The sequence below is a fragment of the Oncorhynchus masou genome, unplaced genomic scaffold (genome assembly GCF_036934945.1).
Source record: "Oncorhynchus masou masou isolate Uvic2021 unplaced genomic scaffold, UVic_Omas_1.1 unplaced_scaffold_1021, whole genome shotgun sequence".
NCBI classification, from domain to species: domain Eukaryota; kingdom Metazoa; phylum Chordata; class Actinopteri; order Salmoniformes; family Salmonidae; genus Oncorhynchus; species Oncorhynchus masou.
This window is the reverse complement of record NW_026999897.1, coordinates 13,178-157,356: the sequence shown is the minus strand read 5'-3', so window position 1 is coordinate 157,356 and position 144,179 is coordinate 13,178. Positions and strand designations below refer to the sequence as shown.

The 144,179-nt window shown below is 43.1% G+C and overlaps 2 protein-coding genes and 1 long non-coding RNA gene across 3 annotated transcripts; all 3 read right to left on the bottom strand.

Moving 5' to 3' along the window:
* Positions 1-23,856: 23,856 nt before the first annotated feature.
* Positions 23,857-59,123, bottom strand: LOC135528697 (NACHT, LRR and PYD domains-containing protein 12-like). The gene is given in 15 exon segments (XM_064957802.1): positions 23,857-25,625; positions 26,192-26,238; positions 26,481-26,654; positions 33,226-33,399; positions 34,396-34,569; positions 38,181-38,354; positions 45,378-45,551; positions 45,836-47,484; positions 47,486-47,655; positions 50,954-51,182; positions 51,312-51,396; positions 51,656-51,772; positions 54,116-54,232; positions 56,777-56,875; positions 58,777-59,123. Coding segments are annotated over 14 exon segments (3,885 nt in total). The 5' UTR covers positions 56,860-56,875; positions 58,777-59,123; the 3' UTR covers positions 23,857-25,107.
* A 22,781-nt stretch (positions 59,124-81,904) lies between these two features.
* On the bottom strand, positions 81,905-86,713 carry LOC135528693 (NACHT, LRR and PYD domains-containing protein 4C-like). Its single transcript, XM_064957800.1, has 6 exons — positions 86,587-86,713; positions 84,330-86,118; positions 83,871-84,044; positions 83,507-83,680; positions 83,029-83,075; positions 81,905-82,581 (listed from the first exon to the last, which is right to left on the bottom strand). Exons 1-6 carry the CDS (start codon positions 86,711-86,713, stop codon positions 82,055-82,057), a joined length of 2,838 nt encoding a protein of 945 aa, XP_064813872.1. The 3' UTR covers positions 81,905-82,054.
* Positions 86,714-118,501: 31,788 nt separating this feature from the next.
* LOC135528696 (uncharacterized) lies at positions 118,502-138,000 on the bottom strand. The gene is made up of 4 exons (XR_010453575.1): positions 137,896-138,000; positions 136,726-136,806; positions 126,340-126,483; positions 118,502-118,571 (listed from the first exon to the last, which is right to left on the bottom strand). It is a non-coding gene; the product is annotated as an uncharacterized LOC135528696 (long non-coding RNA).
* Positions 138,001-144,179: the final 6,179 nt, after the last annotated feature.

Genomic DNA, 144,179 nt, shown 5'->3' with positions numbered 1-144,179 from the left:
TGTCTCTACTGCGGCTCCGCTGGTCATTTTGTCACCTCATGCCCAGTAAAAGCCAGAGCTCATCAGTAAGAGGAGGGCTACTGGTGAGCGCAACTACTCAGGTCTCTCCTTCAAGATCATGCACTACCTTTCCGGTCCATCTCCGCTGGCCCGGTTCATCTGCTTCCTGCAGTGCCTTGATAGACTCTGGGGCGGAGGGCTGTTTTATGGACGAGACCTGGGCTCGGGAACATGACATTCCTCTCAGACAGTTAGGGAGCCCACGGCCTTGTTCGCTTTAGATGGTAGTTCTCTCCCCAAGATTCAGCGTGAGACGCTGCCTTTAACCCTCACTGTCTCTGGTAATCATAGCGAAACCATTTCTTTTTTAATTTTTCGTTCACCTTTTACACCTGTTGTTTTGGGTCATCCCTGGCTAGTGCGCCATAACCCTTCTATTAATTGGTCTAGTAATACTATCTTATCCTGGAATGTTTCTTGTCATGTGACCTGTTTAATGTCTGCTATCCCTCCTGTTTCCTCTGTTTCTTCTTCACAGGAGGAGCCTGGTGATTTGACAGGGGTGCCGGAGGAGTATCACGATCTGCGCACGGTGTTCAGTCGTTCCAAGGCCACTTCTCTCCCTCCACACCGGTCGTATGACTGTAGTATTGATCTCCTTCCGGGAACTACTCCCCCGGGGTAGATTATACTCTCTGTCGGCTCCCGAACGTAAGGCTCTCGAGGATTATTTGTCTGTTTCGCTCGACGCCGGTACCATAGTCTCCTCCTCCTCTCCCGCCGGAGCGGGGTTTTTTTTTGTTCAGAAGAAGGACGGGTCCCTGCGCCCATGCGTGGATTATCGAGGGCTGAATGACATAACAGTTAAGAATCGTTATCCGCTTCCTCTTATGTCTTCAGCCTTCGAGATCCTGCAGGGAGCCAGGTTTTTCACCAAATTGGACCTTCGTAACGCCTACCATCTCGTGCGCATCAGGGAGTGGGACGAGTGGAAGACGGCGTTTAACACTCCGTTAGGGCACTTTGAATACCGGGTTCTTCCTTTCGGCCTCGTTAACGCTCCAGCTGTCTTTCAGGCACTAGTTAACGACGTCCTGAGAGACATGCTGAACATTTTTGTTTTCGTTTACATGGACGATATCCTGATTTTTTCACCGTCTCTCCCGATTCATGTTCAGCACGTGCGACGCGTCCTCCAGCGCCTTTTGGAGAACTGTCTTTATGTGAAGGCTGAGAAGTGCACTTTTCATGCCGCCTCTGTTCCTTTTCTCGGTTCCGTTATTTCCGCTGAGGGCATTAAGATGGATCCCGCTAAGGTCCAGGCTGTCATTGATTGGCCCGTTCCTAAGTCACGCGTCGAGCTGCAGCGCTTTCTTGGCTTCGCGAATTTCTATCGTCGTTTCATCCGTAATTGCGGTCAGGTGGCAGCTCCCCTCACAGCCCTTACATAGACATGGAATCCCTGGTTACTCAACCCTGCACCTTAGAGGCTGCTGCCCTCTGTACATAGACATGGATTCCCTGGTTACTCAACCCTGTACCTTAGAGGCTGCTGCCCTCTGTACTGTACATAGACATGGAATCCCTGGTTACTCAACCCTGCACCTTAGAGGCTGCTGCCCTCTGTACATAGACATGGATTCCCTGGTTACTCAACCCTGTACCTTAGAGGCTGCTGCCCTCTGTACTGTACATAGACATGGAATCCCTGGTTACTCAATCCTGTACCTTAGAGGCTGCTGTCCTCTGTACATAGACATGGAATCCCTGGTTACTCAACCCTGCACCTTAGAGGCTGCTGCCCTCTGTACTGTACATAGACATGGAATCCCTGGTTACTCAACCCTGTACCTTAGAGGCTGCTGCCCTCTGTACTGTACATAGACATGGAATCCCTGGTTACTCAACCCTGTACCTTAGAGACTGCTGCCCTCTGTACATAGACATGGAATCCCTGGTTACTCAACCCTGCACCTTAGAGACTGCTGCCCTCTGTACTGTACATAGACATGGAATCCCTGGGTTTTTTAATAGTGGAGGACAACTCACTTTAATGAAATCTCTGTCTCTGTCTGTCTCCCCGATCTGTTCATCTCTCTCTCTTTATCTACTCAAGAAACATTGGTTTGTTGGTGTGTGTGTGTGTGCGTGTGTGTGTGTGTGTGTGTGTGTGTGTATGGTGTGTGTCTGTGTGTGTGTGTATGGTGTGTAATTGAAAGAACTGTTTTAAACCTGTCTAACCTTTAACCTTTTAAAAGGAGTCCCCAGGGGGTCATCCTAGGATATCCGGGGATGGAATGTCCAGTGTATATCTCAGTCAATAAAAAAAGGGGGTTATGATATTCTTTAAGATGGACCCCTTTTAATGCTGACCTAAAGAGATCAATTTGACCCCATAAAAGAGTGGGATGTCTCATTCCACCACTAAAACAGAGGACCAGAAGACCCGAGGACACCCATCTAAAGAGACTCCTAGAGATGTCTCAGCCCACCACTAAAACAGAGGATCAGAAGGCACACATCTATAGAAACTCCTAGAGATGTCTCAGTTCACCACTAAAACAGAGGACTAGAAGACCTGAAGACACATCTAAAGAGACTCCTAGAGATGTCTCAGTCCACCATTAAAACGGAGGACCAGAAGACCTGAGGACACATCTAAAGAGACTCCTAGAGATGTCTCAGTCCACCATTAAAACAGAGGACCAGAAGACCTGAGGACACATCTAAAGAGACTCCTAGAGATGTCTCAGTCCACCATTAAAACAGAGGACCAGAAGACCTGAGGACACATCTAAAGAGACTCCTAGAGATGTCTCAGCCCACCACTAAACCAGAGGACCAGAAGACACACATCTATAGAGACTCCTAGAGATGTCTCAGTCCACCACTAAAACAGAGGACCAGAAGACCTGACGACACATCTATAGAGACTCCTAGAGATGTCTCAGTTCACCACTAAAACAGAGGACCAGAAGACCTGAAGACACATCTAAAGAGACTCCTAGAGATGTCTCAGTCCACCACTAAAACAGAGGACCAGAAGACCTGAGGACACATCTAAAGAGACTCCTAGGGATGTCATGGCGTAATTTGAAGGTGAGTTGAATTTCCCATATCATGAAGGTTTTTATCTATGCATATTTATATATTCTTTTTATGTTGTACATTATAAACTTGTGTTTTTAATAATGTATTATAGCAAATGATATAGTATATATTGAATGAGATGTTGTGTTATTGATAATTATTACATTTTCTTACACAAGAATGGACTCAATCCACATATGTATTTATCCGACTGTTTTAACCAAACAAATGTCAGTTTTATGTCTCAAAGTGACTCAGAACGATGCAAAGGCTCTAATCAAGAGAGAACGACTGGCTCCACCTAGTGGATGTTCACAGTTATAGAAAACAATGACTTTACATTTTGTAGTGTGTGTGTGGGGGGGGGGGGGGGGGGCTCTGTATCTGTAATGTTATCGCGCTTCCAATTTATTAGAAGTTTTTTTTTCAAATATTTAACAATGTTCAAATATTTGGTTTTTGCAGATTTTTTTTAGATTGAATGACATATAATTTTCAGGTAACTATTATTTTTACTGTATTGTATTTTATGTAAATTATCTGCATTTTTAAGTAAAAAATGTACACTGTAATATTATGTCAATCTATAAAGGTTAGCCTACATTTACAAAGGAGCTACCTGAAGTAATGGATGTGGATCAAGAACCAACACCCCTAACAGAAGTGATTGTTATAGACGATAAAGAACCAACACCCCAACAGAAGTGATTGTTATAGAGGATAATGAACCAACACCCCAACAGAAGTGATTGTTATAGATACAGAACCAACACCCCTAACAGAAGTGATTGTTATAGACGATAAAGAACCAACACCCCAACAGAAGTGATTGTTATAGATAAAGAACCAACACCCCAACAGAAGTGATTGTTATAGACGATAAAGAACCAACACCCCCAACAGAAGTGATTGTTAGAGATAAAGAACCAACACCCCAACATAAGTGATTGTTATAGATAAAGAACCAACACCCCAACAGAAGTGATTGTTATAGATAAAGAACCAACACCCCAACAGAAGTGATTGTTATAGATAAAGAACCAACATCCCAACAGAAGTGATTGTTAAGGATAAAGAATCAACACCCCAACAGAAGTGATTGTTATAGAGGATAAAGAACCAACACCCCAACAGAAGTGATTGTTATAGAGGATAAAGAACCAACATCCCAACAGAAGTGATTGTTAAGGATAAAGAATCAACACCCTAACAGAAGTGATTGTTATAGAGGATAAAGAACCAACACCCCAACAGAAGTGATTGTTAAGGATAAAGAATCAACACCCCAACAGAGGTGATTGTTATAGAGGATAAAGAACAAACATCCCAACAGAAGTGATTTTTATAGAGGGTAAAGAACCAACACCCCAACAGAAGTGATTGTTATAGAGGATAAAGAACCAACACCCCAACAGAAGTGATTGTTATAGAGGGTAAAGAACCAACACCCCAACAGAAGTGATTGTTATAGAGGATAAAGAACAAACATCCCAACAGAAGTGATTGTTATAGAGGGTAAAGAACCAACACCCCAACAGAAGTGATTGTTATAGAGGATAAAGAACCAACACCCCAACAGAAGTGATTGTTACAGAGGGTAAAGAACCAACACCCCAACAGAAGTGATTGTTATAGAGGGTAAAGAACCAACACCCCAACAGAAGTGATTGTTATAGATAAAGAACCAACACCCCAACAGAAGTGATTGTTGTAGAGGATAAAGAACCAACACCCCAACAGAAGTGATTGTTATAGAGGGTAAAGAACCAACACCCCAACATAAGTGATTGTTATAGATAAAGAACCAACACCCCAACAGAAGTGATTGTTGTAGAGGATAAAGAACCAACACCCCAACAGAAGTGATTGTTATAGAGGGTAAAGAACCAACACCCCAACAGAAGTGATTGTTATAGAGGGTAAAGAACCAACACCCCAACAGAAGTGATTGTAATAGATAAAGAACCAACACCCCAACAGAAGTGATTGTTATAGAGGGTAAAGAACCAACACCCCAACAGAAGTGATTGTAATAGATGACGAAGAAGCAACATGAATGGAGTGAAGGGCTCTTTACGGATACGGTAGGCCTGTATTATTATAGTTATTACTTTTAAAGACTATGTTAAAAACAATTTAAATGTTCTAATAAAATTGTTTCAGACTCATACAGTGCCTTCAGGGATCAAGCAGAGTCTATCCAAGAAGAGGACAACGGGGAAGAAAATATGCATTCCATGACTCTGCAGGAAAACAGTTTTAGTCAACAAGCAACAGACACCCATTTCCCTAAAGTCCGAACAGTGAGAAAAAGAAACAGTGAGTTAGGATATATTGATACGTTAATATATTATAAATGAACTGTTTAAAAAAAGCATTTCTATTTTTTATTATTAATACATTTTTATAATTATATATAATTATAATATTATAATGTATTTATTTATGTATTTTTATATACACAATTATTTTTATATATATTTTTGACTCCTCCAAGCATGGCAGACCCACTACAACAAGAGGAAGAGGAGGAAGAGGATAAGTCAGAGTACGATGATCATATACTGATTAATGCATCTGAACAGGTTTATACATTCAATGATGATGATGTCAATGATGTTGGTGATAAAGATGATGTAATGATCTATGATGAGGATGATGTGTTGATGAGGATGATGTGTTGATGAGGATGATATGTTGAGGTATGATGAGGATGATGTGTTGATGAGGATGATGTGTTGAGGTATGATGAGGATGATGTGTTGATGAGGATGATGCGTTGATGAGGATGATGTGTTGATGTATGATGAGGATGATGTGTTGATGAGGATGATATGTTGAGGTATGATGAGGATGATGTGTTTAGGTATGATGAGGATGATGTGTTGATGAGGATGATGTGTTGATGAGGATGATGTGTTGATGTATGATGAGGATGATGTGTTGATCTATGATGAGGATGATGTGTTGATGAGGATGATATGTTGAGGTATGATGAGGATGATGTGTTGATGAGGATGATGTGTTGATGAGGATGATATGTTGAGGTAAGATGAGGATGATGTGTTGATGAGGATGATGAGGATGATGTGTTGAGGTATGATGAGGATGATGTGTTGATGAGGATGATGTGTTGAGGTATGATGAGGATGATGTGTTGATGAGTATGATGCGTTGATGAGGATGATGTGTTGATGTATGATGAGGATGATGTGTTGATGAGGATGATATGTTGAGGTATGATGAGGATGATGTGTTAAGGTATGATGAGGATGATGTGTTGATGAGGATGATGTGTTGATGAGGATGATGTGTTGATGTATGATGAGGATGATGTGTTGATCTATGATGAGGATGATGTGTTGATGAGGATGATATGTTGAGGTATGATGAGGAGAATGTGTTGATGAGGATGATGTGCTGACGTATGATGAGGATGATGTGTTGATGAGGTTGATGTGTTGAGATATGATGAGGTTGATGTGTTGATGAGGATGATGCGTTGAGGTATGATGAGGATGATGTGTTGATGAGGATGATGAGGATGATGTGTTGAGGTATGATGAGGATGATGTGTTGAGGTATGATGAGGATGATGTGTTGATGAGGATGATATGTTGAGGTATGATGAGGATGATGTGTTTTGGTATGATGAGGATGATGTGTTGATGAGGATGATGTGTTGATGAGGATGATGTGTTGATGTATGATGAGGATGATGTGTTGATGTATGATGAGGATGATGTGTTGATCTATGATGAGGATGATGTGTTGATGAGGATGATGTGTTGATGAGGATGATGTGTTGAGGTATGATGAGGATGATGTGTTGATGAGGTTGATGTGTTGATGAGGATGATGTGTTGAGATATGATGGGGATGATGTGTTGATGAGGATGATGTGTTTAGATATGATGAGGATGATGTGTTGATGAGGATGATGTGTTGATGAGGATGATGTGTTGAGATATGATGAGGATGATGTGTTGATGAGGATGATGTGTTGATGAGGATGATGTGTTGAGATATTATGAGGATGATGTGTTGATGAGGATGATATGTTGATGAGGATGATGTGTTGAGTTATGATGAGGATGATGTGTTGATGAGGATGATGTGTTGAGATATGATGAGGAGGATATGTTGAGTTATGATGAGGATGATGTGTTGAGTTATGATGAGGATGATGTGTTGAAGAGGATGATGTGTTGAGGTATGATGAGGATGATGTATGATGAGGATGATGTGTTGATAAGGATGATGTGTTGATGAGGATGATATGTTGATGAGGATGATGTGTTGATGTATGATGTGGATGATGTATGATGGGGATGATATGTTGATGAGGATGATGTGTTGATGAGGATGATGTGTTGAGGTATGATGAGGATGATGTGTTGATGAGGATGATGTGTTGATGAGGATGATGTGTTGAGATATGATGAGGATGATGTGTTGAGATATGATGAGGATGATGCGTTGAGGTATGATGAGGATGATGTGTTGATGAGGATGATGTGTTGAGATATGATGAGGATGATGCGTTGAGGTATGATGAGGATGATGTGTTGATGAGGATGATGTGTTGAGTTATGATGTGTTGATGAGGATGATGTGTTGAGATATGATGAGGATGATGTGTTGATGAGGATGATGAGGATGATGTGTTGATGTATGATGAGGATGATGTGTTGATGAGGATGATGTGTTGATGAGGATGATGTGTTGATGTATGATGAGGATGATGTGAGGATGATGTGTTGAGATATGATGAGGATGATGTGTTGATGAGGATGATGTGTTGATGTGTTGATGCATGATGAGGATGAATTGATGATGAGGATGATGTGTTGATGAGGATGATGTGTTGATGAGGATGATGTGTTGATGAAGATGATGTGTTGAGTTATGATGAGGATGATGTGTTGAGATATGATGAGGATGATGTGTTGATGAGGATGATGTGTTGATGATGATGATGTGTTGATGAGGATGATGTGTTGATGAAGATGATGTGTTGATGAGGATGATGTGTTGATGAAGATGATTTGTTGAGTTATGATGAGGATGATGTGATGATGAGGATGATATGTTGATGTATGATGAGGATGATGTGTTGATGAAGATGATGTGTTGATAAGGATGATGTGTTGATGAGGATGATGTGTTAATGAGGATGATGTGTTGATGAGGATGATGTGTTGATGAGGATGATGTGTTGATGAGGATGATGTGTTGATGAGGATGATGTGTTGATGATGATGATGTGTTGATGAGGATGATCTGTTGATGAGGATGATGTGTTGAGTTATGATGAGGATGATGTGATGATGAGGATGATGTGTTGATGAGGATGATGTGTTGAGGTATGAATTTCCAGTGTGTGTGTGTCCAGTGTGTGTGTGTGTGTGTGTGTCCAGTGTGTGTGTGTCCAGTGTGTGTGTCCAGTGTGTGTGTGTGTGTGTCCAGTATGTGTGTCCAGTGTGTGTGTGTGTGTGTCCAGTGTGTGTGTGTCCAGTGTGTGTGTCCAGTGTGTGTGTGTCCAGTGTGTGTGTCCAGTGTGTGTGTCCAGTGTGTGTGTGTGTGTGTGTGTGTGTCCAGTGTGTGTGTCCAGTGTGTGTGTGTGTGTCCAGTCTGTGTGTGTGTCCAGTGTGTGTTTGTGTGTCCAGTCTGTGTGTGTGTGTGTCCAGTGTGTGTGTGTCCGTGTGTGTGTGTGTGTCCAGTGTGTGTGTTTGTGTCCAGTCTGTGTGTGTGTGTACAGTGTGTGTGTGTGTGTGTGTGTGTGTGTGTGTGTGTGTGTGTGTGTGTGTGTGTGTGTGTGTGTGTGTGTTGTCGTGGAGGATCGTTACAAAATATAACTCTTCCAAGAACTTGTGAATTCAATATAGGCTTTTAATACAAACATATCAGAAGCCTAGATGGTCTGTGGGACACACCCTTTTCCAGAGCACTGGCTCTGATTTATACACATACAACATATGAGTCCATTCCACATGCAAATTAAGTTACTTCCCTCAGTCCATCTGCCACCATTATATCCCAATATGTGCATCCTGCTTGTTCAGCCCATTAACGCCCATATCTGCTTTCAGTCAAGTTATAATGGTGACAGGACCTCTTCATGTCCCAAAAATAATACATGCATATAATACATATAATCAGTCAAGTGTCTTCCAGTTGGAAGAATATCCAATCCTAACAAAACTAAGTCCTAAGCTTCTTAAACTTTTGCTCTAGTGTTCAAAATGCCTTATTTATTTTACCTTAATCTAGGTATGTGTATTGTTCTATTTACTTTAGAATTGTCCCTATTTTATATCCCTTTATTTTTACAAGACCAACTGCCCTTCCTTTTCTGTGAATTATCTCGTCTATTAATATACATTGTTTCTAGAAATAACACCCCCCTTGTTACCATAACCTTCATGTATGATCCCCCAATGTAGTTACAGTTTTTCTAACCCATAACACATAAGTCACTACTCCTAATTTCCTTCCATAGTTTGATACATATTTAAACATTCTCAAATCATTTTTAGTCCATTTATATCAGTCCCTCCTCAGGAACAATATACACACTTATTTTCCTCAAAACAAAAATAAAATGACCAAACAAGAAAAAATAGAAAAGTAAATTATAATAACTGCATATTTGTAATAAATTACCACTATTTGTAATGTAATTAAACCTGGGGTAAACGTCCATCCGTTTCGTTCTATGCCCATGTTATGTTGGTCTCTTTCTTCTTCATCCTTGGGTGTTATCGCACAACAGACTATACATTTTATTCAATTACTTATATCATTCCAATTGATCATTCCAATTACAATGACACTGTATAACAAAATAAACAAAAACCTTTAATCTAATATTCTGTAAATTCTGACCATCAACCTGTCTCAGGATTAGTTTCCGGAGCTTCCCAAGGCCTAGTAAATTTAAACAGTCCTATATCTAAATCAGAACTAAATGTTTATAAATTGTCCAACCCAATATTCAGGATAACAGTCCTTAGTGCTTACTTTAACTCAAATTTGACCTTCTCAATTCAATACACATAATCCCTTTTATAATTAACATTTATACTAAAATCTTTTAGTACCAGTAATATATTTTTTCCCATGCGCCCTTTTGTCTCTGTTTTTCTGTCATGAGTGGCCTGGTGATAAAAGGTCATTACCCCAATCCCCTTTAGTCTTTCTTCTCCCAGCACATATCATTCCCGCATGTCTATTTTAGATACAGTTCACAGGTCATCAGACACAGTTGTCCCTCACTATTCAGCCAGTAGGGTGGGTTTGAGTTTCACACACACTTGTTGTGGTGATAATCCCCCCCCCATGCATTAAAGCATTCTGACGTCACCTTCCATGATAACTCCCTTATTCTACTCTCAGACGAGTTACAGATGATGTAGTTATCAACATAACCCTCGCAGAGACCCCACTCCAATAAACCATTTGGAATAACTCATCCCTTGTAAACATATATTTCCCTTTTATATGCAGAATGAACAAAGCACATTTGTGTATTTACCCAAAGACCATAACACAAGGGAACTGATAATTTCTCCTATGAACCCACGTTAAATAAAAAATAAACCTATTTGAATAACTAGTCAAGTTAAGATTACAACTCTTCATCATTTTCCCAAGGAAATAATAGAATTTCAAAGTGATTGTACACTTACACAATAGAGACTGGTGTTTCTCAATCATTTTATAATTAAATCCCACCTGTTCCAACAATTTCTAGTGAAGTTGAACAGTCTTCATGGGAAATTCTTAGGGTTCAGGGCATTTGACACCATTAAAATGTTTCCACTCCCTTTTCTTTAGAAACAACTTAAATACATTTTCAAAAACATTTCCATCCTTCTGCATACCCAATTTGAAACTGAATTGAAAAAACCCTTCCAAAAGTAATCCACTATCGCATATTCATTCCCGGTATAAGGCGTATTGGTTACTAGTGAATCATAGGCCAAGAACACACAGGAGCTGTCCTCACTTATCCGGAACTCCAGTTATAGCCTTATCCAGATACTAAGACTTTTAAAGTGGCCGAATATCTCTAACTGCTTTCCTCAGTACCACGGTCTCCAATTACATTTTGACCAGAGAAAATGTAACCCTTTTTTTTTCTGGAAAAGAAATGTACATTTCGTTAACATTCACAATGTTACCTTATAAATCAGCAAGCCGATAGTATTACATATATATTGATTTTATTCTATAAGCGTCTTAACAGTTTCAGAGAATGACAGTATAGAATGTCTAAATGAAAATCCCCTTACTCTTCCTGAGCAATAAAGGCTTTAGCCCAGAACACATAGTTACTTCCTGATCCCAGGTTATCTGTATCTGTCACGACTTCTGCCGAAGTCGTTGCCTCTCCTTGTTCGGGCGCTGCTCGGCGTTCGACGTCACCGGACTTCTAGCCATCATTGATCCATTTTCCATTGGTTTTGTCTTGTCTTCCCACACACCTGTTTTCAATCCCATTCATTACCTGTTGTGTATTTAACCCTCTGTTTCCCCTCATGTCTTTGTCAGAGATTCTTCTATTGTCAGTGTAGTTTAATGTTGTATAGGTGCGCGTCGGGTCCTCGTACCCATGTTTGTTTGTATGTGTACATTTTAGTGTGATGGAGCATACTACGTGGACTTTATTAAAATACTCAATTTTACACTCCTTTTGACTCTCCTGCGCCTGACTTCCCTGCCACCTATACACCTACCTATGCCTGACAGTATCTTGCCCTCAGATATTGATAACACCAATATGTTAAATGCACTCTCTTTCTCAAATTACACCCAGTTAACTGTCAGAGAGGCCTGCGCATTCCTCTTCCTATCAGTTGGTCACAGACACACAGCCTGTTCTTCCTCTTTTTTCTAATCTGCTCATTCTTCACATGGAATTGTCATTCATTCGTTTATTTTTCACATCTTTTGTTTTACCTAGAACGACCTATAGTTTCTTACCTACTGACTTAATTCACTTCCTCTACATAAGCCGGTATTATCGAATAGGATTTTCACGCATACCCTTCGCTTTACCTAAAACTACCTATAGTTTTGTACCTACTGACTTAATTCACTTCCTCTACATAAGCCGGTATTATCCTACAGGATATTTCACAATATGACGAGACTACTGCCTAACCGGGTCAGTCTGTCTTCATACCCATACCCTTCATAACCATTCTTCACCCACCCAATACTGGCCTCTATTTGTATTAGAGCAATATCGTGGCGTGACCTACCGATTTACAGACCCCCGTTTAGCTAGACGGAGCGTTTTTATCCGCAGGATTTATTCTGCAGTTGAACCAAATCGGGTCAGAGTTCTTCTGCTTCCTATATATTCACCTGTTCAGTCCTCCTCTTTTCAACAGGAGCGGTAGCCGTGAATACACCACCCAACCCCTTTCTAATCTTTTTCTTAAAGGGTGGTATTCGTTGACTTTTCTACTTATTTTTTGATAAGTTTATGACCCTATGAGAAGGCAGCAGCTGCCCCACACCAGGCCAGGCAGCTCAGCCAGAGAGCGCAAACAACCGCACCTAGTCAAACCACACAAGGTCCCCAAATGAATGGCTCGGTGAGAGGGGCAGTCTGAATCACACACACCCAACACAGGTCACCCGCTCAGGTTGATTGGGCTGCGTTGTACACACATCCCAAAACAGATCCTGAGACAGTCGAGCAGAATCAGACGGAACAACTCCCCTCAACCAACCCAAACACGTGGGTCTGTTCGAACCGACCGATCCGAACGAGTGCAAGCCCCCTCCACTAAACGCCCAACACCCGCAAGGTTCACAGCCCCTAGTCGCTTAGTCCTTACACCTGCACATATATGTTTATATATCTATTTTTAACAACCCCCAAAATCACACATGCATGCAATTCATTGAATTCAAAAGTTCTTCAACATTTACTGGGTTTTTAGTAAATTTTAAAGAGAGACCTACGTGACGCCCTTCTCGCTGAGACAGGATCTCTGAAGCTGTACAAACATTTCAACTACGTAAGAACAAGATTACCTTTTTATAGTTGTGTGGCCACATTTGCTTGCAAGATTGTCCAAAGAAACTATCACCAGCCCGGAACGTCACTCTTTGCGATCCCTTGGTCTCCTGGTGTATCGGTTTTCCTGTGGTGAAGTAGAGGAGGACCAAAACGCAGCGTGGTTATATTGATTCATGTTTAATAAAAACAGATAAACACGAACACTACAAAACAATAAACGTGGCAAACCAAAAACAGCCCTGTCTGGTGCAAAACACAGAGACAGGAACAATCACCCACAAACACACAGTGAAACCCAGCCTCTGATTGAGAACCATATCAGGCCAGACATAGAAATAGACAAACAAGACATCCAACATAGAATGCCCACTCAGATCACACCCTGACCAACCAAAACATAGAAACATACAAAGCAAACTATGGTCAGGGTGTGACACCTGGCAAAAAGCTCGCCAAATTTTGTCGTGGAGAATCATTTCAAAATATAACACTTACAATAACGTGTGAATTCAATATAGGCTTTTAATACAAACATATCAGAAGCCTAGATGGTCCGCGGAACACACCCTTTTCCAGAGCACTGGCTCTGATTTATACACATACAACATATGAGTCCATCTCACATGCAAATGAAGTTACTTCCCTCAGTCCATCTGCCACCATTATCTCCCAATCTGTGCTTCCTGCTTGTTCATGCCCAATAACGCCCATATCTGCTTTCAGTCAAGTTATAATGGTGACAGGACCTCTTCATGTCCCAAAAATATACATGCCCATCTTATCCTATGGGCCCTTATGTTTGGCTTGTCCTTATTTGGACTAGTAGACTATGTGTCTCTTCTGTTCATGTCCTAGAAATATATGCCCTATGTCTATAGTCCATCCGTTGGTCATTTGGCTGACCCCCTCCTTTGTATGTCCCTCTGACCTTGGTTTGTCCAGCTGTCCTATGCTCTCATGGCCTTACTCTGGCCTCCTGTCCTATACAATAGACAATGCATTTTACCAGAATGGCAAATACACTGAGTGCATCTTTCTCTTGTGTTACAGTATTATGTTTCTCCCTATATGTACATCTTTCTCCCACAATGCCCAACCAGACCCTCCCCTATAGGTTTAGCTTGTGCGGTCGGAGTCCGCACCTTGGGGAGGGGGGGGGGGGCTGTCACGTTCTGACCATAGTTATTTTGTGCTTTCCTTGTTTTAGTATTGGTCAGGACGTGAGCTGGGTGGGCATTCTATGTTATGGTTCTCAATCAGAGGCAGGTGTTAGTCATTGTCTCTGATTGGGAACCATATTTAGGTAGCCTGTTTTGTGTTGTGTTTTGTGGGTGGTTGTTTCCTGTCTTTGTGTTTACTGCACCAGATAGGGCTGTTTCGGTTTTGCCACGTTTATTGTTTTGCAGTTTGTTCATGTTAAGTGTCTCTTATTAAAGAACCATGAACTTCAACCACGCTGTGTTTTGGTCCTCCTTCCCAGGAAGAAAGCCGCTACACCCAAACCTGAACCATTCATAATGAGGCCCTAAACATTCTGTTATAACTCTATCCCAAACCTTAACCATTCATAATGAGGCCCTAAACATTCTGTTATAACTCTATCCCAAACCTGAACCATTCATAATGAGGCCCTAAACATTCTGTTATAACTCTATCCCAAACCTTAACCATTCATAATGAGGCCCTAAACATTCTGTTATAACTCTATCCCAAACCTTAACCATTCATAATGAGGCCCTAAACATTCTGTTATAACTCTATCCCAAACCTTAACCATTCATAATGAGGCCATAAACATTCTGTTATAACTCTATCCCAAACCTTAACCATTCATACTGAGGGGCTAAACTTAATGTTTAAACTCTATCCCAAACCTTAACCATTCATACTGAGGCCCTAAACTTAATGTTTAAACTCTATCCCAAACCTTAACCATTCATAATGAGGCCCTAATCTTAATGTTATAACTCTATCCCAAACCTTAACCATTCATAATGAGGCCCTAAACATTCTGTTATAACTCTATCCCAAACCTTAACCATTCATACTGAGGCCCTAAACTTAATGTTTAAACTCTATCCCAAACCTTAACCATTCATAATGAGGCCCTAATCTTAATGTTATAACTCTATCCCAAACCTTAACCATTCATAATGAGGCCCTAAACATTCTGTTATAACTCTATCCCAAACCTTAACCATTCACAATGAGGCCCTAAACATTCTGTTATAACTCTATCCCAAACCTTAACCATTCATAATGAGGCCCTAAACATTCTGTTATAACTCTATCCCAAACCTTAACCATTCATAATGAGGCCCTAATCGTAATGTTTAAACTCTATCCCAAACCTTAACCATTCATAATGAGGCCCTAAACATTCTGTTATAACTCTATCCCAAACCTTAACCATTCATAATGAGGCCCTAAACATTCTGTTTAAACTCTATCCCAAACCTTAACCATTCATAATGAGGCCCTAAACATTCTGTTATAACTCTATCCCAAACCTTAACCATTCATAATGAGGCCCTAAACATTCTGTTTAAACTCTATCCCAAACCTTAACCATTCATAATGAGGCCCTAAACATTCTGTTATAACTCTATCCCAAACCTTAACCATTCATAATGAGGCCCTAAACATTCTGTTATAACTCTATCCCAAACCTTAACCATTCATAATGAGGCCCTAAACATTCTGTTATAACTCTATCCCAAACCTTAACCATTCATAATGAGGCCCTAAACATTCTGTTTAAACTCTATCCCAAACCTTAACCATTCATAATGAGGCCCTAATCTTAATGTTTAAACTCTATCCCAAACCTTAACCATTCATAATGAGGCCCTAAACATTCTGTTTAAACTCTATCCCAAACCTTAACCATTCATAATGAGGCCCTAATCTTAATGTTTAAACTCTATCCCAAACCTTAACCATTCATAATGAGGCCCTAAACATTCTGTTTAAACTCTATCCCAAACCTTAACCATTCATAATGAGGCCCTAAACATTCTGTTATAACTCTATCCCAAACCTTAACCATTCATAATGAGGCCCTAAACATTCTGTTATAACTCTATCCCAAACCTTAACCATTCATAATGAGGCCCTAAACATTCTGTTTAAACTCTATCCCAAACCTTAACCATTCATAATGAGGCCCTAAACATTCTGTTTAAACTCTATCCCAAACCTGAACCATTCATAATGAGGCCCTAAACATTCTGTTAAAACTCTATCCCAAACCTGAACCATTCATAATGAGGCCCTAAACATTCTGTTATAACTCTATCCCAAACCTTAACCATTCATAATGAGGCCCTAAACATTCTGTTATAACTCTATCCCAAACCTTAACCATTCATAATGAGGCCCTAAACATTCTGTTATAACTCTATCCCAAACCTTAACCATTCATAATGAGGCCCTAAACATTCTGTTTAAACTCTATCCCAAACCTTAACCATTCATAATGAGGCCCTAATCTTAATGTTTAAACTCTATCCCAAACCTTAACCATTCATAATGAGGCCCTAAACATTCTGTTTAAACTCTATCCCAAACCTTAACCATTCATAATGAGGCCCTAATCTTAATGTTTAAACTCTATCCCAAACCTTAACCATTCATAATGAGGCCCTAAACATTCTGTTTAAACTCTATCCCAAACCTTAACCATTCATAATGAGGCCCTAAACATTCTGTTATAACTCTATCCCAAACCTTAACCATTCATAATGAGGCCCTAAACATTCTGTTATAACTCTATCCCAAACCTTAACCATTCATAATGAGGCCCTAAACATTCTGTTATAACTCTATCCCAAACCTGAACCATTCATAATGAGGCCCTAAACATTCTGTTATAACTCTATCCCAAACCTTAACCATTCATAATGAGGCCCTAAACATTCTGTTTAAACTCTATCCCAAACCTTAACCATTCATAATGAGGCCCTAAACATTCTGTTATAACTCTATCCCAAACCTTAACCATTCATAATGAGGCCCTAAACATTCTGTTTAATCTCTGTCCCAAACCTTAACCATTCATAATGAGGCCCTAAACATTCTGTTATAACTCTATCCCAAACCTTAACCATTCATAATGAGGCCCTAAACATTCTGTTATAACTCTATCCCAAACCTGAACCATTCATAATGAGGCCCTAAACATTCTGTTATAACTCTATCCCAAACCTTAACCATTCATAATGAGGCCCTAAACATTCTGTTATAACTCTATCCCAAACCTTAACCATTCATAATGAGGCCCTAAACATTCTGTTATAACTCTATCACAAACCTTAACCATTCATAATGAGGCCCTAAACATTCTGTTATAACTCTATCCCAAACCTTAACCATTCATAATGAGGCCCTAAACATTCTGTTATAACTCTATCCCAAACCTTAACCATTCATAATGAGGGGCTAATCTTAATGTTTAAACTCTATCCCAAACCTTAACCATTCATAATGAGGCCCTAAACATTCTGTTATAACTCTATCCCAAACCTTAACCATTCATAATGACGCCCTAAACATTCTGTTAAAACTCTATCCCAAACCTTAACCATTCATAATGACGCCCTAAACATTCTGTTAAAACTCTATCCCAAACCTTAACCATTCATAATGATGCCCTAAACATTCTGTTAAAACTCTATCCCAAACCTTAACCATTCATAATGATGCCCTAAACATTCTGTTAAAACTCTATCCCAAACCTTAACCATTCATAATGAGGCCCTAAACATTCTGTTTAAACTCTATCCCAAACCTTAACCATTCATACTGAGGGGCTAAACATTCTGTTTAAACTCTATCCCAAACCTTAACCATTCATAATGAGGCCCTAATCTTAATGTTTAAACTCTATCCCAAACCTTAACCATTCATAATGAGGCCCTAAACATTCTGTTTAAACTCTATCCCAAACCTTAACCATTCATAATGAGGCCCTAAACATTCTGTTTAAACTCTATCCCAAACCTTAACCATTCATAATGAGGCCCTAATCTTAATGTTTAAACTCTATCCCAAACCTTAACCATTCATAATGAGGCCCTAAAGTTCTGTTTAAACTCTATCCCAAACCTTAACCATTCATAATGAGGCCCTAAACTTTATATTTTAACTATTTTTTCCATCGCTAACGGCACGTCTCAGCCCTTCAACACATTGTGTTAACACAGGCTGGGCCAACTATCATCACAACACATTGTGTTAACACAGGCTGGGCCAACTATCATCACAATACATTGTGTTAACACAGGCTGGGCCAACTATCATCACAACACATTGTGTTAACACAGGCTTAGCCAACTATCATCACAACACATTGTGTTAACACAGGCTTAGCCAACTATCATCACAACACATTGTGTTAACACAGGCATGACCAACTACAGTGGGGCAAAAAAGTGTTTAGTCAGCCACCAATTGTGCAAGTTCTCCCACTTAAAAAGATGAGAGAGGCCTGTAATTTTTATCATAGGTAGACTTCAACTATGACAGACAAAATGAGGGAAGAAAATCCAGAAAATCACATTTTTAATTAATTTATTTGCAAATTATGGTGGAAAATAATAATTTGGTCAATAACAAAAGTTTACACAGCAACTCGTGTCTCTCAGAGAGTCACTATTCCACTTAGACCTAATTGAAACACAAAGCAGAAAATGGAATCAGAGCTGTGTGTGTCATTCTTATCTAAAGTCCTGTTAACTCTCTCACACAAACACACATGTAAAAACGCTTGTACGCACACACACACACACACACACACACACACACACACACACACACACACACACACACACACACACACACACACACACACACACACACACACACACACACACACACACACACACCACACACACACACAAGCTCAATCTAGCCATCTCTGGTCACTGTCAGCAGCTAGTTAATGAGAAGGGAACTAAAATCAATATACACCTTGGGAGGAATTCCTGATTACCTAGCCCTTGTGTCTGTCTATGTGTGTGTATGTGTGTGTGTCTGTCTGTCTGTCAGTCATTGTGTGTGTGTGTGTCCTTCATCTTCCTCAGTGGAAAGAGAGAAATAAAGAAGTACATTTAAAGACGAACGTCGTCCTGAATCATTTCTGCTGACTAATCTCTTGCTCCTTCTCTCTCTCCTCTCCTCTCCCTCCACAGCGACTCATATCTCTCAGTCTCTCTCTCTCTCTCTCCCTTTCTATTTCTCTCTCCCTCCTTCTCTCTCTCTCTTGCTCTCCCTCCACAGCAACAGTAATCTCTCAGAGAGTCACTGATGTCACCCAGCCCATCAGGGCTCAAAGGCCCCCAATTACCAAACATAAAGCAACTTCTACATATCCTCTCTCGCTCTTCCCTCTGTTCTGACTCTATCCCCTCTGTTCTGACTCTCTACCCTCCCTCTCTCTCTTTCCCTCTGTTCTGACTCTCTCCCCTCCCCCTCTCTCTCTTTCCCCCTGTTTTGACTCTCTCCCCTCCCTCCCCCTCTCTCTTTCCCTCTGTTCTGACTCTCTCCCCTCCCTCTCTCTCTTTCCATCTGTTCATACTCTACTATCCCTCTGTTATGACTCATTACCCTCCCTCCCCCTCTCTCTCTTTCAATCTGTTCTGACTCTCTACCCTCCCTCTGTTCTGACTCTCTACCCTCCCTCTCTCTCTTTCCCTCTGTTCTGACTCTACCCTCCCTCTCTCTACCCTCCCTCTGTTCTGACTCTCTACCCTCCCTCTCTCTCTTTCAATCTGTTCTGACTCTCTACCCTCCCTCTGTTCTGACTCTCTACCCTCCCTCTCTCTCTTTCCCTCTGTTCTGACTCTACCCTCCCTCTCTCTACCCTCCCTCTGTTCTGACTCTCTACACTCCCTCTCTCTCTTTCACTCTGTTCTGACTCTATACCCTCCCTCTCTCTCTTTCCCTCTGTTCTGACTCTCCCTCTCTCTTTCCCTTTCCCTCTGTTCTGACTCTCTACCCTCCCTCTCTCTCTTTCCCTCTGTTCTGACTCTCTACTCTCCCTCTCCCTCTGTGATATCTATGTTTTTTTTAAATAAAAATGTTCACACATAAATTGAACCGTTTTTGCTTTGTAATTATGGGTTAGTGTGTAGATTGTTGAGGGGAAAAACACATTTAATCCATTTTAGAATAAGGCTGTAACGTAACAAAATGTGTAAAAAGTCAAGGGGTCTGAATACTTTCTGAATGCTGCTGTATATCAGTATATTAGACTCTCTGTCTCTCTCTCTCTCTGCAGTGATGTTGTTTTCATCACTTCTGGTTTAACATCATCAAGTGGTGATTGTCCAAACTGCACCACTGTTAAGATCGAGAGAGCATAGAATGTGGGAGAGAGAGCAGAGAGTGTGGGAGAGAGAGAGCAGAGAGTGTGGGAGAGAGAGAGCAGAGAGTGTGGGAGAGAGAGAGCAGAGAGTGTGGGAGAGAGAGAGCAGAGAGTGTGGGAGAGAGAGAGGGAGCAGAGAGAGAGCAGAGAGTGTGTGGGAGAGAGAGAGCAGAGGGAGATCAGATAGTGTGGGAGAGAGAGAGAGAGAAGAGAGCAGAGAGTGTGTGTGAGAGAGATAAGAGAGCAGAGAGCAGGGAAAAGAGAGAGAGAGCAGAGAGAGCAGAGAGAGAGCAGAGAAAAGAGAGCAGAGAGAGGGGGGAGAGAGAGCGGAGAGCAGGCTTTGAGAGCAAAGAGAGAGCAGAGAGAACAGAGATAATAGAGAGTGAGAGAGCAGAGAGAGTGGGTAGGGAGAGCAGCAGAGCAGAGAGAACAAAGGGCAGAGAGAGCAGAAAACAGAGAGAGCAGAGAGAGAGAGCAGAGAGCAATTAGACCCAACCAAATCATGACAAAAAGATAATTACTTGACACATTGGAAAGAATTAACAAAAAAACAGAGCAAACTAGAATGCTATTTGGCCCTACACAGAGAGTACAAAGCGGCAGAATACCTGACCACTGTGACTGACCCAAAATTAAGGAAAGCTTTGACTATGAACAGACTCAGCGAGCATAGCCTTGCTATTGAGAAAGGCCGCCGTAGGCAGACATGGCTCTCAAGAGAAGACAGGCTATGTGCTCACTGCCCACAAAATGAGGTGGAAACTGAGCTGCACTTCCTAACCTCCTGCCCAATGTATGACCATTCTAGAGAGACATATTTCCCTCAGATTACACAGATATTAGAGATACATTTTTCCCTCAGATTACACAGATATTAGAGAGACATATTTCCCTCAGATTACACAGATCCACAAAGAATTCGAAAACAAATCCAATTTTGAAAAACTCCCATATCTACTGGGTGAAATTCCACAGTGTGCCATCAGAGCAGCAAGATTTGTGACCTGTTGCCATGAGAAAAGGGCAACCAGTGAAGAACACGCACCATTGTAAATACAATCCATATCTATGCTTATTTATTTTATCTTGTGTCACTTACCATTTGTACATTGCAAAAACACTGTATATATATATATATATATATAATATGACATTTGTAATGTCTTTATTGTTTTGAAACTTCTGTATGTGTGATGTCTACTGTTAATTTGTATTGTTTATTTCACTTTATATATTATCTACCTTACTTGCTTTGGCAATGTTAACACATGTTACCCATGCCAATAAAGCCCCTTGAATTGAATTGAGAGGGAGCAGAGAAAGACAGCAGATAACGAGAGCAGAAAGAGAGAGAGAGCAGAAAGCAGAGAGAGCAGAGAAAGTGAGAGAGCAGAAAGTGTGTGTGAGAGAGAGAAGAGAGCAGAGCACACAGAGAGAGCAGGGAAAAGAGAGAGAGAGCAGAGAGAGCAGACTGTAGACTCTCTGTATATCAGTATATTAGACTCTCTCTCTCTCTCTCTGCAGTGATGTTGTTTTCATCACTTCTGGTTTAACACTGACATCAAGTGGTGATTGTCCAAACTGCACCACTGTTAAGATCAGAGCAGAGAGAGAGCAGAGTGTGTGGGAGAGAGAGAGCAGAGAGAGAGCAGAGTGTGTGGGAGAGAGAAGGCAGAGTGTGTGGGAGAGAGAGAGCAGAGAGTCTGAGAGAGAGGGAGCAGAGAGAGCAGAGAGGAGGCTGAGAAAGCAAAGAAAGAGTGAGAGAGCAGAGAGAGAGAGCAGAGAGCAAAGAGAGAGCAGAGAGCAGAGAAAAGAGAGCAGCAGAGAGAGAGCAGAGAACAGAGAGAGAGCAGAGAAAAGAGAGAGCAGCAGAGAGAGAGCAGAGAACAGAGAGAGCAGAGAAAAGAGAGAGAGCAGAGGGAGAAAGAGAGCAGAGAACAGAGAGAGCAGAGCAGAGAGCAGAGAGAGCAGAGGGAGAGAGAGCAGAGAGAGAGCAGAGGGAGAGAGAGCAGAGAGAGCAGAGGGAGAGAGAGAGTAGAGAACAGAGAGAGCAGAAATAGAGAGCAGAGAGAGCGAGCAGAAAGAGAGCAGAGAAGAGAGAGCAGAGAAGAGAGAGCAGAGAAGAGAGAGCAGAGAGAACTCTGTTGCTATAGTGACCCTGCATCACAACACTCTGTTGCTATAGTGACCCTGCATCACAACACTCTGTTGTACTAATTCTACAATTTGTTTAATTCTATTCCACATATTTAATTGTTTTGTATTTCATTTCATATTTGTTTCATGTTTCAACCAGTCGCAGGTTAACATCAACCTGACAGAGGAAACGTAAAATCAATAAACAAACTGTTTTCACAGTTAACAGGCATTTTCTTGTTTCAAGTGTGTTTTATTATGATGAAAAGTACAACATATATCCTTGTATACTTGTACAACTATGGAGCGTATGTCCATATATAATTGTGTATAATTGTACAACTTGTTATTCAACATAAAAGAAAACACATGATCACATGATCATTATCACATTGGTATTTTAACAGTGTTGTTGTTAGAGGTCCTGGGTCAAGGTCCTCACAACTATAGGAAGACGCACATGTGTGTCCTGTGTGTGTGTGTCCTGTATGAGTATGTGTGTGTGTGTGTCCGTGTGTGTCCGTGTGTGTGTGTGTCCGTGTGTGTGTGTGTCCGTGTGTGTGTGTGTGTCCGTGTGTGTGTGTCCGTGTGTGTGTGTCCCCGTGTGTGTCCGTGTGTGTCCGTGTGTGTGTGTGTGTCCGTGTGTGTGTGTGTGTGTGTCCAAGTGTGTCCGTGTGTGTGTGTGTGTGTCCGTGTGTGTGTGTGTGTCTCCAGTGAGTGTGTTTGTCCAGTGAGTGTGTGTGTGTCCAGCAGGTGTGTGTTTGTTTGTCCAGTGTGTGTGTATGTGTGTGTGTGTGTGTTTGTTTGTCCAGTGTGTGTTTGTGCAGTGTGTGTGTGTGTGTGTGTCCAGTGTGTGTGTGTATCCAGTATGTGTGTGTCCAGTGTGTGTGTGTGTGTGTTTGTTTGTCCAGTGTGTGTGTGTGTGTGTTTGTCGAGTGTGTGTGTTTTTGTCCAGTGTGTGTGTGTGTGTGTGTGTGTGTGTGTGTGTGTGTTTTTTTCCAGTATGTGTGTGTGTGGCCAGTGTGTGTGTGTGTGTGTTTTTGTCCAGTGTGTGTGTGTGTGTTTTTGTCCAGTGTGTGTGTGTGTTTGTCCAGTGTGTGTGTGTGTGTGTTTGTCCAGTGTGTGTGTGTGTGTGTGTGTTTGTCCAGTGAGTGTGTGTGTCCTGTGTCTGTGTGTGTTAGTTTGTCAAGTGTGTGTGTGTGTGTGTGTGTGTTTGTTTGTCCAGTGTGTGTGAGTCCAGTGTGTGTGTGTGTGTGTGTATGTGTTTGTTTGTCCAGTGTGTGTGTGTGCGCGTGCGTATGTGCGTTTCTCCAGTGTTTGTGTGTTTGTTCAGTGTGTGTGTGTGTGTGTGTTCAGTGTGTGTGTGTGTTTGTGTGTCCAGTGTGTGTGTGTCCAGTGTGTATGTGTGTTTGTCCAGTGTGTGTGTATGTGTTCAGTGTGTGTGTGTCCAGTGTGTGTATCCATCGTGTGTGTGTGTCCAGAGTGTGTGTGTGTCCAGAGTGTGTGAGTGTGTCTAGTGTGTGTCCAGTGTGTGTGTGTGTAGTGTGTGTGTGTGTGTGTGTCTAGTGTGTGTCCAGAGTGTGTGTGTGTCTAGTGTGTGTCCAGAGTGGGTGTGTGTCTAGTGTGTGTCCAATGTGTGTGTGTCTAGTGTGTGTCCAATGTGTGTGTGTCTAGTGTGTGTCCAGTGTGTGTGTGTCTAGTGTGTCTGTGTGTGTGTAGTGTGTGTGTGTGTCTAGTGTGTGTCCAGTGTGTGTGTGTGTCTAGTGTGTGTCCAGTGTGTGTGTGTCTAGTGTGTGTCCAGTGTGTGTGTGTCTAGTGTGTGTCCAGTGTGTGTGTGTGTGTCTAGTGTGTGTCTAGTGTATGTCTAGTGTGTGTCCAGTGCGTGTGTGTCCAGTGCGTGTGTGTCCAGTGTGTGTGTGTCCAGTGCGTGTGTGTGTCTATTTCAGGGACACTGAGGAGTCACCATAAACCCCAAACCCCAGTGTGTGTGTGTCCAGTGTGTATGTGTGTTTGTCCAGTGTGTGTGTGTGTGTTCAGTGTGTGTGTGTCCAGTGTGTGTATCCATTGTGTGTGTGTGTCCAGAGTGTGTGTGTGTCCGGAGTGTGTGAGTGTGTCTAGTGTGTGTCCAGTGTGTGTGTGTGTAGTGTGTGTGTGTGTCTAGTGTGTGTGTCTAGTGTGTGTCCAGAGTGGGTGTGTGTCTAGTGTGTGTCCAATGTGTGTGTGTCTAGTGTGTGTCCAGTGTGTGTGTGTCTAGTGTGTGTCCAGTGTGTGTGTGTCTAGTGTGTCTGTGTGTGTGTAGTGTGTGTGTGTGTCTAGTGTGTGTCCAGTGTGTGTGTGTGTCTAGTGTGTGTCCAGTGTGTGTGTGTCTAGTGTGTGTCCAGTGTGTGTGTGTGTGTGTAGTGTGTGTCTAGTGTGTGTCTAGTGTGTGTCCAGTGCGTGTGTGTCCAGTGCGTGTGTGTCCAGTGCGTGTGTGTGTCTATTTCAGGGACACTGAGGAATAAACCCTAAACCCTGGATAGAGGGGCTCAGTGAATGTGGAGGTGAATGTGAACATGTGGGTCAGTGTGTCAGAGGAGGCTCTATAGAAGGACAGAGTGCCGGCTGGCCAGTCCAGATACACTCCTACCCTGTGGGAGATGGAGGAGGGGACGTCTATGAGAGTGAGCTTATTATTGTGCCAGGCAATGTAATTGTTGTCAGAGCAGAACAGACTCCAGGACTTGTCATTGTATCCAATCAAACAGTTCTTATCCCCTCCTCTCCTGTTGATTCCTTTATATGTCACTCCAATAACAGCCCCCCCACTCCACTCTACCTCCCAGTAACAGCGCCCAGTCAGACCCTCTCTACACAGCACCTGTCTACAGTCCTCAAATCTCTCTGGGTGACCAGGATACGGCTGCTCCTCTGTCCTCCATGTCACCTTTCTGTTCTCCTCAGACAGAGAGAGGTGTCTGTTTACTGTGTTTGGGTCCAGTGTGAGATCACAGACATCTGATGGATGAAACCAGACACAATATTAGAAATCATCATCATTCACATTAGAATGTTAACTCACTTTTCACTAATTCATTTAATGTAGATGTTTCTAGGTGTCAAAAGGAGAAGTTAAGGTAACTTGAGACTTGTTGAATGATCATATGTTATACTGTATGGTAATATAAAACACACTAATTCACATTAATCACGCACACACACACACACACACACACACACACACACACACACACACACACACACACACACGCGCACACGCATACGCACACACGTACACAACATGAACACAAACACACATTTGTTACGTAACACACACACACACACACACACACACACACACACACACACACACACACACACACACACACACACACACACACACACACACACACACACACACACAGTCATATCAACTCTTTGTAAACTTTGGTGTCCCTGATTTCTGCTCCTGTAGAACTACAGCTGATATTTAATATGACCAAGTCAGTAATGATGGTGGTCTTTGACTTAACTTGAATTAAGACTTATTCTTAGTCATATTCTTCACAGCTGTCAACACTCACATTTTCTAAGCCCAGGTTTCATTCTGTTCTCTCCACCATGTTCCACACTGTAGCGGTAAGCAGAAGAACAGACAGTCATTGAGGGATACACCTGAACACGCACACACACACACACACACACACACACACACACACACACACACACACACACAGGACACACAGGACACACACACACACACACACACACACATGTAACTTTGTCCAAGTGGTGGTAAGAGAATGTTTGTCTTAACCAGCCTGATAAGTCCAACATGTCTGATATGAACATTGACATAAACCCTCTACATACTTGAGTTTCTCCAGTCTGCAGTGTGGATCCTCCAGTCCAGCAGAGAGCAGTCTGACTCCTGAGTCTCCTGGGTGATTGTAGCTCAGGTCCAGCTCTCTCAGGTGTGAGGGGTTTGACCTCAGAGCTGAGACCAGAGAAGCACAGGCTTCCTCTGTGACTAGACAGCCTGACAGCCTGCAAAGAGTCAAATCATATTAAAATCACACTGATATTCTTTGGTGGTGAAAATAGTGGCAGTATATTTTTCTCCATCTTCATGTCAAACCCTGATCTGTTTCACCTGTCCAGTGATATATACACCATCATTATCATTATTATATCCCTGGTGTATATATCCCTGTGTTTCCCTGGTGTATATATCCCTGGTGTATATATCCCTGGTGTATATATCCCTGGTGTATATATCCCTGGTGTATATATCCCTGGTGTATATATATCCCTGTGTTTCCCTGGTGTATATATCCCTGGTGTATATATCCCTGGTGTATATATATCCCTGTGTGTCCCTGGTGTATATATCCCTGGTGTATATATCCCTGGTGTATATATCCCTGTGTTTCCCTGGTGTATATATCCCTGGTGTATATATCCCTGGTGTTTATATCCCTGGTGTATATATCCCTGGTGTATATATCCCTGGTATATATATCCCTGTGTTTCCCTGGTGTTTATATCCCTGGTGTATATATCCCTGGTGTATATATCCCTATGTTTCCCTGGTGTATATATCCCTGGTGTATATATCCCTGGTGTATATATCCCCCTGTGTATATATCCCTGGTGTATATATCCCTGTGTGGTGTATATATCCCTGGTGTTATCCCTGGTGTATATATCCCTGGTGTATATATCCCTGGTGTATATATCCCTGGTGTATATATCCCTGGTGTATATATCCCTGGTGTATATATCCCTGTGTTTCCCTGGTGTATATATCCCTGGTGTATATATCCCTGTGTTTCCCTGGTGTATATATCCCTGGTGTATATATCCCTGGTGTATATATCCCTGGTGTATATATCCCTGGTGTACATATCCCTGGTGTATATATCCCTGGTGTATATATCCCTGGTATATATATCCCTGGTGTATATATCCCTGTGTTTCCCTGGTGTATATATCCCTGTGTTTCCCTGGTGTATATATCCCTGGTGTATATATCCCTGGTGTATATATCCCTGGTGTATATATCCCTGTGTTTCCCTGGTGTATATATCCCTGTGTTTCCCTGGTGTATATATCCCTGGTGTATATATCCCTGTGTTTCCCTGGTGTATATATCCCTGTGTTTCCCTGGTGTATATATCCCTGTGTTTCCCTGGTGTATATATCCCTGTGTTTCCCTGGTGTATATATCCCTATGTTTCCCTGGTGTATATATCCCTGGTGTATATATCCCTGGTGTATATATCCCTGTGTGTCCCTGGTGTATATATCCCTGGTGTATATATCCCTGTGTTTCCCTGGTGTATATATCCCTGGTGTATATATCCCTGGTGTATATATCCCTGGTGTATATATCCCTGGTGTATATATCCCTGGTGTATATATCCCTGTGTTTCCCTGGTGTATATATCCCTGGTGTATATATCCCTGTGTTTCCCTGGTGTATATATCCCTGGTGTATATATCCCTGGTGTATATATCCCTGGTGTATATATCCCTGGTGTACATATCCCTGGTGTATATATCCCTGGTGTATATATCCCTGGTATATATATCCCTGGTGTATATATCCCTGTGTTTCCCTGGTGTATATATCCCTGTGTTTCCCTGGTGTATATATCCCTGGTGTATATATCCCTGGTGTATATATCCCTGGTGTATATATCCCTGTGTTTCCCTGGTGTATATATCCCTGTGTTTCCCTGGTGTATATATCCCTGGTGTATATATCCCTGTGTTTCCCTGGTGTATATATCCCTGTGTTTCCCTGGTGTATATATCCCTGTGTTTCCCTGGTGTATATATCCCTGTGTTTCCCTGGTGTATATATCCCTGGTGTATATATCCCTGTGTTTCCCTGGTGTATATATCCCTGGTGTATATATCCCTGGTGTATATATCCCTGGTGTATATATCCCTGTGTTTCCCTGGTGTATTTATCCCTGGTGTATATATCCCTGGTTTTTATATCCCTGTGTTTCCCTGGTGTATATATCCCTGGTGTATATATCCCTGTGTTTCCCTGGTGTATATATCCCTGGTGTATATATCCCTGTGTTTCCCTGGTGTATATATCCCTGGTGTATATATCCCTGTGTTTCCCTGGTGTATATATCCCTGGTGTATATATCCCTGGTGTATATATCCCTGGTGTATTTATCCCTGGTGTATATATCCCTGGTGTATATATCCCTGGTGTATATATCCCTGTGTTTCCCTGGTGTATATATCCCTGGTGTATATATCCCTGTGTTTCCCTGGTGTATATATCCCTGTGTTTCCCTGGTGTATATACCTGGTGTATATATCCCTGGTGTATATATCCCTGGTGTATATATCCCTGTGTTTCCCTGGTGTATATATCCCTGGTGTATATATCCCTGGTGTATATATCCCTGGTGTATATATCTCTGGTGTATATATCCCGGTGTATATATCCCTGGTGTATATATCCCTGTGTTTCCCTGGTGTATATATCCCTGGTGTATATATCCCTGGTGTACATATCCCTGGTGTATATATCCCTGGTGTATATATCCCTGGTGTATATATCCATGTGTTTCCCTGGTGTATATATCCCTGTGTTTCCCTGGTGTATATATCCCTGGTGTATATATCCCTGGTGTATATATCCCTGGTGTATATATCCCTGGTGTATATATCCCTGTGTTTCCCTGGTGTATATATACCTGTGTTTCCCTGGTGTATATATCCCTGGTGTATATATCCCTGGTGTATATATCCCTGTGTTTCCCTGGTGTATATATCCCTGGTGTATATATCCCTGGTTTTTATATCCCTGTGTTTCCCTGGTGTATATATCCCTGGTGTATATATCCCAGAGTTTCCCTGGTGTATATATCCCTGGTGTATATATCCCTGTGTTTCCCTGGTGTATATATCCCTGGTGTATATATCCCTGTGTTTCCCTGGTGTATATATCCCTGGTGTATATATCCCTGTGTTTCCCTGGTGTATATATCCCTGGTGTATATATCCCTGTGTTTCCCTGGTGTATATATCCCTGGTGTATATATCCCTGTGTTTCCCTGGTGTATATATCCCTGTGTTTCCCTGGTGTATATACCTGGTGTATATATCCCTGGTGTATATATCCCTGGTGTATATATCCCTGGTGTATATATCCCTGGTGTATATATCCCTGTCTTTCCCTGGTGTATATATCCGTGGTGTATATATCCCTGGTGTATATATCCCTGGTGTATATATCCCTGTGTTTCCCTGGTGTATATATCCCTGGTGTATATATCCCTGGTGTATATATCCCTGGTGTATATATCCCTGTGTTTCCCTGGTGTATATATCCCTGTGTTTCCCTGGTGTATATATCCCTGGTGTATATATCCCTGTGTTTCCCTGGTGTATATATCCCTGTGTTTCCCTGGTGTATATATCCCTGTGTTTCCCTGGTGTATATATCCCTGTGTTTCCCTGGTGTATATATCCCTGGTGTATATATCCCTGTGTTTCCCTGGTGTATATATCCCTGGTGTATATATCCCTGGTGTATATATCCCTGGTGTATATATCCCTGTGTTTCCCTGGTGTATTTATCCCTGGTGTATATATCCCTGGTTTTTATATCCCTGTGTTTCCCTGGTGTATATATCCCTGGTGTATATATCCCTGTGTTTCCCTGGTGTATATATCCCTGGTGTATATATCCCTGGTGTATATATCCCTGTGTTTCCCTGGTGTATATATCCCTGGTGTATATATCCCTGTGTTTCCCTGGTGTATATATCCCTGGTGTATATATCCCTGGTGTATATATCCCTGGTGTATTTATCCCTGGTGTATATATCCCTGGTGTATATATCCCTGGTGTATATATCCCTGTGTTTCCCTGGTGTATATATCCCTGGTGTATATATCCCTGGTGTATATATCCCTGTGTTTCCCTGGTGTATATATCCCTGTGTTTCCCTGGTGTATATACCTGGTGTATATATCCCTGGTGTATATATCCCTGGTGTATATATCCCTGTGTTTCCCTGGTGTATATATCCCTGGTGTATATATCCCTGGTGTATATATCCCTGGTGTATATATCTCTGGTGTATATATCCCGGTGTATATATCCCTGGTGTATATATCCCTGTGTTTCCCTGGTGTATATATCCCTGGTGTATATATCCCTGGTGTACATATCCCTGGTGTATATATCCCTGGTGTATATATCCCTGGTGTATATATCCATGTGTTTCCCTGGTGTATATATCCCTGTGTTTCCCTGGTGTATATATCCCTGGTGTATATATCCCTGGTGTATATATCCCTGGTGTATATATCCCTGGTGTATATATCCCTGTGTTTCCCTGGTGTATATATCCCTGTGTTTCCCTGGTGTATATATCCCTGGTGTATATATCCCTGGTGTATATATCCCTGTGTTTCCCTGGTGTATATATCCCTGGTGTATATATCCCTGGTTTTTATATCCCTGTGTTTCCCTGGTGTATATATCCCTGGTGTATATATCCCAGTGTTTCCCTGGTGTATATATCCCTGGTGTATATATCCCTGTGTTTCCCTGGTGTATATATCCCTGGTGTATATATCCCTGTGTTTCCCTGGTGTATATATCCCTGGTGTATATATCCCTGTGTTTCCCTGGTGTATATATCCCTGGTGTATATATCCCTGTGTTTCCCTGGTGTATATATCCCTGGTGTATATATCCCTGTGTTTCCCTGGTGTATATATCCCTGTGTTTCCCTGGTGTATATACCTGGTGTATATATCCCTGGTGTGTATATCCCTGGTGTATATATCCCTGGTGTATATATCCCTGGTGTATATATCCCTGTGTTTCCCTGGTGTATATATCCCTGGTGTATATATCCCTGGTGTATATATCCCTGGTGTATATATCCCTGTGTTTCCCTGGTGTATATATCCCTGGTGTATATATCCCTGGTGTATATATCCCTGGTGTATATATCCCTGTGTTTCCCTGGTGTATATATCCCTGTGTTTCCCTGGTGTATATACCTGGTGTATATATCCCTGGTGTATATATCCCTGGTGTATATATCCCTGGTGTATATATCCCTGTGTTTCCCTGGTGTATATATCCCTGGTGTATATATCCCTGGTGTATATATCCCTGGTGTATATATATCCCTGGTGTATATGTCCCTGGTGTATATATCCCTGTGTTTCCCTGGTGTATATATCCCTGGTGTATATATCCCTGGTGTATATATCCCTGGTGTATATATATCCCTGGTGTATATGTCCCTGGTGTATATATCCCTGGTGTATTTATCCCTTTGTTTCCTGTTTCTCTGTATCAGTTTGTCTTGTATGTTTATCAAGTCAACCAGTGTTTTTCTCTACTCCTGCTTCTATTTGTTCCTGCCGGTTTTTGTCCCTTGCCTGTTTTCTGGACTCTGTACCCGCATGCCTGACCTCTAGTCTGCCTGACCTCTAGCCTGCCTGACCATTCTGCCTGTCCTGACCTATTCTGCCTGACCTCTAGTCTGCCTGACCATTCTGCCTGTCCTGACCTCTAGTCTGCCTGACCATTCTTCCTGTCCTGACCTATTCTGCCTGACCTCTAGTCTGCCTGACCATTCTGCCTGTCCTGACCTCTAGTCTGCCTGACCATTCTTCCTGTCCTGACCTATTCTGCCTGACCTCTAGTCTGCCTGACCATTCTGTCTGTCCTGACCTCTAGTCTGCCTGACCATTCTGTCTGTCCTGACCTCTAGCCTGCCTGACCAGTCTGCCTGTCCTGACCTCTAGTCTGCCTGACCAGTCTGCCTGTCCTGTCCAGTCTGTCTGTCCTGACCTCTGACCTCTGTCTGCCACTTTGTGCCTCCTGGACTCTGATCTGGTTTTGACCTTTGGCCTGTCCACGACCATTCTCTTGCCTCCCCCTTTTAGTGCATTAATAATTATCAAAGACTCTAACCATCTGCCTCCCGTGCCATCTGGGTCTCGCCTTGTGCCTTAAACCACACTGCTATTCTTTGAGGGTATCACCTTTTATTTGAGGGTAGTTTAATACATTTCAGGTTTGAGATCAAATGTTTAATTTGAGGTGACAGTATATAATGTCACCTTTTATTTGAGGATATTTTAATACATATCTGATTCACTGTTTAGAAAAATAAAAACACTTTATGTATCTAGTCCCCCTATTTGATGAAGTCATAAATATTCTGTCCAATTCACTTATAGTTTATTAAAATAGTCAAAAGTTTAGTATTTGGTCCCATATTCTTTGAACACAATGACTACATCAAGCCTGTGACTGCCATGATTGAGAAAGATCATGAATGAATCATAAATAATAATGAGTGAGGGAGTTAGAGGCTACAACAAAACATACTAACCTCTCACCTTTAACCTCAAATAAAAGGTGACATTCTGTACTGTCTCCTAATATGAAACATAATATCTCAAATCCAAAATGCTGAAAAATAGCGCCACATTTAAAACTGTGAGCTTCACTGTCCAAACACATATGGTGTGGACTATGTGTGTCTGGTAAACACAGGTGGATCTGGTGAACAGTTATCACTTGTTGACCAACTACAGGAATACTGACCTCAGAGTCTCCAGTTTACAGTGGGGATTCCCCAGTCCAGCAGAGAGCAGCTCCACTCCTGAATCCTTCAGGTCGTTGTTACTCAGATCCAGCTCTCTCAGGTGTGAGGGGTTTGAACTGAGAACTGAGGCCAACACTTTACAGGATGTGTCTGTGAGTTTACAGCCAGCGAGTCTGAAATACAGAAGAAATACAATGACAGACAGTTTGTATTAAAATGTTACACTCAGCTTTCGCTGCTTACACGGTTACCCATTCATAAATAATGTGTTGGGTTTGACCTCAGAGCTGAGACCAGAGAAGTACAGCCTTCCTCTGTGACTAGACAGCCTGACAGCCTGCAAAGAGTCAAATCATATTAAAATCACACTGATATTCTTTGGTGGTGAAAATAGGGACAGTATATATATTTTTAATGTTCAGATATATCAGTGTCCTGAAACCTGCCATTCTATTCATCAATGGATGTTTCATTATTATAAATGACACATTATCCAAGTATTGCTTGTAGATAGAAAGATGCATATTAACAAATATTATAGTAGACTGACCAGACCAGTTTAAAAAGCAGTATCAGTCAGAAGACAGACAGTGAGTATACAGAGGTTACAACAAAACATGCTAACCTCTAACCATTACCAATAACAGAGGCTACAACAAAACATACTAACCTCTCACCATTAACAATAACAGAGCCTACAACAAAACATGCTAACCTCTCACCATTACCAATAACAGAGGCTACAACAAAACATGCTAACCTCTAACCATTACCAATAACAGAGCCTACAACAAAACATACTAACCTCTCACCATTACCAATAACAGAGACTACAACAAAACATACTAACCTCTCACCATTACCAATAACAGAGGAGTTTAGCATTTATACTGATATTTGTGCCTCTATAACTTTGTTATTCATCATTATTCACTATTCATATCTAAACGGTAAAATATGTATGAATTCCCTCAAAAAGGTGACATTCTAAAATTGTCACCTAATATGAAACATTATATCTCAAATCCAAAATGCTGGAGCAGAGCACCACATTTAAAACTGTAAGCTTCACTGTCCAAACACATATGGTGTGGACGATGTGTGTCTGGTAAACACATGTGGATCTGGTGAACAGTTATCACTTGTTGACCAACTACAGGAATACTGACCTCAGAGTCTCCAGTTTACAGTGGGGATTCCCCAGTCCAGCAGAGAGCAGCTCCACTCCTGAATCCTTCAGGTCGTTGTTACTCAGGTCCAGCTCTCTCAGGTGTGAGGGGTTTGAACTGATAACTGAGGCCAACACTTTACAGGATGTGTTTCTGAGTTTACAGCCACTGAGTCTGAAACACAGAAGAAATACAATGACAGACAGGTTGTATTCAAATGTTACACTCAGCTTTCGCTGCTTACACGGTTACCCATTCATAAATAATGTGTTGGGTTTGACCTCAGAGCTGAGACCAGAGAAGCACAGCCTTCCTCTGTGACTAGACAGCCTGACAGCCTGACAAAGAGTCAAATCATATTAAAATCACACTGATATTCTTTGGTGGTGAAAATAGGGACAGTATATATATTTTTAATGTTCAGATATATCAGTGTCCTGAAACCTGCCATTCTATTCATCAATGGATGTTTCATTATTATAAATGACACATTATCCAAGTATTGCTTGTAGATAGAAAGATGCATATTAACAAATATTATAGAAGACTGACCAGACCAGTTGAAAAAGCAGTATCAGTCAGAAGACAGACAGTGAGGAATCAGATTTAGATTTTATTGAGTGAACAGTCCACACCATATCTATTTAGACAGTGAGGTATCAGATTTAGATTGTATTGAGTATACAGTCCACACCATATCTATTTAGACAGTGAGGTATCAGATTTAGATTGTATTGAGTATACAGTCCACACCATATCTATTTAGACAGTGAAGCTAACATTTTAAATGTGTCTCTATACTCCAACATTTTGGATATCAGATCAAATGTTTCATATGAGGTGACAGTATATAATGTCACCTTTTATTTGAGGATATTTTAATACATATCTGTTTCACCATTTAGAAAAATATAGCACTTTATGTATCTAGTCCCCCATTTGAAGAAGTCATAAGTATTCTGACCAATTAACTTTCAGTGTATTAAAATAGTCAAAAGTTGAGTGTTTGGTCCGATATTCCTTGAACGCAATGACTTCATCAAGCTTGTGACTCAAACTCTGTAATGGTCTGGGTGAGGCTGGTGCAGAGGAGTCAGGACAGCAGAGATGTGTCTCTGTAATGGTCTGGGTGAGGCTGGTGCAGAGGAGTCAGGACAGCAGAGATGTGTCTCTGTAATGGTCTGGGTGAGGCTGGTGCAGAGGAGTCAGGACAGCAGAGATGTGTCCCTGTAATGGTCTGGGTGAGGCTGGTGCAGAGGAGTCAGGACAGCAGAGATGTGTCCCTGTAATGGTCTGGGTGAGGCTGGTGCAGAGGAGTCAGGACAGCAGAGATGTGTCTCTGTAATGGTCTGGGTGAGGCTGGTGCAGAAGAGTCAGGACAGCAGAGATGTGTCTCTGTAATGGTCTGGGTGAGGCTGGTGCAGAGGAGTCAGGACAGCAGAGATGTGTCTCTGTAATGGTCTGGGTGAGGCTGGTGCAGAGGAGTCAGGACAGCAGAGATGTGTCTCTGTAATGGTCTGGGTGAGGCTGGTGCAGAGGAGTCAGGACAGCAGAGATGTGTCCCTGTAATGGTCTGGGTGAGGCTGGTGCAGAGGAGTCAGGACAGCAGAGATGAGTAATACTAGTAACTTTACTCAAATATTCTACTAACATGTCGTAATACCGAGCCCACAATGACAGACCGAACAGACAGAAAACAATCACGCACAAAAACAAAGGGAAGAAAGAGGGTTAAAAAATGACCATGTAATTTGGGGAAATGAAACCAGCTGTGTAAAACAAAGACAAATCAAATGGGAAATGAAAGTGGATCTGAGATGGCTAGAGAGCCGGTGACGTAGCACGCCGCCCGAACAGGGAGAGGGACCGATCTCGTCGGAAGTCGTGACAAACTCGTTTGTTGCATTTACAGTTTGTTTTGGTTGTGTTTTGGGTTATTTTTGTTCATTAAAACAATTGTGAATGATGACGAGAGTATTTTTCTGTCTAAGTGAGTAGATAACATGTTTCTAAGCACTACTAAACTAATCCTGATGATGAAATGATTAATACAAATCATGACTGAATCATGAATAATAATGAGTGTGAAAGTTACAAAGGCAACAACAAAACATGCTAACCTCTCACCATTACCAATATCAGAGGCAACAACAAAACATGCTAACCTCTAACCATTACCAATAACAGAGGCAACAACAAAACATGCTAACCTCTAACCATTACCAATAACAGAGGCTACAACAAAACATGCTACCTCTCACCATTACCATTACAATAACAGAGGCTACAACAAAACATGCTAACCTCTCACCATTACCAATAACAGAGGCTACAACAAAACATGCTAACCTCTCACCATTACCATTACAATAACAGAGGCTACAACAAAACATGCTAAACAATAACAGAGGCTACAACAAAACATGCTCACCATTACCATTACCAATAACAGAGGCTACAACAAAACATGCTAACCTCTCACCATTACCAATAACAGAGGCTACAACAAAACATGCTAACCTCTCACCATTACCAATAACAGAGGCTACAACAAAACATGCTAACCTCTCACCATTACCAATAACAGAGGCTACAACAAAAACATGCTAACCTCTCACCATTACCAATAACAGAGGCTACAACAACACATGCTAACCCTCACCATTACCAATAACAACAAAACATACTAACCTCTCACCATTACCAATAACAAAGAGCTAACCTCTCACAACAAAACATGCTAACCTCTCACCATTACCAATAACAGAGGCTACAACAAAACATGCTAACCTCTCACCATTACCAATAACAGAGCTACAACAAAACATGCTAACCTCTCACCATTACCAAACAGAGGCTACAACAAAACATGCTAACCTCTCACCATTACCAATAACAGAGGCTACAACAAAACATGCTAACCTCTCACCATTACCAATAACAGAGGCTACAACAAAACATGCTAACCTCTCACCATTACCAATAACAGAGGATACAACAAAACATGCTAACCTCTCACCATTACCAATAACAGAGGCTACAACAAAACATGCTAACCTCTCACCATTACCAATAACAGAGGATACAACAAAAGATGCTAACCTCTCACCATTACCAGTAACAGAGGCTACAACAAAACATGCTAACCTCTCACCATTACCAATAACAGAGGAGGTCTGATCTTTGTGCCTCTGTAACTTTCTCATTCATCATTATTCTTGATTCATTCCTGATTATTCATCATCATAGTAGCATCCACATGAATGTAGAAGTGTTCAGAAACATCTTCTATTCTTACTGACAATACAAGTGAAGTGACTCCAAAATGACAGGACATTATTCACCATTCAGTTTCTACCAGGAAAAACATCCAAAATACAACCGGGACAAACTGCAAAAACATTCACCAAGTTAGTAGAATCACAAGCTTGATGGAATCACTGCAGGCTTGGAATATGGGACCAAATACTAAACTTTTGACTAAAATAATTTATCCAAAATATTATGACTTTTTCAAATGGGAGAACTAGATACATAAAATGTTTTAATTTACACACTGTAAAATATATTTGTATGAAAATACCTTTAAATTCAAGGTGACATTCTGTACTGTCTCCTAATATGAAACATTCAACCTCAAATTCAAAATGCTGGAGCAGAGCACCACATTTAAAACTGTAAGCTTCACTGTCCAAACACATATGGTGTGGACTATGTGTGTCTGGTAAACACATGTGGATCTGGTGAACAGTTATCACTTGTTGACCAACTACAGGAATACTGACCTCAGAGTCTCCAGTTTACAGTGGGGATTCCCCAGTCCATCAAAGAGCAGCTTCACTCCTGAATCCTTCAGGTCATTGTTACTCAGATTCAGCTCTCTCAGGTGTGAGGGGTTTGACTCCAGAGCTGAGACCAGAGAAGCACAGCCTTCCTCTGTGACTCCACAGCCTGACAGCCTGCAAAGAGTCAAATCATATTAAAATCACACTGATATTCTTTGGTGGTGAAAATAGTGGCAGTATATTTTTTCAACATATTCAGATATATCAGTGTCCTGAAACCTTCCATATCTATTCGTAAAATAGTGTCTCGTAAAAAATGACAAATGATCAAAGTATTGGTTGTAGATAGAAACATGTATAGTACAAATATTTCGGTAGACTGACCAGACCAGTTTAAAACCTCATATGGCTGCAGCGAATTTTCAAAACTTTTTGTTAAAAATCGCGCAACATTTCAACATCCTGCTACTCATGCCAGGAATATAGTATATGCATATGATTAGTATGTGTGCATAGAAAACACTCTGAAGTTTCTAGAACTGGTTCAATGGTGTCTGTGACTATAACAGAACGAGTTCCGTGGTGAAAATCGCAAGAAAACCTGATCACAAAATCGACGAAGAAAAAATCCATCCTCCAGTCTCTGTATTGTCTATGGCTTGCCATAAATGACAATTCCTACAGCTTCCACACGATGTCGCCAGTGTTGTGTTTTCCAGGTCCCTTTATCCTTGGTTAGATCACTGAATAGAACGTCCTTTCTTCAGGTGAGCACCCAGAAAAAATGTCGTTGACAAAATGGACTTCGTTTTGAAAACTTCTAGCTATTGAATACAGATCGCTCCGTGATCAATTTGATCGTTTATTAACGTTTACTAATACCTAAACTTGGATTACAGAAGTAGGTTGAAGTGTTTTGTCAAAGTTTATAGGAATCTTGAATTTTAAAAAATTATGTTGCGTTGGGAAACGTGACTTTTTCCATGGATTTCACGGTGTTCATAAATGGACATTTTGGGTATATATGGACCAATTTAATCGAAAAAAAAAGAACCAATTGTGATGTTTATGGGACATATAGGAGTGCCAACAAAGAAGCTCGTCAAAGGTAATGAATGTTTTATTTCTGCGTTTTGGGTAGTGCTGGCTACGCTAATTTCTTTGTTTACGTCCCCTTTGTGTGTTTCTGGGGGAGCTGCATGCTATCAGATAATAGCTTCTCATGCTTTCGCCGAAAAGCATTTTAAAAATCTGACATGTTGGCTATATTCACAACGAGTGTGGCTTGAATTGAGTACCCTGCATGTGAGTTTTAATGAAAGTTTGAGTTTTATCCAATACCAATAGGTTAGGTACAGCAGCCATAGGAGGTTAAAAGCAGTATCAGTCAAAAGACAGACAGTGAGGAATCAGATTGAGATTTTTGAGTATACAGTCCCAATATCTATTTAGACAGTGAGGAATTTTAATGAGTATACAGTCCACACCATATCTATTTAGACAGTGAGGAATCAGATTGAGATTGTATTGAGTGAACAGTCCACACCATATCTATTTAGACAGTGAGGTATCAGATTTAGATTGTATTGAGTATACAGTCCTCTGGAATTTAGACAGTGAGGATCAGATTGAGTTTTATTGAGGAACAGTCCACAGCATATCTATTTAGACAGTGAGGTATCAGATTGAGAATTGAACAGCAGTATCAGTCAAATATCTATTTAGACAGTGAGGAATCAGATTGAGATTTTATTGAGTGAACAGTCCACACCATATCTATTTAGACAGTGAGGTATCAGATTTAGATTTTATTGAGTAAACAGTCCACACCATATCTATTTAGACAGTGAGGTATCAGATTTAGATTGTATTGAGTAAACAGTCCACACCATATCTATTTAGACAGTGAGGTATCAGATTTAGATTGTATTGAGTAACAGTCCACACCATATCTATTTAGACAGTGAGGTATCAGATTTAGATTGTATTGAGTATACAGTCCTCACCATATCTATTTAGACAGTGAGGTATCAGATTTAGATTTTATCAAATCAAAATCAAATCAAATGTATTTGTCACATTCACATGGTTAGCAGATGTTAATGCGAGTGTAGCGAAATGCTTGTGCTTCCAGTTCCGACAATGCAGTAATAACCAACAAGTAATCTAACTAACAATTCCAAAACTAATTTCTTATACACAGTGTAAGGGGATAAAGAATATGTACATAAAGATATGAATGAGTGATGGTTCAGAGCAGCATAGGCAAGATACTGTAGATGGTATCAAGTACAGTGTATATATATATATATATATATATTTTTACCTTTATTTAACCAGGCAAGTCAGTTAAGAACAAATTTTATTTTTAGGAACAGTGGGTTAACTGCCTGTTCCAGAACGACCTTGTCAAATCAGGGGTTTGAACTGCAACCTTCCGGTCACTAGGCTAACCACTAGGCTACCCTGCATATGAGATGAGTATGTAAACAAAGTGGCATAGTTAAAGTGGCTAGTGATACATGTATTACAAAATGATGCAGTAGATGATATAGAGTACAGTATATACGTATACATATGAGATGAATAATGTAGGGTATGTAAACATTATATTAGGTAGCATTGTTTAAAGTGGCTAGTGATATATTTTACATCCTTTCCCATCAATTCCCATTATTTAAGTGACTGGAGTTGAGTCAGTGTGTTGGCAGCAGCCACTCAATGTTAGTGGTTGCTGTTTAACAGTCTGATGGCCTTGAGATAAAAGCTGTTTTTCAGTCTCTCGGTCCCAGCTTTGATGCACCTGTACTGACCTCGCCTTCTGGATGATAGCGGGGTGAACAGGCAGTGGCTCGGGTGGGTGTTGTCCTTGATGATCTTTATGGCCTTCCTGTAACATCGGGTGGTAGGTGTCCTGGAGGGCAGGTAGTTTGCCCCGGTGATACGTTGTGCAGACCTCACTACCCTCTGGAGAGCCTTACGGTTGTGGGCGGAGCAGTTGCCGTACCAGGCGGTGATACAGCCCGCCAGGATGCTCTCGATTGTGCATCTGTAGAAGTTTGTGAGTGCTTTTGGTGACAAGCCGAATTTCTTCAGCCTCCTGAGGTTGAAGAGGCGCTGCTGCGCCTTCTTCACGATGCTGTCTGTGTGAGTGGACCAATTCAGTTTGTCTGTGATGTGTATGCCGAGGAACATAAAACTTACTACCCACGCCACTACTGTTCCATCGATGTGGATAGGGGGGTGTTCCCTCTGCTGTTTCCTGAAGTCCACAATCATCTCCTTAGTTTTGTTGACGTTGAGTGTGAGGTTATTGTCCTGACACCACACTCCGAGGGCCCTCACCTCCTCCCTGTAGACCGTCTCGTCGTTGTTGGTAATCAAGCCTACCACTGTTGTCTCGTCCGCAAACTTGATGATTGAGTTGGAGGCGTGCGTGGCCGCGCAGTCGTGCGTGAACAGGGAGTACAGGAGAGGGCTCAGAACGCACCCTTGTGGGGCCCCAGTGTTGAGGATCAGCGGGGTGGAGATGTTGTTGCCTACCCTCACCACCTGGGGGCGGCCCGTCAGGAAGTCCAGTACCCAGCTGCACAGGGCGGGGTCGAGACCCAGGGTCTCGAGCTTGATGACGAGCTTGGAGGGTACTATGGTGTTAAATGCCGAGCTGTAGTCGATGAACAGCAGTCTCACATAGGTATTCCTCTTGTCCAGATGGGTTAGGGCAGTGTGCAGTGTGGTTGAGATTGCATCGTCTGTGGACCTATTTGGGCGGTAAGCAAATTGGAGTGGGTCTAGGGTGTCAGGTAGGGTGGAGGTGATATGGTCCTTGACTAGTCTCTCAAAGCACTTCATGATGAAGGAAGTGAGTGCTACGGGGCGGTAGTTGTTTAGCTCAGTTACCTTAGCTTCTTGGGAACAGGAACAATGGTGGCCCTCTTGAAGCATGTGGGAACAGCAGACTGGTATAGGGATTGATTGAATATGTCCGTAAACACACCAGCCAGCTGGTCTGCGCATGCTCTGAGGGCGAGGCTGGGGATGCCGTCTGGGCCTGCAGCCTTGCGAGGGTTAACACGTTTAAATGTTTTACTCACCTCGGCTGCAGTGAAGGAGAGACCGCATGTTTCCGTTGCAGGCCGTGTCAGTGGCACTGTATTGTCCTCAAAGCGGGCAAAAAGTTATTTAGTCTGCCTGGGAGCAAGACATCCTGGTCCGTGACTGAGCTGGATTTCTTCTTGTAGTCCGTGATTGACTGTAGACCCTGCCACATACCTCTTGTGTCTGAGCCGTTGAATTGAGATTCTACTTTGTCTCTATACTGACGCTTAGCTTGTTTGATAGCCTTGCGGAGGGAATAGCTGCACTGTTTGTATTCAGTCATGTTACCAGTCACCTTGCTCTGATTAAAAGCAGTGGTTCGCGCTTTCAGTTTCACGCGAATGCTGCCATCAATCCACGGTTTCAGGTTAGGGAATGTTTTAATCGTTGCTATGGGAACGACATCTTCAATGCACGTTCTAATGAACTCGCACACCGAATCAGCGTATTCGTCAATGCTGTTGCCTGACGCAATACGAAACATGACCCAGTCCATGTGATGGAAGCAGTTTTGGGGTGTGGAATCAGCTTGGTCGGACCAGCGTTGGACAGACCTCAGCGTGGGAGCTTCTTGTTTCAGTTTCTGTCTGTAGGCAGGGATCAGCAAAATGGAGTCGTGGTCAGCTTTTCCGAAAGGGGGGCGGGGCAGGGCATTATATGCGTCGCGGAAGTTAGAATAACAGTGATCCAAAGTTTTGCCAGCCCTGGTGGCGCAATCGATATGCTGATACATTTTAGGGAGTCTTGTTTTCAGATTAGCCTTGTTAAAATCCCCAGCAACAATGAATGCAGCCTCAGGATGTATGGATTCCAGTTTGCAAAGAGTCAAATAAAGTTCGTTCAGAGCCATCGATGTGTCTGCTTGGGTGGAATATATACGGCTGTGATTATAATCGAAGAGAATTCGCTTGGTAGATAATGCGGTCTACATTTGATTGTGAGGAATTCTAAATCAGGTGAACAGAAGGATTTGAGTTCCTGTATGTTTCTGTGATCACACCACGTCTCGTTAGCCATAAGGCATACGCCCCCGCCCCTCTTCTTACCAGAAAGGTGTTTGTTTCTGTCGGCGCGATGCGTGGAGAAACCCGCTGGCTGCACCGCTTCCGAAAGCGTCTCTCCAGTGAGCCATGTTTCCGTGAAGCAAAGAACGTTACAGTCTCTGATGTCCCTCTGGAATGTTACCCTTGCTCAGATTTCATCAACCTTGTTGTCAAGAGACTGGACATTGGCGAGAAGAATGCTAGGAAGTGGGGCACGATGTGCCCGTCTCCGTAGTCTGACCAGAAGACCGCCTTGTTTCCCTCTTTTACGAAGTCGTTTTTTTGGGTCGCCGGCTGGGATCCATTCCGTTGTCCTGTTTGAAAGGCAGAACACAGGATCTGCTTCGCAAAAGTCATATTCTTGGTCGTACTGATGGTGAGTTGACGCTGATCTTATATTCAGTAGTTCTTCTCGACTGTATGTAATGAAACCTATGATGACCTGAGGTACTAATGTAAGAAATAACACGTAAAAAAACAAAAAACTGCATAGTTTCCTAGGAACGCGAAGCGAGGCGGCCATCTGTATCTTTTATTGAGTAAACAGTCCACACCATATCTATTTAGAAGGTGAAGATAACATTTTAAATGTGGTTCGAAACTCCAACATTTTGGATTTAAGATCAAATGTTTCATATGACCTCACCTTTAATTTGAGGATATTTTAATACATATTTCACCATTTAGAAACAAAGCAGTTTATGTATCTAGTCCCCCCATTTGAAGAAGTCATAAGTAATCTGACCAATTCACTCAAAGTGTATTAAAGTAGTAAACAGTTTAGTATCTGGTCCCATATTCCTTGAAAGCAATGCCTACATGACCAAACATGCTAACCTCTCACCATTACCAATAACAGAGACTACAACAAAACATGCTAACCTCTCACCATTACCAATAACAGAGGCTACAACAAAACATACTAACCTCTCACCATTACCAATAACAGAGGATACAACAAAACATGCTAATCTCTCACCATTACCAATAACAGAGGCAACAACAAAACATGCTAACCTCTCACCATTACCAATAACAGAGGCAACAACAAAACATGCTAACCTCTCACCATTACCAATAACAGAGGCTACAACAAAACATGCTAACCTCTCACCATTACCAATAACAGAGGATACAACAAAACATGCTAACCTCTCACCATTACCAATAACAGAGACTACAACAAAACATACTAACCTCTCACCATTACCAATAGCATAGGCTACAACAAAACATGCTAACCTCTCACCATTACCAATAACAGAGACTACAACAAAACATGCTAACCTCTCATTACCTATTACCAATAACAGAGGCTACAACAAACATGCTAACCTCTCACCATTACCAATAACAGAGCTACAACAAAACATGCTAACCTCTCACCATTACCAATAACAGAGGCTACAACAAAACATGCTAACCTCTCACCATTACCAATAACAGAGAGCTAACTCACAACCAAAACATAGGCTACAACAAAACATACTAACCTCTCACCATTTCCAATAACAGAGGCTACAACAACAACTAAACCATTACCATACAACAAAACATGCTAACCTCTCACCATTACCAATAACAGAGGTTACAACAAAACATACTAACCTCTCACCATTAACAATAACAAAACATACTAATGGGGTGTGATCTTTGTACCTCTGTAACTTTCTCATTCATCATTATTCTCGATTCATTCCTGATTATTCATCATCATAGTAGCATCTACATGAATGTAGAAGTGTTCAGAAACATCTTCTATTCTTACTGACAATACAAGTGAAGTGACTCCAAAATGACAGGACATTATTCACCATTCAGTTTCTACCAGGAAAAACATTACAACCGGGACAAGGATTTACTATTAATAACTGGAATATGGGACCAAAAAAACATCATGACTTTTTCAAATGGGAAACATCATCCAAAACACAACCACATTTTCAAATTCAAAATGCTGGGACAACATTTAAAAGTTAAACAGAAATGGTGTACATGTGTCTGGTAAACACATGTGGATCTGGTGAACAGTTACAACAACTACAGGAATACTGACCTCAGAGTCTCCAGTTTACAGTGGGGATTCCCCAGTCCATCAAAGAGCAGCTTCACTCCTGAATCCTTCAGGTCATTGTTACTCAGGTCCAGCTCTCTCAGGTGTGAGGGGTTTGACCTCAGAGCTGAGACCAGAGAAGCACAGCCTTCCTCTGTGACTCCACAGCCTGACAGCCTGACAAAGAGATCATCATGACTTCACAAACACACTGATAATTTAACACCAGTAGTGTAGAAGGACAATGGCAGATGCATTTGGTTTATTCTCTCAAACAACATATATATTCATCTACCGTTTCCTAGATTTGTATGGTCATACTTATACTAATGTGAAAATCAATGCATTTATTCAATATCTTTTTCAATATAGTATTATACACATATTATAATCCATATTTTTCTCTAAACTGAATATTTCTTCCTGATGATTAGTTCTTAAATGTGATTTTATTTACTCACAGAACAGCTCTGGAGGCTTTGACCACTGGCAGCAGCCTCAGAAGACCTTCCTCTGATCTGGAGTATTTCTTCAGGTCAAACACATCCAGCTCCTTTTCTGAAGTCAGCAACACAAAGACCAGAGCTGACCACTGTGCATGTGACAGGTTGGGTTTTGAGAGACTTCCTGATCTCAGGTAGCTTTGGATCTCCTCCACTAGAGAATGGTCATTCAGTTCATTCAGACAGTGGAACAGATTGATGCTCCTCTCTGGAGAGGGATTCTCCCTGATCTTCTCCTTGATGTACTTGACTGTTTCTTCATGGCTCTGTGAGCTGCTTCTTGTCTTTGTCAGTAGACCTCGTAAGTGCTTCTGATTGGACTCCAGTGAGAGTCCCAGTAGGAAGCGGAGGAAAAGGTCCAGGTTTCCTGTCTCACTTTGTAAGGCTTTATCCACAGCACTCTTGTAGAAAATAACTGCAGACTCGTCGTTTGTTTGCAGTTTGTCCAACATTGATTGAGGTTCGTCCATTAGATTCTCATTGTTGTTGATGAATGAGAGGAACACATATACAGCAGCCAGAAACTCCTGAATGCTCAGATGTACAAAGCAGTACACCGTGTCCTGGTACAGCACACATTCCTCTTTAAAGAGCTGTGTGCACAATCCTGAGTACACTGAGGCTTCATTGACATCAATGCCAGACTCTTTCAGGTCTTCTTCATAGAAAATCAGATTGCCCTTCACAAGCTGTTGAAAAGCCAGTTTTCCCAGTGACAGAATGCTCTCTTTATTCCAGTGTGGACCTGTCTCTTCTTTCCCAAGATACTTTTCATTCTTCTGTTTGGTATGAAACTCCACAAGGTGTGTGTACATCTCAGTCAGAGTCTTGGGCATCTCTTCTCTCTTATGTTTCAGCATGTGTTCAAGGACTATTGCAGAAATCCAACAGAAGACTGGAATGTGGCACATGATGTGGAGGCTCCTTGATGTCTTTATGTGTGAGATGATTCTGCTGGCCAGGTCCTCATCACTGAATCTCTTCCTGAAGTACTCCTCCTTCTGTGGGTCATTGAACCCTCGTACCTCTGTCACCTGGTCAACACACCCTGAAGGGATCTTATTGGCTGCTGCAGGTCGGGTAGTTATCCAGAGGAGAGCAGAGGGAAGCAGATTTCCCTTGATGAGATTTGTCAGCAGAACATCCACTGAGGTTGACTCTGTGACGTCCCAACAGATCTTGTTCTTCTGGAAGTCTAGGGGCAGTCGGCACTCATCCAGACCATCAAAGATGAACAGAACTTTGTACTTGTTGTTGATGGAGATTCTTGATTGTTTGGTTTCCATTGAGAAGTGATGAAGAAGTTCAATGAAAGTGTGTTGGTCCTCTTTCATCAAATTCAGCTCCCGAAAAGGGAATGAAAATACAAATTGGACATCCTGATTTGCTTTTCCTTCAGCCCAGTCCAGAATGAACTTCTGCACAGAGACTGTTTTTCCAATGCCAGCGACTCCCTTTGTCAGCACAGTTCTGATAGGTTTGTCTTGTCCAGTTAAGGGTTTGAAGATGTCGTTACATTTGATTGGAGTCTCTGGTCTTGCTTGTTTCCTGGTTGTTGTCTCAATCTGTCTCAGCTCATGTAGCTGTGACTTAAATGTAAATGTAATGTTCATTATTGACCTCTCCTGTTCCACCCTCTGTGATGTAGAGCTCTGTGTAGATCTTATTGAGAAGTGTTGGGTTTCCTTGTTTAGCGATCCCCTCAAATACACATTGAAACTTCTTCTTCAGATTAGATTTGAGTTCACGTTGGCAAATCACAGCAAGCTCATCTGAATCTAGAAATATCACAGAGGATATTAATATTACGTCTGTTTTAATGTCTACAGTATTGTAGGACTGTTATAAAGTTGTACATTATAATAATTTATTCTCTTAACTGACTGTATAAATGTGTAAATATTTTCATAATGCATTACAGACTGGTGTGACTGATTATATTATTATTGGTATTATTGATGGTATTATTAATGTTCTCTCTCTCTCTCTAAATTAATCACCACAACACATCCCTGCTGCTACTTGATGAGGTCACTAGGTGTTGTGTTAAGGCTGCTTCAATATCATTGAGTTACACAGCTACTTTAGCTGGACTTTAGCAACAGCTTTAAAATGTTATAAAACAGCATTCAACATGAGGCAGACAGATCTTACATTTCTCTAGTCTCTCTCTCTCTCTGAATGAATCAACACAACACATCCCTGCCGCTACTCGATGAGGTCACAAGGTGTTGTCTACACCAGAAGTTAATGGTTATAGGAGGAAGGTATATAATGGAGGGTCTACATTAGAAGGTAATGGGTATCTGTAGGAGTAAGGTATATAGTGGAGGGTCTACACCAGAAGTTAATGGGTATCTGTAGGAGGAAGGTATATAGTGGAGGGTCTACACCAGAAGTTATTGGGTATCTGTAGGAGGAAGGTATATAATGGAGGGTCTACACCAGAAGGTAATAGTTATAGGAGGAAGGTATATAATGGAGGGTCTACACCAGAAGGTAATGGTTATAGGAGGAAGGTATATAGTAGAGGGTCTACACCAGAAGGTAATAATTATAGGAGGAAGGTATATAATGGAGGGTCTACACCAGAAGGTAATGGTTATAGGAGGAAGGTATATAGTAGAGGGTCTACACCAGAAGGTAATGGTTGTAGGAGGAAGGTATATAGTAGAGGGTCTACACCAGAAGGTAATGGTTATATGAGGAAGGTATATAGTGGAGGGTCTACACCAGAAGGTAATGGTTATAGGAGGAAGTTATATAGTGGAGGGTCTACACCAGAAGGTATTGGGTATCTATAGGAGGAAGGTATATAGTGGAGGGTCTACACCAGAAGGTAATGGTTATAGGAGGAAGGTATATAGTGGAGGGTCTACACCAGAAGGTAATGGGTATCTGTAGGAGGAAGATATATAGTGGAGGGTCTACACCAGAAGGTAATGGTTATAGGAGGAAGGTATATAGTGGAGGGTCTACACCAGAAGGTAATGGGTATCTGTAGGAGGAAGGTATATAGTGGAGGGTCTACACCAGAAGGTAATGGTTATAGGAGGAAGGTATATAGTAGAGGGTCTACACCAGAAGTTATTGGGTATCTGTAGGAGGAAGGTATATAGTGGAGGGTCTACACCAGAAGTTATTGGGTATCTGTAGGAGGAAGGTATATAGTAGAGGGTCTACACCAGAAGTTATTGGGTATCTGTAGGAGGAAGATATATAATGGAGGGTCTACACCAGAAGGTAATGTTTATAGGAGGAAGGTATATAGTGGAGGGTCTACACCAGAAGTTAATGGTTATAGGAGGAAGGTATATAGTGGAGGGTCTACACCAGAAGTTATTGGGTATCTGTAGGAGGAAGATATATAATGGAGGGTCTACACCAGAAGGTAATGTTTATAGGAGGAAGGTATATAGTGGAGGGTCTACACCAGAAGTTATTGGGTATAGGAGGAAGGTATATAGTGGAGGGTCTACACCAGAAGGTAATGGTTATAGGAGGAAGGTATATAGTGGAGGGTCTACACCAGAAGGTAATGGTTATAGGAGGAAGGTATATAGTAGAGGGTCTACACCAGAAGTTATTGGGTATCTGTAGGAGGAAGGTATATAGTGGAGGGTCTACACCAGAAGTTAATGGTTATAGGAGGAAGATATATAGTGGAGGGTCTACACCAGAAGGTAATGGTTATAGGAGGAAGGTATATAGTGGAGGGTCTACACCAGAAGGTAATGGTTATAGGAGGAAGGTATATAGTGGAGGGTCTACACCAGAAGGTAATGGTTATAGGAGGAAGGTATATAGTAGAGGGTCTACACCAGAAGGTAATAGTTATAGGAGGAAGGTATATAATGGAGGGTCTACACCAGAAGGTAATGGTTATAGGAGGAAGGTATATAGTAGAGGGTCTACACCAGAAGGTAATGGTTGTAGGAGGAAGGTATATAGTAGAGGGTCTACACCAGAAGGTAATGGTTATATGAGGAAGGTATATAGTGGAGGGTCTACACCAGAAGGTAATGGTTATAGGAGGAAGGTATATAGTGGAGGGTCTACACCAGAAGGTAATGGTTATAAGAGGTAGGTATATAGTGGAGGGTCTACATTATAAGGTAATGGTTATAGGAGGAAGGTATATAGTGGAGGGTCTACACCAGAAGTTATTGGGTATCTGTAGGAGGAAGGTATATAGTGGAGGGTCTACACCAGAAGGTAATGGGTATCTGTAGGAGGAAGGTATATAGTAGAGGGTCTACACCAGAAGTTATTGGGTATCTGTAGGAGGAAGGTATATAGTAGAGGGTCTACACCAGAAGGTAATGGTTATAGGAGGAAGGTATATAGTGGAGGGTCTACACCAGAAGGTAATGGGTATCTGTAGGAGGAAGATATATAGTGGAGGGTCTACACCAGAAGGTAATGGTTATAGGAGGAAGGTATATAGTGGAGGGTCTACACCAGAAGGTAATGGTTATAGGAGGAAGGTATATAGTGGAGGGTCTACACCAGAAGGTAATGGGTATCTGTAGGAGGAAGGTATATAATGGAGGGTCTACACCAGAAGGTAATGGTTATAGGAGGAAGGTATATAGTGGATATTCTACACCAGAAGGTAATGGTATCTGTAGGAGGAAGGTATATAGTGTATGCACTAAGCTTGGAATGTGTTGTTGGTGCAGGGAAGTGATGACATGTGGCAGGCATTGATAAGGGGAGAGAGACATGTATTAGTGATGGAGGGGGTCAGATGAAGGACTAAGAACCTAACAACGTCACTGAGAGAGAGGGTATAATGTATAACGTTTACATTATGTCAGGATATGTCACCGGGGAAAAGAGGGTAATGTATAACGTTTACATTATGTCAGGATATGTTACTGTTAGCCATCAGGGATCCTCTGGGAGAAGAAGAGACACAGTCAGAGGAAGAACAGATATCACTAAGGTTTGTATAGCAACATAGATACATTGGCTGTTCGGCTGCGGAGGAGGAGACTCAGCCGAGGAGAAAAGGGTTAAATATCAGTGCTTGTGTTATAAAACAGCATTCAACATGAGGCAGACAGATCTTACATTTCTCCAGTGTGTCAGCAAGCTCCTTCTGGTTCATTTTCCTCAGGATGTGCAGTGTGATCTTCAGAGCCCCCTCTCTGGCACTGCTCTCCTGCTTCTCATCTTCAGGGTCCACCACTTCCTTATCCTGCTTCTGACTCTCAAAGCCTTCTGGGAGTTCTGGACTAAGAATCCTCTTGAACATCTTCAGCTCGTTCTTCATAAATGTCATCATTTTCTCTTCAAGCAACTGAAATAAATAAAGTAAATAAGTTAAGCAAGAGAAGAAATGCTTTCTTTTTAAAACATTAATGAATGATTGACAGATCAACTTTACTTGAGGTAAACAAAAACAAATGTACATAACAGGACCACATACACTGAATATGGAGGCCAGGTCTGTTTGATGACTCTGGGAAGACTGACCACTGAGAATCTCTGACTCTGATCTCTCCTGTTGGTATCTGTGGACAAAACATGAGATTACATCTCCTCATCCAGGGAGGACACACACACACACACACACACACACACACATACGCACTCACACACAGGGAGGGAACATTGTGTTTGTTTAATATTGTTTTAGGACTATGAAAATGGACAAAATTATTAGCCTATGGATTATGAAAACAACAACAATAAATGGGAAAGTGGGAGAGGAGAAATGACTAGAGACAGTGTTGTTTAACTCACTGACCAGGACCCATGAGTTCTTCTTACCTTTGTTCAGTAGAAAAGTCTCCCTCTCTAAACTTTATAGGGGGTTCCATAGACCGGTCACTCTTCATGGACACACAGCTGGGAACAGGGGAGGCTGGTCTCTCCTGCTGGATTGGTCTTCAACACAACAGAGACAAACATTACATCTCTCATCTACTCTGAGCTCAGATGGGGAAACATAAGAAGAGTTTCATTCCAAAACACTACATATCACTTATCAGAAATGTTAGTAAATTAGCTTTTATTGTTTAAAGCATTTCTGAAAGAGATTTGTGTGTTTTTTCACTATCTAATCATGGTATGGGATTGATATGTACAGATATGTATTTGTTTAAAATCACTTGATGTCTTCATTTCAGAGAGACAAATAATCATGTTTTTTTTCCTCAAAATGCTATTTATTTGCCTCACTCTCAAATGTTACCGACCGGAATAATGAGGCTATAAGGAGAACCAGTACTGAGTCAATGTGCAGGGTACCAGGTAGTTGAGGTAATAAAGAGACTATAAGGAGTACCAGTACTGAGTCAATGTGCAGGGTACCAGGTAGTTGAGGTAATAATGAGGCTATAAGGAGTACCAGTACTGAGTCAATGTGCAGGGTACCAGGTAGTTGAGGTAATAATGAGACTATAAGGAGAACCAGTACTGAGTCAATGTGCAGGGTACCAGGTAGTTGAGGTAATAATGAGACTATAAGGAGTACCAGTACTGAGTCAATGTGCAGGGTACCAGGTAGTTGAGGTAATAATGAGACTATAAGGTTAACCAGTACTGAGTCAATGTGCAGTGGTACCAGGTAGTTGAGGTAATAATGAGACTATAAGGAGTACCAGTACTGAGTCAATGTGCAGGGTACCTGGTAGTTGAGGTAATAATGAGACTATAAGTAGTACCAGTACTGAGTCAATGTGCAGGGTACCAGGTAGTTGAGGTAATAATGAGGCTATAAGGAGTACCAGTACTGAGTCAATGTGCAGGGTACCAGGTAGTTGAGGTAATAATGAGACTATAAGGAGTACCAGTACTGAGTCAATGTCCAGGGTACCAGGTAGTTGAGGTAATAATGAGGCTATAAGGAGTACCAGTACTGAGTCAATGTGCAGGGTACCAGGTAGTTGAGGTAATAAAGAGACTATAAGGTTAACCAGTACTGAGTCAATGTGCAGGGTACCAGGTAGTTGAGGTAATAATGAGACTATAAGGAGTACCAGTACTGAGTCAATGTGCAGGGTACCAGGTAGTTGAGGTAATAATGAGACTATAAGAGTACCAGTACTGAGTCAATGTCCAGGGTACCAGGTAGTTGAGGTAATAATGAGACTATAAGGAGTACCAGTACTGAGTCAATGTGCAGGGTACCAGGTAGTTGAGGTAATAAAGAGACTATAAGGTTAACCAGTACTGAGTCAATGTGCAGGGTACCAGGTAGTTGAGGTAATAATGAGACTATAAGGAGTACCAGTACTGAGTCAATGTGCAGGGTACCAGGTAGTTGAGGTAATAATGAGACTATAAGGAGTACCAGTACTGAGTCAATGTCCAGGGTACCAGGTAGTTGAGGTAATAATGAGACTATGAGTACCAGTACTGAGTCAATGTGCAGGGTACCAGGTAGTTGAGGTAATAATGAGACTATAAGGAGTACCAGTACTGAGTCAATGTGCAGGGTACCAGGTAGTTGAGGTAATAAAGAGACTATAAGGTTAACCAGTACTGAGTCAATGTGCAGGGTACCAGGTAGTTGAGGTAATAATGAGACTATAAGGAGTACCAGTACTGAGTCAATGTGCAGGGTACCAGGTAGTTGAGGTAATAATGAGACTATAAGGAGAACCAGTACTGAGTCAATGTGCAGGGTACCAGGTAGTTGAGGTAATAATGAGACTATAAGGAGTACCAGTACTGAGTCAATGTGCAGGGTACCAGGTAGTTGAGGTAATAATGAGACTATAAGGAGAACCAGTACTGAGTCAATGTGCAGGGTACCAGGTAGTTGAGGTGATAATGAGACTATAAGGAGTACCAGTACTGAGTCAATGTGCAGGGTACCAGGTAGTTGAGGTAATAATGAGACTATAAGGAGAACCAGTACTGAGTCAATGTGCAGGGTACCAGGTAGTTGAGGTAATAATGAGACTATAAGGAGTACCAGTACTGAGTCAATGTGCAGGGTACCAGGTAGTTGAGGTAATATGTACATGTAGGTAAAGGTAAAAGTGACTAGAAAATCAGGATAGAGATTACCACTCCTCATCCAGGGAGTGCACACACACACACACCACACACACGGAAGGAATGTTGTGTTTGTTTAATATTGTTTTAGGACTATGAAAATGGACAAAATTATTAGCCTATGGATTATGAAAACAACAACAATAAATGGGAGAATGGGAGAGGAGAAAATACTAGAGACAGTGTTGTTTAACTCACTGACCAGGACCCATGAGTTCTTCTTACCTTTGTTCAGTAGAAAAGTCTCCCTCTCTAAAGTATATAGGACGATCCATAGACCCGTCACTCTTCATGGACACACAGCTGGGAACAGGGGAGGCTGGTCTCTCCTGCTGGATTGGTCTTCAACACAACAGAGACAAACATTACATCTCATCTACTCTGAGCTCAGATGGGGAAACATAAGAAGAGTTTCACAAATAGAACTGACTTCCAGACGTTAGTTAATGGCGCGAGAGCACTGTGTCATTATTAATGACGACATTCATTTAGCGTCGCGAGCGTTGTCGTCAGTCTGTCAGCCCCGCTAAAAGGCTGGTGTCGTTACTCTGCCTTCTCCGGGGGATGTTGAGGTAAATTTACTAACCGGGAGGGTTGAATGATGTAATTAATTGGAGGGCTGGAAGACGCACTCTCGAGGTTGTTTACTCACAATATCAGATATTAAGATGATTTTTATAATGAATGTATACTGAGGTTGAGGTTCTGACTAGTGATTATTTACCCGCTGTTCAATACCTGCTATTGAGGCGCCCTGAAAATAATATTCAAAAGTTCGGTCCTTGGACACAGACGGGTTAAACACTAAAGTTACCGTCCATCTAGTGAAGAGAGGAGAACCGGACAGAGGTAGACAGCATCCGTCAACGAGAGAGGGAGAAGCCTCACCGGGATTTAACAGGTGGAAGAAACAACCGGGGAGCTCCATCGGTCCACAAGAAATGCAGACCGCCGGTGATGATGTAGTGGTAGCTATGGTAACTAGGATGCTGCTTGTAGAGTAGCTAGCTAGCTTACCGAGCTGTACCGACTAGCTAGGATAACTAGGATGCTGCTGGTAGAGTAGCTAGCTAGCTTACCGAGCTGTACCGACTAGCTAGGATAACTAGGATGCTGCTGGTAGAGTAGCTAGCTAGTTTACCGAGCTGTACCGACTAGCTAGGATAACTAGGATGCTGCTGGTAGAGTAGCTAGCTAGATTACCGAGCTGTACCGACTAGCTTGGTTAGTTAGCAGGTCGTTCGTCTGTCCCTCGTCTCGATGATGAATCCGGTGAAACACAAAATGAAACAAGGATAGAGAGTGAAAAGGATCTGGCTACACTCACACTGTCCCTGACCGTAAAGAAAAAAGCAAATTGAACAGTAAACTTCGGTGTCTCAACACTGTAACAAACTCCGTCGTTATTCCCCAAGATCACCTCAGTCCACTCTGCGCGTAACCGGCTTGGCGCCACACCGAACGGCGGCGCGGACCGTTCTGTACGGGGACGCGGACAGTTCTGTACGGGGACGCGGACAGTTCTGTACGGGGACGCGGACAGTTCCAGAACGCGGACATGAGCAGTGGAACACAATCAACTAAACCCAGTCTTTACAGTGGGTTACATTAGTAATATTCATTTTGTATTATTATGTAAAACAAACATTCTATGTTTTTTTATAATAATATGTTGAGATCTGGGTCCACATCCACAAAGTGTCTCAGAGTAGAAAATTGGTCGTATAAGTGCTGAGAATAAAGACATTTTACACTTATGGGTATAAATTACCTAGTTACCTCCCCATTACCTAAATTACCTACCCACCGAGTCGGCAGATATTTAGGACACCTCGTGAGCTGTCCTAAGTAGTTAAGAGTTAACAGCAGGTGTCTTGATAATACTATAGAATAATGCAGTGAGTCAGTGGTTCCTGTGCCACATGTAATTGCATTGCAGTAGTTAAAAATATTGTTTTTATATTTCTATGTGATCAACCCATAAATAATATAGACCTACATGCAACAGTATGTCTTGTGATTTTGGCAATGAGTTATGTATAATAATTATGTATAACTGCATAGCATTTTGTCTTCATTTTGGCAGATTAACTCATGCTTATTTTTGAAGATTAACTCAGGTTGGAGTTGGAGCTGTGAACCGAAAGGTGGCTGGTTGAATCCGGGCCGGGCGCTGGAAAAAACAGGTGGAATTGATCTGACCACTGGAGGGCTGCTGGGTTCACATCCTCAAAACATGAACCTTTTGTTGATCAGAACTCTGGAGGTTCTTCTTCACTGAACCCCAAAATATATATAACTTTTATTGATTTCATATTTTAAGGAAGTGATAGAAGCCTTTTTGGCTCTATAAGGAACCTTGTTTTCTAAACACGTTTTTCTTTTGATGATTTAATTATCTACATCATGTTATTTGAGAGTGTATAATAATAAACACATCATGTTATTTCAAGTTCTCCTTTGGAGCGCAACATCACATTGTTAAATAATAGTCCTAAATTGGGCATGGCTATAAATTGGGCATTTGAAGGCATCTAGGGTGTAATATGAGTTTGATGAAAATGAACATTGTTGCAACGTTGTCCACAGACCCCGGATTGAGAACCCCTGCAGTACCTCCACAGACCCCGGATTGAGAACCCCTGCAGTACCTCCACAGACCCCGGATTGAGAACCCCTGATTTAGCAGATGCTCTTATCCAGAGTGATTTACAGTAAGTGCATTCATCTTAAGATATCAAGGTGAGACAACCACATATCACAGTCAAATATACAGGATACCAACATTCCATTCCTGATTAACAATGGATATATAGTGTTTCATCTTAAGATAGCTCTTTATTTTTTTAATGAACTCGATAAATTCTTTATAAATGGTCATCTTACCTCTTAGCTTTGGTGTCATGTCCCCCAGAGAGATGCATTTTAGAGACAGGGCCCCCCTCCTCTCTCTCCCCAGAGAGACTCATTTTAGAGCACTGACCCCTAAACAGAGATCCATCATGTTGGTTGTGGTTAATATGGTGACAACTAATTACTGAATGTCAATTGTTCAGATTTATCCATTATCTCGTTTGAGAAATAAAACATTTACTAACAGACATATAGAAACAATCAGGTGATTTAATGCAATCACATGAATATGTAGTTGTGACATGTCATCTCCATGGCAACTGTCTGTAATAATAATAAGTCACTGTTTGTTAAGGTAGTTATAGACAGTACAGCAACAATAACAATAATAATAATAAGTCACAGTTTGTTAAGGTAGTTATAGACAGTACAACAACAACAATAATAATAATAATAATAAGTCACTGTTTGTTAAGGTAGTTATAGACAGTACAGCAACAATAATAATAATAATAATAAGTCACAGTTTGTTAAGGTAGTTATAGACAGTACAACAACAATAATAACAATATTAATAATAAGTTACTGTTAAGGTAGTTATAGACAGTACAGCAACACAAGGTCATGTCTCACACTTCTTTTTATTCATGAAAAGTGGCTATTTATTGTCTTTCAATCTGTTATGTTCTAAATGTATCTGAGAATGTAGACAGAAGGGATAAAACGGACATGATTGATCTGCGGGGGAAATCACTGATCCATTCAGAAAGTTTATTTGCAACAAGTAAAGGATTTTATATTATGTAGAGTAAACTATATTATAATGTATAGTAGTGGGTTGTCAGTGATATGTAGATGTTATATTATGTAGAGTAAACTATATTATAATGTATAGCAGTGGGTTGTCAGTGATATGTAGATGTTATATTATGTAAAGTAGACGAGGTTATAATGTATAGTAGTGGGTTGTTAGTGATATTGTAAAGTGGCTGTTCCACTGGATGTCAGAAGGTGAATTCACCAATTTGTAAGTCGCTCTGGATAAGAGCGTCTGCTAAATGACTTAAATGTAAATGTAATGTAAATATGTAGATGTTATATAATGTAAAGTAGACTAGGTTATAATGTATAGTAGTGGGTTGTTAGTGATATGTTATATTATGTAAAGTAGGCTAGGTTATAATGTATAATAGCAGTTTGTTTGTGATATACAGATCAAGGTCTATACCTCAGCTATCGCCTACATATCATAGATGACCAGTCTAAACCTGTTCAGATCAGTTCACATGATGTTATAGTCCTACCAGTAGCAGGACAGAGAATGTACTGTATATAACCTACATATCATAGATGACCAGTCTAAACCTGTTCAGATCAGTTCACATAATGTTATAGTCCTACCAGTAGCAGGACAGAGAATGTACTGTATATAACCTACATATCATAGATGACCAGTCTAAACCTGTTCAGATCAGTTCACATAATGTTATAGTCCTACCAGTAGCAGGACAGAGAATGTACTGTATATAACCTACATATCATAGATGACCAGTCTAAACCTGTTCAGATCAGTTCACATAATGTTATAGTCCTACCAGTAGCAGGACAGAGAATGTACTGTATATAACCTACATATCATAGATGACCAGTCTAAACCTGTTCAGATCAGTTCACATAATGTTATAGTCCTACCAGTAGCAGGACAGAGAATGTACTGTATATAACCTACATATCATAGATGACCAGTCTAAACCTGTTCAGATCAGTTCACAGAGACCATCAGGTTTGTCAGCATGATAAGTGATCATAGCTCCAACCTACTCTGTCTATTGAATGTCTGACATCGACTAACCTTATAATAGTGTGTAGAAAGCCAAGACCAACGAGAGTTTGCCCATCTTTCCTACATATCAACACATTTATCCGACTTCTAATGTACTGAGAAATATGTGCCACAGTTTCAACAGCCATTTTGTAACTGCGTAGGCTACCAACATACTTTTAATTTCATATGAGGAAATTACATAACTTACAGTCACTGGTGCAGACGCCTGTTTTCTTACAGATGAAGTAGCTTTCATAGACAACTCATTCAAACAGCCTAAACAACAGTAAATACAAGATGTCAAATCGTCAAAGGAGAACACATGAAAGACAGGTATTTTGCTACAGATGTAGGATCTTAATTTGAGACAGTTTACTGAAGCAGAACAATTATGTGGATTATAATTAACATTTTAAAGTGGAAAGTGGAAATGACAAACTTCAGAAGCCTTTTAAAACATCAAATACACTGCAAGTTTTAGTTTTCCTGCAACAGGGTGATCAAATTCAGATCCTACATCTGTACAGAGATGAGGTCTTTATCTGAAAAAGGAAGTTTGAGTTATTAGCAATGAAGTTGCAACTGTCAGCTGCTGTAAACCTCAGTGATTGGATGTTATAGACCCCAATCTGAACAGTTTCTTCCCCGTGGTTATAGCCTTTAGCTCTATGCTCAGTCTACCTAGTTCAATATATTGTTGTATGTAAACTTTGTGCAAACTCCACCGCCTGTATTCTGTCTCTTAATGTTTTCTATCACAAGCAGCACCATGTCACCATGTTAAATAATGTGTACAGATGTAGGATCTTTCCAACTCTGAGGACATGTCATTGTGATGTCATTAGTTACATTTCAACCTGTTGATGAAGGCAACTAGAAGGCTGAACCCAGAAGACAACTCTAAATCAACACTTACTGATATTATCCTAACATCCTTTCACTCGTATTATTGTGTCTCTTTGTTCAACGAATGTGGGGCAGCCTGTGCTGTTAATATAGTTGAAAACAGCGGGCAGGGAGGTCAACACCCTACGTATTGCACCAATAGGGTTAACCCACATGGTGGGAATTGTTACCTGGCTCACACAAAAGCATGTCTCAGACACCAATGTAGCAAACAGCGGGGCAGGGAAGCGAACCCAGGTTGCATGTGTTAAAGGCCAACAACCTACGCATCGCATCACGCCATTGGCATCAATTAGGTTAAGTAATAGTTGGAATTGTGACATGGCTCATTTAGAAAGGAGTGAGGATCACTACACTATAGAGGAACTATGATACAATTACATTATCACATGAAATGTAGAGGATCTGTCAGGATTTGGCCAGGGTTGTTCCGGGTTTTGGTCACTAGATGCCCCCATTGTGCTTTTTGACCTTATGTTTTTTCCCTTGTTCCCCATTATTATTTGCACCTGTACCTCGTTTCCCCTGATTGTATTTAAACCCTTAGTTTCCCTCAGTTCTGTGCTCTGTGTTTGTATGTTAGCACCCAGCCCTAGTGTTCTGTGTTTTCTTGTCGATTCCGGTGGATGCTCTTGTGGAATTCTGTTTTTGTTTTTGAGTGTCTCTTGAGGCTTTTTTGTGCTATTCCTACCACCTTTTGGATTTGCCATTTTTGTATTTAAGGACTTCTCCTTTTTACTTTATTAAATACACCGTCTTAAGTACTGCTGTGTCTGCCTCATCTTCTGGGTTCTGCTGACTATTCGTGGCTCAGTTGGTTAAGTGACTGTTTCTCACTCCGGAGACCCAGGTTCGTAACCGGGTCCTGACAGGATCACTACACTATAGAGGACCTATGATACAATTCCATTATCACATGAAATGTAGAGGAACTATGATACAATTACATTATCATATGAAATGTGGAGGATTACTACACTATAGAGGAACTATGATACAATTACATTATCATATGAAATGTAGAGGGTCATTACACTATAGAGGAACTATGATACAATTACATTATCATATGACATTTAGAGTATCACTACACTATAGAGGAACTATGATACAATTACATTATCATATGAAATGTAGTGGGTCACTACACTATAGAGGAACTATGATACAATTACATTATCATGTTAAATGTAGAACTATAATATATGAATATTGATATATTGAATTTGACTTGACCACGTCCAGTCAGCTCCATGTTGTGTGATTAAACTGACACCAACCTGTCTCAGTAGAAGTAGACTGTTAGGAGTGTTTTACTGTCATTCACTATACTAACATTACACCAGACATTTAATTTATCTACTGTTAGGAGTGTTTTACTTCACTATACTAACATTACACCAGACATTTAATTTATCTACTGTTAGGAGTGTTATACTTCACTATACTAACATTACACCAGACATTTAATTTATCTACTGTTAGGAGTGTTATACTTCACTATACTAACATTACACCATACATTTAATGTCTCTACACACTTTACAATAATCCCTGGCAGGATTCTCACCTTGTCGCCTGAATTCACAACCAGAACATGTCAAGTCATTGAGATATTTTCTGTTCTGTTCTGTATATTCTGATGGGTGAGGTCTGAGCTGGAATGTGAAGCTAACTGAAGCTGGCTAACTTTAGAAACCCAGTATATCTAGCTAGTATCATAGTTTACCCCTCAGGCTACAATCAGGTTTCAGCATCAGGCAGCTATCAACATGCCGAGTCGTAGGCTACAACCTGGGTTGTATTCATTAGTTTATTCCACAGCTAACAGTTTTAAAATGTTGCATAAAACATAGACTAAATGCTGTACAATGTGACCTAAGCGGTTTCTGTTGTTTTGTTACGGTGGGCACTAATGAATACACACAACCTGTTTTGAGGAAGTGTAAGTTGTTGTTAGTCCCTCCACAATATTTATTTGTCTCTTTCACACAACAAACCTTCCTGAGTGAAAAGCATTAACAGCAGATTAGAAAGAGAAAATGTTTGTTTGTTGCTTGTTGTGTTTTAAGCCTGTTTTGAGAAGACAAGTCTATAGACCTATGATACAGTAGGAGATCACCCTGGTCTATAGACCTATGATACAGTAGGAGATCACCCTGGTCTATAGACCTATGATACAGTAGGAGATCACCCTGGTCTATAGACCTATGATACAGTAGGAGATCACCCAGGTCTATAGACATCTAATACAGTAGGAGATCACCCTGGTCTATAGACCTATGATACAGTAGGAGATCACCCTGGTCTATAGACCTATGATACAGTAGGAGATCACCCTGGTCTATAGACCTATGATACAGTAGGAGATCACCCAGGTCTATAGACATCTAATACAGTAGGAGATCACCCTGGTCTATAGACCTATGATACAGTAGGAGATCACCCTGGTCTATAGACCTATGATACAGTAGGAGATCACCCTGGTCTATAGACCTATGATACAGTAGGAGATCACCCAGGTCTATAGACATCTAATACAGTAGGAGATCACCCTGGTCTATAGACCTATGATACAGTAGGAGATCACCCTGGTCTATAGACCTATGATGCAGTAGGAGATCACCCTGGTCTATAGACCTATGATACAGTAGGAGATCACCCTGGTCTATAGACCTATGATACAGTAGATCACCCTGGTCTATAGACCTATGATACAGTAGGAGATCACCCTGGTCTATAGACCTATGATGCAGTAGGAGATCACCCTGGTCTATAGACCTATGATGCAGTAGGAGATCACCCTGGTCTATAGACCTATGATGCAGTAGGAGATCACCCTGGTCTATAGACCTATGATACAGTAGGAGATCACCCTGGTCTATAGACCTATGATACAGTAGGAGATCACCCTGGTCTATAGACCTATGATACAGTAGGAGATCACCCTGGTCTATAGACCTATGATACAGTAGATCACCCTGGTCTATAGACCTATGATACAGTAGGAGATCACCCTGGTCCATAGACCTATGATACAGTAGGAGATCACCCTGGTCTATAGACCTATGATGCAGTAGGAGATCACCCTGGTCTATAGACCTATGATACAGTAGGAGATCACCCTGGTCTATAGGCCTATGATACAGTAGGAGATCACCCTGGTCTATAGACCTATGATACAGTAGGAGATCACCCTGGTCTATAGGCCTATGATACAGTACACTCTTGGAATAAAGGGTTCCAAACAGGTCCTCTGGCTGTCCCCATAGGAGAACGCTTTTGGGTTCCAGGTAGAATTCTCCTGGCTTCTATGTAGAACCCTCTGTGGAAAGAGTTCTTCATGGAACCCAAAAGGGTTCTACTAGTACCAAAAAGGGTACTACAAATGGTTATCCTATGGGGAGAGCCAAAGAATCCTTTTAGATTCTCGATAGTGTAGGAGTGATCACCCTGGGGCACACAGATGGGCAAAGAACCAATTCACCCCACGCATCTAATTAATATCAAAAACATTTTAAGGAGAGTAGGCCTATTACAACACTGTCCACCAACAATATCATCAACTATATGAATACACATAACAATATCATCAACTATATGAATACACATAACAATATCATCAACTATATGAATACACATAACAATATCATCAACTATATGAATACACATAACATTATCATCAACTATATGAACACACATAACAATCGTCGTCTTACCTTTTATCTCTCAATAGAAACAGAGTCTGAATGATCATCGGGTCGTCAAAAGTTAGTTTCATTTGCTCTGCTCATTTACATATCAGGTTCTGCCTGTTCTCTCCCCCTCTCTCTTTATAGCTCTTACAATGTGTCTTGGCATACATTCTACAACTGTCTGGAACTCTATTCTTCTGTCTCTCTCCATTACTTTCTCTGTGTCGTCTGTTGCTGTCTCTGTGTCTTGTCTGGTATCTCTCTCCATCATATCATAGTCTGTTGCTGTCTCTGTGTCTTGTCTGGTGTCTCTCTACATCATATCCTATTCTGTTGCTGTGTCTGTGTCTTGTCTGTGTCTCACTCCATCATATCGGCCTGCTACAATACAACATTCACAACATGACAACACAACTTCATAACACCATTAAATACAGTTAGAATGTAGTTAGAACTCAAACTGTTTCCGTCAAACAGAAAAACAACAATAAATCTGGATCAACACATTTAGATTTCTAGATGCTGCACTTTGCTGTTTCATTACCCAGACAGCTGTTTAAGGTCATACCAAGGCAGAGTGTAGTATCAGTACTTAGGGGTCATAGGTCAGATCAGTGGTCATAGCTGATATGCATGGACAAGAAAACAAACTTTAAAGCCATTTTTCTCAGATTCACTGTTTGTGTAGATGCTGTTTGTCTTTGTAGGACAGTAGTTCAGGTGGCTGTTTGTGTAGATGCTGTTTGTCTTTGTAGGACAGTAGTTCAGGTGGCTGTTTGTGTAGATGCTGTTTGTCTTTGTAGGACAGTTGTTCAGGTGGCTGTTTGTCTCTGTAGGACAGTAGTTCAGGAGGCTGTTTGTCTTTGTAGGACAGTAGTTCAGGTGGCTGTTTGTCTTTGTAGGACAGTAGTTCAGGTGGCTGTTTGTCTTTGTAGGACAGTAGTTCAGGTGGCTGTTTGTCTTTGTAGGACAGTAGTTCAGGTGGCTGTTTGTCTTTGTAGGACAGTAGTTCAGGTGGCTGTTTGTCTTTGTAGGACAGTAGTTCAGGTGGCTGTTTGTGTAGATGCTGTTTGTCTTTGTAGGACAGTAGTTCAGGTGGCTGTTTGTCTTTGTAGGACAGTAGTTCAGGTGGCTGTTTGTGTAGGTGATGTTTGTTTTTGTAGGACATTAGTTCAGGTGGCTGTTTGTGTAGATGCTGTTTGTCTTTGTAGGACAGTAGTTCAGGTGGCTCTTTGTCTTTGTAGGACAGTAGTTCAGGTGGCTGTTTGTGTAGATGCTGTTTGTCTTTGTAGGACAGTAGTTCAGGTGGCTGTTTGTGTAGATGCTGTTTGTCTTTGTAGGACATTAGTTCAGGTGGCTGTTTGTCTTTGTAGGACAGTAGTTCAGGTGGCTGTTTGTCTTTGTAGGACACAGGTTCAGGTGGCTGTTTGTGTAGATGCTGTTTGTCTTTGTAGGACAGTAGTTCAGGTGGCTGTTTGTCTTTGTAGGACAGTAGTTCAGGTGGCTGTTTGTCTTTGTAGGACACAGGTTCAGGCGGCTGTTTGTGTAGATGCTGTTTGTCTCTGTAGGATAGCAGTTCAGGTGGCTGTTTGTGTAGATGCTGTTGTCTCTGTAGGACAGTAGTTCAGGTGGCTGTTTGTCTCTGTAGGACAGTAGTTCAGGTGGCTGTTTGTCTTTGTAGGACAGTAGTTCAGGTGGCTGTTTGTCTCTGTAGGAGAGTAGTTCAGGTGGCTGTTAGTGTAGATGCTGTTTGTCTTTGTAGGACAGTAGTTCAGGTGGCTGTTTGTCTTTGTAGGACAGTAGTTCAGGTGGCTCTTTGTCTTTGTAGGACAGTAGTTCAGGTGGCTGTTTGTCTTTGTAGGACAGTAGTTCAGGTGGCTCTTTGTCTTTGTAGGACAGTAGTTCAGGTGGCTGTTTGTCTTTGTAGGACAGTAGTTCAGGAGGCTGTTTGTCTTTGTAGGACAGTAGTTCAGGTGGCTCTTTGTCTTTGTAGGACAGTAGTTCAGGTGGCTGTTTGTCTTTGTAGGACAGTAGTTCAGGTGGCTGTTTGTGTAGATGCTGTTTGTCTTTGTAGGACAGTAGTTCAGGTGGCTGTTTGTGTAGATGCTGTTTGTCTTTGTAGGACAGTAGTTCAGGTGGCTGTTTGTCTCTGTACGACAGTTGTTCAGGTGGTTGTTTGTGTAGATGCTGTTTGTCTTTGTAGGACAGTAGTTCAGGTTGCTGTTTGTGTAGATGCTGTTTGTCTTTGTAGGACATTAGTTCAGGTGGCTGTTTGTGTAGGTGCTGTTTGTATTTGTAGGACAGTAGTTCAGGTGGCTGTTTGTGTAGATGCTGTTTGTCTTTGTAGGACAGTAGGTCAGGTGGCTGTTTGTGTAGATGATGTTTGTCTTTGTAGGACAGTAGTTCAGGTGGCTGTTTGTCTTTGTAGGACAGTAGTTCAGGTGGCTGTTTGTATTTGTAGGACAGTAGTTCAGGTGGCTGTTTGTATTTGTAGGACAGTAGTTCAGGTGGCTGTTTGTCTCTGTAGGACAGTAGTTCAGGTGGCTGTTTGTCTTTGTAGGACAGTAGTTCAGGTGGCTGTTTGTGTAGATGCTGTTTGTCTTTGTAGGACAGTAGTTCAGGTGGCTGTTTGTGTAGATGCTGTTTGTCTCTGTAGGACAGTAGTTCAGGTGGCTGTTTGTCTTTGTAGGACAGTAGTTCCGGTGGCTGTTTGTCTTTGTAGGACACAGGTTCAGGTGGCTGTTTGTGTAGATGCTGTTTGTCTCTGTAGGACAGTTGTTCAGGTGGCTGTTTGTCTCTGTAGGACAGTAGTTCAGGTGGCTGTTTGTCTCTGTAGGACAGTAGTTCAGGTGGCTGTTTGTCTTTGTAGGGCAGTAGTTCAGGTGGCTGTTTGTCTTTGTAGGACAGTAGTTCAGGTGGCTGTTTGTCTTTGTAGGACAGTAGTTCAGGTGGCTGTTTGTCTTTTTAGGACAGTAGTTCAGGTGGCTGTTTGTCTTTTTAGGACAGTAGTTCAGGTGGCTGTTTGTCTTTGTAGGACAGTAGTTCAGGTGGCTGTTTGTGTAGATGCTGTTTGTCTTTGTAGGACAGTAGTTCTGTTGGCTGTTTGTGTAGATGCTGTTTGTCTCTGTAGGACAGTAGTTCAGGTGGCTGTTTGTCTCTGTAGGACAGTAGTTCAGGTGGCTGTTTGTCTTTGTAGGGCAGTAGTTCAGGTGGCTGTTTGTCTTTGTAGGACAGTAGTTCAGGTGGCTCTTTGTCTTTGTCGGACAGTAGTTCAGGTGGCTGTTTGTGTAGATGCTCTTTGTCTTTGTAGGACAGTTGTTCAGGTGGCTGTTTGTGTAGATGCTCTTTGTCTTTGTAGGACAGTAGTTCAGGTGGCTGTTTGTGTAGATGCTTTTTGTCTTTGTAGGACAGTAGTTCAGGTGGCTGTTTGTCTCTGTAGGACAGTAGTTCAGGTGGCTGTTTGTATTTGCAGGACAGTTGTTCAGTTGGCTGTTTGTCTTTGTAGGACAGTAGTTCAGGTGGCTGTTTGTATTTGTAGGACAGTTGTTCAGGTGGCTGTTTGTCTTTGTAGGACAGTTGTTCAGGTGGCTGTTTGTCTTTGTAGGACAGTAGTTCAGGTGGCTGTTTGACTCTGTAGGACAGTAGTTCAGGTGGCTGTTTGTATTTGTAGGACAGTAGTTCAGGTGGCTGTTTGTGTAGATGCTCTTTGTCTTTGTAGGACAGTAGTTCAGGTGGCTGTTTGTATTTGTAGGACAGTAGTTCAGGTTGCTGTTTGTCTCTGTAGGACAGTAGTTCAGGTGGCTGTTTGTCTCTGTAGGACGGTAGTTCAGGTGGTTGTTTGTCTTTGTAGGACAGTAGTTCAGGTGGTTGTTTGTCTCTGTAGGACAGTAGTTCAGGTGGCTGTTTGTCTCTGTAGGACAGTAGTTCAGATTGCTGTTTGTCTCTGTAGGACAGTAGTTCAGGTGGCTGTCTGTGTAGATGCTGTTTGTCTTTGTAGGACAGTAGTTCAGGTGGCTGTTTGTGTAGATGCTGTTTGTCTTTGTAGGACAGTAGTTCAGGTGGCTGTTTGTGTAGATGCTGTTTGTCTTTGTAGGACAGTTGTTCAGGTGGCTGTTTGTCTCTGTAGGACAGTAGTTTAGGTGGCTGCCCTTGCACTTAGTCTGCCTGTTGTCCCTCCCATCGTCATGGTTACACCTTCCTGAAAACAATGACTCCATACTTTGCTGAAACCTGTTCTGCCAGTTCATGTCCTTAAAGACTAGAATGTTCCAATGTGGTTAGCCAAAGAGATGACAAGATAGTTCACACATGCATCGTTCAGGGTAACTGTCAAACAGACATGTCACATTTCTGGTTGGTCCAGAACTAGTTTCCTGCTTGTAGCAGGCCGTGTTCACAGGAATCCTCTCCTCTAACTAGAAGTCATGTGATTTCATGAGGATGTTGTTCTGCAGTGAGAGTGGAATGCAAGTCAAGGTGTCCTGGGATGAATGTCAACTAGATTTATAAACAGCATTGTTAAATTAACTGTTGTAATTAAAAAAATAATCTATGTGTGTTGTTTTACAGGGTCAGTAATAGTAGTATGATAGGTGTTGTTTTACAGGGTCAGTCATAGTAGTATGATAGGTGTTGTTTTACAGGGTCATAGTAGTGTGATAGGTGTTGTTGTACAGGGTCTGTCATAGTAGTATAATAGGTGTTGTTCTACAGGGTCTGTCATAGTAGTATGATAGGTGTTGTTCTACAGGGTCAGTCATAGTAGTATGATAGGTGTTGTTCTGCAGGGTCGTAGTAGTATGGTGACCATGGAGCAAATTAGATGTAAGTGTCTTGCTTCAGGGCACATCGACAGATTTTCACCTTGACAGGTCAGGTTTTCAAACCAGCGATACCAGTTACTGACCCACCACTCTAACCACTAGTCTATCTGACCATACCAGTTACTGACCACCACTCTAACCACTAGTCTATCTGACCATACCAGTTACTGACCCACCACTCTAACCACTAGTCTATCTGACCATACCAGTTACTGACCCACCACTCTAACCACTAGTCTATCTGACCATACCAGTTACTGACCCACCACTCTAACCACTAGTCTATCTGACCATACCAGTTACTGACCCACCACTCTAACCACTAGTCTATCTGACCATACCAGTTACTGACCCACCACTCTAACCACTAGTCTATCTGACCATACCAGTTACTGACCCACCACTCTAACCACTAGTCTATCTGACCATACCAGTTACTGACCCACCACTCTAACCACTAGTCTATCTGACCATATCATTTACTGACCCAACACTCTAACCACTAGTCTACCTGACCATACCAGTTACTGACCCACCACTCTAACCACTAGTCTATCTGACCATACCAGTTACTGACCCACCACTCTAACCACTAGTCTACCTGACCATACCAGTTACTGACCCACCACTCTAACCACTAGTCTTCCTGACCATACCAGTTACTGACCCACTACTCTAACCACTAGTCTACCTGACCATACCAGTTACTGACCCACCACTCTAACCACTAGTCTATCTGACCATACCAGTTACTGACCCACTACTCTAACCACTAGTCTACCTGACCATACCAGTTACTGACCCACCACTCTAACCACTAGTCTATCTGACCATACCAGTTACTGACCCACCACTCTAACCACTAGTCTATCTGACCATACCAGTTACTGACCCACCACTCTAACCACTAGTCTATCTGACCATATCAGTTACTGACCCAACACTCTAACCACTAGTCTATCTGACCATACCAGTTACTGACCCACCACTATAACCACTAGTCTACCTGACCATACCAGTTACTGACCCACCACTCTAACCACTAGTCTTCCTGACCATACCAGTTACTGACCCACCACTATAACCACTAGTCTACCTGACCATACCAGTTACTGACCCAACACTCTAACCACTAGTCTACCTGACCATACCAGTTACTGACCCACCACTCTAACCACTAGTCTATCTGACCATACCAGTTACTGACCCACTACTCTAACCACTAGTCTACCTGACCATACCAGTTACTGACCCACCACTCTAACCACTAGTCTTCCTGACCATACCAGTTACTGACCCACTACTCTAACCACTAGTCTACCTGACCATACCAGTTACTGACCCACCACTCTAACCACTAGTCTATCTGACCATACCAGTTACTGACCCACTACTCTAACCACTAGTCTACCTGACCATACCAGTTACTGACCCACCACTCTACCCACTTGTCTTCCTGACCATACCAGTTACTGACCCACTACTCTAACCACTAGTCTACCTGACCATACCAGTTACTGACCCACCACTATAACCACTAGTCTTCCTGACCATACCAGTTACTGACCCACTACTCTAACCACTAGTCTACCTGACCATACCAGTTACTGACCCACCACTATAACCACTAGTCTATCTGACCATACCAGTTACTGACCCACCACTATAACCACTAGTCTATCTGACCATACCAGTTACTGACCCACTACTCTAACCACTAGTCTACCTGACCATACCAGTTACTGACCCACCACTCTAACCACTAGTCTTTCTGACCATACCAGTTACTGACCCACCACTCTAACCACTAGTCTATCTGACCATACCAGTTACTGACCCACCACTCTAACCACTAGTCTATCTGACCATACCAGTTACTGACCCACCACTCTAACCACTAGTCTATCTGACCATACCAGTTACTGACCCACCACTCTAACCACTAGTCTATCTGACCATACCAGTCACTGACCCACCACTCTAACCACTAGTCTATCTGACCATACCAGTTACTGACCCACCACTCTAACCACTAGTCAACCTGACCATACCAGTTACTGACCCACCACTATAACCACTAGTCTATCTGACCATACCAGTTACTGACCCACCACTCTAACCACTAGTCTACCTGACCATACCAGTTACTGACCTACCACTCTAACCACTAGTCAACCTGACCATACCAGTTACTGACCCACCACTATAACCACTAGTCTATCTGACCATACCCGTTACTGACCCACCACTATAACCACTAGTCTATCTGACCATACCAGTTACTGACCCACCACTCTAACCACTAGTCTACCTGACCATACCAGTTACTGACCCAACACTCTAACCACTAGTCTACCTGATCATACCAGTTACTGACCCACCACTCTAACCACTAGTCTACCTGACCATACCAGTTACTGACCCACCACTCTAACCACTAGTCTACCTGACCATACCAGTTACTGACCACCACTATAACCACTAGTCTATCTGACCATACCAGTTACTGACCCACCACTCTAACCACTAGTCTATCTGACCATACCAGTTACTGACCCACCACTCTAACCACTAGTCTATCTGACCATACCAGTCACTGACCCACCACTCTAACCACTAGTCTATCTGACCATACCAGTTACTGTCCCAACACTCTAACCACTAGTCTACCTGACCATACCAGTTACTGACCCACCACTCTAACCACTAGTCTATCTGAACATACCACTGACCGTGTGGACACCTCCTAGTGTTCTGGTTGTTTGGAGTGTTAATCAGACCATGTAGACACCTCCTAGTGGTGGGGTTGTTAGGAGTGTTTATCAGACAATGTGGACACCTCCTAGTGGTGGGGTTGTTAGGAGTGTTTATCAGACCATGTGGACACCTCCTAGTGGTGGGGTTGTTAGGAGTGTTTATCAGACCATGTGGACACCTCCTAGTGGTCTGGTTGTTAGGAGTGTTTATCAGACCATGTGGACACCTCCTAGTGGTCTGGTTGTTAGGAGTGTTAATCAGACCATGTGGACACCTCCTAGTGGTGGGGTTGTTAGGAGTGTTTATCAGACCATGTGGACACCTCCTAGTGGTGGGGTTGTTAGGAGTGTTTATCAGACCATGTGGACACCTCCTAGTGGTGGGGTTGTTAGGAGTGTTTACCAGGCCATGTGGACACCTCCTAGTGGTGGGGTTGTTAGGAGTGTTTATCAGACCATGTAGACACCTCCTAGTGGTGGGGTTGTTAGGAGTGTTTATCAGACCATGTGGACACCTCCTAGTGGTCTGGTTGTTAGGAGTGTTTATCAGACCATGTGGACACCTCCTAGTGGTCTGGTTGTTAGGAGTGTTTATCAGATCATGTGGACACCTCCTAGTGGTCTGGTTGTTAGGAGTGTTTAACAGACCATGTGGACACCTCCTAGTGGTGGGGTTGTTAGGAGTGTTTATCAGACCATGTGGACACCTCCTAGTGGTGGGGTTGTTAGGAGTGTTTATCAGACCATGTGGACACCTACTAGTGGTGGGGTTGTTAGGAGTGTTAATCAGACCATGTGGACACCTACTAGTGGTGGGGTTGTTAGGAGTGTTAATCAGACCATGTGGACACCTCCTAGTGGTCTGGTTGTTAGGAGTGTTTATCAGACCATGTGGACACCTCCTAGTGGTCTGGTTGTTAGGAGTGTTTATCAGATCATGTGGACACCTCCTAGTGGTCTGGTTGTTAGGAGTGTTTATCAGACAATGTGGACACCTCCTAGTGGTGGGGTTGTTAGGAGTGTTTATCAGACCATGTGGACACCTCCTAGTGGTCTGGTTGTTAGGAGTGTTTATCAGACCATGTGGACACCTCCTAGTGGTGGGGTTGTTAGGAGTGTTTATCAGACCATGTGGACACCTCCTAGTGGTGGGGTTGTTAGGAGTGTTTATCAGGCCATGTGGACACCTCCTAGTGGTCAGGTTGTTAGGAGTGTTTATCAGACCATGTGGACACCTCCTAGTGGTGGGGTTGTTAGGAGTGTTTATCAGACAATGTGGACACCTCCTAGTGGTGGGGTTGTTAGGAGTGTTTATCAGGCCATGTGGACACCTCCTAGTGGTGGGGTTGTTAGGAGTGTTATTCAGACCATGTGGACACCTCCTAGTGGTGGGGTTGTTAGGAGTGTTTATCAGACCATGTGGACACCTCCTAGTGGTGGGGTTGTTAGGAGTGTTTATCAGACCATGTGGACACCTCCTAGTGGTGGGGTTGTTAGGAGTGCTAATCAGACCATGTGGACACCTCCTAGTGGTGGGGTTGTTAGGAGTGTTTATCAGACCATGTGGACACCTCCCTAGTGGTGGGGTTGTTAGGAGTGTTTATCAGACCATGTGGACACCTCCTAGTGGTCTGGTTGTTAGGAGTGTTAATCAGACCATGTGGACACCTCCTAGTGGTCTGGTTGTTAGGAGTGTTAATCAGACCATGTGGACACCTCCTAGTGGTGGGGTTGTTAGGAGTGTTTATCAGACCATGTGGACACCTCCTAGTGGTGGGGTTGTTAGGAGTGTTTATCAGACCCTGTGGACACCTCCTACTGGTGGGTTTGTTAGGAGTGTTTATCAGACCATGTGGACACCTCCTAGTGGTGGGGTTGTTAGGAGTGTTAATCAGACCATGTGGACACCTCCTAGTGGTGGGGTTGTTAGGGGTGTTTATCAGACCATGTGGACACCTCCTAGTGGTGGGGTTGTTAGGAGTGTTTATCAGACCATGTGGACACCTCCTAGTGGTGGGGTTGTTAGGAGTGTTTATCAGACCATGTGGACACCTCCTAGTGGTGGGGTTGTTAGGAGTGTTTATCAGACCATGTGGACACCTCCTAGTGGTGGGGTTGTTAGGAGTGTTAATCAGACCATGTGGACACCTCCTAGTGGTGGGGTTGTTAGGAGTGTTTATCAGACCATGTGGACACCTCCTAGTGGTGGGGTTGTTAGGAGTGTTAATCAGACCATGTGGACACCTCCTAGTGGTGGGGTTGTTAGGAGTGTTTATCAGACCATGTGGACACCTCCTAGTGGTGGGGTTGTTAGGAGTGTTTATCAGACCATGTGGACACCTCCTAGTGGTGGGGTTGTTAGGAGTGTTTATGAGACCATGTGGACACCTCCTAGTGGTGGGGTTGTTAGGAGTGTTTATCAGACCATGTGGACACCTCCTAGTGGTGGGGTTGTTAGGAGTGTTTATGAGACCATGTGGACACCACCTAGTGGTGGGGTTGTTAGGAGTGTTTATCAGGCCATGTGGACACCTCCTAGTGGTCTGGTTGTTAGGAGTGTTTATCAGACCATGTGGACACCTCCTAGTGGTCTGGTTGTTAGGAGTGTTTATGAGACCATGTGGACACCTCCTAGTGGTCTGGTTGTTAGGAGTGTTTATCAGGCCATGTGGACACCTCCTAGTGGTCTGGTTGTTAGGAGTGTTTATCAGACCATGTGGACACCTCCTAGTGGTCTGGTTGTTAGGAGTGTTTACCAGACCATGTGGACACCTCCTAGTGGTGGGGTTGTTAGGAGTGTTTATCAGACCATGTGGACACCTCCTAGTGGTTGGGTTGTATGGAGTGTTTACCAGACCATGTGGACACCTCCTAGTGGTGGGGTTGTTAGGAGTGTTTATCATACCATGTGGACACCACCTAGTGGTCAGGTTGTTAGGAGTGTTTATCAGACCATGTGGACACCTCCTAGTGGTCAGGTTGTTAGGAGTGTTTATCAGACCATGTGGACACCTCCTAGTGGTGGGGTTGTTAGGAGTGTTTATCAGACCATGTGGACACCTCCTAGTGGTGGGGTTGTTAGGAGTGTTTACCAGACCATGTGGACACCTCCTAGTGGTGGGGTTGTTAGGAGTGTTTATCAGACCATGAGGACACCTCCTAGTGGTGGGGTTGTTAGGAGTGTTTATCAGACCATGTGGACACCTCCTAGTGGTGGGGTTGTTAGGAGTGTTTATCAGACCATGTGGACACCTCCTAGTGGTGGGGTTGTTAGGAGTGTTTATGAGACCATGTGGACACCTCCTAGTGGTGGGGTTGTTAGGAGTGTTTATCAGACCATGTGGACACCTCCTAGTGGTGGGGTTGTTAGGAGTGTTTATCAGACCATGTGGACACCTCCTAGTGGTGGGGTTGTTAGGAGTGTTTATCAGGCCATGTGGACACCTCCTAGTGGTGGGGTTGTTAGGAGTGTTTATCAGACCATGTGGACACCTCCTAGTGGTGGGGTTGTTAGGAGTGTTTATCAGACCATGTGGACACCTCCTAGTGGTGGGGTTGTTAGGAGTGTTTATCAGACCATGAGGACACCTCCTAGTGGTGGGGTTGTTAGGAGTGTTTATCAGACCATGTGGACACCTCCTAGTGGTGGGGTTGTTAGGAGTGTTTATCAGACCATGTGGACACCTCCTAGTGGTGGGGTTGTTAGGAGTGTTTATGAGACCATGTGGACACCTCCTAGTGGTGGGGTTGTTAGGAGTGTTTATCAGACCATGTGGACACCTCCTAGTGGTGGGGTTGTTAGGAGTGTTTATCAGACCATGTGGACACCTCCTAGTGGTCTGGTTGTTAGGAGTGTTTATCAGACCATGTGGACACCTCCTAGTGGTCTGGTTGTTAGGAGTGTTTATCAGATCATGTGGACACCTCCTAGTGGTCTGGTTGTTAGGAGTGTTTAACAGACCATGTGGACACCTCCTAGTGGTGGGGTTGTTAGGAGTGTTTATCAGACCATGTGGACACCTCCTAGTGGTGGGGTTGTTAGGAGTGTTTATCAGTCCATGTGGACACCTCCTAGTGGTCTGGTTGTTAGGAGTGTTTATCAGACCATGTGGACACCTCCTAGTGGTGGGGTTGTTAGGAGTGTTTATCAGACAATGTGGACACCTCCTAGTGGTCAGGTTGTTAGGAGTGTTTATCAGACCATGTAGACACCTCCTAGTGGTGGGGTTGTTAGGAGTGTTTATCAGACCATGTGGACACCTCCTAGTGGTGGGGTTGTTAGGAGTGCTAATCAGACCATGTGGACACCTCCTAGTGGTGGGGTTGTTAGGAGTGTTTATCAGACCATGTGGACACCTCCTAGTGGTCTGGGTGTTAGGAGTGTTTATCAGACCCTGTGGACACCTCCTAGTGGTGGGGTTGTTAGGAGTGTTAATCAGACCATGTGGACACCTCCTAGTGGTGGGGTTGTTAGGGGTGTTTATCAGACCATGTGGACACCTCCTAGTGGTGGGGTTGTTAGGAGTGTTTATCAGACCATGTGGACACCTCCTAGTGGTGGGGTTGTTAGGAGTGTTTATCAGACCATGTGGACACCTCCTAGTGGTGGGGTTGTTAGGAGTGTTTATCAGACCATGTGGACACCTCCTAGTGGTGGGGTTGTTAGGAGTGTTAATCAGACCATGTGGACACCTCCTAGTGGTGGGGTTGTTAGGAGTGTTTATCAGACCATGTGGACACCTCCTAGTGGTGGGGTTGTTAGGAGTGTTAATCAGACCATGTGGACACCTCCTAGTGGTGGGGTTGTTAGGAGTGTTTATCAGACCATGTGGACACCTCCTAGTGGTGGGGTTGTTAGGAGTGTTTATCAGACCATGTGGACACCTCCTAGTGGTGGGGTTGTTAGGAGTGTTTATGAGACCATGTGGACACCTCCTAGTGGTGGGGTTGTTAGGAGTGTTTATCAGACCATGTGGACACCTCCTAGTGGTGGGGTTGTTAGGAGTGTTTATGAGACCATGTGGACACCACCTAGTGGTGGGGTTGTTAGGAGTGTTTATCAGGCCATGTGGACACCTCCTAGTGGTCTGGTTGTTAGGAGTGTTTATCAGACCATGTGGACACCTCCTAGTGGTCTGGTTGTTAGGAGTGTTTATGAGACCATGTGGACACCTCCTAGTGGTCTGGTTGTTAGGAGTGTTTATCAGGCCATGTGGACACCTCCTAGTGGTGGGGTTGTTAGGAGTGTTTATCAGACCATGTGGACACCTCCTCCTCCTCCATGTGTTTATAGCCACTATGCTGCATCAGTTGATACAGGTGATAATGTAGATAGCTTATTGGTTATATGGTCCAATATGTTAATATGGACCATCCATACAGGTTGTATGGTCCACTATGTTAAACTCATTTAACATCTGATAATATACCTAGAGTTAGGGGTTAGGGTTAAAATAGGTTATACCTAGAGTTAGGGTTAAAAATAGGTTTTACCTAGAGTTAGGGGTTAAAATAGGTTATACCTAGAGTTAGGGGTTAAAATAGGTTATACCTAGAGTTAGGGGTTAAAATAGGTTATACCTAGAGTTAGGGGTTAAAATAGGTTATACCTAGAGTTAGGGGTTAAAATAGGTTATACCTAGAGTTAGGGGTTAAAATAGGTTATACCTAGAGTTAGGGGTTAAAATAGGTTATACCTAGAGTTAGGGGTTAAAATAGGTTATACCTAGAGTTAGGGGTTAAAATAGGTTATACCTAGAGTTAGGGGTTAAAATAGGTTATACCTAGAGTTAGGGGTTAAAATAGGTTATACCTAGAGTTAGGGGTTAGGGGTTGTTCCCAGACCGTAAACAAGGACCTGGCCACACTCATACTGTCCCTGACCGTAAACAAGGATAGAGAGAGAAAAGGACCATAAAATGCAAATTAATTACTTAAAAATCATACAATGTGATTTTCTGGATTTTTGTTTTAGATTCCGTCTCTCACAGTTAAAGTGGACCTATGATAAAAACATGACAGACCTCTACATACTTTGTAAGTAGGAAAACCTGCAAAATCGTCAGTGTATCAAATACTTGTTCTCCCCACTATATATATTCAACAATAGGAACACGTCAACTCATACCAGTTCTATGATCATTCTGGGAGGACAAACACAATAATAATGTGTATATGTTTCCGAACTTGGTTTCTGTTGCTAATGATCTGTTGTTGGATGGTAACAGAGTAATTGCATAGCAGCTTCTGTCATTTCTGAATGTTTTTTTGTTTAGATTAGATTTCCTTGAACATATTTTCTGTCTGTTTAATCTGTTATCAATAGATGGTCAAGGTATTGATTATCTGTTATCAATAGATGGTCAAGGTATTGATTATCTGATATCAATAGATGGTCAAGGTATTGATTATCTGTTATCAATAGATGGTCAAGGTATTGATTATCTGTTATCAATAGATGGTCAAGGTATTGATTATCTGTTATCAATAGATGGTCAAGGTATTGATTATCTGTTATCAATAGATGGTCAAGGTACTGATTATCTGTTATCAATAGATGGTCAAGGTATTGATTATCTGATATCAATAGATGGTCAAGGTATTGATTATCTGTTATCAATAGATGATCAAGGTATTGATTATCTGTTATCAATAGATGGTCAAGGTATTGATTATCTGTTATCAATAGATGGTCAAGGTATTGATTATCTGTTATCAATAGATGGTCAAGGTATTGCTTATCTGATATCAATAGATGGTCAAGGTATTGATTATCTGTTATCAATAGATGGTCAAGGTATTGATTATCTGTTATCAATAGATAGTCAAGGTATAGATTATCTGTTATCAATAGATGGTCAAGGTATTGATTATCTGATATCAATAGATGGTCAAGGTATTGATTATCTGTTATCAATAGATGGTCAAGGTATTGATTATCTGTTATCAATAGATGGTCAAGGTATTGATTATCTGTTATCAATAGATGGTCAAGGTATTGATTATCTGATATCAATAGATGGTCAAGGTATTGATTATCTGTTATCAATAGATGGTCAAGGTATTGATTATCTGTTATCAATAGATGGTCAAGGTATTGATTATCTGTTATCAATAGATGGTCAAGGTATTGATTATCTGTTATCAATAGATGGTCAAGGTACTGATTATCTGTTATCAATAGATGGTCAAGGTATTGATTATCTGATATCAATAGATGGTCAAGGTATTGATTATCTGTTATCAATAGATGATCAAGGTATTGATTATCTGTTATCAATAGATGGTCAAGGTATTGATTATCTGTTATCAATAGATGGTCAAGGTATTGATTATCTGTTATCAATAGATGGTCAAGGTATTGCTTATCTGATATCAATAGATGGTCAAGGTATTGATTATCTGTTATCAATAGATGGTCAAGGTATTGATTATCTGTTATCAATAGATAGTCAAGGTATAGATTATCTGTTATCAATAGATGGTCAAGGTATTGATTATCTGATATCAATAGATGGTCAAGGTATTGATTATCTGTTATCAATAGATGGTCAAGGTATTGATTATCTGTTATCAATAGATGGTCAAGGTATTGATTATCTGTTATCAATAGATGGTCAAGGTATTGATTATCTGTTATCAATAGATGGTCAAGGTATTGATTATCTGTTATCAATAGATGGTCAAGGTATTGATTATCTGTTATCAATAGATGGTCAAGGTATTGATTATCTGTTATCAATGATTATTATATTGCCAACTGCCTGTCCAAAAGGCCACGGTCGTAGTAGCATAAAAACATGTGAAGGACTACAACCTGAGGAGACGGTTTGTCCTCACAGCTCCTACAGGCCCTGGTGTACGAGGATGAAGTGCAGGTGGACAGCACTGCTTGGTCCTGGACAGCAGGAGGAGCAGAGGATGAAGTGCAGGTGGACAGCACTGCTTGGTCCTGGACAGCAGGAGGAGCAGAGGATGAAGTGCAGGTGGACAGCACTGCTTGGTCCTGGACAGCAGGAGGAGCAGAGGATGAAGTGCAGGTGGACAGCACTGCTTGGTCCTGGACAGCAGGAGGAGCAGAGGATGAAGTGCAGGTGGACAGCACTGCTTGGTCCTGGACAGCAGGAGGAGCAGAGGATGAAGTGCAGGTGGACAGCACTGCTTGGTCCTGGACAGCAGGAGGAGCAGAGGATGAAGTGCAGGTGGACAGCACTGCTTGGTCCTGGACAGCAGGAGGAGCAGAGGATGATGTGAAGGTGGACAGCACTGCTTGGTCCTGGACAGCAGGAGGAGCAGAGGATGAAGTGCAGGTGGACAGCACTGCTTGGTCCTGGACAGCAGGAGGAGCAGAGGATGAAGTGCAGGTGGACAGCACTGCTTGGTCCTGGACAGCAGGAGGAGCAGAGGATGAAGTGCAGGTGGACAGCACTGCTTGGTCCTGGACAGCAGGAGGAGCAGAGGATGAAGTGCAGGTGGACAGCACTGCTTGGTCCTGGACAGCAGGAGGAGCAGAGGATGAAGTGCAGGTGGACAGCACTGCTTGGTCCTGGACAGCAGGAGGAGCAGAGGATGAAGTGCAGGTGGACAGCACTGCTTGGTCCTGGACAGCAGGAGGAGCAGAGGATGATGTGAAGGTGGACAGCACTGCTTGGTCCTGGACAGCAGGAGGAGCAGAGGATGAAGTGCAGGTGGACAGCACTGCTTGGTCCTGGACAGCAGGAGGAGCAGAGGATGAAGTGCAGGTGGACAGCACTGCTTGGTCCTGGACAGCAGGAGGAGCAGAGGATGAAGTGCAGGTGGACAGCACTGCTTGGTCCTGGACAGCAGGAGGAGCAGAGGATGAAGTGCAGGTGGACAGCACTGCTTGGTCCTGGACAGCAGGAGGAGCAGAGGATGAAGTGCAGGTGGACAGCACTGCTTGGTCCTGGACAGCAGGAGGAGCAGAGGATGAAGTGCAGGTGGACAGCACTGCTTGGTCCTGGACAGCAGGAGGAGCAGAGGATGAAGTGCAGGTGGACAGCACTGCTTGGTCCTGGACAGCAGGAGGAGCAGAGGATGATGTGCAGGTGGACAGCACTGCTTGGTCCTGGACAGCAGGAGGAGCAGAGGATGAAGTGCAGGTGGACAGCACTGCTTGGTCCTGGACAGCAGGAGGAGCAGAGGATGAAGTGAAGGTGGACAGCACTGCTTGGTCCTGGGCAGCAGGAGGAGCAGAGGATGAAGTGCAGGTGGACAGCACTGCTTGGTCCTGGACAGCAGGAGGAGCAGAGGATGAAGTGCAGGTGGACAGCACTGCTTGGTCCTGGACAGCAGGAGGAGCAGAGGATGAAGTGCAGGTGGACAGCACTGCTTGGTCCTGGACAGCAGGAGGAGCAGAGGATGAAGTGCAGGTGGACAGCACTGCTTGGTCCTGGACAGCAGGAGGAGCAGAGGATGAAGTGCAGGTGGACAGCAATGCTTGGTCCTGGACAGCAGGAGGAGCAGAGGATGAAGTGCAGGTGGACAGCACTGCTTGGTCCTGGACAGCAGGAAGAGCAGAGGATGAAGTGCAGGTGGACAGCACTGCTTGGTCCTGGACAGCAGGAGGAGCAGAGGATGATGTGAAGGTTCACCTCAAGCAAAGGCTCTTTGTGCTCTTTGTGAAGAGAAGCGCTACATTGAGGATGATGTCTTCACTGTCAAGATGTTCCACTCACAGGAGCAGGCACTGATCGTGGAGTAATAACAACATTACACAGAGCCAGATGGATTTTGTCTTTGGGCAAGAGTTGTCCTTGCTGGAAAGCTTGATGAGCTCCAGCAAGCAGAAGGACAATTTGAATTGTTCAGATGGGGGTTTATTGAGGACAGAAACTATGATGTGGAGGACATCCAGGAAGTGGATGATGACTATTATTATGTCAACGACAACAACGATGGTGATGTTGATGGAGGAATAGATGAATGAGACTGAGGGTGATGACTACAACAACGATGGTGAAATTGATGGAGGAATAGATGAATGAGACTGAGGGTGATGACTACAACAACGATGGTGAAATTGATGGAGGAATAGATGAATGAGACTGAGGGTGATGACTACAACAACGATGGTGAAATTGATGGAGGAATAGATGAATGAGACTGAGGGTGATGACTACAACAACGATGGTGAAATTGATGGAGGAATAGATGAATGAGACTGAGGGTGATGACTACAACAACGATGGTGATGTTGATGGAGGAATAGATGAATGAGACTGAGGGTGATGACTACAACAACGATGGTGAAATTGATGGAGGAATAGATGAATGAGACTGAGGGTGATGACTACAACAACGATGGTGATGTTGATGGAGGAATAGATGAATGAGACTGAGGGTGATGACTACAACAACGATGGTGATGTTGATGGAGGAATAGATGAATGAGACTGAGGGTGATGACTACAACAACGATGGTGATGTTGATGGAGGAATAGATGAATGAGGCTGAGGGTGATGACTATAACAACGATGGTGATGTTGATGGAGGAATAGATGAATGAGACTGAGGGTGATGACTACAACAACGATGGTGATGTTGATGGAGGAATAGATGAATGAGGCTGAGGGTGATGACTACAACAACGATGGTGATGTTGATGGAGGAATATATTTATAATTCTATTCCACATATTTACTTGTTTTATATTTAATTTCATATTTGTTTCATGTAACCAGTCGCAGGTTAATGTCAACCTGACAGAAGAAACGTTAAATCAATAACCAAGCCTTTTCTTGTTTCAAGTATGTTTTATTATGAAAAGTACAATATATCCTTGTACACTTGTACAACTATGGAGCGTATGTCCATATATAATTATACAATTTGTTATTCAACAAAAAAGACGGACAGCAAATGATCACATTGGTATTTTAACAGTGTTATTGTAAGAGTTTAAATGTTAAAACAGAGGATACATCTATCATCCTGGGTCAAGATCCTCACAATTATATGAAGACGTGCATGTGTGTGTGTCCAGTGTGTGTGTGTGTCCAGTGTGTGTGTGTTTCCTGTGTGTGTGTGTTTCCTGTGTGTGTGTGTTTCCTGTGTGTGTGTCCAGTGTGCGTGTGTGTGTGTGTGGGTATTCAGTGTGTGTGTGTGTTTATGTCATGTGTGAGTCTGTGTGTTTGTCCAGTGTGTTTGAGTGTTTGTGTGTATGTGTGTATGTTGTGTATGTGTGTGTATGTTGTGTGTGTCCAGTGTATCTGTGTATGTGTGTTAGTGAGTGTGTATGTTTGTGAGTCCAGTGTGTGTGTGTGTCCAGTGTGTGTGTGTCAGGTTATTATTTCAGGGACACTGAGGAGTCAAAATAAACCCTAAACCCTGGATAGAGGGGTTCAGTGAATGTGGAGGTGAATGTGATCAGGTGGGTCAGTGTGTCAGAGGAGGCTCTATAGAAGGACAGAGTGCCGGCTGGCCAGTCCAGATACACTCCTACTCTGTGGGGGCTGGAGGAGGGGACGTCTATGGTAGTGCGATCATTATTGTGACAGGCATAGTAACGGTTGTCAGAGCAGAACAGACTCCAGGACTTGTCATTCCATCCAAGATAACAGTCTTCACCCTCTCCTCTCCTGCTGATTCCTTTATATGTCACTCCTATATCAGCCCTTCTCCCACTCCACTCTACCTCCCAGTAACAGCGCCCAGTCAGACCCTCTCTACACAGCACCTGTCTATAGTCCTCAAATCTCTCTGGGTGATCAGGATACGGCTGCTCCTCTCTCCTCCATGTCACCTTTCTGTTCTCCTCAGACAGAGAGAGGAGTCTGTTTACTGTGTTTATGTCCAGTGTGAGATCACAGACATCTGATGGATGAAACCAGACACAATATTAGAAATCATCATCATTCACATTAGAATGTTAACTCACTTTTCACTAATTAATTTAATGTAGATGTTTCTAGGTATCAAAAGGAGAAGTTAAGGTAACTTGAGACTTGTTGAATGATCATATGTTATACTGTATGGTAATATAAAACACACGTATTCCCATTAATTACACACATACACACATTCAAACACACATTCACACACACGGACACACACAGGACACACACACACACACACTGAACACAGACACACACATTGTCAAATCAACTCTTTGTAAACTTTGGTGTCCCTGAATTCTGCATCTGTAGAACTACAGCTGATATTTAATATGACCAAGTCAGTAATGATGGTGGTCTTTGACTTTGACTTAACTTGAATTAAGACTTATTCTTAGTCATATTCTTCACAGCAGTCAACACTCACATTTTCTAAGCCCAGGTTTCATTCTGTTCTCTCCACCATGTTCCACACTGTAGCGGTAAGCAGAAGAACAGACAGTCATTGAGGGATACACCTGAACACTCACGCACGCACGCACGCACGCACGCACGCACGCACGCACACACGCACACACGCGCACACACACACGCGCACACACACACACACACACACACACACACACACACACACACACACACACACACACACACACACACACACACACACACACACACACACACACACACACACACACACACACACACACACACACACACACACACACACACACACACACACACACACACACACACACACACACACACACACACACACACACACACACACACACACACACAGTCAGCATATAACTTTGTCCAAGTGGTGGTCAGAATGTTTGTCTTAACCAGCCTGATAATTCCAACATGTCTGATATGAACATTGACATAAACCCTCTACATACTTGAGTTTCTCCAGTCTGCAGTGTGGATCCTCCAGTCCAGCAGAGAGCAGTCTGACTCCTGAGTCTCCTGGGTGATTGTAGCTCAGGTCCAGCTCTCTCAGGTGTGAGGGGTTTGACCTCAGAGCTGAGACCAGAGAAGCACAGCCTTCCTCTGTGACTAGACAGCCTGACAGCCTGCAAAGAGTAAAATCACATTAAAATCACACTGATATTCAGTACTGTCACTAATTTGAAACATCTCAAATCCAAAATTCTGGAGCTGAGCACTACATTTTAAATTGTAATCTTCCCTGTGTGTGTCTGGTAAACACATGTGGATCTGGTGAACAGTTATCACTTGTTGACCAACTACAGGAATACTGACCTCAGAGTCTCCAGTTTACAGTGGGGATTCCCCAGTCCAGCAGAGAGCAGCTTCACTCCTGAATCCTTCAGGTCATTGTTACTCAGGTCCAGCTCTCTCAGGTGTGAGGGGTTTGACTCCAGAGCTGAGACCAGAGAAGCACAGCCTTCCTCTGTGACTCCACAGCCTGACAGCCTGCAAAGAGATCATCATGACTTCACAAACACACTGTTCATTTAACACCAGTAGTGTAGAAGGACAATGGCAGATGCATTTGGTTTATTCTCTCAAACAACATATAGATTCATTTTCTGTCGCCTGGAATTGTGTGGTCATATTGTTATAATAATGTGAACATAAAAGCATTGATTCAATACGTTATTCAATATAATATTATATACATAAGATATCACATATTTTTCCCTAAACTGAATATTTCTACCTGATGATTAGTTCTTATATGTAATTTTATTTACTCACAGAACAGCTCTGGAGGCTTTGACCACTGGCAGCAGCCTCAGAAGACCTTCCTCTGATCTGGAGTATTTCTTCAGGTCAAACACATCCAGCTCCTTTTCTGAAGTCAGCAACACAAAGACCAGAGCTGACCACTGTGCAGGTGACAGGTTGGCTTCTGAGAGACTTCCTGATCTCAGGTAGCTTTGGATCTCCTCCACTAGAGAATGGTCATTCAGTTCATTCAGACAGTGGAACAGATTGATGCTCCTCTCTGGAGAGGGATTCTCCCTGATCTTCTTCTTGATGTACTTGACTGTTTCTTCATGGCTCTGTGAGCTGCTTCTTGTCTTTGTCAGTAGACCTCGTAAGTGCTTCTGATTGGACTCCAGTGAGAGGCCCAGAAGGAAGCGGAGGAAAAGGTCCAGGTTTCCCGTCTCACTTTGTAAGGCTTTATGCACAGCGCTCTTGTAGACAGTAACTTCAGACTCATTTCTGAAAGAAACTTTGCTGTATGTTGATTGAAGTTTGGCCATTAGATTCTCATTGTTGTCGATGAATGAGAGGAACACATATACAGCAGCCAGAAACTCCTGAATGCTCAGATGAACAAAGCAGTACACCTTGTCCTGGTACAGCCCACATTCCTCTTTAAAGAGCTGTGTGCACAATCCTGAGTACACTGAGGCTTCATTGACATCAATGCCAGCCTCTTTCAGATCTTCTTCATAGAAAATCTGATTGCCCTTCACAAGCTGTTTAAAAGCCAGTTTTCCCAGTGACAGAATGCTCTCTTTATTCCAGTGTGGACCTGTCTCTTCTTTCCCAAGATACTTTTCATTCTTCTGTTTGGTGTGAAAAACCACAAGGTGTGTGTACATCTCAGTCAGAGTCTTGGGCATCTCTTCTCTCTTGTCTGTACTCAACATGTGTTCAAGGACTGTTGCAGAAATCCAACAGAAGACTGGAATGTGGCACATGATGTGGAGGCTCCTTGATGTCTTTATGTGTGAGATGATTCTGCTGGCCAGGTCCTCATCACTGAATCTCTTCCTGAAGTACTCCTCCTTCTGTGGGTCATTGAACCCTCGTACCTCTGTCACCTGGTCAACACACCATGAAGGGATCTTATTGGCTGCTGCAGGTCGGGTAGTTATCCAGAGGAGAGCAGAGGGAAGCAGATTTCCCTTGATGAGATTTGTCAGCAGAACATCCACTGAGGTTGACTCTGTGACGTCCCAACAGATCTTGTTCTTCTGGAAGTCTAGGGGCAGTCGGCACTCATCCAGACCATCAAAGATGAACAGAACTTTGTACTTGTCGTAGTTGGAGATTCTTGATCGTTTGGTTTCCATTGAGAAGTGATTGAGAAGTTCAATCAAAGTGTGTTTGTCCCCTTTCATCAAATTCAACTCCCGGAAAGGGAATGAAAATACAAATTGGACATCCTGATTTGCTTTTCCTTCAGCCCAATCCAGAATGAACTTCTGCACAGAGACTGTTTTTCCAATGCCAGCGACTCCCTTTGTCAGCACAGTCCTGATAGGTTTGTCTTGTCCAGTTAAGGGTTTGAAGATATCGTTACATTTGATTGCAGTCTCTGGTCTTGCTTGTTTCCTGGTTGTTGTCTCAATCTGTCTCAGCTCATGTTCATTATTGACCTCTCCTGTTCCACCCTCTGTGATGTAGAGCTCTGTGTAGATCTTATTGAGAAGTGTTGGGTTTCCTTGTTTAGCGATCCCCTCAAATACACATTGAAACTTCTTCTTTAGATTAGATTTGAGTTCACGTTGGCAAATCACAGCAAGTTCATCTGAATGAAGAAATAACACGGAGGATTTTAATATTACATCTGTTTTAATGTCTACAGTATTGTAGGACTTTTAGAAATATTTAAATTATAATAATGTATTTTCTTAACTGACTGTTTAAATGTGTAAATGTTTTTTCATAATGCATTACAGACTGGTGTGACTGATTATATTATTATTGGTATTATTGATGGTATTATTAATGTTCTCTTTCTCTCTCTAAATTAATCACCACAACACATCCCTGCTGCTACTTGATGAGGTCACTAGGTGTTGTGTTAAGGCTGCTACAATATCATTGAGTTACACAGCTACTTTAGCTGTACTTTAGCTACAGCTTTTAAATGTTATAAAACAGCATTCAACATGAGGCAGACAGATCTTACATTTCTCCAGTGTGTCAGCAAGCTCCTTCTGGTTCATTTTCCTCAGGATGTGCAGTGTGATCTTCAGAGCCCCCTCTCTGGCACTGCTCTCCTGCTGCTCATCTTCAGCATCCACCACTTCCTTATCCTGCTTCTGACTCTCAAAGCTTTCTGGGAGTTCTGGACTAAGAATCCTCTTGAACATCTTCAGCTCGTTCTTCACAAATGTCATAATTTTCTCTTCAAGCAACTGAAATAAATCAAGTAAATTAGTTAAGCAAGAGACAAATGCTTTCTCATTAACACACTATTGAATGATTGACAGATCAACTTTGCTTGAGCTAAACAAAAACAATGTACACAACAGGACCACATACACTGAATATGCAGGCCAGGTCTGTTTGATGACTCTGGGAAGACTGAACATTGAGAATCTCTGACTCTGATCTCTCCTGTTGGTTTCTGTGGAAGAAACATGGGATTACATCTTGTCGTGGATTATGTTATAATGTTTGTATTGCATTATAATGGTTGTTTTATTCGACAGAATTGAGTATTCTGTTAACTATTGTGTTCTACTGAGGATGGCCTCTATGACACAACACTGACAGAGGAGATTTACGATTAAATTAAACAATTAAGATTTATTTTTCTCTGGGTGATAAAACCTAAAGAGAACTAGATTGAGGTAATGGTTCTGTTATGAACCAGGAACAAGATTAGAACCTCGTTTTAGGGACCAGACTGAACGATAATTTATAGCTATCTGGCTACGGGATACTCCTTTCCATTTATAAAGTCTCACTGTTCCTGTGGTTTGTTATGTCGACTACGGGGTGTATCTTTGTGAACTGTTCCTGTGGTTTGATATGTTGACTACGTGGTGTATCTTTGTGAACTGTTCCTGTGGTTTGTTATGTCGACTACGGGGTGTATCTTTGTGAACTGTTCCTGTGGTTTGTTATGTTGACTACGGGGTGTATCTTTGTGAACTGTTCCTGTGGTTTGTTATGTCGACTACGGGGTGTATCTTTGTGAACTGTTCCTGTGGTTTGTTATGTCGACTACGGGGTGTATCTTTGTGAACTGTTCCTGTGGTTTGTTATGTCGACTGCGGGGTCTATCTTTGTGAACTGTTCCTGTGGTTTGTTATGTCGACTACGGGGTGTATCTATGTGAACTGTTCCTGTGGTTTGTTATGTCGACTACGGGGTGTATCTTTGTGAACTGTTCCTGTGGTTTGTTATGTCGACTACGGGGTGTATCTTTGTGAACTGTTCCTGTGGTTTGTTATGTCGACTACGGGGTGTATCTTTGTGAACTGTTCCTGTGGTTTGTTATGTCGACTACGGGGTGTATCTTTGTGAACTGTTCCTGTGGTTTGTTATGTCGACTACGGGGTGTATCTTTGTGAACTGTTCCTGTGGTTTGTTATGTCGACTACGGGGTGTATCTTTGTGAACTGTTCCTGTGGTTTGTCGACTACTGTGGTTTGGGTGTATCTTTGTGAACTGTTCCTGTGGTTTGTTATGTCGACTACGGGGTGTATCTTTGTGAACTGTTCCTGTGGTTTGTTATGTCGACTACGGGGTGTATCTTTGTGAACTGTTCCTGTGGTTTGTTATGTCGACTACGGGGTGTATCTTTGTGAACTGTTCCTGTGGTTTGTTATGTCGACTACGGGGTCTATCTTTGTGAACTGTTCCTGTGGTTTGTTATGTCGACTACAGGGTGTATCTTTGTGAACTGTTCCTGTGGTTTGTCGACTACGGGGTGTATCTTTGTGAACTGTTCCTGTGGTTTGTTATGTTCTTGTGGTTTGTTATGTCGACGGGGTGTATCTTTGTGAACTGTTCTGTGGTTTGTTATGTCGACTACGGGGTGTATCTTTGTGAACTGTTCTTGTGGTTTGTTATGTCGACTACGGGGGGTATCTTTGTTAACTGTTCCTGTGGTTTGTTATGTCGACTACGGGGTGTATCTTTGTGAACTGTTCCTGTGGTTTGTTATGTCGACTACGGGGTGTATCTTTGTGAACTGTTCCTGTGGTTTGTTATGTCGACTACGGGGTGTATCTTTGTGAACTGTTCCTGTGGTTTGTTATGTCGACTACGGGGTGTATCTTTGTGAACTGTTCCTGTGGTTTGTTATGTCTACTACGGGGTGTATCTTTGTGAACTGTTCCTGTGGTTTGTTATGTGGACTACTGGGTGTATCTTTGTGAACTGTTCCTGTGGTTTGTTATGTCGACTACGGGGTGTATCTTTGTGAACTGTTCCTGTGGTTTGTTATGTCGACTACGGGGTGTATCTTTGTGAACTGTTCCTGTGGTTTGTTATGTCGACTACGGGGTGTATCTTTGTGAACTGTTCCTGTGGTTTGTTATGTCGACTACGGGGGTGTATCTTTGTGAACTGTTCCTGTGGTTTGTCGACTACGGGGGTGTATCTTTGTGAACTGTTCCTGTAGTGTGTTATGTCGACTACGGGGTGTATCTTTGTGAACTGTTCCTGTGTTTTGTTATGTCGACTACGGGGTGTATCTTTGTGAACTGTTCCTGTGGTTTGTTATGTCGACTACGGGGTGTATCTTTGTGAACTGTTCCTGTGGTTGGTTATGTTGACTACGGGGTGTATCTTTGTGAACTGTTCCTGTGGTTTGTTATGTCGACTACGGGGTGTATCTTTGTGAACTGTTCCTGTGGTTTGTTATGTCGACTACGGGGTGTATCTTTGTGAACTGTTCCTGTGGTTTGTTATGTCGACTACGGGGTGTATCTTTGTGAACTGTTCCCGTGGTTTGTCGACTGTTACTGTGGGGTGTATCTTTGTGAACTGTTCCTGTGGTTTGTTTGTCGACTACGGGGTGTATCTTTGTGAACTGTTCCTGTGGTTTGTTGTGTCGACTACGGGGTGTATCTTTGTGAACTGTTCCTGTGGTTTGTTATGTCGACTACGGGGTGTATCTTTGTGAACTGTTCCTGTGGTTTGTTATGTCGACTACGGGGTGTATCTTTGTGAACTGTTCCTGTGGTTTGTTATGTTGACTACGGGGTGTATCTTTGTGAACTGTTCTTTGTTAACTATCTTTGTGAACTGTTCCTGTGGTTTGTTATGTCGACTACGGGGTGTATCTTTGTGAACTGTTCCTGTGTTTGTTTGTCTTTGTATCTTTGTGAACTGTTCCTGTGGTTTGTTATGTCGACTACGGGGTGTATCTTTGTGAACTGTTCCTGTGGTTTGTTTGTCGATCTACTGGGTGTATCTTTGTGAACTGTTCCTGTGGTTTGTCGACTACGGGGTGTATCTTTGTGAACTGTTCCTGTGGTTTGTTATGTCGACTACGGGGTGTATCTTTGTGAACTGTTCCTGTGGTTTGTTATGTCGACTACGGGGTGTATCTTTGTGAACTGTTCCTGTGGTTTGTTATGTCGACTACGGGGTGTATCTTTGTGAACTGTTCCTGTGGTTTGTTATGTCGACTACGGGGTGTATCTTTGTGAACTGTTCCTGTGGTTTGTTATGTCGACTACGGGGTGTATCTTTGTGAACTGTTCCTGTGGTTTGTTATGTCGACTACGGGGGTATATCTTTGTGAACTGTTCCTGTGGTTTGTTATGTCGACATGTAGGCTACGGGGTGTATCTTTGTGAACTGTTCCTGTGGTTTGTTATGTGACTACGGGGTGTATCTTTGTGAACTGTTCCTGTGGTTTGTTATGTCGACTAAGGGGGTGTATCTTTGTGAACTGTTCCTGTGGTTTGTTATGTCGACTACGGGGTGTATCTTTGTGAACTGTTCCTGTGTTTGTTATGTCGACTACGGGGTGTATCTTTGTGAACTGTTCCTGTGGTTTGTTATGTCGACTAAGGGGGTGTATCTTTGTGAACTGTTCCTGTGGTTTGTTATGTCGACTACTGGGTGTATCTTTGTGAACTGTTCCTGTGGTTTGTTATGTCGACTAAGGGGTGTATCTTTGTGAACTGTTCCTGTGGTTTGTTGTGTCGACTACGGGGTGTATCTTTGTGAACTGTTCCTGTGGTTTGTTATGTCGACTACGGGTGTATCTTTGTGAACTGTTCCTGTGGTTTGTTATGTTCGGGGGTGACTGAACGGGGTGTATCTTTGTGAACTGTTCCTGTGGTTTGTTATGTCGACTACGGGGTGTATCTTTGTGAACTGTTCCTGTGGTTTGTTATGTCGACTACGGGGTGTATCTTTGTGAACTGTTCCTGTGGTTTGTTATGTCGACTACGGGGTGTATCTTTGTGAACTGTTCCTGTGGTTTGTTATGTCGACTACGGGGTGTATCTTTGTGAACTGTTCCTGTGGTTTGTTATGTCGACTACGGGGTGTATCTTTGTGAACTGTTCCTGTGGTTTGTTATGTCGACTACGGGGTGTATCTTTGTGAACTGTTCCTGTGGTTTGTTATGTCGACTACGGGGTGTATCTTTGTGAACTGTTCCTGTGGTTTGTTATGTCGACTACGGGGTGTATCTTTGTGAACTGTTCCTGTGGTTTGTTATGTCGACTACGGGGTGTATCTTTGTGAACTGTTCCTGTGGTTTGTTATGTTGACTACGGGGTGTATCTTTGTTAACTGTTCCTGTGGTTTGTTATGTCGACTACGGGGTGTATCTTTGTGAACTGTTCCTGTGGTTATGTGACTACGGGGTGTTCTTTGTGAACTGTTCCTGTGTTTGTTATGTTGACTAAGGGGTGTATCTTTGTGAACTGTTCCTGTGGTTTGTTATGTATCTTTGTGAACTACGGGGTGTATCTTTGTGAACTGTTCCTGTGGTTTGTTATGTCGACTACGGGGTGTATCTTTGTGAACTGTTCTTGTGGTTTGTTATGTCGACTACGGGGTGTATCTTTGTGAACTGTTCCTGTGGTTTGTTATGTTGACTACGGGGTGTATCTTTGTGAACTGTTCCTGTGGTTTGTTATGTCGACTACGGGTGTATCTTTGTGAACTGTTCCTGTGGTTTGTTATGTCGACTACGGGGTGTATCTTTGTGAACTGTTCCTGTGTTTTGTTATGTCGACTACGGGGTGTATCTTTGTGAACTGTTCCTGTGGTTTGTTATGTCGACTACGGGGTGTATCTTTGTGAACTGTTCCTGTGGTTTGTTATGTCGACTACGGGGTGTATCTTTGTGAACTGTTCCTGTGGTTTGTTATGTCGACTACGGGGTGTATCTTTGTGAACTGTTCCTGTGGTTTGTTTATGTCGGGGGTGATCTTTGTGAACTGTTCCTGTGGTTTGTTATGTGACTACGGGGTGTATCTTTGTGAACTGTTCCTGTGGTTTGTTATGTCGACTACGGGGTGTATCTTTGTGAACTGTTCCTGTGGTTTGTTATGTCGACTACGGGGGTGTATCTTTGTGAACTGTTCCTGTGGTTTGTTATGTCGACTACGGGGTGTATCTTTGTGAACTGTTCCTGTGTTTTGTCGACTACGGGGTGTATCTTTGTGAACTGTTCCTGTGGTTTGTTATGTCGACTACGGGGTGTATCTTTGTGAACTGTTCCTGTGGTTTGTTGTGTCGACTACGGGGTGTATCTTTGTGAACTGTTCCTGTGGTTTGTTATGTCGACTACGGGGTGTATCTTTGTGAACTGTTCCTGTGGTTTGTTATGTCGACTACGGGGTGTATCTTTGTGAACTGTTCCTGTGGTTTTGTTATCTTTGTGAACTGTTCCTGTGGGGGTGTATCTTTGTGAACTGTTCCTGTGGTTTGTTATGTCGACTACGGGGTGTATCTTTGTGAACTGTTCCTGTGGTTTGTTATGTCGACTACGGGGTGTATCTTTGTGAACTGTTCCTGTGGTTTGTTATGTCGACTACGGGGTGTATCTTTGTGAACTGTTCCTGTGGTTTGTTATGTCGACTACGGGGTGTATCTTTGTGAACTGTTCCTGTGGTTTGTTATGTCGACTACGGGGGTGTATCTTTGTGAACTGTTCCTGTGAACTGTTCCTGTGTTTGTTTGTCGACTACGGGGTGTATCTTTGTGAACTGTTCCTGTGGTTTGTTATGTCGACTACGGGGTGTATCTTTGTGAACTGTTCCTGTGGTTTGTTATGTCGACTACGGGGTGTATCTTTGTGAACTGTTCCTGTGGTTTGTTATGTCGACTACTGGGGGTGTATCTTTGTGAACTGTTCCTGTGTTTGTTTGTCTACGGGGTGTATCTTTGTGAACTGTTCCTGTGGTTTGTTACGGCTACGGGGTGTATCTTTGTGAACTGTTCCTGTGGTTTGTTATGTCGACTACGGGGTGTATCTTTGTGAACTGTTCCTGTGGTTTGTTATGTCGACTACGGGGTGTATCTTTGTGAACTGTTCCTGTGTGTATCTTTGTTGTTCCTGTCGTTATGTCGACTACGGGGTGTATCTTTGTGAACTGTTCCTGTGGTTTGTTATGTCGACTACGGGGGTGTATCTTTGTGAACTGTTCCTGTGGTTTGTTATGTCGACTACGGGGGTGTATCTTTGTGAACTGTTCCTGTGGTTTGTCGACTACGGGGTGTATCTTTGTGAACTGTTCCTGTGGTTTGTTATGTCGACTACGGGGTGTATCTTTGTGAACTGTTCCTGTGGTTTGTTATGTCGACTACGGGGTGTATCTTTGTTAACTGTTCCTGTGGTTTGTTATGTCGACTATTGGGGTGTATCTTTGTGAACTGTTCCTGTGGTTTGTTATGTTGACTACGGGGTGTATCTTTGTGAACTGTTCCTGTGTTTTGTTATGTCGACTACGGGGTGTATCTTTGTGAACTGTTCCTGTGGTTTGTTATGTCGACTACGGGGGTGTATCTTTGTGAACTGTTCCTGTGGTTTGTTATGTCGACTACGGGGTGTATCTTTGTGAACTGTTCCTGTGGTTTGTTATGTCGACTACGGGGTGTATCTTTGTGAACTGTTCCTGTGGTTTGTTATGTCGACTACGGGGTGTATCTTTGTGAACTGTTCCTGTGGTTTGTTATGTCGACTACGGGGTGTATCTTTGTGAACTGTTCCTGTGGTTTGTTATGTCGACTACGGGGTGTATCTTTGTGAACTGTTCTTTGTGAACTGTTTGTGGTTTGTCGACTACGGGGTGTATCTTTGTGAACTGTTCCTGTGGTTTGTTATGTCGACTACGGGGTGTATCTTTGTGAACTGTTCCTGTGGTTTGTTATGTCGACTACGGGGTGTATCTTTGTGAACTGTTCCTGTGTTTGTTTGTCGACTACGGGGTGTATCTTTGTGAACTGTTCCTGTGGTTTGTTATGTCGACTACGGGGTGTATCTTTGTGAACTGTTCCTGTGGTTTTGTTATGTCGACTACGGGGTGTATCTTTGTGAACTGTTCCTGTGGTTTGTTATGTCGACTACGGGGTGTATCTTTGTGAACTGTTCCTGGGTGTATCGGGGTGTATCTTTGTGAACTGTTCCTGTGGTTTGTTATGTCGACTACGGGGTGTATCTTTGTGAACTGTTCCTGTGGTTTGTTATGTCGACTACGGGGTGTATCTTTGTGAACTGTTCCTGTGGTTTGTTATGTCGACTACGGGGTGTATCTTTGTGAACTGTTCCTGTGGTTTGTTATGTCGACTACGGGGTGTATCTTTGTGAACTGTTCCTGTGGTTTGTTATGTCGACTACGGGGTGTATCTTTGTGAACTGTTCCTGTGGTTTGTTATGTCGACTACGGGGTGTATCTTTGTGAACTGTTCCTGTGGTTTGTTATGTCGACTACGGGGTGTATCTTTGTGAACTGTTCCTGTGGTTTGTTATGTCGACTACGGGGTGTATCTTTGTGAACTGTTCCTGTGGTTTGTTATGTCGACTACGGGGTGTATCTTTGTGAACTGTTCCTGTGGTTTGTTATGTCGACTACGGGGTGTATCTTTGTGAACTGTTCCTGTGAACTGTTTGTTATGTCGACTACGGGGTGTATCTTTGTGAACTGTTCCTGTGTTTGTTTGTCGACTACGGGGTGTATCTTTGTGAACTGTTCCTGTGGTTTGTTATGTCGACTACGGGGTGTATCTTTGTGAACTGTTCCTGTGGTTTGTTATGTCGACTACGGGGTGTATCTTTGTGAACTGTTCCTGTGTTTGTTACGGGGTGTCTTTGTGAACTGACTACGGGGTGTATCTTTGTGAACTGTTCCTGTGGTTTGTTATGTCGACTACGGGGTGTATCTTTGTGAACTGTTCCTGTGGTTTGTTATGTCGACTACGGGGTGTATCTTTGTGAACTGTTCCTGTGTTTGTTTGTCGACTACGGGGTGTATCTTTGTGAACTGTTCCTGTGGTTTGTTATGTCGACTACGGGGTGTATCTTTGTGAACTGTTCCTGTGGTTTGTTATGTCGACTACGGGGTGTATCTTTGTGAACTGTTCCTGTGGTTTGTTATGTCGACTACGGGGGTGTATCTTTGTGAACTGTTCCTGTGGTTTGTTATGTCGACTACGGGGTGTATCTTTGTGAACTGTTCCTGTGGTTTGTTATGTCGACTACGGGGTGTATCTTTGTGAACTGTTCCTGTGGTTTGTTATGTCGACTACGGGGTGTATCTTTGTGAACTGTTCCTGTGGTTTGTTATGTCGACTACGGGGTGTATCTTTGTGAACTGTTCCTGTGGTTTGTTATGTCGACTACGGGGTGTATCTTTGTGAACTGTTCCTGTGGTTTGTTACGGGGTGTATCTTTGTGAACTGTTCCTGTGGTTTGTTATGTGTCGACTACGGGGTGTATCTTTGTGAACTGTTCCTGTGGTTTGTTATGTCGACTACGGGGTGTATCTTTGTGAACTGTTCCTGTGGTTTGTTATGTCGACTACGGGGTGTATCTTTGTGAACTGTTCCTGTGGTTTGTTATGTCGACTACGGGGTGTATCTTTGTGAACTGTTCCTGTGGTTTGTTATGTCGACTACGGGGTGTATCTTTGTGAACTGTTCCTGTGGTTTGTTATGTCGACTACGGGGTGTATCTTTGTGAACTGTTCCTGTGGTTTGTTATGTCGACTACGGGGTGTATCTTTGTGAACTGTTCCTGTGGTTTGTTATGTCGACTACGGGGTGTATCTTTGTGAACTGTTCCTGTGGTTTGTTATGTCGACTACGGGGTGTATCTTTGTGAACTGTTCCTGTGGTTTGTTATGTCGACTACGGGGTGTATCTTTGTGAACTGTTCCTGTGGTTTGTTATGTCGACTACGGGGTGTATCTTTGTGAACTGTTCCTGTGGTTTGTTATGTCGACTACGGGGTGTATCTTTGTGAACTGTTCCTGTGGTTTGTTATGTCGACTACGGGGTGTATCTTTGTGAACTGTTCCTGTGGTTTGTCGACTACAGGGTGTATCTTTGTGACTGTTCCTGTGGGGGTGTATCTTTGTGAACTGTTCCTGTGGTTTGTTATGTCGACTACGGGGTGTATCTTTGTGAACTGTTCCTGTGGTTTGTTATGTCGACTACGGGGTGTATCTTTGTGAACTGTTCCTGTGGTTTGTTATGTCGACTACGGGGTGTATCTTTGTGAACTGTTCCTGTGGTTTGTTATGTCGACTACGGGGGTGTATCTTTGTGAACTGTTCCTGTGGTTTGTTATGTCGACTACGGGGTGTATCTTTGTGAACTGTTCCTGTGGTTTGTTATGTCGACTACGGGGTGTATCTTTGTGAACTGTTCCTGTGGTTTGTTATGTCGACTACGGGGTGTATCTTTGTGAACTGTTCCTGTGGTTTGTTATGTCGACGACTACGGGGTGTATCTTTGTGAACTGTTCCTGTGGTTTGTTATGTCGACTACGGGGTGTATCTTTGTGAACTGTTCCTGTGGTTTGTTATGTCGACTACGGGGTGTATCTTTGTGAACTGTTCCTGTGGTTTGTTATGTCGACTACGGGGTGTATCTTTGTGAACTGTTCCTGTGGTTTGTTATGTTCCTGTGGACTACGGGGTGTATCTTTGTGAACTGTTCCTGTGGTTTGTTATGGTGATCTACTGTGGTTTGTTATGGGGTGTATCTTTGTGAACTGTTCCTGTGGTTTGTTATGTCGACTACGGGGTGTATCTTTGTGAACTGTTCCTGTGGTTTGTTATGTCGACTACGGGGTGTATCTTTGTGAACTGTTCCTGTGGTTTGTTTGTCGACTACGGGGTGTATCTTTGTGAACTGTTCCTGTGGTTTGTTATGTCGACTACGGGGTGTATCTTTGTGAACTGTTCCTGTGGTTTGTTATGTCGACTACGGGGTGTATCTTTGTGAACTGTTCCTGTGGTTTGTTATGTCGACTACTACGGGGTGTATCTTTGTGAACTGTTCCTGTGGTTTGTTATGTCGACTACGGGGTGTATCTTTGTGAACTGTTCCTGTGGTTTGTTATGTCGACTACGGGGTGTATCTTTGTGAACTGTTCCTGTGGTTTGTTATGTCGACTACGGGGTGTATCTTTGTGAACTGTTCCTGTGGTTTGTTATGTCGACTACGGGGTGTATCTTTGTGAACTGTTCCTGTGGTTTGTTATGTCGACTACGGGGTGTATCTTTGTGAACTGTTCCTGTGGTTTGTTATGTCGACTACTGTGGTTTGGGGTGTATCTTTGTGAACTGTTCCTGTGGTTTGTTATGTCGACTACGGGGTGTATCTTTGTGAACTGTTCCTGTGGTTTGTTATGTCGACTACGGGGTGTATCTTTGTGAACTGTTCCTGTGGTTTGTTTGTCGACTACGGGGTGTATCTTTGTGAACTGTTCCTGTGGTTTGTTATGTCGACTACGGGGTGTATCTTTGTGAACTGTTCCTGTGGTTTTTGTTATCTTTGTGAACTGTTCCTGTGGTTTGTCGACTACGGGGTGTATCTTTGTGAACTGTTCCTGTGGTTTGTTATGTCGACTACGGGGTGTATCTTTGTGAACTGTTCCTGTGGTTTGTTATGTCGACTACGGGGTGTATCTTTGTGAACTGTTCCTGTGGTTTGTTATGTCGATCTACTGTTCCTGGGTGTATCTTTCGACTACGGGGTGTATCTTTGTGAACTGTTCCTGTGGTTTGTTATGTCGACTACGGGGTGTATCTTTGTGAACTGTTCCTGTGGTTTGTTATGTCGACTACGGGGTGTATCTTTGTGAACTGTTCCTGTGGTTTGTTATGTCTACGGGGTGTATCTTTGTGAACTGTTCCTGTGGTTTGTTATGTCGACTACGGGGTGTATCTTTGTGAACTGTTCCTGTGGTTTGTTATGTCGACTACGGGGTGTATCTTTGTGAACTGTTCCTGTTTGTTTGTCGACTACGGGGTGTATCTTTGTGAACTGTTCCTGTGGTTTGTTATGTCGACTACGGGGTGTATCTTTGTGAACTGTTCCTGTGGTTTGTTATGTCGACTACGGGGTGTATCTTTGTGAACTGTTCCTGTGGTTTGTTATGTCGACTACGGGGTGTATCTTTGTGAACTGTTCCTGTGGTTTGTTATGTCGACTACGGGGTGTATCTTTGTGAACTGTTCCTGTGGTTTGTTATGTCGACTACGGGGTGTATCTTTGTGAACTGTTCCTGTGGTTTGTTATGTCGACTACGGGGTGTATCTTTGTGAACTGTTCCTGTGGTTTGTTATGTCGACTACGGGGTGTATCTTTGTGAACTGTTCCTGTGGTTTGTTTGTTATGTGTATCTTTACTGTTCCTGTGGTGTATCTTTGTGAACTGTTCCTGTTGGTGTGGTTATGTCGACTACGGGGTGTATCTTTGTGAACTGTTCCTGTGGTTTGTTGTGTCGACTACGGGGTGTATCTTTGTGAACTGTTCCTGTGGTTTGTTATGTCGACTACGGGGTGTATCTTTGTGAACTGTTCCTGTGGTTTGTTATGTCGACTACGGGGTGTATCTTTGTGAACTGTTCCTGTGGTTTGTTATGTCGAGGCTACGGGGTGTATCTTTGTGAACTGTTCCTGTGGTTTGTTATGTCGACTACGGGGTGTATCTTTGTGAACTGTTCCTGTGGTTTGTTACGGGGTGTATCTTTGTGAACTGTTCCTGGGTGTATACTTTGTGAACTGTTCCTGTGGTTTGTTATGTCGACTACGGGGTGTATCTTTGTGAACTGTTCCTGTGGTTTGTTATGTCGACTACGGGGTGTATCTTTGTGAACTGTTCCTGTGGTTTGTTATGTCGACTACGGGGTGTATCTTTGTGAACTGTTCCTGTGGTTTGTTATGTCGACTACGGGGTGTATCTTTGTGAACTGTTCCTGTGGTTTGTTATGTCGACTACGGGGTGTATCTTTGTGAACTGTTCCTGTGGTTTGTTATGTCGACTACGGGGTGTATCTTTGTGAACTGTTCCTGTGGTTTGTTATGTCGACTACGGGGTGTATCTTTGTGAACTGTTCCTGTGGTTTGTTATGTTGACTACGGGGTGTATCTTTGTGAACTGTTCCTGTGGTTTTTTGTTATCTTTGTGAACTGTTCCTGTGGACTACGGGGTGTATCTTTGTGAACTGTTCCTGTGGTTTGTTATGTCGACTACGGGGTGTATCTTTGTGAACTGTTCCTGTGGTTTGTTACGGGGTGTATCTTTGTGACTGTTACGGGGTGTACGGGGTGTATCTTTGTGAACTGTTCCTGTGTTTGTTATGTCGACTACGGGGTGTATCTTTGTGAACTGTTCCTGTGGTTTGTTATGTCGACTACGGGGTGTATCTTTGTGAACTGTTCCTGTGGTTTGTTATGTCGACTACGGGGGTGTATCTTTGTGAACTGTTCCTGTGGTTTGTTACGGGTGTATCTTTGTGAACTGTTCCTGGGTGTATCTTTGTGAACTGTTCCTGTGGTTTGTTATGTCGACTACGGGGTGTATCTTTGTGAACTGTTCCTGTGGTTTGTTATGTCGACTACGGGGTGTATCTTTGTGAACTGTTCCTGTGGTTTGTTATGTCGACTACGGGGTGTATCTTTGTGAACTGTTCCTGTGGTTTGTTATGTCGACTACGGGGGTGTATCTTTGTGAACTGTTCCTGTGGTTTGTTATGTCGACTACGGGGTGTATCTTTGTGAACTGTTCCTGTGGTTTGTTATGTCGACTACGGGGTGTATCTTTGTGAACTGTTCCTGTGGTTTGTTATGTCGACTACGGGGTGTATCTTTGTGAACTGTTCCTGTGGTTTGTTATGTCGACTACGGGGTGTATCTTTGTGAACTGTTCCTGTGGTTTGTTATGTCGACTACGGGGTGTATCTTTGTGAACTGTTCCTGTGGTTTGTTATGTCGACTACGGGGTGTATCTTTGTGAACTGTTCCTGTGGTTTGTCGACTACGGGGTGTATCTTTGTGAACTGTTCCTGTGGTTTGTTATGTCGACTACGGGGTGTATCTTTGTGAACTGTTCCTGTGGTTTGTTATGTCGACTACGGGGTGTATCTTTGTGAACTGTTCCTGTGGTTTGTTATGTCGACTACGGGTGTATCTTTGTGAACTGTTCCTGTGGTTTGTTATGTCGACTACGGGGTGTATCTTTGTGAACTGTTCCTGTGGTTTGTTATGTCGACTACGGGGGTGTATCTTTGTGGGTGTATCTTTGTGAACTGTTCCTGTGGTTTGTTATGTCGCTACGGGGTGTATCTTTGTGAACTGTTCCTGTGGTTTGTTATGTCGACTACGGGGTGTATCTTTGTGAACTGTTCCTGTGGTTTGTTATGTCGACTACGGGGTGTATCTTTGTGAACTGTTCCTGTGGTTTGTTATGTCGACTACGGGGTGTATCTTTGTGAACTGTTCCTGTGTTTTGTTATGTCGATCACGGGTGTATCTTTGTGAACTGTTCCTGTGGTTTGTTATGTCGACACGGGGTGTATCTTTGTGAACTGTTCCTGTGGTTTGTTATGTCGACTACGGGGTGTATCTTTGTGAACTGTTCCTGTGGTTTGTTACGGGGTGTATCTTTGTGAACTGTTCCTGTGGTTTGTTATGTCGACTACGGGGTGTATCTTTGTGAACTGTTCCTGTGGTTTGTTATGTATCGACTGTTCCTGTGGTTTGTACTACGGGGTGTATCTTTGTGAACTGTTCCTGTGGTTTGTTATGTCGACTACGGGGTGTATCTTTGTGAACTGTTCCTGTGGTTTGTTATGTCGACTACGGGGTGTATCTTTGTGAACTGTTCCTGTGGTTTGTTATGTCGACTACGGGGTGTATCTTTGTGAACTGTTCCTGTGGTTTGTTATGTCGACTACGGGGTGTATCTTTGTGAACTGTTCCTGTGGTTTGTTATGTCGACTACGGGGTGTATCTTTGTGAACTGTTCCTGTGGTTTGTTATGTCGATCACGGGGTGTATCTTTGTGAACTGTTCCTGTGGTTTGTTATGTCGATCTACTGGGGTGTATCTTTGTGAACTGTTCCTGTGGTTTGTTATGTCGACTGTTCACGGGTGTATCTTTGTGAACTGTTCCTGTGGTTTGTTATGTCGATCTACGGGGTGTATCTTTGTGAACTGTTCCTGTGGTTTGTTATGTCGACTACGGGGTGTATCTTTGTGAACTGTTCCTGTGGTTTGTTATGTCGATCTACGGGGTGTATCTTTGTGAACTGTTCCTGTGGTTTGTTATGTCGACTACGGGGTGTATCTTTGTGAACTGTTCCTGTGGTTTGTTATGTCGACTACGGGGTGTATCTTTGTGAACTGTTCCTGTGGTTTGTTATGTCGACTACGGGGTGTATCTTTGTGAACTGTTCCTGTGGTTTGTTATGTCGACTACGGGGTGTATCTTTGTGAACTGTTCCTGTGTTTGTTTGTCGACTACGGGGTGTATCTTTGTGAACTGTTCCTGTGGTTTGTTATGTCGACTACGGGGTGTATCTTTGTGAACTGTTCCTGTGGTTTGTTATGTCGACTACGGGGTGTATCTTTGTGAACTGTTCCTGTGGTTTGTTATGTCGACTACGGGGGTGTATCTTTGTGAACTGTTCCTGTGGTTTGTTATGTCGACTACGGGGTGTATCTTTGTGAACTGTTCCTGTGGTTTGTTATGTCGACTACGGGGTGTATCTTTGTGAACTGTTCCTGTGGTTTGTTATGTCGACTACGGGGGTGTATCTTTGTGAACTGTTCCTGTGGTTTGTTATGTCGACTACGAACTGGGGTGTATCTTTGTGAACTGTTCCTGTGGTTTTGTTATGTCGACTACGGGGTGTATCTTTGTGAACTGTTCCTGTGGTTTGTTATGTCGACTACGGGGTGTATCTTTGTGAACTGTTCCTGTGGTTTGGGTGTATCTTTGTGAACTGTTCCTGTGGTTTGTTATGTCGACTACGGGGTGTATCTTTGTGAACTGTTCCTGTGGTTTGTTATGTCGACTACGGGGTGTATCTTTGTGAACTGTTCCTGTGGTTTGTTATGTCGACTACGGGGTGTATCTTTGTGAACTGTTCCTGTGTTTGGTTTGTTGTGAACTGTGTGGTTTGTTATGACTACGGGGTGTATCTTTGTGAACTGTTCCTGTGGTTTGTTATGTCGACTACGGGGTGTATCTTTGTGAACTGTTCCTGTGGTTTGTTATGTCGACTACGGGGTGTATCTTTGTGAACTGTTCCTGTGGTTTGTTATGTCGACTACGGGGTGTATCTTTGTGAACTGTTCCTGTGGTTTGTTATGTCGACTACGGGGTGTATCTTTGTGAACTGTTCCTGTGGTTTGTTATGTCGACTACGGGGTGTATCTTTGTGAACTGTTCCTGTGGTTTGTTATGTCGACTACGGGGTGTATCTTTGTGAACTGTTCCTGTGGTTTGTTATGTCGACTACGGGTGTATCTTTGTGAACTGTTCCTGTGGTTTGTTATGTCGACTACGGGGTGTATCTTTGTGAACTGTTCCTGTGGTTTGTTATGTCGACTACGGGGTGTATCTTTGTGAACTGTTCCTGTGGTTTGTTATGTCGACTACGGGGTGTATCTTTGTGAACTGTTCCTGTGGTTTGTTATGTTGACTACGGGGTGTATCTTTGTGAACTGTTCCTGTGGTTTGTTATGTCGACTACGGGGTGTATCTTTGTGAACTGTTCCTGTGGTTTGTTATGTCGACTACGGGTGTATCTTTGTGAACTGTTCCTGTGTTTGTTATGTCGACTACGGGGTGTATCTTTGTGAACTGTTCCTGTGGTTTGTTATGTCGACTACGGGGGTGAACTGTTCTGTGGTTTGTCGAACGGGTGTATCTTTGTGGTTTGTTTTGTCGACTACGGGGTGTATCTTTGTGAACTGTTCCTGTGGTTTGTCGACTACGGGGTGTATCTTTGTGAACTGTTCCTGTGGTTTGTTATGTCGACTACGGGGTGTATCTTTGTGAACTGTTCCTGTGGTTTGTTATGTCGACTACGGGGTGTATCTTTGTGAACTGTTCCTGTGGTTTGTTATGTTGACTACGGGGTGTATCTTTGTGAACTGTTCCTGTGGTTTGTTATGTCGGTGTATCTTTGTGAACTGTTCCTGGGGTGTATCTTTGTGAACTGTTCCTGTGGTTTGTTATGTCGACTGTTCCTACGGGGTGTATCTTTGTGAACTGTTCCTGTGGTTTGTCGACTACGGGGGTGTATCTTTGTGAACTGTTCCTGTGGTTTGTTATGTCGACTACGGGGTGTATCTTTGTGAACTGTTCCTGTGGTTTGTTATGTCGACTACGGGGTGTATCTTTGTGAACTGTTCCTGTGGTTTGTTATGTCGACTACGGGGTGTATCTTTGTGAACTGTTCCTGTGGTTTGTTATGTCGACTACGGGATGTATCTTTGTGAACTGTTCCTGTGGTTTGTTATGTTGACTACGGGGTCTATCTTTGTGAACTGTTCCTGTGGTTTGTTATGTCGACTACGGGGTGTATCTTTGTGAACTGTTCTGTGTTTTGTTATGTCGACTACGGGGTGTATCTTTGTGAACTGTTCCTGTGTTTTGTTATGTCGACTACGGGGTGTATCTTTGTGAACTGTTCCTGTGGTTTGTTATGTCGACTACGGGGTGTATCTTTGTGAACTGTTCCTGTGGTTTGTCGACTACGGGGTGTATCTTTGTGAACTGTTCCTGTGGTTTGTCGACTACGGGGGTGTATCTTTGTGAACTGTTCCTGTGGTTTGTTATGTCGACTACGGGGTGTATCTTTGTGAACTGTTCCTGTGGTTTGTTATGTCGACTACGGGGTGTATCTTTGTGAACTGTTCCTGTGGTTTGTTATGTCGACTACGGGGTGTATCTTTGTGAACTGTTCCTGTAGTGTGTTATGTCGACTACGGGGTCTATATTTGTGAACTGTTCCTGTGGTTTGTTATGTCGACACGGGGGTGTATCTTTGTGAACTGTTCCTGTAGTTTGTTATGTCGATCTACGGGTGTATCTTTGTGAACTGTTCCTGTGGTTTGTTATGTCGACTACGGGGTGTATCTTTGTGAACTGTTCCTGTGGTTTGTTATGTCGACTACGGGGTGTATCTTTGTGAACTGTTCCTGTGGTTTGTTATGTCGACTACGGGGTGTATCTTTGTGAACTGTTCCTGTGGTTTGTTATGTCGACTACGGGGTGTATCTTTGTGAACTGTTCCTGTGGTTTGTCGACTACGGGGGTGTATCTTTGTGAACTGTTCCTGTGGTTTGTCGACTACGGGGTGTATCTTTGTGAACTGTTCCTGTGGTTTGTCGACTACGGGGTGTATCTTTGTGAACTGTTCCTGTGGTTTGTTATGTCGACTACGGGGTGTATCTTTGTGAACTGTTCCTGTGGTTTGTTATGTCGACTACGGGGTGTATCTTTGTGAACTGTTCCTGTGGTTTTGTTTTGTCGACTGTTCCTGTGGTTTGTCTACGGGGTGTATCTTTGTGAACTGTTCCTGTGGTTTGTTATGTCGACTACGGGGTGTATCTTTGTGAACTGTTCCTGTGGTTTGTTATGTCGACTACGGGGTGTATCTTTGTGAACTGTTCCTGTGGTTTGTTAGGGTGTATCTTTGTGAACTGTTCCTGTGGTTTGTTATGTCGACTACGGGGTGTATCTTTGTGAACTGTTCCTGTGGTTTGTTATGTCGACTACGGGTGTATCTTTGTGAACTGTTCCTGTGGTTTGTTATGTCGACTACGGGGTGTATCTTTGTGAACTGTTCCTGTGGTTTGTTATGTCGACTACGGGGTGTATCTTTGTGAACTGTTCCTGTGGTTTGTTATATCGACTACGGGGGTGTATCTTTGTGAACTGTTCCTGTGGGGGTGTATCTTTGTGAACTGTTCCTGTGGTTTGTTATGTTGACTACGGGGTGTATCTTTGTGAACTGTTCCTGTGGTTTGTTATGTCGACTACGGGGTGTATCTTTGTGAACTGTTCCTGTGGTTTGTTATGTCGACTACGGGGGTGTATCTTTGTGAACTGTTCCTGTGGTTTGTTATGTCGACTACGGGGTGTATCTTTGTGAACTGTTCCTGTGGTTTGTTATGTTGACTACGGGGTGTATCTTTGTGAACTGTTCCTGTGGTTTGTTATGTCGACTACGGGGTCTATCTTTGTGAACTGTTCCTGTGGTTTGTTATGTCGACTGCGGGGTGTATCTTTGTGAACTGTTCCTGTGGTTTGTTATGTCGACTACGGGGTGTATCTTTGTGAACTGTTCCTGTGGTTTGTTATGTCGACTACGGGGTGTATCTTTGTGAACTGTTCCTGTGGTTTGTTATGTCGACTACGGGGGTGTATCTTTGTGAACTGTTCCTGTGGTTTGTTATGTCGACTACGGGGTGTATCTTTGTGAACTGTTCCTGTGGTTTGTTATGTCGACTACGGGGTGTATCTTTGTGAACTGTTCCTGTGGTTTGTTATGTCGACTACGGGGTGTATCTTTGTGAACTGTTCCTGTGGTTTGTTATGTCGACTACGGGGTGTATCTTTGTGAACTGTTCCTGTGGTTTGTTATGTCGACTACGGGGTGTACGGTATCTTTGTGAACTGTTCCTGTGGTTTGTTATGTCGACTACGGGGTGTATCTTTGTGAACTGTTCCTGTGGTTTGTTATGTCGACTACGGGGTGTATCTTTGTGAACTGTTCCTGTGGTTTGTCGACTACGGGGTGTATCTGTGAACTGTTCCTGTGGTTTGTTATCGACTACGGGGTGTATCTTTGTGAACTGTTCCTGTGTTTGTTATGTCGACTACGGGGTGTATCTTTGTGAACTGTTCCTGTGGTTTGTTAGGGTGTATCTTTGTGAACTGTTCCTGTGTTTTGTCGACACGGGGTGTATCTTTGTGAACTGTTCCTGTGGTTTGTTATGTCGACTACGGGGTGTATCTTTGTGAACTGTTCCTGTGGTTTGTTATGTCGACTACGGGGTGTATCTTTGTGAACTGTTCCTGTGGTTTGTTATGTCGACTACGGGGTGTATCTTTGTGAACTGTTCCTGTGGTTTGTTATGTCGACTACGGGGTGTATCTTTGTGAACTGTTCCTGTGGTTTGTTATGTCGACTACGGGGTGTATCTTTGTGAACTGTTCCTGTGGTTTGTTATGTCGACTACGGGGTGTATCTTTGTGAACTGTTCCTGTGGTTTGTTATGTCGACTACGGGGTGTATCTTTGTGAACTGTTCCTGTGGTTTGTTATGTCGACTACGGGGTGTATCTTTGTGAACTGTTCCTGTGGTTTGTTATGTCGATCTACGGGTGTATCTTTGTGAACTGTTCCTGTGGTTTGTTATGTTGAACTGTTCCTACGGGGTGTATCTTTGTGAACTGTTCCTGTGGTTTGTTATGTCGACTACGGGGGTGTATCTTTGTGAACTGTTCCTGTGGTTTGTTATGTCGACTACGGGGTGTATCTTTGTGAACTGTTCCTGTGTTTGTTATGTCGACTACGGGGTGTATCTTTGTGAACTGTTCCTGTGGTTTGTTATGTCGACTGTTCCGGGTGTATCTTTGTGAACTGTTCCTGTGGTTTGTTATGTCGACTACGGGGTGTATCGGTTCCTGTGGTTTGTATCTTTGTGAACTGTTCCTGTGGTTTGTTATGTCGACTACGGGTGTATCTTTGTGAACTGTTCCTGTGGTTTGTTATGTCGACTACGGGTGTATCTTTGTGAACTGTTCCTGTGGTTTGTTATGTCGACTACGGGGTGTATCTTTGTGAACTGTTCCTGTGGTTTGTTATGTCGACTACGGGGTGTATCTTTGTGAACTGTTCCTGTGGTTTGTTATCGACTACGGGGTGTATCTTTGTGAACTGTTCCTGTGGTTTGTTATGTCGACTACGGGGTGTATCTTTGTGAACTGTTCCTGTGGTTTCTATCTTTGTGAACTGTTTCTGTGGTTTGTTATCGACACGGGGTGTATCTTTGTGAACTGTTCCTGTGGTTTGTTATGTCGACTACGGGGTGTATCTTTGTGAACTGTTCCTGTGGTTTGTTATGTCGACACGGGGTGTATCTTTGTGAACTGTTCCTGTGGTTTGTTATGTCGACTACGGGGGTGTATCTTTGTGAACTGTTCCTGTGGTTTGTTATGTCGACTACGGGGGTGTATCTTTGTGAACTGTTCCTGTGGTTTGTTATGTTGACTACGGGGTGTATCTTTGTGAACTGTTCCTGTGGTTTGTTATGTCGACTACGGGGTGTATCTTTGTGAACTGTTCCTGTGGTTTGTTATGTCGACTACGGGGTGTATCTTTGTGAACTGTTCCTGTGTTTTGTTATGTCGACTACGGGGTGTATCTTTGTGAACTGTTCCTGTGGTTTGTTATGTCGACTACGGGGTGTATCTTTGTGAACTGTTCCTGTGGTTTGTTATGTCGACTACGGGGTGTATCTTTGTGAACTGTTCCTGTGGTTTGTCGACTACGGGGTGTATCTTTGTGAACTGTTCCTGTGGTTTGTCGACTACGGGGGTGTATCTTTGTGAACTGTTCCTGTGGTTTGTTATGTCGACTACGGGGTGTATCTTTGTGAACTGTTCCTGTAGTGTGTTATGTCGACTACGGGGTGTATCTTTGTGAACTGTTCCTGTGGTTTGTTATGTCGACTACGGGGTGTATCTTTGTGAACTGTTCCTGTAGTGTGTTATGTCGACTACGGGGTCTATATTTGTGAACTGTTCCTGTGGTTTGTCGACTACGGGGGTGTATCTTTGTGAACTGTTCCTGTAGTGTGTTATGTCGACTACGGGGTGTATCTTTGTGAACTGTTCCTGTGGTTTGTTATGTCGACTACGGGGTGTATCTTTGTGAACTGTTCCTGTGTTTTGTTATGGGTGATCTTACTGGGGTGTATCTTTGTGAACTGTTCCTTTGTTTATGTCGACTACGGGGTGTATCTTTGTGAACTGTTCCTGTGGTTTGTTACGGGGTGTATCTTTGTGAACTGTTCCTGTGGTTTGTCGACTACGGGGGTGTATCTTTGTGAACTGTTCCTGTGGTTTGTGTACGGGGTGTATCTTTGTGAACTGTTGTCGACTACGGGGTGTATCTTTGTGAACTGTTCCCGTGGTTTGTCAACTACGGGGTGTATCTTTGTGAACTGTTCCTGTGTTTTGTCGACTACGGGGTGTATCTTTGTGAACAGTTCCTGTGGTTTGTTATGTCGACTACGGGGTGTATCTTTGTGAACTGTTCCTGTGGTTTGTTGTGTCGACTACGGGGTGTATCTTTGTGAACTGTTCCTGTGGTTTGTTGTGTCGACTACGGGGTGTATCTTTGTGAACTGTTCCTGTGGTTTGTTATGTCGACTACGGGGTGTATCTTTGTGAACTGTTCCTGTGGTTTGTTGTTTCAACTACGGGGTGTATCTTTGTGAACTGTTCCTGTGGTTTGTTATGTCGACTACGGGGTGTATCTTTGTGAACTGTTCCTGTGGTTTGTTATGTCGACTACGGGGTGTATCTTTGTGAACTGTTCCTGTGGTTTGTTGTGTCGACTACGGGGTGTATCTTTGTGAACTGTTCCTGTGGTTTGTTATGTCGACTACGGGGTGTATCTATGTGAACTGTTCCTGTGGTTTGTTATGTTGACTACGGGGTGTATCTTTGTTAACTGTTCCTGTGGTTTGTTATGTCGACTACGGGGTGTATCTTTGTGAACTGTTCCTGTGGTTTTGTACGGGGTGTATCTTTGTGAACGGGTTTGTTATCTACGGGGTGTATTGTGAACTGTTCCTGTGGTTTGTTATGTCGACTACGGGGTGTATCTTTGTGAACTGTTCCTGTGGTTTGTTATGTCGACTACGGGGTGTATCTTTGTGAACTGTTCCTGTGGTTTGTTATGTCGACTACGGGTGTATCTTTGTGAACTGTTCCTGTGGTTTGTTATGTCGACTACGGGGTGTATCTTTGTGAACTGTTCCTGTGGTTTGTTATGTCGACTACGGGGTGTATCTTTGTGAACTGTTCCTGTGGTTTGTTATGTCGACTCACGGGGTGTATCTTTGTGAACTGTTCCTGTGGTTTGTTATGTCGACTACGGGGTGTATCTTTGTGAACTGTTCCTGTGGTTTGTTATGTCGACTACGGGTGTATCTTTGTGAACTGTTCCTGTGGTTTGTTATGTCGACTACGGGGTGTATCTTTGTGAACTGTTCCTGTGGTTTGTTATGTTGACTACGGGGTGTATCTTTGTGAACTGTTCTTTGTGAACTGTTCCTGTGTTATGTGGAACTTGTTACTGTTCTGTAGTTTGACTACGGGGTGTATCTTTGTGAACTGTTCCTGTGGTTTGTTATGTCGACTCACGGGGGTGTATCTTTGTGAACTGTTCCTGTGGTTTGTTATGTCGATCTACGGGGTGTATCTTTGTGAACTGTTCCTGTGGTTTGTTATGTCGACTACGGGGTGTATCTTTGTGAACTGTTCCTGTGGTTTGTTATGTCGACTACGGGGTGTATCTTTGTGAACTGTTCCTGTGGTTTGTTATGTCGACTACGGGGTGTATCTTTGTGAACTGTTCCTGTGGTTTGTTATGTCGATCACGGGTGTATCTTTGTGAACTGTTCCTGTGTTTGTTATGTCGACTACGGGGTGTATCTTTGTGAACTGTTCCTGTGGTTTGTTATGTCGACTCACGGGTGTATCTTTGTGAACTGTTCCTGTGGTTTGTTATGTCGACTACGGGGTGTATCTTTGTGAACTGTTCCTGTGGTTTGTTATGTCGACTACGGGGTGTATCTTTGTGAACTGTTCCTGTGGTTTGTTATGTCGACTACGGGTGTATCTTTGTGAACTGTTCCTGTGTTTGTTTGTCGACTACGGGGTGTATCTTTGTGAACTGTTCCTGTGGTTTGTTACGGGGGTGTATCTTTGTGAACTGTTCCTGTGGTTTTGTCGACTACGGGGTGTATCTTTGTGAACTGTTCCTGTGGTTTGTCGACTACGGGTGTATCTTTGTGAACTGTTCCTGTGGTTTGTTATGTCGACTACGGGGTGTATCTTTGTGAACTGTTCCTGTGGTTTGTACGGGGTGTATCGACTGTTCCGGGGTGTATCTTTGTGAACTGTTCCTGTGGTTTGTTGTGTCGACTACGGGTGTATCTTTGTGAACTGTTCCTGTGGTTTGTTATGTCGACTACGGGTGTATCTTTGTGAACTGTTCCTGTGGTTTGTTGTGTCAACTACGGGTGTATCTTTGTGAACTGTTCCTGTGGTTTGTTATGTCGATCTACGGGTGTATCTTTGTGAACTGTTCCTGTGGTTTGTTATGTCGACTACGGGGTGTATCTTTGTGAACTGTTCCTGTGGTTTGTTGTGTCGACTACGGGGTGTATCTTTGTGAACTGTTCCTGTGGTTTGTTATGTCGACTACGGGGTGTATCTATGTGAACTGTTCCTGTGGTTTGTTATGTTGACTACGGGGTGTATCTTTGTTAACTGTTCCTGTGGTTTGTTATGTCGACTACGGGGGTGTATCTTTGTTAACTGTTCCTGTGGTTTGTTATGTCGACTACGGGGTGTATCTTTGTGAACTGTTCCTGTTGTTATGTCGATCACGGGGTGTATCTTTGTGAACTGTTCCTGTGGTTTGTTATGTCGACTACGGGGTGTATCTTTGTGAACTGTTCCTGTGGTTTGTTATGTCGACTACGGAGTGTATCTTTGTGAACTGTTCCTGTGGTTTGTTATGTTGACTACGGGGTGTATCTTTGTGAACTGTTCCTGTGGTTTGTTATGTCGACTACGGGGTGTATCTTTGTGAACTGTTCCTGTGGTTTGTTATGTCGACTACGGGGGTATATCTTTGTGAACTGTTCCTGTGGTTTGTTATGTCGACTACGGGGTGTATCTTTGTGAACTGTTCCTGTGGTTTGTTATGTCGACTACGGGGGTGTATCTTTGTGAACTGTTCCTGTGGTTTGTTATGTTGACTACGGGGTGTATCTTTGTGAACTGTTCCTGTGGTTTGTTATGTTGACTACGGGGTGTATCTTTGTGAACTGTTCCTGTGGTTTGTTATGTCGACTCACGGGTGTATCTTTGTGAACTGTTCCTGTGGTTTGTTATGTCGACTGTGGTTTGTCACGGGGGTGTATCTTTGTGAACTGTTCCTGTGGTTTGTCGACTACGGGGGTGTATCTTTGTGAACTGTTCCTGTGGTTTGTTATGTCGACTACGGGGTGTATCTTTGTGAACTGTTCCTGTGGTTTGTTATGTCGACTACGGGGTGTATCTTTGTGAACTGTTCCTGTGGTTTGTTATGTCGACTACGGGGGTGTATCTTTGTGAACAGTTCCTGTGGTTTGTTATGTCGACTACGGGATGTATCTTTGTGAACTGTTCCTGTGGTTTGTTATGTTGACTACGGGGTCTATCTTTGTGAACTGTTCCTGTGGTTTGTTATGTCGATCGACTACGGGGTGTATCTTTGTGAACTGTTCCTGTGGTTTGTTTGTCGACTACGGGGTGTATCTTTGTGAACTGTTCCTGTGGTTTGTTATGTCGATCACGGGGTGTATCTTTGTGAACTGTTCCTGTGGTTTGTTATGTCGACTACGGGGTGTATCTTTGTGAACTGTTCCTGTGGTTTGTTATGTCGACTACGGGGTGTATCTTTGTGAACTGTTCATGTGGTTTGTTATGTTGACTACGGGTGTATCTTTGTGAACTGTTCCTGTGGTTTGTTATGTCGACTACGGGGTGTATCTTTGTGAACTGTTCCTGTGGTTTGTTATGTCGACTACGGATGTATCTTTGTGAACTGTTCCTGTGGTTTGTTATGTCGACTACGGGGGTGTATCTTTGTGAACTGTTCCTGTGGTTTGTTATGTCGACTACGGGATGTATCTTTGTGAACTGTTCATGTGGTTTGTTATGTCGACTACGGGGTCTATCTTTGTGAACTGTTCCTGTGGTTTGTTATGTCGACTACGGGGTGTATCTTTGTGAACTGTTCCTGTGGTTTGTTATGTCGACTACGGGATGTATCTTTGTGAACTGTTCCTGTGGTTTGTTATGTCGACTACGGGGTCTATCTTTGTGAACTGTTCCTGTGGTTTGTTATGTCGACTACGGGGTGTATCTTTGTGAACTGTTCCTGTGGTTTTTGTTATGTCGACTACGGGATGTATCTTTGTGAACTGTTCCTGTGGTTTGTTATGTTGACTACGGGGTGTATCTTTGTGAACTGTTCCTGTGGTTTGTTATGTCGACTACGGGTGTATCTTTGTGAACTGTTCCTGTGGTTTGTTATGTCGACTACGGGGTCTATCTTTGTGAACTGTTCCTGTGGTTTGTTATCGACTACGGGGTGTATCTTTGTGAACTGTTCCTGTGGTTTGTACGGGATGTATCTTTGTGAATGTTCATGTGTTTCGTTATGTTGACTACGGGGTGTATCTTTGTGAACTGTTCCTGTGGTTTGTGAACTGTTCCTGTGGTTTGTCGACTACGGGGGTGTATCTTTGTGAACTGTTCCTGTGGTTTGTTATGTCGACTACGGGGTGTATCTTTGTGAACTGTTCCTGTGGTTTGTCGACTACGGGGTGTATCTTTGTGAACTGTTCCTGTGGTTTGTTATGTCGACTACGGGGTGTATCTTTGTGAACTGTTCCTGTGGTTTGTCGACTACGGGGTGTATCTTTGTGAACTGTTCCTGTGGTTTGTTATGTCGACTACGGGGTGTATCTTTGTGAACTGTTCCTGTGGTTTGTTATGTCGACTACGGGGGTGTATCTTTGTGAACTGTTCCTGTGGTTTGTTATGTCGACTACGGGGGTGTATCTTTGTGAACTGTTCCTGTGGTTTGTTATGTCGACTACGGGGTGTATCTTTGTGAACTGTTCCTGTGGTTTGTTATGTCGACTACGGGGTGTATCTTTGTGAACTGTTCCTGTGGTTTGTTATGTCGACTACGGGGTGTATCTTTGTGAACTGTTCCTGTGGTTTGTTATGTCGACTACGGGGTGTATCTTTGTGAACTGTTCCTGTGGTTTGTTATGTCGACTACGGGGTGTATCTTTGTGAACTGTTCCTGTGTTTGTTATGTCGTCGACTACGGGGTGTATCTTTGTGAACTGTTCCTGTGGTTTGTTATGTCGACTACGGGGTGTATCTTTGTGAACTGTTCCTGTGTTTTGTTATGTCGACTACGGGGTGTATCTTTGTGAACTGTTCCTGTGGTTTGTTATGTCGACTACGGGGTGTATCTTTGTGAACTGTTCCTGTGGTTTGTTATGTCGACTACGGGGTGTATCTTTGTGAACTGTTCCCGTGGTTTGTTATGTCGACTACGGGGTGTATCTTTGCTACTAAAGGTCTCAGTAGCCATTGTGTTGTCACTTTCAATGGTTCATTAGAAACGGTGCATCATTGAAAGTCATTGAAGCTCTTATTATTAAAGATGTAGTTTAAGTAGAACTCTGACTCGTGTGTGATGTTTATCTCTGCTCATTTGGTAATACAGAAACTAACCACCACAATCTCCTCATCCAGGGAGTACACACACACACACATTGTGTTTGTTTAATATTGTTTTAGGGACTATGAAAATGGAGAAAAAAATAGCATTATGAAAATTACTAGAAACAGTGTTGTTTAACTCACTGACCATGACTGACCCATGAGTTGTTCTTACCTTTGTTCAGTAGAAAAGTCTCCCTCTCTAAAGTGTATAGGTTGTTCCATAGACTTGTCACTCTTCATGGACACACAGCTGGGTACAGGGGAGGCTGGACTCTTCTGCTTGATTGGACTTCAACACAACAGAGACAAACATTACATCTCTCATCTACGCTGAGCTCAGATGGGGAAACATAAGAAGAGTTTCATTCCCAAAAACTACACATCACATTTCAGAAATGTTCAGAAATTAGCTTTTATTGTTTGACCTCTTACAGCTACCCCCCTAATTTTTCAATTTCCACCTGAAGACATACCCAAATCTAACTGCTTGAAGACTAGGAGCCAAGCACCATCTTGGTTTCATTTGAAAGTTTATGTAAATGTGAAAGAGATGTAATTTTCACAGTAATAATATATATCTGCCTCACTCTCCGTGAAACCAGTAGAACTGCTAGGTTTTACACAGTAATAATATATATCTGCCTCACTCTCCGTGAAACCAGTAGAACTGCTAGGTTTTACACAGTAATAATATATATATATATATCTGCCTCACTCTCAGAGGAATCAGTAGTACTGCTAGGTTTTACACAGTAATAATATATATCTGCCTCACTCTCAGAGAAATCAGTAGTACTGCTAGGTTTTACACAGTAATAATATATATCTGCCTCACTCTCAGAGAAATCAGTAGTACTGCTAGGTTTTACACAGTAATAATATATATCTGCCTCACTCTCAGAGAAATCAGTAGTACTGCTAGGTTTTACACAGTAATAATATATATCTGTCTCACTCTCAGAGAAATCAGTAGTACTGCTAGGTTATACACAGTCAAATGTACAAAAGAACAACATGGTTAATAAAGAACTTTACACGATAACATCAATATTTAAATATTTAATATTTAAATACAGTAATATAAGAACTGTATGTAAAAAATTTACAGCCATTTAACAGATGTTTTATCCAGGGTCTGGTTTCCCAAAAGAATTTGAAGTTCATCATTATAATATATAGGATGTTAAATCTCTGAAGATGTTTAACTAAACATTATTAACGTGGCACTTGAAAACACTCGTAATCTAACACCTGCCTCAGACCACTAGAAAAGCTGAGTAATCTACCACCTGCCTCAGACCACTAGAACAGCTGAGTAATCTATCACCTGCCTCAGACCACTAGAACAGCTGAGTAATCTAACACCTGCCTCAGACCACTAGAACAGCTGAGTAATCTACAACCAGCCTCAGACCACTAGAACAGCTGAGTAATCTAACACCTGCCTCAGACCACTAGAACAGCTGAGTAATCTAACACCTGACTCAGACCACTAGAACAGCTGAGTAATCTACCACCTGCCTCAGACCACTAGAACAGCTGAGTAATCTAACACCTGCCTCAGACCACTAGAACAGCTGAGTAATCTAACACCTGCCTCAGACCACTAGAACAGCTGAGTAATCTACCACCTGCCTCAGACCACTAGAACAGCTGAGTAATCTAACACCACACGTAGAACAGCTGAGTAATCTAACACCTGCCTCAGACCACTAGAACAGCTGAGTAATCTAACACCTGCCTCAGGCCACTAGAACAGCTGAGCAATCTAACACCTGCCTCAGACCACTAGAACAGCTGAGTAATCTAACATCACTCGTAGAACAGCTGAGTAATCTAACACCTGCCTCAGACCACTAGAACAGCTGAGTAATCTAACACCTGCCTCAGAACACTAGAACAGCTGAGCAATCTAACACCTGCCTCAGACCACTATTACAGCTGAGTAATCTACCACCTGTCTCAGACCACTAGAACAGCTGAGTAATCTAACACCTGCCTCAGACCACTAGAACAGCTGAGTAATCTAACACCTGCCTCAGACCACTAGAACAGCTGAGTAATCTACCACCTGCCTCAGACCACTAGAACAGCTGAGTAATATAACACCTGCCTCAGACCACTAGAACAGCTGAGTAATCTAACACCTGCCTCAGAACACTAGAACAGCTGAGTAATCTAACACCTGCCTCAGACCACTAGATCAGCTGAGTAATCTACCACCTGCCTCAGACCACTAGAACAGCTGAGTAATCTACCACCTGCCTCAGACCACTAGAACAGCTGAGTAATTTAACACCTGCCTCAGAACACTAGAACAGCTGAGTAATCTAACACCTGCCTCAGAACACTAGAACAGCTGGGTAATCTAACACCTGCCTCAGACCACTAGAACAGCTGAGTAATTTAACACCTGCCTCAGACCACTAGAACAGCTGAGTAATCTACCTCCTCTCTCAGACCACTAGAATAGCTGAGTAATCTAACACCTGCCTCAGACCACTAGAACAGCTGAGTAATTTAACACCTTCCTCAGACCACTAGAACAGCTGAGTAATTTAACACCTGCCTCAGACCACTAGAACAGCTGAGTAATTTAACACCTGTCTCAGACCACTAGAACAGCTGAGTAATCTACCACCTGCCTCAGACCACTAGAACAGCTGAGTAATCTACCACCTGCCTCAGACCACTAGAACAGCTGAGTAATCTAACACCTCCTGCATCAGACCACTAGAACAGCGGAGTAATCTAACACCTGCATCAGACCACTAGAACAGCGGAGTAATCTAACACCTGTCTCAGACCAGTAGAACAGCTGAGTAATCTAACACCTGTCTCAGACCACTAGAACAGAATGAGTAATCTACCACCTGTCTCAGACCAGTAGAACAGCTGAGTAATCTAACACCTGTCTCAGACCACTAGAACAGCTGAGTAATCTACCACCTGTCTCAGACCACTAGAACAGCTGAGTAATCTAACACCTGTCTCAGACCACTAGAACAGCTGATTAATCTACCTCCTCTCTCAGACCACTAGAACAGCTGAGTAATCTAACACCTGTCTCAGACCACTAGAACAGCTGAGTAATCTAACACCTGCCTCAGACCACTAGAACAGCTGAGTAATCTACCTCCTCTCTCAGACCACTAGAATAGCTGAGTAATCTAACACCTGCCTCAGACCACTAGAACAGCTGAGTAATCTAACACCTGCCTCAGACCACTAGAACAGCTGAGTAATCTAACACCTGTCTCAGACCACTAGAACAGCTGAGTAATCTAACACCTCAGACCACTAGAACAGCTGAGTAATCTAACACCTCCTGCCTCAGACCACTAGATCAGCTGAGTAATCTACCACCTGTCTCAGACCACTAGAACAGCTGAGTAATTTAACACCTGCCTCAGAACACTAGAACAGCTGAGTAATCTAACACCTGCCTCAGAACACTAGAACAGCTGGGTAATCTAACACCTGCCTCAGACCACTAGAACAGCTGAGTAATTTAACACCTGCCTCAGACCACTAGAACAGCTGAGTAATCTACCTCCTCTCTCAGACCACTAGAATAGCTGAGTAATCTAACACCTGCCTCAGACCACTAGAACAGCTGAGTAATTTAACACCTTCCTCAGACCACTAGAACAGCTGAGTAATTTAACACCTGCCTCAGACCACTAGAACAGCTGAGTAATTTAACACCTGTCTCAGACCACTAGAACAGCTGAGTAATCTACCACCTGCCTCAGACCACTAGAACAGCTGAGTAATCTACCACCTGCCTCAGACCACTAGAACAGCTGAGTAATCTAACACCTCCTGCATCAGACCACTAGAACAGCGGAGTAATCTAACACCTGCATCAGACCACTAGAACAGCGGAGTAATCTAACACCTGTCTCAGACCAGTAGAACAGCTGAGTAATCTAACACCTGTCTCAGACCACTAGAACAGCTGAGTAATCTACCACCTGTCTCAGACCAGTAGAACAGCTGAGTAATCTAACACCTGTCTCAGACCACTAGAACAGCTGAGTAATCTACCACCTGTCTCAGACCACTAGAACAGCTGAGTAATCTAACACCTGTCTCAGACCACTAGAACAGCTGATTAATCTACCTCCTCTCTCAGACCACTAGAACAGCTGAGTAATCTAACACCTGTCTCAGACCACTAGAACAGCTGAGTAATCTAACACCTGCCTCAGACCACTAGAACAGCTGAGTAATCTACCTCCTCTCTCAGACCACTAGAATAGCTGAGTAATCTAACACCTGCCTCAGACCACTAGAACAGCTGAGTAATCTAACACCTGCCTCAGACCACTAGAACAGCTGAGTAATCTAACACCTGTCTCAGACCACTAGAACAGCTGAGTAATCTAACACCTCAGACCACTAGAACAGCTGAGTAATCTAACACCTCCTGCCTCAGACCACTAGAACAGCTGAGTAATCTAACACCTCCTGCCTCAGACCACTAGAACAGCTTAGTAATCTAACACCTCCTGCATCAGACCACTAGAACAGCTGAGTAATCTACCACCTGCCTCAGACCACTAGAACAGCTGAGTAATCTTAAACCACTCGTAGAACAGCTGATTGTGTTGTTAGATGTTTTTTTGCCCTTCCCCAAGTGACTTTATATACAGAAGATCTCTGCTAAAAATAGAATCACATGGTTTATCCGTCTCTCTGTGACATCGATAAATTCAGAACAAAGTTGACTACAAATTCAAAGTTGCCAATGTCTTTGCAATTGTTTCAAACAAGGGACGTATATAAATTTGCTTCAAATCAAAAACGAGATGTCTGCATTAAAATGAAGTTTAATCGTGGTCAGAATTGTGAAATCATGATAATGTTAAGGAAAGATTGAATGGAGAAAGCTGATCTGAGAGCAGATCTCCCTTCTTTCTATCCTATCAGTATTGATACATGCTTCACCTGACGTGTTACCATGAAAATCAACAAAATGATTAGCCTATGGATTATGAAAAAACAACAATAAATGGGAAAATGGGAGAGGAGAAATGACTAGAGACAGTGTTGTTTAACTCACTGACCAGGACCCATGAGTTCTTCTTACCTTTGTTCAGTAGAAAAGTCTCTCTCTCTAAAGTTTGTAGGATGACCCATAGACTGGTTACTCTTCATGGACACACATCTGGGAACAGGGGAGGCTGGTCTCTCCTGCTTGATTGGTCTTCAACACAACAGAGACAAACATGACATCTGTTAAGGCTGTGTAAGGGAGGCAAAGTCAGGTGCAGGAGAGCAGAGTAGAGTAAACAGGCTCTCTTTTATTCCTGTCAAAAAGAGGCATATGACATCATAGTGGCCAAAAAACACAGAACGTGAATACAAAAGTGAAACACCATTAGCAATAAACAGTTAGACACAAAGACATGATGGGGAACATAGAACTAAATACATGTAGATTTATTGTGTAATGAAATCCAGGTGTGTATGGAACAAGACAAAACAAATGGACAAGTGAGAAATGGAGCGGCGATGGAAAGCCGTGATGTCACCGAACGAACAAGGAGAGGAGCCGACTTCAGCTGAAGTCATGACAACATCTCTCATCTACTCTGAGCTCAGAAACATAAGAAGAGTTTCATATTGCTTTATATACATTTTCAGACATGTTGGTAAATTTGCATTCATCTCAATAAGATATATTGAACGGGATTGGTGTGTTTTTTCGCCATCTAATCATGGCAAGGGGTTGTTCAATGGCAGACATGTATTTGTTTAAAATCTATCACTTGATGGTTTCATTTCAGAGAGACAAATAATCATGTTATTTTGCTAAATGCTAAACATCTACCTCACTCTCAGAGAAATCAGTAGAACTGCTAGGTTTTATACAGTAATAATATATATCTGCCTCACTCTCAGAGAAATCAGTAGAACTGCTAGGTTTTACACAGTAATAATATATATCTGCCTCACTCTCAGTGAAATCAGTAGTACTGCTAGGTTTTACACATGAATAATATATATCTGGTTTTACAGTAACATTTAACAAATAAAAACATAAAAAATAGATTTGTCGGTATTTTAAAAAATGTTTTTATTGGTGCGACCATTTACAGTTAAACTCAGTTCAACTCTTTAGCTATTATTTAATTATTTTTTTTATTATGAAGGGAGGCTAAATGCTCGCAGGAATCACTCAATTCAATGCTACGGGCAGCAACAATGTCATATTATTTTTGACCTTACAGCAACATACAGATGGGCTTCAGATACAGAGAGAGGACAGAGAGGTGCTGTTTCACTCAGATGTTTTCTCCGGTGAGAAACATTCAGCCTCTTGCCAATTGAAGCAAAATTATGAAACACGAAAGATACATTAAATAAAAAAATATGTACATATTTTTCTTAGTACATTTTTTGGAGATGCTTGGCTTCCATTTTCCATTCCATGCAAATACAATTTTACAAACTAGCTAAGTGTAAAAATATGCTTCAAATGAAGACCAAGGTGACTGCGTTAACATATAAACAGCAGGCTATAGGCCTATTTCAATAATATTGAAATACATTTCATGTTTGATCAATTTAGTTATATTTTCCTACTTTCAGACTACTGTCTGTAATTTGTCTCAATATATTTCATGATGTGGAGCCTAACATGAACACAATGATGTGCTACTGTCTGTAATTTGTCTCAATATATTTCATGATGTGGAGCCTAACATGAACACAATGATGTGCTACTGTCTGTAATTTGTCTCAATATATTTCATGATGTGGAGCCTAACATGAACACAATGATGTGCTACTGTCTGTAATTTGTCTCAATATATTTCATGATGTGGAGCCTAACATGAACACAATGATGTGCTACTGTCTGTAATTTGTCTCAATATATTTCATGGTGTGGAGCCTAACATGAACACAATGATCTTCCAAGTCTGTGATTTAGTGCATTTTTATTGGGTAAGCGTTAGAAAAAGCCACCTCAATATTTGCAGCCAGAGGTGATAATAGAACCTGATCCGTGGTCAGTATTGTGACATAATTATAATGTTAAGAACATATTTGAATGGAGAAAGCTGATCTGAGAGCAGCGCTCCCTTTCTTTCCATCCTATCAGTACTGACACAGGCTCCACCAGACGTGTTACCTTGTAGTGCTGCTGGTCCAGTTTGTACTGGTCTGACTGAGGATATGAACTCTGACCTGTTCACCAGACGTGATACCTTGTTGTGCTGCTGGTCCAGTTTCTGCTGGTCTGACTGAGGATATGAACTCTGCCCTGTTCACCAGACGTGATACCTTGTTGTGCTGCTGGTCCAGTTTCTGCTGGTCTGACTGAGGATATGAACTCTGCCCTGTTCACCAGACGTGTTACCTTGTTGTGCTGCTGGTCCAGTTTCTGCTGGTCTGACTGAGGATATGAACTCTGCCCTGTTCACCAGACGTGTTACCTTGTTGTGCTGCTGGTCCAGTTTGTACTGGTTTTCCTGCGGATATGGAACTCTGCCCTGTTCACCAGACGTGTTACCTTGTAGTGCTGCTGGTCCAGTTTGTACTGGTTTTCCTGCGGATATGGAACTCTGCCCTGTTCACCAGACGTGTTACCTTGTTGTGCTGCTGGTCCAGTTTCTGCTGGTCTGCCTGCGGATATGGAACTCTGCCCTGTTCACCAGACGTGTTACCTTGTTGTGCTGCTGGTCCAGTTTGTACTGGTTTTCCTGCGGATATGGAACTCTGCCCTGTTCACCAGACGTGTTACCTTGTTGTGCTGCTGGTCCAGTTTCTGCTGGTCTGCCTGCGGATATGGAACCCTGACGTGTTCACCAGACGTGTTACCTTGTTGTGCTGCTGGTCCAGTTTGTACTGGTTTTCCTGCGGCCATGGAACCCTGACGTGTTCACAAGACGTGTTACATTGTTGTGCTTCTGGTCCAGTTTCTGCTGGTCTGCCTGAGGATATGGAACCCTGACGTGTTCACCAGACGTGTTACCTTGTTGTGCTGCTGGTCCAGTTTGTACTGGTTTTCCTGCGGCCATGGAACCCTGACGTGTTCACCAGACGTGTTACCTTGGTGTGCTTCTGGTCCAGTTTCTGCTGGTCTGCCTGAGGATATGGAACCCTGACGTGTTCACCAGACGTGTTACCTTGTTGTGCTTCTGGTCCAGTTTCTGCTGGTCTGCCTGCGGCCATGGAACCCTGACGTGTTCACCAGACGTGTTACCTTGTAGTGCTGCTGATCCAGTTTGTACTGGTTTTCCTGAGGATATGGAACCCTGACGTGTTCACCAGACGTGTTACCTTGTTGTGCTTCTGGTCCAGTTTCTGCTGGTCTACCTGCGGCCATGGAACCCTGACGTGTTCACCAGACGTGTTACCTTGTTGTGCTTCTGGTCCAGTTTCTGCTGGTCTGCCTGCGGCCATGGAACCCTGACGTGTTCACCAGACGTGTTACCTTGTTCTGCTTCTGGTTCAGGTTCTGCTGGTCTGCCTGCGGCCATGGAACCCTGACGTGTTCACCAGACGTGTTACCTTGTTGTGCTGCTGGTCCAGTTTGTACGGGTTTTCCTGCGGCCATAGAACCCTGACGTGTTCACCAGACGTGTTACCTTGTTGTGCTTCTGGTCCAGTTTCTGCTGGTCTGCCTGAGGATATGGAACCCTGACGTGTTCACCAGACGTGTTACCTTGTTGTGCTGCTGGTCCAGTTTCTGCTGGTCTGCCTGAGGATATGGAACCCTGACGTGTTCACCAGACGTGTTACCTTGTTGTGCTGCTGGTCCAGTTTGTACTGGTTTTCCTGCGGCCATGGAACCCTGACGTGTTCACCAGACGTGTTACCTTGTTGTGCTTCTGGTCCAGTTTCTGCTGGTCTGCCTGAGGATATGGAACCCTGACGTGTTCACCAGACGTGTTACCTTGTTGTGCTTCTGGTCCAGTTTGTACTGGTTTTCCTGAGGATATGGAACCCTGACGTGTTCACCAGACGTGTTACCTTGTTGTGCTTCTGGTCCAGTTTCTGCTGGTCTGCCTGCGGCCATGGAACCCTGACGTGTTCACCAGACGTGTTACCTTGTTGTGCTTCTGGTCCAGTTTCTGCTGGTCTGCCTGCGGCCATGGAACCCTGACGTGTTCACCAGACGTGTTACCTTGTAGTGCTGCTGATCCAGTTTGTACTGGTTTTCCTGAGGATATGGAACCCTGACGTGTTCACCAGACGTGTTACCTTGTTGTGCTTCTGGTCCAGTTTCTGCTGGTCTGCCTGCGGCCATGGAACCCTGACGTGTTCACCAGACGTGTTACCTTGTAGTGCTGCTGATCCAGTTTGTACAGGTTTTCCTGAGGATATGGAACCCTGACGTGTTCACCAGACGTGTTACCTTGTTGTGCTTCTGGTCCTGTTTGTACGGGTTTTCCTGCGGCCATGGAACCCTGACGTGTTCACAGGACGCGCTACGTTCTCCTTGTTCCTTGTAAATAAAAATAAGGAAATAGCAACACAAAATAACAAGAATGAGGCAACAAGGAGTACCAGTACTGAGTCAATGTGTAGGGGACCAGGTATACACACACACAGTGAGGGAATGTTGTGTTTGTTTAATATTGTTTTAGGACTATGGAAATGGACAAAATTATTAGCCTATGGATTATGAAAACAACACAAATAAATGGGAAGGTGGGAGAGGAGAAATGACTAGAGACAGTGTTGTTTAACTCACTGACCAGGACCCATGAGTTCTTCTTACCTTTGTTCAGTAGAAAAGTCTCCCTCTCTAAAGTTTATAGGAGGTTCCATAGACCAGTCACTCTTCATGGACACACAGCTGGGAACAGGGGAGGCTGGTCTCTCCGGCTGGATTGGTCTTCAACACAACAGAGACAAACATTACATCTCATCTACTCTGAGCTCAGATGGGGAAACATAAGCAGAGTTTCATTCCAAAAAGCTATTTATCCATTTTCAGGAATGTTCGTAAATTAGCTTTTATTGTTTAAAGAAGTTATGTTTATGTTAAATTAATTTTTTTGCTAAATAAGATGGCACATGGGTACCTGCTTCTATTAACCAATGAGGAGATGCAGCGCGAACTGCGTCTCAAATAGAACTGACTTCTAGTTAATGGCGCGAGCAGTGTGTCATTTTTAATAACAACATTAATTTAGCGTCGCGAGCGTTGTCGTCAGTCTGTCAGCCCCGCTGAAAGGCTGGTGTCGTTACTCTGCCTTCTCCGGGGGATGTTCAGGTAAATTTACTAACCGGGAGGGTTGAATGATGTAATTACTTGGAGGGCTGGAAGACGCATTCTCGAGGTTGTTTACTCGCAATATCAGATATTAAGATGATTTTTATAATGAATGTCTACTGAGGTTGAGGTTCTGACTAGTGATTATTTACCCGCTGTTCAATACCTGCTATTGAGGCGCCCTGACAATAATATTCAAAAGTTCGGTCCTTGGACACAGACGGGTTAAACACTAAAGTTACCGTCCATCTAGTGAAGAGAGGAGAACCGGACAGAGGTAGACAGCATCCGTCAACGAGAGAGGGAGAAGCCTCACCGGGATTTAACAGGTGGAAGAAACAACCGGGGAGCTCCATCGGTCCACAAGAAATGCAGACAGCCGGTGATGATGTAGTGGTAGCTATGGTAACTAGGATGCTGCTGGTAGAGTAGCTAGCTAGATTACCGAGCAGTACCGACTAGCTAGGATAACTAGGATGCTGCTGGTAGAGTAGCTAGCTCGCTTACCGAGCTGTACCGACTAGCTAGGATAACTAGGATGCTGCTGGTAGAGTAGCTAGCTCGCTTACCGAGCTGTACCGACTAGCTAGGATAAATAGGATGCTGCTGGTAGAGTAGCTAGCTCGCTTACCGAGCTGTACCGACTAGCTAGGATAACTAGGATGCTGCTGGTAGAGTAGCTAGCTCGCTTACCGAGCTGTACCGACTAGCAAGGATAACTAGGATGCTGCTGGTAGAGTAGCTAGCTAGATTACCGAGCTGTACCGACTAGCTAGGATAACTAGGATGCTGCTGGTAGAGTAGCTAGCTAGTTTACCGAGCTGTACCGACTAGCTTGGTTAGTTAGCAGGTCGTTCGTCTGTCCCTCGTCTCGATGATGAATCCGGTGAACCACAAAATGAAACAAGGATAGAGGGTGAAAAGGATCTGGCTACACTCACACTGTCCCTGACCGTAAAGAAAAAAACAAATTGAACAGTAAACTTCGGTGTCTCAACACTGTAACAAACTCCGTCGTTATTCCCCAAGATCACCTCAGTCCACTCTGCGCGTAAGCGGCTGTGAGTCAGTGGTTCCTGTGCCACATGTAATTGCATTGCAGTAGTTAAAAATAATGTTTTTATATTTCTATGTGATCAACCCATAAATAATATAGACCTACATGCAACAGTATGTCTTGTGCTTTTGGCAATGAGTTATGTATAATAATTATGTATAACTGCATAGCATTTTGTCTTCATTTTGGCAGATTAACTCGTGCTTATTTTTGAAGATTAACTCAGGTTGGAGTTGGAGCTGTGACCGAAAGGTGGCTGGTTCGAATCCCGGGCCGGGCGCTGGAAAAAACAGGTGGAATTGATCTGACCACTGGAGGGCTGCTGGGTTCACATCCTCAAAACATGAACCTTTTGTTGATCAGAACTCTAGAGGTTCTTCTTCACTGAACCCCAAAATATATATAACTTTTATTGATTTCATATTTTAAGGAAGTGATAGAAGCCCTTTTGGCTCTATAAGGAACCTTGTTTTCTAAACACTTTTTTCGTTTGATGATTTCATTATCTACATCATGTTATTTGAGAGTGTATAATAATAAACATGTTTGCATCATGTTATTTCAAGTTCTCCCTTTGGAGCACAACATCACATTCTTAAATAATAGTCCTAAATTGGGCATGGCTATAAATTGGGCATTTGAAGGCATCTAGGGTGTAATATGAGTTTGATGAAAATGAACATTGTTGCAACGTTGTAGGCAACATTATTGGCAAGGGACTTGATACCTACTATGCCAAAGATATTTAGAGTTGTTAAACGGGTGTGAAGAGTTGTACATTGCAACGAGTACAGTCAGGGTGCCGTGGAACCCCTGCAGTACCTCCACAGACCCCGGATTGAGAACCCCTGCTGTACCTCCACAGATCCCGGATTGAGAACCCCTGCAGTACCTCCACAGACCCCGGATTGAGAACCCCTGCAGTACCTCCACAGACCCCGGATTGAGAACCCCTGCAGTACCTCCACAGACCCCGGATTGAGAACCCCTGCAGTACCTCCACAGACCCCGGATTGAGAACCCCTGCAGTACCTCCACAGACCCCGGATTGAGAACCCCTGCTGTACCTCCACAGATCCCGGATTGAGAACCCCTGCAGGACCTCCACAGACCCCGGATTGAGAACCCCTGCAGTACCTCCACAGACCCCGGATTGAGAACCCCTGCAGTACCTCCACAGACCCCGGATTGAGAACCCTGCAGTACCTCCACAGACCCCGGATTGAGAACCCCTGCAGTACCTCCACAGACCCCGGATTGAGAACCCCTGCAGTACCTCCACAGACCCCGGATTGAGAACCCCTGCAGTACCTCCACAGACCCCGGATTGAGAACCCCTGCAGTACCTCCACAGACCCCGGATTGAGAACCCCTGCAGTACCTCCACAGACCCCGGATTGAGAACCCCTGCAGTACCTCCACAGACCCCGGATTGAGAACCCCTGCAGTACCTCCACAGACCCCGGATTGAGAACCCCTGATTGAGCAGATGCTCTTATCCAGAGTGATTTACAGTAAGTGCATTCATCTTAAGATATCAAGGTGAGACAACCACATATCACAGTCAGATATACAGGATACCAACATTCCATTCCTGATAAACAATGGATATATCGTGTTTCATCTTAAGATAGCTATTTATTTTTTTTATGAACTCGATAAATTCTTTATAAATGGTCATCTTACCTCTTAGCTTTGGTGTCATGTCCCCCAGAGAGATGCATTTTAGAGGCAGGGCCCCCCTCCTCTCTCTCCCCAGAGAGACTCATTTTAGAGGCAGGGCCCCCCTCCTCTCTCTCCCCAGAGAGACTCATTTTAGAGCACTGACCCCTAAACAGAGATCCAACATGTTGGTTGTGGTTAATATGGTGACAACTAATTTCTGAATGTCAATTGTTCACATTTATCCATTGTCTCTTTTGAGAAATAAAACATTTACTAACAGACATATAGAAACAATCAGGTGATTTAATGCAATCACATGAATATGTAGTTGTGACATTTCATCTCCATGGCAACTGTCTGGAATAATAATAAGTCACTGTTTGTGAAGGTAGTTCTAGACAGTACAGCAACAATAATAATAATAATAATAAGTCACTGTTTGTGAAGGTAGTTCTAGACAGTACAGCAACAATAATAATAATAATAATAAGTCACTGTTTGTTAAGGTAGTTCTAGACAGTACAGCAACAACAATAATAAGTCACTGTTTGTTAAGGTAGTTTTAGACAGTACAACAACAATAATAACAATAATAATAATAATAATAAGTCACTGTTTGTTAAGGTAGTTATAGACAGTACAGCAACAATAATAATAATAAGTCACTGTTTGTTAAGGTAGTTATAGACAGTACAGCTGTCAGGACCCGGTTACGAACCTGGGTCTCCAGAGTGAGAAACAGTCACTTAACCAACTGAGCCACGAATAGTCAGCAGAACCCAGAAGATGAGGCAGACACAGCAGTACTTAAGACGGTGTATTTAATAAAGTAAAAAGGAGAAGTCCTTAAATACAAAAATGGCAAATCCAAAAGGTGGTAGGAATAGCACAAAAAGCCTCAAGAGACACTCAAAAACAAAAACAGAATTCCACAAGAGCATCCACCGGAATCGACAGGAAAACACAGAACACTAGGGCTGGGTGCTAACATACAAACACAGAGCACAGAACTGAGGGAAACTAAGGGTTTAAATACAATTAGGAAAAACGAGGTACAGGTGCAAATAATAATGGGGAACAAGGGAAAAAACATAAGGTCAAAAAGCACAATGGGGGCATCTAGTGACCAAAACCCGGAACAACCCTGGCCAAATCCTGACAGAATCCCCCCCCCTAGGAACGGCTCCTGACGTTCCTACCAGCTCTCTCAGGGTGGAGGGCCCTGAACTGACGAATGAGGTCAGGGTCCAGGATGTCTTTGGCAGGAACCCAGGAGCGCTCCTCGGGACCGTAGCCTTCCCAGTCCACCAGATACTGCCAGGACCGCTGCACCCGGCGGGAATCCAGTATCCGATGGACGGTATAAGCCGGCTGGCCTCCAATGACACGAGGCGGAGGGGGAGGTCTGTCTGCCGGGACAAGGGGAGAAAAAACAACAGGTTTTAACAATGAAATGTGAAATGTGGGATTAATCTTAAGGGATCTGGGTAAGTGTAGGCGATAAACTGGGTTAACTCTCCTGGCAACCTTGAAGGGACCGATGTATTTTTGGGACAGCTTGCGAGACTCCACCCGTAGAGGTAAGTTTCTTGTGGAGAGCCAGACTCTCTGGCCGGGGCGCAGGGTAGGCCCGGGACGGCGACGTCTGTTGGCTTGTTGTTGGTACCTCTGTGAGGAACGCATAAGATTAAGACGGGTCTTCCTCCACATAAGCCGACAGCGTCTGACGAACTTCAAGGCTGAAGGCACTCTGACTTCTGCCTCCTGGTCCGGGAACAATGGAGGAGCATAGCCAAACTGACTCGTGCGGGGACATACCAGTGGAGGAGGAGCGCAAGGTGTTGTGCGCGTATTCGGCCCAAACAATAAAGGATGACCATGTGGACGGGTTGTCACGAGTCATACATCGGAGGGTGGTTTCCAGCTCTTGATTCATCCTCTCTGTTTGGCCGTTGGACTCCGGATGGTACCCTGAAGATAGACTGGCAGAAGCCCCCATGAGTTGGCAGAAGGCCTTCCAAAACCTTGAGGCGAACTGGGGACCTCTGTCAGAAACCATATCTTGAGGAATGCCGAAGACTCGGAACACATGATTAATTACCAACTCAGCCGTTTCCTTGGCAGAAGGTAACTTAGTCAGAGGGACGAACCTGGCCGCCTTTGAAAACCTGTCGATTATGACTAGGATAGTAGTATTGCCATGGGGTGGAGGAAGTCCAGTAATAAAGTCCAATGAGATATGGGACCAGGGTCTGTGGGGAACAGGTAAAGGGTGAAGGAGTCCTTGAGGGCGGAGGTGAGAAGATTTGCCCTGGCAGCACACGGGACAGGCATTGACGAAAGTGGCAACGTCTTCTCTTATGGTAGGCCACCAGAACTTACGCTGGATGAACTCCAAGGTGCGACCTACGCCCGGATGACAGGTGAGGCGAGAGGAGTGCCCCCACAGAAGGACCTGAGTCCTCACTGCCTTGGGGACAAACAACCGATTGGCAGGACCTCCTTTCGGGTCCGGTTCGCTAGCTTGAGCACGTCTCACGGTATCCTCAACATGCCACGAGATCGGAGCCACAATCTTAGCAGCAGGAAGGACAGGCATGTCCGTGTCATCTCGAATGGCAGGAGCGTAGACTCGGGACAGGGCATCCGGTTTGAGATTCTTCGACCCGGGCCGATAGGTGAGGATAAACTGGAATCGATTGAAGAAAAGAGACCATCTAGCTTATCTAGAGTTCAACCGCTTCGCCTGCTGGATATACTCCAGATTTTTGTGGTCCGTAAGCACTTGAAACGGGTGAGAAGCCCTCGAGCCAGTGTCTCCATTCCTTCAATGCCATCTTAACCGCTAGGAGTTCACGATCCCCCACATCGTAGTTCCTCTCAGTCGGGGTAAGCCGGTGTGAGAAGAAAGCGCACGGATGAAGCTTCTTGTCTTCACCCCTCTGAGACAGGACAGCTCCAACACCAACCTCTGATGCATCTACCTCCACCACAAATGGTTCATCCGTAGTCGGTAGTATCAGGATGGGAGCAGAGAGAACGCGCTGCTTGAGTCCTTGGAAGGCCGTCTCAGCTTCTCTTCCCCACAAAAACCTTGCATTGCCACCCTTGGTTAAAGCTGAGAGAGGGGCTGCCACCAAGCTGAAGTTCTTGATGAACTTGCGGTAAAAGTTTGTGAAGCCCAGGAAACGCTGAACTTCCTTAACGGATTTGGGGGTGGGCCAATCCGCTACCGCCCCTACCTTCCTGGGGTCCATTTGGACTCGACCGGGTTCCACTACAAATCCCAGGAATTGTACTCGGGATGAATGGAATTCACATTTTTCCGGCTTAACGTACAGATGGCTGTCCAGGAGGCGTTTGAGTACTTGTCTGACATGCTTAGTGTGTTCTTGAAGGGAGCTCGAAAAGATGAGGATGTCATCCAAGTAAACGAACACAAATATGTTAAGCATATCCCTAAGCACATCGTTTATGAGCGCTTGGAACACCGCTGGGGCGTTGGTCAGGCCGAAGGGCATCACCAAGTATTCATAGTGACCAGTAGGCGTGTTGAAAGCGGTCTTCCACTCGTCACCAGGTCTGATCCGCACAAGATGGTATGCGTTCCGCAGGTCAAGCTTAGTGAAAACAACTGCTTCCTGGAGCAGCTCGAAGGCTGTGGCCATAAGGGGTAGCGGGTAACGGTTACGGACGGTTATGGCATTGAGTCCCCGGTAGTCGATGCAAGGACGTAATCCACCGTCTTTCTTGGCCACAAAGAAAAACCCTGCTCCCGCCGGGGAGGTGGATGGACGCATGAGGCCTGCTTCCAGAGCGTCCTTGATGTAGGTATCCATAGCAGCTCGTTCGGGTGGAGATAGGGAAAAGATCCGACCCCTGGGGGGCAAGTGCCCGGAAACAGGTCGATGGGGCAATCGTAAGGTCTATGGGGTGGTAGCATGGTGGCCCTCTGTTTGCTAAACACCAGTTTGAGGTCATGGTAACACTCGGGAACTCGGGTCAGGTCGATGGATTCTAAAGACTCGGGAGTAGAACTCGGGAATTCTGGAAAATACAAGTAGCTTGGCACGTAGGACCCCACTGCTTGATAGTGACCACAGACCAGTCGATGTGAGGGTTATGGCTGTGAAGCCAGGGGTATCCAAGGACGAGAGGGAACTCGGAACAGGAGATCAAATGAAAGTTCATCAATTCCTGGTGTTGTGAAACTGAAAGTCGCAAGGAGGTAGTGACATGAGTGACAAGTCCAGATCCCAAAGGGCTTCCATCCAATGTAGTGACCCTCATGGGTTCACTTAGAGGTTCAGAGGGAACGCCATTCTCCTTCGCCCAGACACCATCCATGAATACCTGCGGCTCCAGAGTCTACCAAGGCTTGAAGGTGAAGCTTGTGGTTGTCCCAGGAGAGGGTGACTGGAATGAGCAGACGGGAGTTGGACGGATGGGAGGAGGTTAAGTTTCCCGTTACAGTTCCCCCGGTCTGTACGGGACAGAGCGTTTCCCTGGAGCCCGGGACACGTGGAACGGAAATGGCCCGGTTTGCCGCAATATAGACAGCGTCGCTCCTCATCCGGCGATCTCTCTCAGCCTGGGAGATGCGTCCAATCTGCATGGGTTCCGATGGAGCCAGCGAGGATAAAGGTGGGGACTCGGAGCTGGGACTGATAGGGGCTAGAGGTCTACGGTTGAGTTCTCTCTCTCAGACGCTGGTCAATGCGTGAGGCCAACTTGATCAGGGACTCGAGATTGTCCGGTGGTTCCCGAGTGGCCAGTTCATCTTGGATAGTGTCGGAAAGGCCTTTCAGAAAGCACACCGTGAGCGCCTCGTTGTTCCAGCCACTTGCTGCTGCCACCGTGCAGAACTGGATGGCATAGTCCGTCACGCTGCGCCAACCTTGGTGGAAAGTCAGGAGCTGTTTGGCTGAGTCAGAACCACTGCTTGGGCCTTGAAACACTCGTTTGAATTCCTCAGCAAAGGCAGAGTAGCTGGCACAGCAGGAACTATGGGCATCCCACACAGCAGTAGCCCAGGCCAGGGCTTTTTCCGACAGCAGGGTGATGATATAAGCGATCTTAGACCGGTCGGTGGGAAACGACGAGGGTTGTAGCTCAAAGGAGAGAGAACATTGGGTGAGAAACCCTTTACAAGCACTTGGATCACCTGAGAACCGTTGGGGAGGTGGAAGACGAGGTTCAGCCAGGGGTTAACTGCCATGGGTACGTGAATCTGAGGTACTGGGACGGGAACTGTTGCCGGGGTAAGACGATCAGATATTTGCTTAATGGAAGTCAGCATCTCCGACAGAAGATGAGAATGTCTAGCCATTAAGGCCTCTTGCTGAACCAGGGCGGCTTCGTGGCGTTGGACAGTCTCCTGGTGGTGGGACAGCATGGCAAAAAGGTCCTGGGAACTGGCTGCCTCTGGGTTCATTTTTGGCTCTGTGTTTCTGTCAGGACCCGGTTACGAACCTGGGTGTCCGGAGTGAGAAACAGTCACTTAACCAACTGAGCCACGAATAGTCAGCAGAACCCAGAAGATGAGGCAGACTCAGCAGTACTTAAGACGGTGTATTTAATAAAGTAAAAAGGAGAAGTCCTTAAATACAAAAATGGCAAATCCAAAAGGTGGTAGGAATAGCACAAAAAAGCCTCAAGAGACACTCAAAAACAAAAACAGAATTCCACAAGAGCATCCACCGGAATCGACAGGAAAACACAGAACACTAGGGCTGGGTGCTAACATACAAACACAGAGCACAGAACTGAGGGAAACTAAGGGTTTAAATACAATCAGGGGAAAAACGAGGTACAGGTGCAAATAATAATGGGGAACAAGGGAAAAAACATAAGGTCAAAAAGCACAATGGGGGCATCTAGTGACCAAAACCCGGAACAACCCTGGCCAAATCCTGACAACAGCAACAATAAAAATAATAAGTCACTCTTTGTTAAGGTTGTTCTAGACAGTACAGTAACACAATTATTTGTATTCACTAAAAGTAGGATATTTATTGTCTTTCAATCTGTTCTTTTCTAAATGTTTCTGAGATTGTAGACAGAAGGGATAGAACGGACATGATTGATCTGAGGGGGAAATCATTGATCCTGTCACGCCCTGGTCTATATTCATTATGTTATCTTCATTTATTGGGTCAGGCCAAAGTTTTATTGCATCAAGTAATTGATGTTATATTATGTAAAGTAGGCTAGGTTATAATGTATAGTAGTGGGCTGTTAGTGATATGTAGATGTTACATTATGTAAAGTAGACTAGGTTATAATGTATAATAGTGGGCTGTTAGTGATTAGTTATATTATGTAAAGTAGACTAGGTTATAATGTATAATAGTGGGTTGTTAGTGATATGTAGATGTTATATTATGTAAAGTAGACTAGGTTATAATGTATAATGGTGGGTTGTTAGTTGAAGCTCGCATCCGCTACAAGACCATGGTGCTTGCCTACGGAGCTCTGAGGGGAACGGCACCGCAGTACCTCCAGGCTCTGATCAGGCCCTACACCCAAACAAGGGCACTGCGTTCATCCACCTCTGGCCTGCTCGCCTCCCTACCACTGAGGAAGTACAGTTCCCGCTCAGCCCAGTCAAAACTGTTCGCTGCTCTGGCCCCCCAATGGTGGAACAAACTCCCTCACGATGCCAGGACAGCGGAGTCAATCACCACCTTCCGGAGACACCTGAAACCCCACCTCTTCAAGGAATACCTAGGATAGGATAAGTAATCCTTCTCACCCCCCTCCCCCTTAATGATTTAGATGCACTATTGTAAAGTGGCTGTTCCACTGGATGTCAGAAGGTGAATTCACCAATTTGTAAGTCGCTCTGGATAAGAGCGTCTGCTAAATGACTTAAATGTAAATGTAAATGTAATATGTATATGTTATATTATGTAAAGTAGACTAGGTTATAATGTATAATAGCAGTTTGTTTGTGATATGCAGATCAAGGTCTATACCTCGGCTATAACCTACATATCATATATGACCAGCCTAAACCTGTTCAGATCAGTTCACATAATGTTATAGTCCTACCAGTAGCAGGACAGGGAATGTACTGTATATAACCTACATATCATATATGACCAGCCTAAACCTGTTCAGATCAGTTCACATAATGTTTTAGTCCTACCAGAAGCAGGACAGGGAATGTACTGTATATAACCTACATATCATATATGACCAGCCTAAACCTGTTCAGATCAGTTCACATAATGTTATAGTCCTACCAGTAACTGGACAGAGAATGTACTGTATATAACCTACATATCATATATGACCAGCCTAAACCTGTTCAGATCAGTTCACATAATGTTATAGTCCTACCAGTAGCAGGACAGAGAATGTACTGTATATAACCTACATATCATAGATGACCAGCCTAAACCTGTTCAGATCAGTTCACATAATGTTATAGTCCTACCAGTAGCAGGACAGAGAATGTACTGTATATAACCTACATATCATAGATGACCAGTCTAAACCTGTTCAGATCAGTTCACATAATGTTATAGTCCTACCAGTAGCAGGACAGAGAATGTAGCCTCGGCCTGATATTTTTTACAACATTTTCAACTGAGGCCATCAGGTCAGTCGGCATGATAAGCAGTGATGTTTTTTTTTTAGGTGAGGGAGCGCAGCAAACTATGTAAATGACGTCATAATTACATCAACGTTTGTATCGTTTGTATCGACGTTTGTATCGACATATGTATTCTATTGAATAGTCTTTCATTACAGGTCTCTCCAACCCTGTTTCTGGAGCGCTACCCTCCGGTCTAAACCTGTTCAGATCAGTCCAACCCTGTTTCTGTAGAGGCAGAGCCACCCTCCTGGGTTTCACTCCAACCCTGTTTCTGGAGCGCTACCCTCCGGTAGGGTTTCACTCCAACCCTGTTTCTGGAGGGAGCGCTACCCTCCGGTAGGGTTTCACTCAACCCTGTTTCTGAGCGTTTGCTACCCTCCGGGAGTCTTTTTCAGGTCTCTCCAACCCTGTTCCTGGAGCGCTACCCTCCGGTAGGGTTTCACTCCAACCCTGTTTCTGGAGCGCTACCCTCCGGTAGGGTTTCACTCCAACCCTGTTCCTGGAGCGCTACCCTCCGGTAGGGTTTCACTCCAACCCTGTTTCTGGAGCGCCACCCTCCGGTAGGGTTTCACTCTAATCCCAGTTGTAAATAGCATGATTTATCTTATAAACCAACTCATTATTTTAATCAGGACTGCTAGTTTTGAATAGTAATGAAAACCTACAGGATGGTATCTCTCCAGGAACAGGATCGGAGAGCCCTGTTTTAGAAGATGGATAAAATCCATCCTCCAATTTTTTTTACTATTCAGCTTCAGCTAACCGTCCTAAAATCTTAGTAGAAATGTATATTTTTTGTAACAATAACGTTACCATTTACCAGGTCATTAAATATAATTTATTTAGAATTGATCAGAATATTTTCTTCGTGTATTCTCAAAGTGAAAGTGCTCCCTCGCGCTCCCCAGCACTACACACATGATGATCAGTGATCATAGATCAAACCTAATCTTGACTATTAGATGTCTGATGACGACCAAACTTTATAATAGTTTGTATGTTGCCTCTGGACTTACCAGAATCTGCTCCTCTTTCCTTCAAATCAATACTTTTACCCGACTTCTAATGATTACAGAGAAATGTGCGCCACAGTTTCAACATCCATTTTGTAAGTGCATTCAACTACAAACTTACTTTCAACTTCATGAGGAAATGACATAACCAGAATTCCTAAACCCAGACGCAACATCCCGAGTCTACCGGGACCGCTGGGAAGAAGACTGTAGGAAGTCGACCGATGCCGTGATTTGGGGTTTGAGAAGTCAGAAGTGAAAAATTATTCCTTAGTTGTACATTTTCTCGAAATCTAAAGCCAAAACCTAGATTGGAGCCAATTTATTAAGTATCTGAACATGTTATTACTCCAACTTCGTGAAAAGTGACAAACTGACACGTTATTATTTGAGTCAAAAATACTTGAAATCGAAGGAGTGCCTTTAACGGACTGCACATGCGCAGTTCGGCGTGAGACGACCGTTAGACCCGATAATGTGTTTCTGCGCATGAGTTTAGCAAACCAACGTTGACGTGATATGTGCGTCTGTGTCTAGTTAGTATAAATGCATGTGCATATTACACTATATTACACTTTTGGTGCGGCAGGTAACCTAGTGGTTTTAGCGTTGGGACAGTAACAGGGGCTGACAAGGTAAACATCTGTTGTTCTGCCCCTGAACAAGGCAGTTAACCCACTGTTCCCTGGTAGACCGTCATTGTAATAAATCATTTATTCTTAACTGACTTGCCTAGTTAAATAAAGGTTACTTAATTTTTTAATATATATATGATAAACTAAGTATGTGGACACCCCTTCAGATTTGTGGATTTGGCTATTTCAGCCACACCTGTTGCTGACAGGTGTATAAAATTGAGCACACAGCCATGCAGTCTCCATAGACAAACATTAGCAGTAGAATGGCCTTAATGAAAATCTTAATGGCATCCTTTGAAGTAGTCATGGTGATTGATGTCTAGGGGCCTGGTTGGAACACAGAACGAGGGGGGGTTGAGTGTTTGTAACACTTTTGGAACGTGTATGCTGAAGGACGAACACCCCTACCCAGTTGTGCATTGTGAATGAAATTGTTATCTATGAATCCTGTTCCTGTGGCAGGTGTGTGTGTGTGTGTGTGTGTGTGCGTGCGTGCGTGCGTGTATGTTAGAAACAAGGTCCCTTGGCATTGTGTCTATTTCAAGCTTTAAACAACAATTAAACAGCCATCTAAATAATGTTTCTCAGCCTAGTTTCCTATTTAGTTCTCTTTATATGTACAGGCACAGAGCTTCCAGATGGCTCCAGCCTAAGGATTTGCAGGGCCTGCACACCTGGGGAGATTAGAACCCCAAAGAAAAGATCCTAAAGGTAATTTCAGATTCAGGTTCATCATGACAGCCGCTTTATGAAAGGCCTTTACTTATGGCTAAACAGTTTTCTACACATCTTATTAATTAATGCTGTGGGATGATGAAATTAGGTGTTTCTAGGAGGGCTTAAACAAATCTACAGTGAAACAAACATGTACACTTTACACACATATTTATTGACTTTTAAAAAGACCACAGTAACAGGACAGAATTTGTGCAAATGCGACGAAATCTGCTAGTGGATATTAAATGTACAACAGTAGTGTTCGGTAACAAGCAATACGTGTTAAACATGAGGCACAGGCAATCATGACAGCCTCTTTATGAAAGGCCTTTAACTATGGCTAAACAGTTTTCTCCACATCTTATTAATTAATGATGTGGGCATACCCAGGATTTACAGGCAGGACGGTTGATCTACACAGGGAGGGAAAACTTACGGAGTTTTGATGGATCGGGCAAGCGTCTTTGCGATGGTGAATTGGAAACGGATAATGGTCAGGGCTAACCGGACCCTTTATCTGTAAGAAATAGTAAACATTTTGGAATTATAACATGTGTTAAAATGTAGGTACTAAATATTTTGAATTAAATCACTGGTTTTAAAAATGTATCTCACGCTTTAACGATAGGGGAAGAGGGGGTTTAGGGGTTTATTAACTTTATGGAAAACAATATTCACACTATGTGGATTATAAACATGTACATACATAGAGAGCCAACACATCAAGATCTAACAGGGATGAGGGGGGATTCATAGTACAACAGGAGGCTTCTGTAACCTGCAATACGTGTTAAATATGTTTTACATACATCCACGACTGAATGGTTTCACAAACTACCTTTAAAGGTTTTGTCAGAAAGTTGTAACTGGCCTCATTCAACAGTCTAGAGATGAACCTAGAGACATCAAAAACATCACCGCTTAGAGCAGCTTGGAGATTATTACCCATGTAAGTGGGGAGCAAAAGAGCGGATTTAACCAACTCTGTACAAACCCGACACGGGGTATGATAACTCTGACGCGTACGTCTAATGATTATTGTAGATGTTTACAACTGAGGGAGTTGACAGTAGGTCAATGAGATGTATAAAGGCAAATTGACATAACGGACCTCAAAGACCAACAGCCTACTTTATAATATAGAATGCAGGGGTGTGAACTGAACATGTAACCATTATAAAACAAAAAAAGTCTCGAAACACCTCCTAGTTAGGGACAGAACGTGGAGCACATACTTTGACACTATGTTACCACAGCTTTAGCGCAAACCCACAGCCCCGAATATTTAGCTGCCAGGACAGATTAAAAAATAGATGTGAATAAGTGAATCTCTCCTAATAGATATTTCTGAAGGCTACTGGACATAAGTGATTGGTAAGCGACTGTTAGACGTAGATTCTCAGAAGCAATTTATAGTCTTTCCTACAATGGTATGTTATAAAGTTTGTAATAATGTACAACTGTAGGCCTCCAATATTTTTACATAAAACACTAATGATGCATGTTTAAATAGTAGTACAATTTGGTCATTAATTCTAACAAGTCTTTAAAACGTTTGTACTAAATATTTTGTAATTAAATCACTGGTTTTAAAAATGTATCTCACCCTTTAACGATAGGAAAATGTCCTTTCCCGACATCACCCCGGTCTGTCACGAAGAAAAAGACACGGAAAATCAGGGTGCGTGCATGAGTTTGCGACGGAGCAGCATGAGTGTGTGTGTGACTGAGCAGCAGGAGTGTGTGTGTGACGGGGCAGCAGGAGTGTGAGTGTGACAGAGCAGCAGGAGTGTGTGTGACTAAGGGCAGCAGGAGTGTGTGTGTGACAGGGCAGCAGGAGTGTGTGTGCGTTTCAAAAACAAAGGGTGTGTGTGTATTCAACAGGGTGCCCAAGCATGATAGCCCCATTCTATCTGAGAGAATCGTTTGAAACCATCAGGTGTGCACTATCATGCATAAGGCATGTCCAGATATCTGCCGACCACCAGGGGGTTAAACATTGATATGTTAAGCAGAGCCAGGTGCCCCCACCCGGGGTTAAACATTGATATGTCTAAGCAGAGCCGGTGCCCCCACCCCGGGGTTAAACATTGATATCTCTAATCAGAGCCCGGTGCCCCCCCCCGGGGTTAAACATTGATATCTCTAATCAGAGCCCGGTGCCCCCTCCCCGGGGTTAAACATTGATATCTCTAAGCAGAGCCCGGTGCCCCCCACCCGGGTTAAACATTGATATCTCTAATCAGAGCCGGTGCCCCCCGGTTAAACATTGATATCTCTAATCAGAGCCCGGTGCCCCCAGCAGGAGTGGGTTAAACATTGATATCTCTAAGCAGAGCCCGGTGCCCCCCACCCCGGGGTTAAACATTGATATCTCTAATCAGAGCCCGGTGCCCCCACCCCGGGGTTAAACATTGATATCTCTAAGCAGAGCCGGTGCCCCCACCCCCGGGGTTAAACATTGATATCTCTAAGCAGAGCCCGGTGCCCCCACCCCGGGGTTAAACATTGATATCTTTAATCAGAGCCCGGTGCCTCCCCACCCCGGGGTTAAACATTGATATCTCTAATCAGAGCCGGTGCCCCCCACCCCGGGGTTAAACATTGATATCTCTAATCAGCGCCCGGTGCCCCCCACCCCGGGGTTAAACATTGATATCTCTAATCAGAGCCCGGTGCCCCCACCCCGGGTTAAACATTGATATCTCTAATCAGAGCCCGGTGCCCCCCCCCGGGGTTAAACATTGATATCTCTAATCAGAGCCCGGTGCCCCCCCCCCGGGGTTAAACATTGATATCTCTAATCAGAGCCCGGTGCCCCCCCCCCGGGGTTAAACATTGATATCTCTAATCAGCGCCCGGTGCCCTCCCAGGGGTTAAACATTGATATCTCTAAGCAGAGCCCGGTGCCCCCCACCCCGGGGTTAAACATTGATATCTCTAATCAGCGCCCGGTGCCCCCACCCCGGTTGTAGACAGAATGTCTCGACATCCCCTCCTGTTGTTTGAATTCACCGCCTTTGTTCTCTAAAACAAATATACAGGGTGTTGCATACATGATACACTGAAAAGTTATTTGTGTTTTAAACAGGGGGGGGACAACGGTTAATTTTTATTTATTTTATTTTTTATTATTAACACATTCCACGCCCCAACAACCAACGCACAACTGTGGACCAAGTGCATTGCGCAGAATCACCATAGGTATTAATTCTAGGCATTTACATGTATGTTTTTAAAAATGAAGACTATTTATACAATGAAACAAGTTTTTTTTATTCACAATGTTTGTAAACAATAACTTCTGCCCTCTTAGGGTCGACTTGACCCACTTATTGATTAGAAAGTATGATTAGAAACCAAGTCTGTGGAATATATTCTCCCTCACAGGCTATGAAAAAGACAAAAGCGAGGACATTGACTCCTGAGTGTTGAACTTATGCCCACTCTACAACAACCCAGGTTGTTATATGCCCCTGAGGATCATCTACGAACGTTGGAACATCTACAACTATTGAAGATGCAAAAAGGGGTTTTCAGAAATACATTTGGTTTGCGGATATGTATTATTATAAAAATAACATAACATTATTATCATAATCTAAAACACTTTAAAGGAGCTCTAATTCAAACATGCAAGGATATATATTTATATATATGATACGATTACCCACTTTAAAACTGTTGCTGCAATATCACTTCTCAATGTGTGTACATTTCAAGCTTTCAACAACAATAAACCAAGCAGCTCAATAATTTTCACCCCGGGTTAAACATTGACTTACACACTGTTGAGTTTTCCTAGTTAGTAAAGAAACAACCACTAAGACAAAACACACAGAGTTGTAATATAATCTGTATACAAGTCATTCTATACGGAAAACAGGTACATTCTGATTGATCAAGAATTCCCAATAGGTTTGTGTCTCGCCCTGACCATAGTTTACTATCTATGTTTATAGGTTTTGGTTGGGTATGGGTGTGTCACGCCCTGTTTACTATAGTTTATACTATAGTTTATGTTTATAGGTTTTGGTTGGGTATGGGTGTGTCACGCCCTGACCATAGTTTACTATCTATGTTTATAGGTTTTGGTTGGGTACTGACCATAGTTTACTATCTATGTTTATAGGTTTTGGTTGGGTATGGGTGTGTCACGCCCTGACCATAGTTTACTATCTATGTTTATAGGTTTTGGTTGGGTATGGGTGTGTCACGCCCTGACCATAGTTTACTATCTATGTTTATAGGTTTTGTTGGGTATGGGTGTGTCACGCCTGACCATAGTTTACTATCTATGTTTATAGGTTTTGGTTGGGTATGGGTGTGACGCCCTGACCATAGTTTACTATCTATGTTTATAGGTTTTGGTTGGGTATGGGTGTGTCACGCCCTGACCATAGTTTACTATCTATGTTTATAGGTTTTGGTTGGGTATGGGTGTGTCACGCCTGACCATAGTTTACTATCTATGTTTATAGGTATGGGTGTGTCACACCCTGACCATAGTTTACTATCTATGTTTATATGTCACGGTATGGTTTATGTTTTGTGGGTATGGGTGTGTCACGCCCTGACCATAGTTTACTATCTATGTTTATAGGTTTTGGTTGGGTATGGGTGTGTCACGCCCTGACCATAGTTTACTATCTATGTTTATAGGTTTTGGTTTATGGGTGGTCACGCCCTGACCATAGTTTACTATCTATGTTTATAGGTTTTGGTTGGGTATGGGTGTGTCACGCCCTGACCATAGTTTACTATCTATGTTTATAGGTTTTGGTTGGGTATGGGTGTGTCACGCCCTGACCATAGTTTACTATCTATGTTTATAGGTTTTGGTTGGGTATGGGTGTGTCACGCCCTGACCATAGTTTACTATCTATGTTTATAGGTTTTGGTTGGGTATGGGTGTGTCACGCCCTGACCATAGTTTACTATCTATGTTTATAGGTTTTGGTTGGGTATGGGTGTGTCACGCCCTGACCATAGTTTACTATCTATGTTTATAGGTTTTGGTTGGGTATGGGTGTGTCACGCCCTGACCATAGTTTACTATCTATGTTTATAGGTTTTGGTTGGGTATGGGTGTATAGTTTACTATCTATGTTTATAGGTTTTGGTTGGGTATGAGTCACTCCTGACCATAGTTTACTATCTATGTTTATAGGTTTTGGTTGGGTATGGGTGTGTCTCGCCCTGACCATAGTTTACTATCTATGTTTATAGGTTTTGGTTGGGTATGGGTGTGTCACGCCCTGACCATAGTTTACTATCTATGTTTATAGGTTTTGGTTGGGTATGGGTGTGTCACGCCCTGACCATAGTTTACTATCTATGTTTATAGGTTTTGGTATGGGTATGGTTTACTATCTATGTGTTTTGTCACGCCCTGACCATAGTTTACTATCTATGTTTATAGGTTTTGGTTGGGTATGGGTGTGTCACGCCCTGACCATAGTTTACTATCTATGTTTATAGGTTTTGGTTGTTTATAGGTATGGGTGTGTCACGCCCTGACCATAGTTTACTATCTATGTTTATAGGTTTTGGTTGGGTATGGGTGTGTCACGCCTGACCATAGTTTACTATCTATGTTTATAGGTTTTGGTTGGGTATGGGTGTGTCACGCCCTGACCATAGTTTACTATCTATGTTTATAGGTTTTGGTTGGGTATGGGTGTGTCACGCCCTGACCATAGTTTACTATCTATGTTTAGGTTTTGGTTGGGTATGGGTGTTTGACCATAGTTTACTATCTATGGGTTTTATGGGTGTGTCACGCCCTGACCATAGTTTACTATCTATGTTTATAGGTTTTGGTTGGGTATGGGTGTGTCACGCCCTGACCATAGTTTTATCTATGTTTATAGGTTTTGGTTGGGTATGGGTGTGTATCTGACCATGTTTATAGGTAGGTTTTGGTTGGGTATGGGTGTGTCACGCCTGACCATAGTTTACTATCTATGTTTATAGGTTTTGGTTGGGTATGGGTGTGTCACGCCCTGACCATAGTTTACTATCTATGTTTATAGGTTTTGGTTTTTGGGTATGGGTGTGTCACGCCCTGACCATAGTTTACTATCTATGTTTATAGGGTTGGTATGGGTGTGTGGACCATAGTTTACTATCTATGTTTATAGGTTTTGGTTGGGTATGGGTGTGTCACGCCCTGACCATAGTTTACTATCTATGTTTATAGGTTTTGGTTGGGTATGGGTGTGTCACGCCCTGACCATATGTTTATACTATCTATGTTTATAGGTTTTGGTTGGGTATGGGTGTGTCACGCCCTGACCATAGTTTACTATCTATGTTTATAGGTTTTGGTTGGGTATGGGTGTGTCACGCCTGACCATAGTTTACTATCTATGTTTATAGGTTTTGGTTGGGTATGGGTGTGTCACGCCCTGACCATAGTTTACTATCTATGTTTATAGGTTTTGGTTGGGTATGGGTGTGTCACGCCCTGACCATAGTTTACTATCTATGTTTATAGGTTTTGGTTGGGTATGGGTGACCATGTTTACTATCGTCACGCCCTGACCATAGTTTACTATCTATGTTTATAGGTTTTGGTTGGGTATGGGTGTGTCACGCCCTGACCATAGTTTACTATCTATGTTTATAGGTTTTGGTTGGGTATGGGTGTGTCACGCCTGACCATAGTTTACTATCTATGTTTATAGGTTTTGGTTGGGTATGGGTGTGTCACGCCCTGACCATAGTTTACTATCTATGTTTATAGGTTTTGGTTGGTGTGTCACGCCCTGACCATAGTTTACTATCTATGTTTATATGGTATGGTTGGGTATGGAAGTGTGTCACCCCTGACCATAGTTTACTATCTATGTTTATAGGTTTTGGTTGGGTATGGGTGTGTCACGCCCTGACCATAGTTTACTATCTATGTTTTATAGGTTTACTATCTTGTTTATAGGTTTTGGTTGGGTATGGGTGTGTCACGCCCTGACCATAGTTTACTATCTATGTTTATAGGTTTTGGTTGGGTATGGGTGTGTCACGCCCTGACCATAGTTTACTATCTATGTTTATAGGTTTTGGTTGGGTATGGGTGTGTCACGCCCTGACCATAGTTTACTATCTATGTTTATAGGTTTTGGGTGGTTGGGTATGGGTGTGTCACGCCCTGACCATAGTTTACTATCTATGTTTATAGGTTTTGGTTGGGTATGGGTGTGTCACGCCCTGACCATAGTTTACTATCTATGTTTATAGGTTTTGGTTGGGTATGGGTGTGTCACGCCCTGACCATAGTTTACTATCTATGTTTATAGGTTTTGGTTGGGTATGGGTGTGTCACGCCCTGACCATAGTTTACTATCTATGTTTATATCTATGTTTATAGGTTTTGGTTGGGTATGGGTGTGTCACGCCCTGACCATAGTTTACTATCTATGTTTATAGGTTTTGGTTGGGTATGGGTGTGTCACGCCCTGACCATAGTTTACTATCTATGTTTATAGGTTTTGGTTGGGTATGGGTGTAGTCATCTCCCCTGACCATAGTTTACTATCTATGTTTATAGGTTTTGGTTGGGTATGGGTGTGTCACGCCCTGACCATAGTTTACTATCTATGTTTATAGGTTTTGGTTGGGTATGGGTGTGTCACGCCCTGACCATAGTTTACTATCTATGTTTATAGGTTTTGGTTGGGTATGGGTGTGTCACGCCCTGACCATAGTTTACTATCTATGTTTATAGGTTTTGGTTGGGTATGGGTGTGTCACGCCCTGACCATAGTTTACTATCTATGTTTATAGGTTTTGGTTGGGTATGGGTGTGTCACGCCCTGACCATAGTTTACTATCTATGTTTATAGTTACTATCTATGTTTATAGGTTTTTGGGTATGGGTGTGTGACCATA

Excerpts from the sequence above, each read along its gene's own strand:
- LOC135528693 (XM_064957800.1), bottom strand. The coding sequence starts at position 86,713 with ATGACATTTGTGAAGAACGAGCTGAAGATGTTCAAGAGGATTCTTAGT. Across the intron at positions 84,045-84,329 it reads AAAGCCTCCAGAGCTGTTCT|GCTGTCAGGCTGTGGAGTCA; the intron begins GTGAGTAAATAA and ends ATCTCTTTGCAG. Across the intron at positions 82,582-83,028 it reads GAAACCTGGGCTTAGAAAAT|ATGTCTGTGATCTCACACTG; the intron begins GTGAGTGTTGAC and ends TTCATCCATCAG.